We start from the raw sequence: 121,896 nt of genomic DNA, 5'->3' as shown, positions 1-121,896 counted from the left end.
GGCGCCTGGGGCCGGGTCCCGTCTCCGAGCCCTCGCTTTCTGGTTGGGGGGGGGGGACCCTCGCCCCAATTAGGCTCCAATTAATCGGGGCAGGGTGGTTTGGGACGGGGGGGGTCCCCGCGGCGGCCGCCTTTTGCTGGCGCCGGAGAGGCCGAGGGATGCCCCGTGCGCCGGCGGGATGACACCACTGGCGCCAGCCCCGCTCGGCCGCCCCAATTACGGCCTGGGAGAGCCGCGGCCCCCATTCCGCGCGTTCCCCCCCCCCCGGCTCGGACCCCATTACTTCCGCGGCTCCGGCTTCATTATCTCCCGCCGCGGCCCGTTGAGCTCGGCCCCGGCCCATTAGCTGGGCTGGCGAGCAGGGGGGCATCGATTATGCGTTTAATGGGTCGTTAAGGGTTTAATCATCACTAACGAAGCAGACGAGCAGCAGCGGCCGGCGGGGGGGGGGGGGGACAAGGGACAAGGAGCCGGGTCTCGCCGGGGTCAGTGGCCTGCCAGAGCCGGTGGCATCCCGGCTGCTCCCGCCTGACCCCGGGGCTGACGGGAATTTCGGTCCCCTCGTCCCCAGGGTGGGTCGATTGGGGTGAGACCCTCCGAACCCGGGGGCCGGGGGGGGGGGGGGACGGGCTGGTGTGTCTGCCTCGTGTGGTGGCCTCACGTCGTTGGGTGCCAAGCTGGAAAAATTTTATGGGGAAACGTTGCATTTTGCTCCGGTAAAGGTCACCGTCATGCCTGGCTTTTCCCTTATCCCAGGAAACCCTCCAAGGGTGACGGGATGCTGCTCGCCCGGCATTGAAGCCCCGTCTCTAGCTGACCACGGCCACGTCTGCCACCGCCACCTTCCTCGTGTCCCTGCTCCCGCCGGGCAGGATGGAGAAGCCCTTGGGAAGCACCAGCCGTGGGTAAAACAGGCTGCGGCCCCCCCCCCCCCCCCTCCATGCGCACCCCAGCACGGTGGCCCCGGTGGGTCCCCGCCGCCCGGCAGCTGGCACCCAAGGCGGCGAGCACCCCGGGACGGCTCTTCCCGTCTCCGCCGGGATGCAAAGCGGACACAAGGGAAAGCCAATTTCCCACGAACGCTCCTTTCCCAGCTCCGACCCCGCGGCCCTAACGACGGCGCCGCTAACGAGCCGCCGTCACCGCTACGGCGTCGCGGGTCTCGGCCGGCACAGCCCGACTCCAGAGCACGCGGCAGCGATTCCAGTTAGCGCTTTACTCGGGATACAACCGCCTTCTCGGTGCCGTCGGCTCTACCTGCGCAACCGGTGTCGCGCCCCGACCCAGCTAAAAAAATACCCCCCCTCCCCCCCCGAGGACTCCCTACGAAACTAGATCTTTTCTGTTTGTTTTTGTTGAAATCTGCAGCGTTAAAAAAAAAATAATAATAATAAAGGGAAGGGGAAGGGCTGCACGGGATGGGAACGCCCTCGCTCCCACTGGCCCCAGAGGGCACCGGGTGCTCCGGAGCTGCCGGGAGCCCCGCGTTTGGGTCCCGCCTGGCTCCGCTTCCCAGGCACAGGTCAGGGGGTTGCTCCGCTCCCTGGGTCTGGGAGGGCGGCCTGAGCCGGACCTGCACTGTCCCCTCTGTCCTGGGGCGGCTGGTGGCCGGGGGGGACGTTCGGACGGAAGATGTGAAGGATCCGCAGCCGGGGCTGGCACCGCGGCTCCAGCCGCTTTACGCATCCGCCAACGTGGTCCAACGCAGCGCAGCCCGGAGGGGACGCGGAGGGGCTTTGGGAGGCCGTCGGGGTGCTCGCCCACGGCCGGGAGCTCCCCAGCACCCTCGTTTGCTTCCTTGCCACCACTGGTGACGGGAAGTATGGATGCGGCCAGCATCTCTGTCCCCGGCACTGTCCCATGCACCGGCGTCGGACCAGCATCGTGGCCAGGAGCATCCTGGCATCATCCGCCTCGTCCGCCCTGGTGGTCACCTGTGCCGGGGCCGAGCCGGGCTCCGGGGGGACGCGGGGAGGAAGGGAGCGTTCATCAAATGGGCTGCCAGGTCTTGTCGATGGTCTGAATGTGCTCCTTGGCTTTCATGCGCAGCGAGGCGATGCTGGAGCTCCTCTGGTCGACGTCCTCCAGCGGGTACTTGTCCACGAAGGTGGTGCCGCACTGGTAGGCGGCGGGGGCCACGGGCTGCATGCCCTGCGCCATCGGCGGGGGGGTGTTGAGGAAGGAGTGCCCGCCGTAGGGGGGCTGCAGGGCCTGGGGGGCGCCCAGGAAGCCGGGGATGCTGTGCACCGTGGTGGCGCTGGAGATGGGCGACGTCAGCCACGGGTCCAGCGGGAGGGAGGTGCTCATGGGGCCCATGTTGGCCGTCATGGGGGGCCGGCTGAAGGACAGCATGGGGGTGTCGTGGAGCTTCATCGCGCTGGCCTCCATCTTCTCCTGCCGCCGCCACTTGGCTCTCCTGTTCTGGAACCAGACCTGCAAGGGGAGAGGCGAGACGGTGACCTCGTGGAGGCCATGCCAGTCCCAGTGTGTCCCTCACGGGGTGCCCACGCAGGGTGCCCATGAGCTATGTCCCAGGAAGGGTGTCCCATGCAGGGTGCCCCAGGAGAGGTGCCCCATGCGCTGTGCCCCATGCAGGGTGTCCTCCCTGGCTCCAGCCACGCGCCTCTGCTAAACCTCTCCCACGAACCCCAGATATATAACTGAACGCGTCGAACGCAACCCTTGCCCTCACTGCTCTGCGGGGACACGCTCACAGACCGAGGAAACAGCCCAGACACTTGTCACAACATTACTTGGCCTTCAAAAGCCCCTTGGTAACAGCTTGTTTTCATGCCCTAGCCCGGGGCAGAGATCCCCGAGGGATCCCTCTTTCCGAAGCCAGAAGAAGAGCAGAGAGATGGGATGGAGATCGCTAGAGCCGGCACCCAAACGCCACATGTGGACACCAGCAGGATGTGTGCGAGTGGGATGTGCTGGTCACCGCGTCCCCAAAGCCCGCAGCAGCACGGGGCACGGTGCCGAGGATGAGCAGGGCAGGGTGAGAGGTCTCCTCCATCCTGTCTCGTAATGCAAAGAGACAGTAAATATTTACTGGGCTGAGAAGGGGGGGGGGGGGTGTCTTCCACAGGCCGGTCACAGTTGCTCATTGGTACTGGAATATACTGGTGCAAACTGGTCTTTGCTCAGATTGCTCCACGGATGTGACCCCATTGTCTGGACCTCCCAAACAAAGGCCACATTGTCTTGGACTTTTCTGATGTGTGCCAAAAGGGATGAGGTTGAGACCTAGAAAACTCAATTCATTTGTAAGGAGATCAGTTCTTTGTCCATCTCCCGGTTATTTTGACGCTTGTGATTCTTCAATTTCCTTTCCATTTTCCTTCCGTTTGCCTGCTGTCCTTCGTCTGTCTGACCTGAGGACCACAATCTCCTCTGGCTCCACGTGCAAGTACCAGCCTGTCCCCGTCCTTGTGGCTTCCCACCCAGTGGCAGGAGGGATCAGGGACTTTCCAACCATCCTCCCCTGTGTCACCTTGGCTAAAGCAGAACTGGTGGGCAAGTGAAAACTGAAGGGCTGCCTCGTCCTCCTGGTTTGCTCAGGACACGTTTCCGTCAGCTTGGATGGGGCCGTCTCTATCCTGCGGCGCTTTTCAGGGCAGATCTGCAGGCGGGAACCTTGCAATGGTCACCACGGATGCCAGCAGCACTTGGATGTCACCGCCACATGGATCCAGTCCTGGGACAGCTCCGACGGCAGGGGCAGCTCAGCACCTGCTGACCTGCAGCCGTTCGTGCCCGGGGTTGCACTGGTGCCACCTGGCCCCAGGGACACGGAGCCTGGAGCTGATCCGGCAGAAAACCAACTCGATGAAAAAGGACACATTTGCACCCAGACTGGTTCCCTGACCTGACTCATCGTCTGGCTCCATGAGCACTGGGACCAGCACAGAGGAGAGGGGGGACATCTGGAGACCATCAAGTCACTAGGAACTGTAAATCCCTACTTGTGCTTACAGCAGGGTCTTCTCCTGAACGAGCCGTGTACCTAGAAGCTTTGTCCTGAAGCCCAGGAAAAAGAAAAAGATTTCCAACCTTTACAAACTTTCCATATTCCAGGAACTGTCACACTCCAGAAAGTCTGAAATGCCCAAGTCTTTGAGGTTCTTGTGCTTTCCCAGCCCTAAAGACCTAAAAGGGATCACGAGTGCCCGGAGTTTGGCTGCTTTCCCATGATATCAGCTGAATTGATAAAAGCAACTACCCACCACGACCTGCCCTCTCCCTGAGCCCATCGGCACCACAGCGGCTCTGCTCCGAGCCCCTGAAAAATCCCAAATCCACGAAGCCCTGAGAGTCTGCACATCTCCAATGGAGGGCAAGGCTTCCTCCAAGCGGGAAACCCAGATCCAGCCCTGCTTTCCCACAGTGCCTGAACCCTCTCGGGTGTCACCGGGGGCCGCAAGCGATGAGGCGCCGCATGGACCCTGCCTGGATTTCACCAGCCGGCCGGTGGGGCTTCCCCACGGCGGCTCAACGTCTCCCCAGCCTGCACGGCCGCCGTCTCCGGCAGCGCGTTCTCCCCCTTGTGCTACGTCTTGTAGGAAAAACGTACTGGGGAAAACCACGGGAGCAAAGACGGTGTTTTTTTTCCCCTTAGTCCCACTGCTTCCCCACAGAGCCCGGACATGCTCCTTCCCTTCTCCACCTCCGTTTCTCCGCCTGTAAAATGGCAATAAAGCTGTGCACGGTGTCTTGCGAAAGCCTCGGGGTGCAAAGGGCAGGGTAAAACACTTGAAACCCATCTCCCTGCCCAAACTCGGTCTCTGCCGCGGTGCAGCTCGACCGGCTGAACCGGGGAGCCCTTCGCTCCGTGTACGTGTGCTGACGATTAGCTCGCCTTGTTTAATTAGGGTGCTTTTTCCCGAGGAGGGAGGCGCCATCCGGCCCCACTTCGGCGCGCGGTTTGCAGGGAACGAGCCTTGGCCGAGCCGCCTGCCCTGAGCCTTCACCGAGCCCGGGGCAGCGTCGACCTGCCGAGCCAAATCTCAGCTCCGCTCTCCCGTCCCGAGACCTCACGCGCCGGGGGCAGGACCCTCTCCCTAACGCACGGCCCGTGCGAGGCCAGCACCTGCATCGCCCCACGGCCACCCCGGAGCAGAACATGGGGCTGGACCCGCACGTGCACACGGCAAAGCCCCGGAGGTGGCCTTGTGCTGAGCACATGCAGCCCTGGCCGGGTCTGATCCACGCGAGACCGGCCGCCGAGCCCGGCATCCCTGTCGTGGCCGAGATCTCGGCAGTCTCCTTAAACGGTCTGACAGTTTAACATGGTTTTCATTTCTGGTACCAAACTAAGCTGTGGTCTTGCTCTGCCACCCCGGAGCTGGCTGCATTTCGGCGCTGCCGGGGCTTATTTTAGTGCCCCAGGGCTGCAGCCCCGCGGTGTTTCTAGGCTGGCTCTGCAAAAGCAGCCTGCAGTGCATTGAAAACTCAAGTGCCGTGATTAGGATTGGGTAAAACACTTCACAGGCCTCCTCGAACGGAGGAAGCTGGGAAAATTCCCAGGAAAACTCCGATTCCAAACGCAAAGAAGTTTCGCCTTTAAAAGCAGGAGGTGGCAAATGGAAAGGCAAGCTTTGGGGTGTTTTTTTTGGTCTTTCCGCTGCTTTTCCACCCCTTGGAGCACAATAAGGAAACTTTCACCCCACTGGCTGGGTGAGGAGGAGGCTGGAGACGTGACTCCATCTTCAAGAAAAGGGGAAACTGAGGCCCGGAGCGAGGCTGCGGGAGCAGAGCGAAGCTCTCCCGAGCCCAGGCGGCTCCCTGGGCTGCCGAGCAGAGCCGGGCTTAACCCGGCACGGACCTGCCTCCCGCCGGCCGCGTGGACCCACCGGGGTCCCCCCTACCTGCACGCGGACCTCCGGCAGGTTGACCTTCATGGCCAGCTCTTCGCGGCTGTAGACGTCGGGGTAGTGGGACTTCTCGAAGGCTCGTTCCAGCTCATGCAGCTGGTAGGTGGTGAAGGTGGTGCGGTTCCTGCGGTGCTTCTTCTTGGGCTGCTCCTCCTCGGCGGCGGCCGGCGGCGGCGTGCCCTCGCCGTCACCCGGCTTCCGCGGCTCGCCCAGCTCCCCCTCACACTTGTTCAGGAACATGTCGGCGCCTGGGAAGGGGACAGCGGGGTCAGCCGGGCCGCGAGGCGCTGGTGGCATCGTGCCCCGGGCTGCCCCGATCCGGGGGAGAAGCGGCGCTGGAGCTGCACGTTTGCGGAGCAAAGTTTGCTCGCACCTCCCACCGCGTCGGGTCCCGGCCGCGACACCCGGCCCGGAGCTGCCGTCAGCCCGGGGACCCTGTCCTGCTGCAGTGCCACCGTGAGACCCGGGACCTGCTGCACCCCGGGCACCGCTGCACCCAGTGCACCCCTTGCATCCAGTGCATCCCTTGCACCCAGTGCATCCATTGCACCCAGTGCACCCCCTGCACCCAGTGCATCCATTGCACCCAGCGCACCTCTTGCATCCAGCGCACCCCGTGCACCCCTTGCACCCAGCGTGGATGAAGCAGCACCGCGGGCCCCTGGCACCCACTCAGGGCACCCGGCTGGGCAGATCCCAGGGCCGGAGGTGGCTGGCCGAGTGGGTTGGGAGGAACCGGCCCGGAAACGGGGTGCACAGCCCCTCCGCGCCACCTCTTTATTTGGTTATGCAAAGGCATAATCCTCTCCTGCCGGCACGCTTATCCCGGTGTGGCGTTATCCAAGAGGATTTACGCAGGGCAACGTGGCCCAGCGGGTTGCACGACGGCTGGGTGCACGGAGCCGGTGCCGGGGCTCGGCAGCGCAGGGCAGCAGGCAGCACCCCGAGGGGAGGCGCAGGCAGGGCCGCTGCCGCCTGCTGCCCGGCGCGAACACCAGGGCAAAACGGGGCTGCCGAGGGGCCGCCGGCGCCGGGATCGCTGCCGGAGCGAGGAGTCCTCGGATGCGGCCGCCCTGCCCGAGCGCCTCGACTGGCAACGCTGCGTTTTCCGCCTGTGTTTTCCGTAGCGGCGTTGCCCAATCTCTACCTCAAAAAGGCACCTGAGCATGCGGGATTAGAGGAGCTCAGGCTACAAAGGCCAAGAGGATCAGAGAGCAAACGAAAGCTCGAAAAAATTACATTTCACCTAAAACCGCCGTGGGATTTTATTAAACCACCGGCTCTGAAAACCGATGCAAATGCTTCTCTGTGCCGGCGTGAAAGTGAGCCGACCTGGAGTCGCCTTCCTCTTTCCAGCCCTGCGGCTCTCCCCATCCCGCTCTTTTCCTCGGCCTCCAGCCTCCCCACGGGCCTCGACCCACTAACACGGTTTTGGGGGGGTCCTCGGCGATGCCTTTGCCCGAGCACCGAGACGCCGCAGGCCAAACGGGGCTGCTGCTAAACCCCTTTCTGCCCACAGCAGCGTTTTGGCCTCCCGCTTTTAAAATACGAACGCGAATCTTGCAATTACTCTAAAGCGCCAAGCCCAGACCCAAATAACGGGAGGAATCGGTGTCGCCCCCCGGCGCTCGACCCAAACGGGGGGACGGAGACGTCCGCAGCGCCGTGCCGCCCCGGGCCGCCGCCAGCACCGCGGCTCCGTCCCCCAGCTAATAACCTTTTCCTGCATGTTTATAAGCGTTTTCAGCCCTTGCAACATTTCAGCTTTAAGCTTTTTATCCAGTATCTGCAATCTTTCTGCAGTATTTGCCGAGGATTAAGGGCCCTTTTCTACCGCGGGGATCTAGTCAAACACGGAAATCAGGCAGAAATACATAATCCCGGGGTATTTCTGCCGAGGGAAAGGTGCTTGCGGCAGACGCCGGCTGCTTTGCCCGTCCGCCGAGATGCCCCGGCAGAAACCTTGGGAAAAATTCAGCTACCGCCAACCGAGTGCGGGGCGCGTGTGCGGCAGGTGTCGTGTGCGTGGAGCTGCGTGCGGCGGGCAGGTCGCGCACGTGTGTTTGCACAGCGCGTGTGCGGTGCAGCCTGGGCCACGTGCGTGCACTGTGCGTGGGACGTGTGGGCAGCGCGTGGGCAGTGTCTGCGTGGGACGCGCGCATGCAGTGGCGCATGCACAGGACCGTGGCTGCGTGTGCAGGGTGTTCGCAGTGTGTGCACTGTGCAGTGTGTGGGGTGGGCGCGGGGTGTGTTCCCTACGTGCGGCACGTGTGCGCGTGCAGCGCATGTATCGCGTGCAGTGTGTGTGCAGCGTCCCTGTGTTCTGTGTGCACGGTGTGCACGGCGTACGATATCCGTGTGCGTGTGCAGTGCATGCACGGCGTCTGCGCGTGCAACGTGTGCAGTGCGTGCAGCACAGGCAGCGGGTGCACGGTGCTTGGGTGCAGTGCCCGCTGTGTTCTCGGTGTCGTGCGTGCAGTGCGTGCAGTGCATGCAGTGCAGCGTGCAGTGTGTGCATGCAGCACGCGCAGCATGTGCGCAGCGTCTGTGCGTGCAGTGTTTGCTGCGCCGGTGCAGTGTCTGTGTGTCCTGCCACCGGCCGCGGCCTCCTGCTGCCCCGTGGGCTCTCGGTGGCTCCGGGCCGGGCGCAGGGCCGGGGGGCCATGGGGGGGGGGGCCGGCGTCACCGGACGCGGGGGTGCGGCGTGTCCGGGCCAGGGGCCGGTGCCGCTCTCGCTCACCCTCTTCGCATTGGCGCGGCGCAGCATCTGCAAGGGAAGGGAGAGAAGGGAGAGGCAGCGTGAGCCCCCGGCGCCCGGCCCGGGGCTGGGCCCCCCCCGGCCCCCCGCGTCCTCCCGCACCGGGCGATGCCCCGAGGCCGGGGACGGATGGGGCGATGGGAGAAGGGCAGGGTGGGAGGGAAGGGATGGGGGCAGGCAGGGCAACATGGGGGGGACGGGAGTGGGATGGGGCGATGGGGGGGACGGGGGCGACATGGGGCGATGGGGGACGATCCCGCGGCCGGGGCCCTGGGCCGAGGTGTAGGACCGGGCACCCACACCACGAGCCCGTCTGAAAGCAAAGGCGGCCAAAAACCCACCCCGAAAGAAGGGACCGACTAATCCCCGGGGTGGGAACGGGAATCGAGGGAATTAAACGAATAGCGGAAAAATAACGAAGCCGAACAAAAGCGGGAGCAACAAACACAGGAAATAAGGGAAAGGGCTCGCTGCCGAGCGGGGCAGAAAGGCGTCATCCCGCTGGGAAGGGGGTGCGGAGGCCTGGGCTTCCCACGGCTTCGGACCCTGCTGCCAGCGGGTTGCTCCATGCCTCCGCCAAAAAGGCCCCTTCTTCCCCAGCCCCTTGGCTCTCGGCGGAAAACGCTATGGATTTTCACACGCATTGGATTTTCCTGGCTGTTTTGTTTTGGGAGGCGGCGGGATGACCCTGGAGGGGGGATCCCCATCCCCGCGTGGCCCCGGTGCCCCTTTTTTCCTATTTCGGTTCCATCTGCATCGCTCTCGCCAAAGCAGCCCGACCTCCCAAACGGTCGTGTAAAGGGCAGGGGTGGCGGGGACACAGATGTACTTCAGGAGGATATAGGGGTATATACGCCCCCTATACGGGGTCAGGCCTGGGACGCCAGCTCCATCCCGCCCCCGTTCCCGGGCCGCCCGCCCCGGGCAAAGGTGTCTGCTCGTCCCCAAGCTTTAGGAAATCGCCCCGAAGAGAAGAAACCGCCGCTCTTTCCAAGTGTTTTAGGAATGCTTCCCGGAAATTGGAAGCCTCATTAAGCGGCTAAGGCAACGGGAAGAGCTGATTTCCTTCTCTTTGGTGGATCCGGCGTTTCCTTGCGGCCTTGGTGGTCACGGCGGCAATTTGGGGAGTTTAAGCACTTTTAAGCTTTAAAACTGGAGGGGAAAACTGCCAAGGCACAGAGTCTCCGGAGGATTTCCCTCTGTTCTGCTTCATTCCGGAACGCGCTTTTCCCCCTCCGCAGTTAAAGAGCCCCAAAAAGCGCAAAAACGCAGCAACGAGCCCCGGCTGAGCGGTGCGAAACCTCTCTCTTTCCGGATGCGAGAAAGCAACAAATGCTCCGGACAAATAAATAACATTATCCCCCTTCGGAGCCCGGCATTCCCTGGCCTGGGAATCCTGGGTGCTCCCCAGTTGGCCGGGACATCCCTGGGACTTGGGCAAATTGATAATTTTGCAGGTTTTGGGGCTTTGCGGAGTGATCTTTCCCGCAGGCGAGCGAGGGGAGGAAGCCACGAGGAAGAAGCCAGCGCAGGACTTGCTCGGATGAACCATCTTTAGCAGCCGGCGGGCAAGATGGGGAGCAGGGGTCGGGTTTTGCCGCCCGGCCCCGGGGTGCCGCGCTTGGCGCCGGCGGGAGCAGCACCCTCGCGGGGAGCCCGGGGTCGGGGCCGCTGCTGGGCGGTTTTCGGGGTCCCCCCGGCGCCCGCTCCCGAGCCCCCTGCAACGGGCGCATCCCGGCGCTTTCCCTCGGGAGACACGCCGTCTTTTGGCGCTCCTGCCCCCGGCGCCTGCTCCCGAATTCGCACAAAACGGCGTTACCTGCTGGGCCCGACTTGGATTTTCCAGGAGTATTTAACTTTGACGGTGCCTCCTGGGAAGCAAACAAGCGGCTCAGCCTCGCCGATCTCGCAGCTTGGCAGCCAAAGTTCCCTCTAGTCGTCTTATTTGTCACGGAACCGCGGCGCTGAGGCTCGGGAGAATCTTTATTTAGCGTCGCAGATGTCACCAGGCCCCGCAGATTGGAAACGAGTCCAAAGGATTAAGACGAGGTTATTAATTGGAGGCCTTCCCCTTTAAGAATGATTGACAGTTACTTTCTGGACAAGTAATTGCTCTAAACGTCCCTCCGGCGCGGGGGCCGGGGGGGTCTGGGGATGGACAAAGACGGGAACTGCCTTCCCCACTCGGATTGTCTCCCCACAAAGGCGTCCTGCTGGAGTTTTCCTTGTAATCCCCTCATTACGGGAGAGGGAAAGAATGAGAAGCCCAGAGAGAGGAGAAGAAAGGCAGCGGGACGGTGGGGGGAGGAGGGAGAAAGGGAAACAGTTTCCTTCGGCTTTTCCAGCACCGCGGTGCTTTTCCTGGGGTTAGGGATTCGGGGAGCATCCCCGGCCCCGGGGAGAGGCACCCTGTGGGGACGGGGGACGGGGGGGGCGGCGGGCTTGGGGACCCGCCATGAGAACCAGCCATGGGGACTTGGCGTAGGGACCAGGCATGGGGACTGGGCATGAGGCCCAGAAGTGGGGACCAGCCATGACGTCTGGGCATGGGGACTGGGCACAGGGACCAGGCATGAGGACCAGATGTGGGGATCAGGTCTGGGGACCAAGCATGGGGACTGGGCATGAGGATCAGGTGTGGGAAACAGGCATGAGGACCAGGTGTGGGGACAAGCCATGGTGACCAAGAATGAGGACCAGGCACGAGGACCAGGTGTGGGGACCAGGCATGAGGACCAGGCATGAGGACCAGCCGTGGGGACCAGGAATGAGGACCAGGCATAAGGACCAGTTGTGGGGACTGGGCACGGGGACTGAAGATGGGGACAGGGTGTGGGGACCAGGTGCGGGCGGCTGGGGCAGAGGGCAGGTTTGTCCCCTCGCACGAGCCAAAGCAGAGGAACCACGAGGCCAGGAAAGCACTGGCACGACGGCAGCAATCCCCCTGTCCGTCCCCACCGAAGCCCAGTGCCAGCTCGAGGCTGAAGAGCTGCGTGGTGCCACCACCGCCCCATGTGTCCTTGCTGTGGCAGAGGGTCACTTGGATGGAGCCGCTGCTGTCCCTGCTTCTCCCCAGCGTCCCGCCGGAGCCAGTCCAGGCCCGTCGTGACAGTCGTAGGCAGCGAGGGAGCCCAGGGGCCGGGTCTGCGATGGCCCTTGCTGTGACGGGGGTGTCACCTCCAGCCCTGGTGCAGGTGGGCGATGTGTGCTGGGTGCACGGTGCTGCACGTGCCAGAGCTCAGGTCATCCCACGGCTCCCCCTCGGGCCTCCCCTCCCAAAGGATCCCTCGGCGGCTCCCGCCCTGCCCGGCCACTCGCTCCGTCTCGTTTTGCCCCTTTCTTTTCCGCACGCTTCTACTTTCTTCCGAAAGCCTCTTCCTGCCACCTGCGAGTGCCGCAGCGCTCAGCCGGCGTCTCGGCTTCCTCCCACTCCCTTCCTCTTCTTTGCACGGTTCCCCTTTCGGATGTTCAGCGCCACCGCGGCGCTTTCGGGTGCCCTCCCCGGGGAGCTGATCCCCCCCGCGCCGGCGGATCCCGCGGCCACCCCGGTGCCCTGATTCGGACCCCGCGGCCGCCTCGGCCACCGGCTGGAGGTGCAAGCGGGTGTCTCCGCCGCGTGCTCGTCCCGGCGCGGGGCGACGCTCGTGCAAACCAGCCTGTTTTCAGGCCGCCGTGTCGGGGGGAAAAGCCGAGCAGAAACCTGGTCCCCTGCTCCGGTGGCCCTCGGTGGCTTCCCGACACCGCCGTGGGGGACGCGGACGTGCCCTGGGGGACCCCGGGCGCCCCGTGCCGTGCAGACCCGTAGGACGGTGGAGGGACAAGGCGGCCACGCAGCCGGGGCAGCCCTGGGCAGTAACGCGCCTCCAGGACCCCCCCAAAACCACTAAACCCAAAGATGCCCGGACACCGCGCTGTGCATCATGCTGACCCCCCCGGCACGGCCGTCACCCCGCGTCCCCCCGTGGCGCGGGGTCACGCGAGTCGAGCACACACCTCGGGGGAGCCGGAGGGGGCTAATTTTCGGAGCCGGGGGGCCGGAGTCCTGCCCAGCTGCCCTGCCCGGCCGCGGCCCGGATTTGGATTTGCCCGCCGGGGCGGTGTGCGCGGAGCCGGCCCCGCTAACCCCCTTAAGGTGTTGGCTCCCGCCCGGGGGGGGGCAGCAGGCTTATTTGACAAATGATTATAATTGCCTTTTAGGAGCAGATAGCAAATTGATTTGCTTCCTCGTCCGAGGCCCGTAATCACTTCATCACTTTAAAATATTAATGCTATACTTCTTTGCTAGTTTCCCAATTACCCTAATTGAAGGCAAATTGGTTAAGAAGGTGCAAGGCAGAGTATCAGGGGGTTTAGTTCACTCAAATGACAGTTTTAAAGCTCCCTAATCCTATTAGGAGGCAAAGCCGCTAACGCTTAGAGACGCTGCGTCAGCTTAGGGGGGCGGCGGGGCCGGAGGCGGGGGTCGGGGCCGGGGGCCGCCGGGGGCCGCCGACCTCACGTGACCAGCTCGCCCGGGGATTTATCACTTTTTTAGTTCATTAAGAGGCCTTGGGCAGGCGGGGAGGCGGCAGGAGTGACCCAAAAGGGTGCCGAGCGCGAGGCAGGTGGCAGCGTGGGGACGGCGGGGGGGGGCAGGACGATTAGCCACGGAGACCTGGCGGAGGGTCCTGACCCGAATCCCCCCGGCGCCGCCGGCCCGGGTCCAGTCTGCGCTGCGAACCCACGCGCCGCCCCACTGGGAGCACTGGGAGCACTGGGAGCCGGGCGCTGCAGCCCCGGAGCTGAGCGGGGACGGAGGAGCCTGCGCTGGGGGGCCGGCGAGGGGCATCCCGGCGGGTCCGGGCGCTGCGACCCCCTCGGCTCCCCTGCAAAATGCTCGTTTTGGGTGGCAGCGCTCCGGGCTGCCTCGTCCCTTCTCCCAGTGTCACTTGTCCCCAGGGACGTCGCTGTGCTGGGGCCGGGGGGCCGGCAGCCCCCCAGTGCCACCCCAGCGCACGGGGCTGGCGGCAGCGCGGGGGCCGTGTCGGCCCCGAGCGGTGCCAGCGGTGCCGAGCGCCGAGCCCCAGCCCTGCCCCAGCCCAGCACCCCGGGGAGCGGGGAGCCTGGAAACGGGGCTCCGGCGGGTCCGATCCAGGCCCCAGCCGGGGAGCTAGCGGGGATATGGCCTCGTCGCATTCAGCAGAGCCTGATTTGTGTCCCCAAATGGGAGATTTTGCAAGTCTGGTGGAAAGGCTGGACAGAGGAAAGCAGGAATGGCAGGAACGGCAGGAATGGCAGGGATGCAGGAACGGCAGGAATGGCAGGGATGGCAGGGATAGCAGGCTTGACAGGGACAGCAGGCTTGACAGGGACAGCAGGGATAGCAGGGACAGCAGGGATAGTAGGGACGGGAGGGATGGCAGGGATGGCAGGGACAGCAGGGATGGCAGGGACAACAGGGACGCAGGAATAGCAGGGACAGCAGGGATGGTAGGAATGAGGAGGCTCCCAGGGGTCGAGGTCCTGCCGCGCTCCAGCCATGCAGCCCGTGTGATGCCTCCGCAGTCACCGGCCCCTGGGACCGGCCGGGGGAATCTCCGTTCCGGCGCCTGCTGGGGAGAAGCGACGCCTGAGCAGGGTCGTTCCCCCCCCCGCGAGCCCTGGCGCTGCCGTGGGCTCACCCCAGCCTGAGAGCGGGACGCGCCTCGTGCAGCCTCGGGGACCGTCCTGCCCTCTGGGGCTCCCTGGTACCTCCCGTCCCTTTCCCCACGGGGCCAGGTACCATGTGGATTTGGGGACCTCCTTGCTGGAGCTGGATGTCTCCCGCAGGTGCTGGGTCACTCCGACCAGGAAAACTGAGGCCTGTAGCTCTCATGGCAGTGATGAGCTCGGCTGCACAATCCCTGCCTCACCCTAGCGAGGAAAACCCCCCAGATTCCCGACTGCAGCTCCAGGGATCTCTCGGTCAGGGTCCCCAAGGACCGACCAGGGCTGCCTGGACCTCGGGCCCCTCCTGCCCTTCTCCTCCTGGGCTTTGCGGGCTAAGAATACCTCGCACGGCACTGCAAATCCAGGTGCCAGGTAGGAAGAGATTACGGATGCGGAGTGGGGATGTGCCATAAGCAAGTGTCTTGGCTGGGGACAAGACTGGTCCCTGCCTGCCACCGCTCTGTCCCCTGCCAGCTCCGATCTCCTCCGCACCAGCTACAAGACAGTTGTGCTCACGCTGGTGGCTACCAGAAGCCGGCAAGAAACATCCTGCCTGGGCTTGGGGTCTGCTGCATCCGGCAGCGCGCTGGATTCGGGCATCACCTCCCGGCTCTGCCACCAGTCCCAGGCACCGCGGGAGCTGTGGAAGCCCCGAAGGGAGCGACATCCCGGCAAGCCTTTCCGGAGCAGATGGCCCTGGCGCGGGGAGGACGGAGGCCCCCGTGCTGGGGTGGCTCGACGCGTCCTTTCTTTCATGCAAACACAGCGTGACTCGCCCGGGCCCCGGCCCCAGCTGGGAGGTGCCGTTTGGGGCCAGTCCTGGTGGCACATTTCACAAGGGTTCAGCTAGCTTAGTCCTCGGGGACAGGCGATTCAGGCCGATTAGACCTCACTAAAATAAGCAGGTATTAGTGATCTCAGCAGCCTGCAGCCTTCCGGGGCCAGGTGTCTGCGAGGCAGCATTTAAGCCCGTGCTACCTGCTAAACGCACATAAAAGGGGAGCTCTCGCCCGGTAGATAACCCCAGGATGCACAGGAGAATCCAGCCATCCTTCAAAGGGATCCCTTTGCTGCCTGGATTTGAGGTGCTGAGCAGCGAGGGACCCGCAGCCTGCAGCAGGATTACCGTTCATTGCCGTGAACCTTCCCGGCGCGGCTCCCAAGGGATGCCCCCGTCGGGGCAAGAGCTATTGCAGAAATAACATCCAGCTCCCGACAAACGCCGCCTTTATTGAGCCGAACGGCGAGAGAGGCCCCAAAGGTGTTTCCCAGTAATGAAAGGGGCCGACGGGAGCAGCAGGAGACCCGGCCACCTCTGCTGCCTGGGGGTTTGGCCAAGGACACCCATGTGGGACAGACACCCACTCTCTGCCCGGCATCCTGGCACCCACGGGTGGGATGTCAGGGCTGGAGTCAGCATCCCTGGCAGAGCAGAGGACTGGGGGCCAGCTTGCGGGCTGGGGGGCCACCAGGGTCCTGCTGGGCGTGGGGATGGCCAGTGGTGCCCCACGCCCACCATCAGCATGTGATGGGCCCCCAGGCATCTGTAATACCTATGTCCCATCTGTTCCCCCAAGGGTTCAGCCAGGGATTTGAAGGAATTTAGGAGCCTCGAGGGCTTTGTGGAGCTGGGGCTGAGCCTTGATGCAGCAGGAACCACCCACTGGCCCTCAGATCGGCAGCACCCATGGGTGGGGGGTGTCCGGTGCAGAGCAGGCAGCCCAGCGCTACATCAAGGAGCATTTCTCCTTCACCTCCTCCACGGTGTCCTGCGCCCGGCCCCTCAGTGCCTGGAAATCCACCTCGCGCAGCTTCGTCAGGAAGGAGAGCGGCCCATCTTCCTCCTCCTCCTCCTCCTCCTCACTTCGCACCATGGCGGCCAGCTCCTCCGGCAGCTCCACCGAGCCACCCGCCACGTGCAGCTGGGCACTGTCCCGCTCGTCCTGCAAACGGGAGACAGCATCAGGGCAGCGGCCAAACCCCGGTGCCTCCTAGCCCTGGGGCAGCCCTCAGCGTTACTCTGGGTGCTCCCTGGCTCCGGGGCCCCTGGAGATGTGGGATGCTCGGGAGGATGCTGGGGCTGTCCAGTGCCGGGTTTGGACTGTGCGCAGTCAGGATGGATGGAGACAGCAGCAGTTTGCTGCCCTCTTCAGGAATAGCCTCCCGTCCCGGGGCACCATGGGGAGACCCGGCAGGCGTCCAGCCCGGGGCTGTTCTGCAGGGCCAGGGGTCCGGGTGCCCCCGGGATGCCGGTGCGTCGAGGCAGGGGGCAGCATCCCGCTGAGGATGGCCGGGGCCCGGCCTTACCTGGGCCAGGTGGTACTTGTCGCGCAGGTGCATCCGCACGGTGGCCCGCTCTGCTTTCCTGTGCGCAAAGGCCTTGTCCCGCTCTATCCTGCAGCGGAAAGCACGACACTGTCACGGCAGCCGTGGCCGAGTCCCCAGCACTCAGCAGTCCTCACTGGGCATCGATGCCCCAGCTGCCTCGTGTGTGCAAATGGAGGTGACAATGTTCTGGCAAAGGCGTCCCCTCTCGCCCTGCCCTCCCGTGCAAGTTGTGGTGCATGCACGTAGGTGCACAGAGCCCGCGCAGGGCACACGTGGGTGCTCATGCAGCCGCCCCCCAACGGGCTTGCTCCAGTGACGCCTGGGACTTGCATCCGCCTGGCCCCAGCTCCCCGTCCCCTGCCAGCCATGTGGCTGTGGTAGCCTCGGGTTGGAGGTGAGGCCGGAAGGGTGCAAAGGCACCGTGTGAGGGTTGCAAGTGGGGGCTTTCAGGGCAGGGCACCCACGGTGCCCATCCAGCCCCAGTGCCTGGTGGAGATGCTCAAGGAAGATGCTCTCCAGAGGGACTTGCTCCTTCCCCTGTGGCCTCTCACCTCCCTGACACTGGGCCAGCAGCTCCCCAAATCACCAGGACATGGGGAAGTAGGACCTTAGTGCAAGCCCACGATGGCCTGTGCTGTCCCTTGGAGCCAGGGGTGCTGGGGTAACAGCGGTGCTGGGCACCCACTGCTCCAGGACAGTGACACCCAGGGTGCTCCCTGCCACCTCCAGCAGAGCCAAGTAGCTGGTCCTGCCCTGTGTCAGCATCCAAGGCCATAGGGCAACGCTGGGAGCTCCCAAACCTTGGGAAAGAGCCTCTGAGAGGCACAGCAAACTCGTGTGCATCCATGCTGTTCCTGCCCCTTGCCCCCGCTGCCTCCACCCTCTCCCCTCCCCACTCCTGGGACTCGCTGCCATGCTCCCACCCACCAGGACCCCGGGGACCAGGCAGGGAGACAGGGGAACCCCAGGTCTGGTCCTTCCCGGTGCATGGGGCACCCTGCTGACACTGCTGGCAGGGGCACCGCTACCCCGAGGAGACTGGTGCTCCCGGCAAAGCCTTACTTCTCCTCCAGCAGCTGCCGCTGGTACTCCTCGAACTCCTCGCGGGCCATGCCGTTGGGCAGAGTAGCCTCCTTCCCATCCTTGGGGGGCTCCTTGGGCTCCTCCTCGGCCCCCCTGAAGCTCTTCAAGGCTGTGGTGAAAAAGGTGGCCATGGGTGGATGGCTGTGTGGCGCTCCGTGCCCCCGCGGTGCCCAGCGCCGCCGGGTCCCTGCCCAGGGCCTGCCGACTGCAAGGTCAGCGGGACCAGCTGCCCCAGGGGCTCCCGGGGATCAGGGACGGATTAAGGCATTAGGAGGGGAAGCCACAGACACCTGTGTGGAAAGACCTTCTCACACTGTTCTCTGCACCCAAGGGTGCTGCCAGCCTCGGGAGACAGATCTTGGGTGGGCCCGGAAACCCAGGACAGCCTCGAAGTGACAACCTCAGGTATGCAGCACCCTGCAGCACCTGGTGCCTTGGGGCAGGAATGGCAGCGTGGGGGGACAGCAGGGTCACGGGACACCCTGGGGGGCTCCAGGTGGAGCCAGTGGGTGCAAAGGGAGCCCTAGCAGAGAGGTGAGCCCTTGCACACAGCGAGGCGCAGCCCAGGACGCACAGGAGAATCCAGCCATCAGCCACCCGCCACCCAGGCCCGTTAGCAAGGGTCAGACACACGGCTACATGCGAGCCAGAGCCACTGGTGATGCTCCTCTGATTGCAGGAGGCAAAGTCTCCCTGCAGCCCCCTTGCGCAGGTCCCTGGCAGAGGACAGTGCCCACAGGGCTGGATCCAGCCGCGGGAGCCCTGCGCTGGGGGCTCATGGGTGCCCAGAGCCACCCCTGCCTGCTTGGCGGGGTCGGAGGTGCGAGAAGCCAGCACAGGGGATGCAAGAGGATTAGCTGGAAAAACTCAATCAAGGGTTGAAAGAATGGGAGGCAAGACGCTGGGCCGACACACACACACAAACACATACCCCCGCACCCCTGTTAATCCGTGCTCCGAGACACGGGGATTGCTCGCGAGTCAACCCATGGCTGGGGGCTTCCTGCGGCCAGGAGGACGTGCCTTGCTCCTGTAATCTATATGCAGGCAATTTCCCATACAGAGTCTGATTAAAAGAATAATCCCCAGCCGCACGCAGAGCTGCGGCCCTGAGACGAGAGTGGCCGGGCTGTGCGGGGAGAGGATTCGAGGGCCAAATCTCCAGGGTCCCCCTCAGCCCTGGCAAACCTTCCTCCTTGCCTTTGCTGGGAAGCCAAGCATCGTGCTTGGCCCCGAGCTGGACAGCCCAACAGCGATGGCTAGGCCTAATTTGAGCCCAGAGGCTTAAAGATGCTGGTGAACTAATTTCTTTGGTTTAATCAAAAAACCCAAATCCGGGTGGTTTAGCTGGCTGTGCTTGGCGACTCTGTGATGGATGGGAGTCACCGGCCATCTTGGGCATTAGGCTCTGCGGGGAGGGGGTTTTAATCTTCAAGAGGGCTGAGGTGTCCCCTCCCCATCACCAGGGAGGTGCAGCTCCAAAACAGCAGCAGCCGCCCCAAGGGACCCTCGCACACGTGCAACTCACCTCTGTCACCTGCTGCAGCCCAGCTCTGGGTAGGGAGAACTCCTGGGGGCACCAGGGGCCCAGGGCCACCCAGAGCTTCGGAGGGTCCATCGATACCCCAGCTCTGAGCACAGGTTGCACCCAAGCTGCAGCTGGCAAGCAGTCCACGGAAAGCACAGCAGGGCCATGGGGGATGAGGGCTCTTGGTTTAGGGCCAGACAACGGGGTGAACGCTGAGGGAAAGCTGCTCTGTGGCAGGACGCGTCCCATGGCCTTTTGTAGAGCATGGCAGGGCAGAGTGGAGACTTCCAGCAGTGCCCAGCCCTGTTGCATCTCCCTGCAAGAAGCCACAGCAGGTCCAAAGGCCCTGGCTGGGTGCAGACAGCTCATGCGCAGGCTCACACATCTCCACCATCCCGCCCCAGCTCCTGCTCAGCACCAGGACGCAGGCACAATCCCAGCAGACATTAATACCCCAGCACGCTGGCACCACTCATTTCTTAGTTTTGCAGCAAGGAGCCTGTATAGAGGGGAAACCGAGGCACGGTGGGGGGTGGGGGTAGAGTGGCCTTGGGGGCCACTGGATGTGTGCATCCCTGCTTTGCATGAGGCAGGTCCTTCACCCCCCTCCCCCCAGCCTCCCCAAGGCAGGGCACAGTCTACCTGGGCTCCATTCCCACCTGGCCACGGGGCTGGGAGCTATCAGGACAGACTTGGGGCTGGATAACAGCCAGACACCATTCTCAGTGGCCCAAACTGTGGGCACCAGGCCATGTGTATTGTCCCCACAGGTGAGAGGTGTGTGCAGAGCTCATCAAGGGAGAGGCAGGAAGAAGGACCCCATATCAAGATAGAGCAAGGCCGTTGCCTCCTCTTCAGGCATCCCAGAGGAGGAGAGGGCCATGCTGAAGCTTCTGTCCCATCTTTATTGGGAGACAAAAGTGCCTAGGCCACCACGCTGCCCAGATGTGCCGTGCTCCCCTCGCTGTGCTGTTTCCAATCCTGCTATGTCTGGTGGGTTACTGGCCATGAGCCCTGTGCACTCTGGGAGGGGGGACAGCAGGTTAAACGTCCACTAAATGCTTCAGCTCCTTCTGCAGCTTCTCCGTGAGTTTCTTGAAGGACGGCCGCTTCCCCGGCTCCAGCTCCCAGCAGCTCTTCATCAGTGCATAGATGGTAGGTGGGCAGTCCTCAGGGGCCTCCATGCGGTACCCCTGCTCCAGCATCTCTGTCACCTCCTTCAGGCTCTGAGAGGAAGGAGAAGTGAGGTGGGACATCTCTGCTCCCCTTTCCTGCCCTGCCAGAGGCTCTCCCTGGCTGCTGGGGGAGCTGGAATCTCACCACCATGTTGTCACCCACACCACACGTCTCCCAACATTGAGAACTGGGCCAGCCCAGTGCCTCACCACACTCACCAACTTGGGATAGGGTGCCCGGCCGTAAGAGAACACCTCCCACAGGAGAATGCCGTAGCTCCAGACATCTGACTTAGAGGAGAATTTCTGCAGCGACATGAGGAAAGGGAGTCTGAAGCAACCCAAAAGCAGGCTAAGTTGGACCCCCCATCCCTCTCCAAGAAAAAGATGGGAGAAATACTGACTTCCCCATGCAAACCTCTCCCCTCTGCATCCCTCCCTGGCTGCAGTGACCTAGGACCCTTCCTGTTCCCTCCCAAGCATCTGACCTCAACCCTGCACCCAGCAGAACACCCTCCCTACCTGTGACAGCCCTCTGTCACCGGTAGTGCCTTGCGTCTGACACACTGTGCCTAGCATTGTCCCAGCCGCTCCATCCTGCAGCATCCCACAGGAGCTGCCCTAATTCTCCACTGTGCAACAGGAAGAGTGTGTGTTGGGTGGGAAGACAAAGCCCAAATCTTGGGAGACGTGGGGCTGACTGCGACAGAAGCCACCCTGGGGCAGCGACCCCTATGTGTACGGTGTGGACGGTGACAGGTTGAGGGGTTGAAGTTGGTGGGTATAGGCAGGGGGGCCCCAAGAGGACAAGCTGCTTTATGAAGGTACCCCAGGCCACCCAGCCCTTTCCTCCATCACTCACATTGTGTTTCAGAGCCTCCGGAGCAGACCACTTCACGGGCAGCAAGGTGGTATCTGTGCCCTTGGGATTGACTCTTGCCAAACCGAAGTCACTCACTTTGGCCACATTCTCCTCAGAGATGAGGATGTTGCGGGCTGCAAGGTCTCTGTGCACCAGCTTCTTGGACTCCAGGTAGTCCATGCCCTGGGCAATGTCCCTGCAGCAGCCAAGGCAAAACACAGCCTCAGCACGTGTCTTCCCAGGGCTGCCCAGCGGGGTGCCACCGAGAGCACCAATCCCCACTGCTGCCCTGATGGGAGGAGAGGAAGCCTGACTCACAGAGCAAACTGGAGGAGCTGCCTGGTCTGGATGACCGCCCGGCCCCGTGTGCGTAGGAAGTTCACCAGGTTCCCCTGACAGAGAAGGAGAAACACATAAGGGCAAAGGGGATGGGGTTGCCTGGAGACTTCACCTCCCGCTGGGCCTTCACTGTCCCAGTCTCCTCCATGAGGAAGAGGTTTCGCAACAGGTGCTGTTCCCTGAGAGTCAGGCTGGAGCCAGCCCCAGGCAAATTTCAACTAAGCCCCAAACCAGGGATTTTGTCCCCAGATCACAACATGTCCTGTTGGCCGAGGCCTGGCTGCGTCAGAGAAGAGGTGCTGGCCCAGCCTGTGCCGGGGCTGGGTGCTCTCACCTTGCTCATGAACTCCATGACGATGTAAAGGCCATTGTGCAGGATCACGCCAAGCAAACGCACCAGGTTCTTGTGCCGGACCTTTCTGAAATGAGGGGACCAATGTCAAGGCGGTGCCTGGAGGATGGAGCTGAACTGGTGCCAGAGATAGTACAGTGGTGTCTGTGGGGATCGGGTGCGTATGTGTGCCTGGGGCAAGCCCTCGGCATGATGGGGGCGATGAGGGGACATGGGGGCACATCTCTGCAGTCTAGTCCTGATGCGGGACTTTGCCACATGGGACTTTGCAGCTCAAAGGTAACCTGTCCCCCACTTCTGCCCTTCCTCTGGTGCTGTGGATACCCCTGGGCACAAGCCCAGAGCTGTGTCCTGGTGTGGGCATTGGGGCTGAGCACAGGCCCACAGTGGGACCGTCTGTCTCAGCGGTACGCAGTGATTTAAATAGTCATCCAGCACAGTGCTGGTGGGGCAAATGCTGCTGCCTGGATTGGAAGCAGGCAGACTGGATACCGTGAGGTCTCCCAGAGTTGGAAACTTGTCCCCTGGGACCTCTAAAGTGTGGCCTCCCCAGAACCTCTGCTCATCCCTGGGGTCCAGGACAGGGACAGGCTGTACATACCCACCCCCCCCAGCCACATGGGGCACTCACGTCATGGCAGCAGTTTCAGCAAGGAAGGCCTGGGCAGTCACGTCACACTTGATGTTCTTCACGGCCACCTTCTGCCCCATGTACTCGCCCTGCAGGACATCTGGGAAGGGGGTACAGGGGGGCATCAGGCACAGTGCTGTGCTTGCTGGATGGGGTAAGCCCATGGGTTGAGCTGGGCGCTCCCAGCTGATCCCCCTGAGCTGTGGACTGGCCAGGACAAGCAGGGGGAGAGGGCCCAGGAAGAACATCAGGAGATATTTCTTGGGATGCTCATGTCTGCACAAGTGGGGCCATTGGTGGGTTAGGGTGAGACATGCATCCTTGTGGCATTAACCATGCTGGGGTAGTGTGTCCTGCCTGTGGGGCCAAGCAGGAATGTGTCCTCCAGGATGGGAGCTGTGTGGGGACGGTGGAAAGGGTATCCTGCATGCCATCTCCTGCTGTCACCCTTGGCTTGGTCTCTTGCCACAGGTCAGATGGCATGGGCTCACAGGAGCATCTGTGGCCTGGGGGAAGCGAGGATGTGGGGGATGCTCTGGGGACATCTCTGGGGCTGCCCGAGGGGACATAGGGATGGAGCGGATGGCCTCACTGCCCTGTGTTGGTACTGTCCCTCCCCTCCCATTCTGGGTGCAGCCAGGGCTGGACCAGCCCTGACTCACACTCCCTGGCCACAACCAGCCCATTTCCAGGGGTCTCTATGAACATCCAGCTCCATTTCTTCACCTACCTCCGAACTCGCCTTGCCCGATGCGGTCTCCCAGCGTGAGGTGCTGTAGGTTCAGTAACCAGCCAGCTGGGCACAGGGACAAGGGCAGGTTAGGAGGACCACACAGAGCTCAGACATGCCACATCCTGCCCTCAAGCACAGACCTGGGCCCTCTCCCACCATCCCCTACCTTTAGCCAGCTCCTCCTCAGCCGACTTCATGCCAGTTTTTGGTTTGGGTTTCACCAGCTTGGTACAGATAGCTCCCTGCTCCTTCATGTAGTGCTGCAGAAGGATGAACACAGAGACAGAGATGATGCTGTGATGTGGTAGGAGTGTCCTGCCCCAGAGTGTACGGCTCTGCTGAGAGACCAGGCTCTGCTCCATCCCCCAGGGCCCTGACTACTTTGGGGCTCAGAGCTGTCCTGGAGCCTATCCTCCTAGGATGGTATAAGAAGATATATAAGACGGCTTCCCCCACCATTGCTTGTCTCCAGCTCCTGTGGGAAATCACTGCTCCCCATCCTGTGCAGAGCCACAGAGGGGAGCGCATGGCCATGCCTTGGCCCTGAGCATTAGCCAAAGCCCAGAGGCTGTCCTGTTGCCCCTGGTGGCACCAAGGGCCAAACACCCCACAGGCTGTGCAAAGCAGACACTGCTTCCTTCTGCTCTGCTGCAGTTTTAGAGACAGACTGTTATTCACGACCTGTGGCTTGGTCCAGCTTCCTGCGCATGGCTTTGCTCTGGGTGCCGCGAGGGAAACACCGTAACGAATGGGAAGCCATAAGGGGCACTACTGAAGGGCTGGGTGGTAGCTGTTGGCCCAGCGCACACAGTTCCCCTGTCCCTGCAGCACGTTAAAACCCATGCGTGCTCCACGTGCTAGAGCTCGGCTCTGAAATGAGAATGGCCTGCAACAAAGGCACTTGTCAGAAATAAGTTCAAAGGAGCAGGGCTGAGGATAAAGAATTTGTGGAGAGATGGTTTCCAGAAGCTGAGAAGCAGAATGGAAACAGAAATACCGCCCGGTGGAGCAATACAGTTGTAATGGTTAAAGAGCAGGGCCAGGGGAGCTGTAAGGGGAAAGGACACATCCAAAAGCAGAAGTTACATCCAAATGAGGAAAATATATGAGACTACAAATCCACAGAGATGAAATACAGAACAGTAATAAAACAGAGCAAAAAGATTTTGAGGAACAGGTTGCTAAGAGCATGAGAGCTAACAATAAATTAGCCAGCACTAGGAAGTCTGGGAGCCTTGCAGAGTTAGCAATCCAGAGGTGACAGAGATCCCAAAGGCAATAAAAGCATGGCAAAGTGTCTCAATGAAAACCATGGTGTTTGCAATGGGCAGCGAGGCAGGTCCCCTCCACTCACAGCAGATATGCTAAAGAGCCTTTCTCAAGCATCAGCAGGAAAGCTTTCAAAGCAAATTGCTAAAATAAGTAGTATTGAACCTCAGGGTAGGATTTGGCGCTTCATGCTGTGCCTGTCACACATCACCCAGGGTAGGAAAGGGGAGGAAGAGGCAATGGTGATGTTAACTTATCAAAATGTCATAAGCCCAGCTGCTGCGTGAAGCACCAAATTAGCAGGAACATAGGGGAATGTGGCCCTGGGCAGCGTATGAGAGCTGTTGTGGGTACAGTTGCTTCGTGGGCAGGACATGGGGAATACAGGCCAGCAACCACAGGCTGCATGGGCAAAGGTGCCCAGGGTAGGGATGAATGGCCAGTTCTTAGCCGAGGCCATTCCTGGGGCATCACAGATCTGTTCAACACACCCAAAGTCAGCTTGGAAGTGGAGAATTGGCAGCCTTTCCCAGGGACAGGGAATTACGCAGATAAAATCAAATGTAAACCATAAACAGTTGCAGAAGGTCTCAGGTACAACGGGGATGAGGTGACAGCGCCATGAGGCACAGAAGGCAAAATAACCCCAAGTTCACAGGGTTTGATAACTGCCCTGTTAGCAGCTTAGCTCAGTGTTCAGGAGCAATCAAAAAGCCAGTCAAGGCTGGGACTGTTGGGGAGTAACCAGGAAAAAAAGGGCAGGGACCTACCACTGCTCTGTGTGACCCCACACAGTTCAAACAGGATGTAATAGAGTCAGGAGAGACTAATATCAGCACACAGAAGGCTCCAATTTGGAGAAAAGATCCTGCAAAGCCTGAGGACCTGTTTGCAGCCAGACTGGCTCCTTGTGCCATCGCACAGATGGCAGTGTTAGTACAAGGGGGGAACCAGAGTGGTCCAGGCACTGGTGGGTATGAACCATCCTTGGTCCTCTGCACAGGATGCCTCCTCACTGTGTGCTGAGCTGATCTACACTGACCACCCTTGTTCCCAGCCATGGCCAGCCCAGGGCACTTGGTCCCAGTGGGTTTCTCTGTCCAGGGAAGGGGCTCTGACCTCAATCATGTCGATGAGGTTGCAGAAGCGCTGCTCGTTGTCGATGCTCAGCATGTTCTCCTCGTATATCACGCGGTAGTGGATGACCTCCTTGCCAAAGCTCACACACAGCACGTAGTCGCCAGGGTGCCGGATGGACTCGCGCACCAGGAACAGCCCGTCCTCGGGGGGCTGCAGCTCCTGCACTGCCTGCACCCCTGAGATCTTCCCGTGGAACCAGCTGGGGAGACAAGGCCGTGGAGCCTGCTGATGTGCTTCCCCACAGCTCCAGCAGCGAGATGAAGAGAGCAGCGCCCTGGCCAACCCTTACCATGGCTACACAGACCCAATCCCATAAAATCCCCTCCCCATCAGGCCCACCCAAGCTGGGTAGCCACAACCAGGGGCCTTCAGAGCCAGGTATTGGCCTCAGCTAGTCCCTCTGTCATGAGGGCATGGCCGCAGCCTGCTCTGCTCCCCTCAGTTGCCCCACTGTGCTGAGGAAGAGCCACCCAGCCTAGCATCTGCCGCTCAACACATCGTGGGGGGGGGGGAAATTGCGTTAGACCCATCTGCTGTCCTGGCTGAGCCCAAGCCTGCAGGCTGAGCAGGTCCACGGGGGCTCTGCCGGTCCCCAACATCCATGGGACCCCAGTGGAACTTGGCTGTACTCACGGCATGAGGCTGAGCTTTGGGTCTGCCCGGATGGCTCCACGTTCCCGCAGCGCACTGGCTGCCAGCAGTCCTTCCTCCCCGGTGTCGTTGTGCTTAGCGCGGTACCACCCCTTGCCCTGGCAAGGCGAGAAGGGGAGTCGGTCTCAGTGCCACAGCTGGCCGGTGCAAGGGAAGGAAAGCAGTGACCTGCATGCAGCCCCTGGCTCCTGCTGGGAAGGGGGGGACCCAGCTCTGGCAGCTTGGCCTAAGTTCTGACATTACTGGGATTGCCTCCCCTCCATGCATGGCTGCTGCCAGCCCCCTCCCAGGGCACCGTCTCCCTGTGCCCCCGTTAGTTCACCTCCACAGCCTCGATGATGGTGACCACGTCTCCCTTGTGGAAGGCCAGCTCTCGGGCCTTGGGCTTGGTGTGGTCATGCTTGGTGACGCACTGTGTCCCTGGGGCCCAGTGTTTCTGCAACGGAGAAGGCAGTGTGAGCAGGGACAGTGAGCTGGCATGCCCCCTCTGCCTCCCACAGCCATTAGGGCCAGCCTCAGGGACCATTTGAGCCCCTAGGCAGGGCAACTGCCCCACCGATGTGAGACACATGCCAGTTGCAGCGGGGGCAAGGGGTGCAGGGCACAAGCCTGCTGCCCAGCTGACCCTTCCTGCACCCTGCTGTGCTCCAGGGCGACAGGTCACCCTGATGCTGGCAGAGGAAGTGCTGGCATCCCTGTGCCAGCCCAGGAAGGGATGATACCCCCTTGTCCAGGCTTGGGACACTGGCACATCCCAGGTAGGTCCGCTCCTTGTGCAGATTGGGGACAGCAGGGACAGGGGGAGCTGGTCTTACAAGAGCAATAAGGCTGGACACAGCCCAGGCAGAGCAGAGTAGGGAGCAAGTGGAGCATCAGGCCAGCTCAGAGGGGATTTGTTCCCCAGTCCTGGGGCTGCACCCACGTGCCACTGCCAGCCTGTGCTCCTGCACCCAAGTGCAAGTGGGGCGTACAGGGCAGTGCCCACAGGCACCCGCTTTCAGGACCTGTCCCCTGCATCGGGGTAGCTCCACTCACCCCAGACATGCTGGCTGGGTCGTCAGTGCATCAGCAACTCCTTGTCCTCTCTCCCAACGTGGTCGTCACCTGGAGAGAAGAAATGAAACAGGGCTGCAGGGGCCTGGGGGAGCCAGGCTGCCCCCCCCGAGCAGAACCACCCCAGTGAATGTCCTAACAGGGCTACATGCCCCATGGGGTCTCCCTGCAGAGCCAATAACCTGCAGAGTGACAGGAACCGAGCTGCAGCCCTGCGGCTGGCCTTGTCCCAGGCTGCTCCTGTCTTCCCCGCAGGCTCCGTCCTGGCCAGCACGGCCCAGCACAGCTCCTCGCAAGGCCCTCCATTTCCTGGGCCAGCCCAGCACTACGGGGAGGGAGAAAAAGGCCCAGAGCTCCTCAGAGCGCGCTGCCAGCCTTCCCCGTGCCGTGCGTACCCTGACGAGGCTCATGTAGTCCCGCATGGGAACAGGACCCAAGTGTCCTGGCCCCCGCTGTGTGTTCACACCTTGGGTGTGAGTTCACGGCTGTGCCTCAGCTCTGGAGGCCCCCCCCCGGGCTCTTTCCTGGCCCCAGCTTAAAGTGTCAGGAAAACCTACCACAGCCCCAGAGCAGGGTAGGAAACGGAAGAGACGTTTCACCACCCATCGGTGCTGCTGCCGCTACATGAGGCCATCACAGCGACTGCAGGGCCCGGGGGAATGCGGTTTTACCAGGAACTTGCTTTCTTACCTCCTGGTTCAGCAGCTCCCAGTCATCAGGGTCACGAGAGCCGGGGCTGGAACACGCGCCGGCTACAGGGGCCCTAATGACATGGGATGCATCAAGCAGCTGATCCTGTATCAGGGCTGCCTGGAGCAGGGTTGTTGATGGGTTAAGCTAGGACAAGGCAGGAGTGTCACATCCTTGGGCTGTGGGACAACCTTGCAGGCCCCTGGGCTCCCTGTCACCAACTCATCACTCTGGGAATCCCCCACTGCACATCTGCCACCTCAGGTGGCAGGGACCCTCTGAGGGTTCCCCAGCCCCCTGCTCACGTGCAGGGAAATTCCCAGGCAGCCAGGCAGCACAGCCCTGAGACCCCGCACGGCCCCCGTGCTGGCAGAGCTATATGGCCTGGCAGGCTGGCGAGGGGACAGCTGTGCCACGGGACAGCCCAGCGTACTGGACTGTGTTTGCTATGGCACTGCCCAGCCTGCTATACCCACAACAGGATGGGAGCACATTGGGCCCAGTAGCTCCCCAGTTCATGGCATCATCCAAAAAAGAAAAAAAGTCACCAGCCTTTTAAAAATAAAGTAGGGGGCTCCTTACATTTTCTTCTGATTTCAGAGCTCTTCTTCCAGCTCCGTTTTGCTGGTTTGAATTTCTCTCCATCACTGCAAAGCAGATGCTTTCTTTCCTTTTCTAAAGGAAGATAAGGATTTCTCACGCATTCACATGACTCACATGCTTCAGGCTTTATAAGAGACGCTATCTGACAAGACCCACGTTCCACGTAGGCGAAGCTGAGTTGTGCCCACCTTACTCCTTCCTACCCAAGCACTAGAAAGTGTGAATCTATCCCAGGAGCGCAGTGCTTCTCTCTGTTTTCAAGACTTCAAAATGGCCAGAGAAGCATCAGCTTCCAAAGAACAGGAACATGTGAGGAGGAGGAAGTGATTTTTTGTGCACTGATCTTCTTGGTGCTCAGCTAGCACAAGAGCCTGGCAATGTGTGGCTGGGACCCAATGCTACCTGTAACTCTCTCCAGAAAATCCAGCTGGGAAAATCTACTGTTGCTTGAAAGCTTCCAACAAGGATGATGTTTCCCCTGCTTTGTTGGCCTTTCTCCCTTCAGCTCTGTTTCCCTTCCTCTCCAGGGCGCTGCCAGGGTGGTGTACCCATCCCTGACTGCAAGGTCAGGCTTCCCTGCACCGGTCGACAAGTGCTCTCACTTCCAGGAGCCAGGCTCTACTTGTCCCACAGTGACGCCTCTGGCATCCAACTGAACAGGGGTGGGAGGCAACACCCCAGACGGCTGGGAGAGGTGCGGGGGCTCAGTCAGCTCCCTGGAGCAGAGACGAGTGTCTTTGCTCTATTCCTCTTTTGCAGGGTGAGTCACGGTCACTCCTCTGCATCACAAGTGGTAAAACCCAGCCTGTCTCAGTGACTGCGAGGATGCGAGGTCTTACCATGCCAGCTTCCCTCCATCATCAGCCAGAATCCAGAACAAAGTGAAGAGCCACAAAAAGGGACAACTGCAGCTGTTTCAAGACTAATATTAGTAGCCAGCAGTTTTTTCTATTCCAGAAGCCATCTTCAGCTGGTACAGACATCCTTTTGTCCTGCAGCCTATCTGTGCCAGGCGTATTGCAGGTGCTTTTGGGTCAAGACACAAAGCCAGCAGCCCCCTGCATATTCTCCCAGAGACACAGCCACAGCCTGCTGGGATGCAGGGGAGCTGCGTGTAACACATCCAGCATGGGTGAGGACCACTTGGGCATGGGCATCTGCTCCATACCCCTTGCTGCAGTGCAACCCAGGCCTCTGCGGGAACACACAGGAGGGACGGACAGGTTCCCTCTGCGGTACTGAGGAGGGATGTGCCACCTCATCTAGGAGGGACAATAACTGCCCTGGTAGTTTTCCTTCATTTTCTGCTCCTCCAGGACAGTCATTTCCGGTGCAAAGCAACAGCTCTTTGCTCAGTTCTGCCTCCATGTGTGCGGGCTGCAGGTGGCCCAGGTGCTCTGTGCTAGGCACCTATGGGCATGTCTTACCCCTCTTCCCAGCTGGCACATCTGGTGAGCCTAGTTTGAGCCACTGCAAGGGCTAAGAGAGGTACACCACCAGATACACACCCCCAAACGGATACCTGTCCCTGGGCAGACCTGGTGACCCTTTGGTACGTCAGCCCAGACACCAGCTAGCATGCAGGTGAGTCATTCTTTCCGGTGCCACTTATGTACCTTGTTGTAAAGCAAGTATTGTATTTGGAGATGTTTGGTCCGTGCAGTTCCCACCACTAGAATGTATGTTCCCACAAGTAGGATGCACGGGCAGAAAGCCTAGGAGGAGACATTTGCCTACCCCCACCCCCTTTTTCTGAAGGTATTCCACAATTTAACCAGCTAATCTGAATATTTGCAATGAAGTACAGAAATACCATGAGTTTCAGAACTGAATCTCCCTGACCCTGAACAGAAGAGTTTAGGCTTGTTTCCAGGGCACAGAGTTACTCCAGCTGAAGAGCTACCACGACCCAACTGTACAGAGGTAGACGAGAGGGCACACATGTTGGCAGACTGCACTTCTGCACTGAAACTTGAGCCGGATATATTGCGCACACACCTTTGAAATACAAGCTGGAGAAGTTCCCCTGTTTTACAAGACACCCCATCGCACTAAAGGGTCACTTAGACAAATGCCCAGTGTAGTTCATTTGCTGAAGAACAGGTGACACCTGGCTGTTTACCCCACCGACCACAACACTAACACTACAGTCATCTCTCCACCAGCAGAGCAGACATGACATGTCACCTGCTCTCAACAACTCTAACAGACCTTTGCACTTACCTCCCAGAAACGTCCATGCAAGGCCTTGGGGGCAACGTCGTCTCAGGGCTGCTCACGGCTAAGCCTGGACTCAAATCCCTGAATTCCTGGAGAATAAATCCCTTCTCATATGGAGCAGCAAAGCTTTATTTTCAAGGACATGCTCCCAGAAAGAGCCACTGCGTTATTTCCTGATTTCTCTTCTGGTTAGCGCTGCAGATGCAGAGTGTCCTGGAGGTCCTAGTGCCTGCCGCCTGTATAGTCAAACATTAATCAGAGATGACTCATTATTTGACAAAGCTTATCCCAAAATGACTTCTACCTTTTGATAGCACAAGAACACACCCTCGCTAGAAGAGGCATTGCCAGATCTCACATCCTACAGCATTGTGTAGTACTCACAGAAAATTAATGATCAGCTATGCAAATATAGGCAGATTTGCTGGTACAGCCTTGATTACCATAATCAGAGCATCTACCTGAGTAGCAGGTGACTGAGTGGCAGCCACTCTCCAGGGAGACTGAGAGACTCTGGAAAGGACACAGTGGGACCACAGTTCCTGATGTTTAATACTGTCTCAGCACCAACTTGTGTTAGACTTAGGGGAGATTGATCCAGGAGCGTGCACATGCCATGCCCACTCTATATGGGACGAAAACCACTCACAGACACATCACAGGCTGAAATGGGTAATTGCAAAGCCCAGAGAGATCCTTAAATGAACAACGCCGTCAAACAGCAGGGACTTATCTATATCCTCCAGCATCTGCAACTGGAGCAGAGGGAATAATTGCCTCTGCAACTCAAACCAGCCAGAAAAGTGGAGCCCAGTTTTGCCCTAACCTTCAACATTACCAATTTTCTGAACAAAATGGTAAAAAAAAAAAAAAGAAACTTGATTTCAGGCAAACACAGTTCATTTTATTTTATTATTTATTTATAAATAAAGTGGTGTTCAATACTTTAAAAATACTGGCAATTCAAGGGAAAAGGCAGTTTTGAAATAAACATATATTTGTTCAAGAATGAAGCCAGAGCATCTCAATTCTTCACATCTCCCAGTAGGCTTCCTCAAAACTGTCGTTTTCCCTTCTTTAACACACAGCCCTACTCAAAGTTTTATACAGTTGAATCAGAGTTCCCAGATACCTCTAAAATATCCAAGAGCAAGAGCCAAAAGAGCAAGATTTTGCAGCACTTCCAAATTCCCGGGTAAGCTTGCAATAGTATGGGAAAAAGGTTTTCTCACCTCCCAGGCTGAAGCTCTAACTGCTTGTCAGTCTTCCTTCTGGCATCCTTCCCTCGGGTCAGAGGGAGTAGGGCTCGCACAGTCACAAGCACAACTTCCTACAGAACAAACTGTTGAGCACCGTCATTCATGTTGAGACTAAAAGGAGCAGCAACACAAAGGATGCAAGTTATCCAAGGAAGCACAGGTTGGAGCAGGAAGGAGGAAGGACATGTAACAATATTTATTAGGAACAGCAACACATTTTGTACAGAAGAGCAGCTCCTTTCTCAGCACAAATTTGGGTACTAGCAGTCCAGAGCCTGTGGGCTCTCCTTTGCCTACTCAATTCTCTTCAGTCCCCATGTTGACAATACAGTTGGATTCATCAGAAATGCAACAACTTCTCAGCCTGAGAAATCTGCCCCACATTTCAAGCCTTTAAAAGGAAATCAGAAAATGGTGGCACATGTCACAAAAGCAGACAACTCTTCCTACCTTGCCTCCATGTCAACTAAGGGGATTTGTTTTACCTCTCTTTTTAGTGTCTAAAGCCAAGGATCCACATTACCTTTGGTTTCCCTAAAGCCAAGGGAAAAAACAGGTACCTCCAGAGTGCCATGCAGCTGACCTGGTTTCAGATGCCAACCCTGAGTAAGCCAAGCTATCCCAGCAGTGCTGCTTTCCTTCTGCTGTTCATAAAGGCAGCACAGGAAGGCTATCCCAGTTTTTGACATCCAACTTCAGACATTTAAAAAGAACATCACTAAGTTTAAATGCTCCCTTTTAAAGCTAGAGATTTTTATATTTAGACCCAAACTTCTCACCAGTGATACCACCAACTCAACAGTGATGTTGGGAGGACCATTTAAGTGGGTATTTTACCCTAGGGAAGGACTGGACCTTTAAACACTGCTTTATCTTACCCTGCTTACAACAGGCAACTATAGAACATAGATACAACACAAGGTCCAAATGACATTATACACCCCTACGCTACTTGCACAGCAATCCCACAGCCAAGCGGGCTGCAGGAGCCAGACTGACTGTTCCAAGAAGGGTTCCCCTCCTTCCCCCAGCCAGGAGCAGTGTAGACAGCAGAGATATTTTCACTAAACCCTTAGAGAGCAGGTGGCATTTGCACAAATCTACACCCCAGTGAGAAAGCAGATTTTGTGCGAAAGCCCTTGTCCCTGTGCTCAAGGGACAAGTGGAAGAGGGGCTGTTACAGCTGACAGCCTCAGTTCATTGCACTGGCTTTTGGCAGCTGTTTTATCTAGCAGCACCAGGCCCTTGCTGCAGTGTCCGTGCTTATGGGTCATGACTAAGGGGTGACGCACAGCACTTACAGGGATGTTCCATATCTGGGTTCTTGGTTGTTATGGGCATCCAAGTCAACTATCCTGTCACATCAGTTAAACTCTTATTTTTAGCACTAGTGACTCTTCTTTCAGTTCTTGTGGTACTTGTAGCAGTGTTTAATGTTTTTACTTCCTAATTTCTAATAAGGGAAGCTCTTTGGAGCTGATGCACTGTTGTATCCTCTTTTCTGCTCTGACCAATGTAAAGGCTAGAAACTGCACATGAACCAATTTGCACACTCCCCAATCTTTCTGATTTACCAGCAACAGATGAGGTTAATCGTACAGCAAAAGGTAGATCAGAATCAAGGCTTCCATCCATGTGAGGTTATGGAACCTCGACTGCACAGATGTACAGGATGGATGGCAGCAGCTCCAGCAGAGCCAGTTAGCTAAGTAATATTTAGTTCAGTAAAATGGCACAGTACTGGTTAAACACAATGTATCTGTTTAAACAACTACAGAAGCACTTAAGTGCATCCCTCTTCAAATATGTATTTTTGTTCCATTTATAATTCTTAAGCCAGAATGTTTAAACAGAACCTGCTTTACCCCCCAAAACACACATACTTTCAAGGAAGAAGGATTTGATGATAAACTAACAACCTAGAAATAAATTCTTCAGTAAGTCCTAAAAAGCAGTGGTTCAAAATACTCCAAAAAGCCTGAAAAAATATGAATCGATATTTCAAAAGTGAAGTTTAAGTGAAGAAACATAAGTATGAAGAATGTGACAATCCATTAGCTAACTGGCAACATCATATAGAACAAAAGTGTGCAGCTTCATTTATGTTTCTCCATTTTACCATTTTCCATAGCATTTCCGTAGCATTACAAGATAAGCATTAAAGCCACAACACAGGATATCCTTCACACATGTGGTTGGTCAGTTTTTGCAAACAAGCAATTACGCATGTCTGTACAATTCAGCACTCATGTCGCTGCTCCTAGTTGGGAGCCCACAAAGTGCAAGATCCCCCCCCAAAAGGGGAAAGACCCTATGCCAATTTCAGCCGCTTCAGATCAAGCTAGAAACTGCCTGATCCAGGCTGGAAATCTAAAGTAATACAGAAATATCTAAAGAATAAACACAGTGAGCTCGTGCTTTGCTTTGTATGCCACACAGACAAACACCAGAGGTTTTTTTTTAATAGTATTTGCCTCTGTCTACCTATCTTACTGCAGCAAGAGTTTCTTCTAGAGAGAGAGAGTGGGAGGGGAAGGAGACATAACAGAAAGGAAGGAACTGTTGCTATAGGCAACTTCACTCTTAAGGAATGGTGCAATTTCTGTAGTGATTATAGAGTACAATTTAAAATTATCTACAGTATGTTATATAAAGAAAAGAGTTATTAAAATTGTCAAACAGACTGAAACAAACTCATAAAAATTGGAACCATGTGAACATTATCTTACAAATGCAATAGCACTGTTAGGCAGCACCTTTCTCTTTTTGTCCTCCTTCCCATCTCCCTTGCCCTCTGCCATTTCAGCTGTCTCTTCTTTTCTATTGCGTGCATTAAATGTATTTTTAGAAGGTGGCAAGGGGTCCATTCCAAGTATCTGCATATTTTTCTGAAAGCCAGCATTTCTAAAACATGCTAGGAGAAGGAGGAGATAAAATGGCAAGAACCTGAACAGAATGAAGAGAGCAGTAGGAAGGAAGTGCACAGATGTCCTCAATTCTTCCTGCACGAACTATGGGAGCTGGAAAGTAAAGTTATTTAGAAGATCACCATCATCTACACCAATACATAGCAACTAGGATTATATTGCAGAAAGGTATTCAACACTCACCTACAGCTAAGGTGACCACTACTTTGAAAACCAGAACCAAGGATATTGTATCCAAGCTGAAATCTACTGAAGTCCTTCTAGGGATGATGCGATGAGCTTTGGACCAGGTGTATTATAGTCAGAAACCTCTGTGGGGTTTAAGGTTTTGTGGGGGGGAAGTGTTGTGTGTGCTTGTTTTTTTTTTTTAAGCAAGAAAAAGAGTGCAATTAATAAGCTGCAGTCTTCTAGAAAACATGATCTAGCCTGAAATAATTCCCCTCTTTTTATAATGAAAAAAGTGAGTTTAACTTACATAGATACAGCAGATGAAGAAAGTACATCTTGCAGCAGTCGTAACATTGGACTATCACAGCATTTCCTACTTCATTCCTAACAAGCAACATTGTTAATAAATAGTTAGGGCAGAGATGCAAGTTCAGAGTGACTGTACTTGTAAAATTGTTCCACGTGCTGTTAATTTAAATTTCTAAAACAAACTTCTGCATTTGGCCATGAAAGTTCCAGGCAAGCCTGGCTACACAGCAGTTGCTTGTAATTCAATCTAATACTCTATTCTCTTTCCTCATATTTAACATCAGTAGCTATAGAATTTTAATGTTTGCTTATTCAGTATTGGTCAAGAAAGTCAGTGCTATCATTGCAAAGAAACAATATGGTCAGGCACATTTTAAGCATTAATAAAAAAGAAAAATGTATGTAAATGATCCTTTTTCCTACTGCATATCAAGCTGAGGATGACTATGCAAAACAATTAACATTTCATTTAAAGACAACTGGACTGCAAATTGAAATATAGTTCACTTTGGTGAACCCCTTTATTAAAAAAAGTGAGCAACATCAACATGATTTCTGGTGATATTAATGATAGAAATACATTAATAAAATGCAGACCACATCTCACTCACAGTAGCTTAGAAGTGTTAGTTGCTGTGGAGATCTCCAGTACACCACTCACAGCAACATTTACCGAAGTGTCCTTCTTAATAGATATTAGCTATTATTCTTTTCTACTTGTGCACTGGCTGTGACATCTTCTCATTCCTTACTGGTCACAGTCTCCAAAACATCCAACTTAGTTTTCCAGTGGGGATCTTCCAGCCCATGTTCATCTGATAATGAAAGAAATAAGAAAGAAAATACATCACAAAATAAATGTGCTTCAGTCAGGTTTTTAACAGTGAAATTCAGGGGAAAAAACTAAAAATTCAATTTAAAAACTATTTCAGTACTTCTGGAATTTTGCTTTACCTCATGTAAAAATGTGTGACAAACCAATCAGACTTTAGATTATCAGGACTGAGCACAAAGTTATGGAATTTGAGACTTCTCTTAAAAACAAAGGACAAAAAACTCCATATGGTGTCCTGAATCTGCATTACTCAAACAATTTAATGACAACTACGAGCTAGGTAACAGGCCATGAAGGCAACCGTGAAAGTGTCTACCTTTTGTTTGTAACGGATAACTTGCTTCTTTTCCACCGGCCAATGCTGCTTTTCTTCTCTACGTCTCTATCACATCCTTTTGGTTTTGCTTCTTTGTTGTCACCACATGCATTTTCTAAGCTGTATTACTGGGTTTTCTCTCAACAGGAAGATCTTTGTCTTGATTCTTTCTTCTATAAGGAAATCAAAACAAAGCATTTTAGAAAAAAATTTCAATATTATCACATCAATGGAACAGCAATACAAGAAAAAAAGTCTGCTACTTAAATAATAAACAATAAACCTGGTTTGCAAGTGTGAACTTCTAGGTATCATTGAAAAAAGAAAAGGGAAATTCTAGATGTAGCTGTTATATTTAAGGGAAGAAGTAGAGTACATATTCTCTACTGGGTTTGTAGGATAAACATGTCCTAGAGAGATGTCAGACAGACTCCTACCTACCCACAGGGCCCAAGCACTGGATGGACATGAGCTCTGTAAAGCATTAACTAGACTGTTGCCTCCACTTAAGCCAAAGGAGACAAAACTCTTCCCAGAGTGGTGATAGGGAAAATGATGGTATGCACCTCATCCGCACTGCATTCAGGAAACCTTTGGCATGAGGCACAGGCAGGGATAGGAAGCTAATTCTGCTAGATTAATCATCACACGATTGTTCAGCAGCTTTATACTGAAACAACTGAAATACAGCATACTCATGAACACAGACTGAACTGGTGATCAAGTCTAAATATACATATTTTTGGGGTGTGCAAGTAATTCACCCTGATGAAATAAAAAGTTATGAGAGCTACGTTTTGAAGATCTCTAAGATATTTCCTCTCACTTTTGAAACAAGCCAATGTTTACTGAGTAAGCATTGACAAAAATGCAGAAAACCATCACCCGAATGTGAGTCACTCACATTAAACATTCATGAGAATAGCAAGATTCTCTCAGAAATCAAAAATAATATGTAAAAGCCTCAACAACATGATCTAATTGGAAAATTTCCCAATTGGAATTTGGGGAAGGGATGGGGATGGACTACTTTAACTCACCCTACTCTCTTCTACATCTGTATCATGTTTTACATTCAAAAAGTAAAGCAAAAGCTAGTGCTCTCCTTTGCTATTTCCAGAACAGAGCTTAAAGCCTCTACTAACCAGTATCACTTTAGCTAAGCACAGTGAAAAAACATCTCCACTCACACCTTGTATTGCAGCCTGAGCCTCCACCACTTCACATGCATATCCCTAGCATTAAGATCATTGAAACTGCACTCACAGACCTTACAATGAAATTGGATAACTTTCCTTCATCATTTCCTACCTGAGATGTAAAACATGTTGTTCAGGATTATTACCCATGAGGCTAACAATGATTTTGCATTTAGGAGTTTCTCACCAGAATGTACTTTCACAAGCAAATACTTATGCACATATTTAATCCTTATTAAAATCGTGTCCACTCACTGAGTTATGTACAACAGCTATTTAATAGTTCACAGCAACATTACATAGCTTTCAGGACAGGAGGGGAAGGCAATACTCATTTGAACTGCAAAGAGTTCTAGAAAGATAATTGAAAAATCCACATACAGATTTAACTAGACCATGATTCACCCATATATAGTGTCAAGACAATATCTGTCACTGTAAACGGGTAGCACTTCATTTTAAAGCTCATATGAAATAACAATCATCTAGTACCAAAAACTTTCTTACAATAGTTTTTCCTGAGTCCATAGAGCACCCGAGTACACTCCCTTGAATGATCATTACCACTTCTTGCAGCACCCACCTACTCCCTGCTACTTTAGGGTATCTAGTCAATTAGCTACCCATGCCACCATACAGTTACATAACTAAAAGCAAGGTAATGTTTTCAGGAATTACTGAAATATTAACAATAGAAACAATCTAAGTGTTTCAACAGCTGGCACAGCACTGCAAACAGTATTTAGCAGCACAAAAAGTGGACAAAAAAACCTAGCATGTAGGACGATAAATGTGTATCTGAAATTCAGAGTAAGGTAATTGTACATGAAATAAGAGAGCATGGAATAAATTCAGTTAAATTAAAAAATCATGATCAGTCTGTCTTAAATTGAAAGCGTCACATAAAGCAATTTATCTTGAGAGGAAAGACGTTACCTCTTCTATGTGGTTATGTAAAACAGGCTGTACATCCAATAGCCCTTCAGGTGCATTACCAGAGACAGTTACAGCTCTGCTTCTAGTTTCATCGCAGTCTCTTCCACCAGATTGCTGCATGTTTCCTATATTTTATTCAACTCTGAATGAAGAAAATTGGATTAGTAATCTGATTCTTTACTATTTAGGATGAAATCCTTAACAGCACTAAGTCAAAAATCCTTCATATTATTAAAATGTCAGTTGTTTGTCACCATAAAGTCTTCTCCCACTCGTTCTATTCCCTGTCACTACAGAAGCTATTATAGCAGCTGATAGTTTGCAATTAAATTTATTAGTGAACTTTGCATCTCTAATGCAACAGAAAAAAAATCAATGTCTATGCTAAAAAGTTTTGCTTCATTACTCACGTGAAAGCTTTTGCTCATCAGCCTCACATTGAGGCTGCAGCAATGCCCAAAAGGTAACATTAAAAAAGTTATTCATTGCAAAGATAGGATCTCTGCAAAGAGAGGTAAGTTCTTTCGGTAAGAAAGAAGGTATGGCAAGATGCCTTTCACAAGAAAAAGCAGCTTAAGATTCTCCTTGAATCTTTATTTGCGCCCTGCAAAAACAATGCCAGCTACTTTTATTCATATAACAGTTTCTAGGCCCAACAAATTACAAAGAATGGGGGAAACTAACTTCAGAGGCAGAGCTGATCTCACAAACAAAAATTTTTCTAGAGAGCGAGGAGTAAATACTGGAACCTTGCTGTAAATACTTTGGTACAAAAATAGTCATTAGAGAAGAACTTCAGTAAAGACAACTCTAAACCACCACACAAGAATCTCTCAGGAAAATATACAGTCTCCTCCCCAAGCCAAAGGAAAAACTTGACAATTCTTGTGCTCAGATATTTTCACAGCCGTAACTAAGATGAGACTTAAAGGAGTGTGTACAAAGATGATGGAACACTTAGAGCAGAAGTTTTTTTTAAAAAAAGAGACATTGGCTCAAACAGTCAGAAAAAAACAATTCACTTGCGAAATAATTTAAGAAATACAAGTGAGACTTGATTCTGCTATGCTTATGCTGTTTTTGAAAGTTATAAGAGAGTTATTTCCCTGTTAACTGTAACATTACTTCAGCATAAGTTTAGAGAAAAACATTGCTGAAAACACTTTTTTAAACTATTATGTTTCTCAGCAAGATCACAGTTTCAGCAGAGGCTCATACGGCAAAGCTGAGCAACAACCTTACGCTCAGATCACACTTGGATATCCAAAATCTGTTTACTGCAGTAAATGAAATCTTAAAGTATGCATTTCTATTGCAATTTTTCTTTCAAAAATGTTTCTTAAGTGTCTTTTAAGTGCTGTACACACTTCTAGAACATAAGCATGCTCTGCCATGTCCATAATTCTACAAGACTCATCCCACCTTCTGATGGCTCCCCGGATACATGCTGCGTATGCACCTGCTCCTGCGCAAGAGACATCACAGAGCTCACATTGAAGTTGGTTTTGAACCCTGCGGGGGCCACTGTTTCCTTGGTTTCCTGTCTTCTGAACAGCTTCTTTCTTTTTGTGCTTTTGTCATTCTAAGTGTTCCTGGTAAATCTGCAATCAAACAGGGCAACACATTCATTTCCCTTTCAATGGTGGTACTGTTTTTCCACCGAAACACTAAGTGCCCTCTGAAAAAAATGGAAGATTTCCTGAAACAGATGAAAAAATACTCACTTCAGAGTCACATTCAAACCTGCGATGTCTAAAAAGCTCAAAGTATAAGAGTCAGATGAATCTCTCCTTTAGTGCCTTACACTGTTGCAGGCAGGCACATATAACCTCTTCATTTTAGGCTCTTTATGCAGTCAATGTAGCCTTGGCTGCAAGGCTCACATATGGTCAAAGGAATCCACTTGGTCCAATTATAAAGTTTAGATCTTTGTGACTGTTGAGCACACCCAACACAGCTGGTTTAGATAACGGTGCCTATATTGTATGCATATGAATTTGGTTAGACGGATGTCATCTTACAAAATACAAAGAATTAAGGCTCCTGTTGCCCAGACTTCTTAGATGTCTAAGTCTTCTGTAAGGCAATGACTAAGAATTGTAACTAACGTAGACAGAAGTTCAAGAAGGTCAGGCGGTTTACAGGCACATCATAAGTTTCCTTTTAAAAAAAAAATCTGTAAGAGTTTTAAATGTGATTACTTCTTGCTATCTGATTATACTCTTCTGGTAAGACATAGCACTCTGATAGCATTCCTATTTCATTTTACCACAAAGTAAAATACATTACAGCTGTCCTCACGAGTCCAGGGGTGGCATCACCTTAAATGAAGTTGGACACTGTGTTACTGACCAGTAGGCTAACAAGTTAATGAAGACACAATCTTGAATGCCAGATTAGATCTTAAAAAAGAAGTAAATACATTTTGTACGATTATTTAGCGAATTTGTTAGCTTATTACTGGAACTTCAACCCAGTGAGTTCAAAGAAAAAGGAACAGAGAGCACCCCAGTTATTTCAAACTCAAAATTCAGCCAGCAGACAGTTCTGCAACTGTATATTCAGATTAAGAAGTCCAGTTCAAGAGCAGGACATGAAAGAAAGAGGCAGGGAGTGATAAACATTTAAATGGAGGAACACAAGTAAACTGTCTGGAAAACAGCTGTGGAAAAGCAACAGGCAGCAAGGGGCTGGAGACTGAGTTGGGAATAATGGTGGTGGTATGTTTAGTACTGTTTTGTTTTAATTTCAACTATCAATAGTATTTGTACCAATATATTTACATCTTTATTTGCAGCAAATAAAGTAATTTTGCACTGGATACTGAAAACCATAGTTTTCATGAGAATAGCCCAATGCTTAGAATCTGTTTGGCTCAAAACTTGGAAAACCTACACCAACATCCCGCAGGTTACCAAGCAGTTAAGATGGAATTAGTGCCTTATCTTGTTAAGAGTGGAGTGGGAAGGGGGTTGTTATCCAACTATTTATTAGGATTTAGCATGAAACCACTGTAAGGTCACCCTCCTGCAAAAAGACAGACGGCTACTCTGTGTTTATAGATGGTTACAGTTACCTCTCTTTCTACCACTCAAACACTTGTCAAAGACTGGAGATTGTTGATAATAGGCTGTTATTCATATGATCATTCATATATATATATATATATATATATATATACACACAAATTAGTTTGGGAAGAAAGTTTCAAAGTGAGATCGACTAAAGTATTTCAAGTGATGAAAAGCCTAGTTAATAGGGCTTTCTTCTTGTGCAGAAGAAAAAGAAATGAGCTGCCATTCAGATTAATAGTAGTAAGCTGACAGAGTAATAGAGAGGGAATTTTTCCCCTTACCTGTAAGTATTGTTTCTCATAGTGGAATTCAGTTGGGGGGGCTTCCACACATCCATCCATGGGGACAGCTGACTTCATTTTATGCCTGAAATCAAAGACACCAATCACCAATTGCAGAACAGAAGGTACACCAGAAGATCTATTCCCAAACTTTCATTTAAACTAGTTAAAACTGGAAAGATGTTTTATGCATCAATAAGAAACAGCTGAAGAAAAAAAAAGGCACACACACAAAAGAGGAGATGGCTTTCCTGTAGCTGCAGGACTAAAGATATCCCAAAAATAAAACTGAAGGTAAGTATCCATTAAGAAAAATGTCCTGTGACCCTTGTATGATCACAGGAGCAAGACACTTCTTTCAAGACAGCTCTTTTAATACTGACAGCAGCAAGCAAATGCAAACAGAGCTTAAGCCATGTTTGAACTCTGCTATAATGAGCTCTGCAGAGACTGGAGATGCTAGAACATCTAAATATACCATACCTAAATAGCCTACACTATTTCAGCAGACAACTGCATTCCACTGATTGTCGGACCACAGAGCTGAAGAACACTGTTTTAACAACTCAGACACTCTGGCTTGCTTTGCTGAAGCAGCAGATGCTCTTTCTTTAAAGCCAATGGCCTTAAATTTTAGTCATACTGAAGTGCTACGAAGTACTACTAAAAGTCCATATTAATAAGAAAGTGTGTCTGCAAGGCCTCAGAAAGAAAAGGAGAGAGAGATCCTTCTAGGTTTTTTTCATTGTTTTAGTAAAATAGAACATGTTCCTAATGTCAGGTAGCCAATGTAAGCCATTCCAGAGAAACGGCATAAGCCTTTGGGATTAAGATAGAGGGATACAGGAAAGTGGAAATACTTTTGATACTCTTTACATTAGGTAAGGGAACTGAGATCTTCAAGGCCAACATCAAGCCAATGAACATTCAACCAAACAATCTGTCCCTGGTACCTTTGGTTAAAAGGTAAATCAGAGGTTGCTGTCACAGTCATCTTTGAGACTTGCTTGTGGCAAGAGCCCCATTTATCTTGGGAAAAATCCTTGCCTTGCTAACAGTGGTAGGACACCTTGATAAAAGAGCAGAATGATCAGTGCTGATATTAAACCCAGCATTTGCCTTAAAAGGCTTTTAACTTCTTGCTTTGACAAGGTACTATCACTTTGCAGGGTAATATTTCTTTTGTTCTGGAGTGGTTCTGAACAAGCGCTGCTGCTATTATATCCTCAAGGAATAGGAAAGTGTTGTAAATGCGTGGGTAGAAGCTCTAATTTTGCAAGAAGAGAGAATTCCTTAATCTGAGGAAGAAACCAGTATTTATGGGTCATACTGAAATTCTTTATATTTGTGGTCAAGATACATTAGACAGGACTACACATATCAAAGTTATTGAAGTATTACAGATTGTTCTCAGTTCTACCTAGGCTCTTAAGAGCTCAGACTGAATTTGCAGAAGAGAATATTTCTGTATTTGTAAAACTGAACATCTGATGCATCAGATTAAATTTGTAAATTTAGTATTTTTCAGAGTAGAAATACACATAACATTTCAAAGCCATTCCTGTTGAAAGTCACAAGGCCCAAATTTAGACTCAAATGTTTGAATGCTAAAAATATATTTTTAAAATTGAAAACTTAGGGTTTTTTTTTAAACAGGAATTTTATACTTCTTGGATCTTCCAAACACAGCCTTATTTCCATTTCCTGGGGTGGGGGGGGGAAAGGTCCAGTCCACACAGTATCTGTTTCCAGGTTTACTTTACAGATTTGTAGCACTCAAAAAACCCCCCAACTGAATAACTAAGTGGAACTTCATAAAAAAGGAGTTATTTTTATCTATTTTACTTCTTGAAGACCTGTTAAAGGAGATTTGAAAAACATGAGAAAATAGAGTCAAAGATAATCAAGCACTGAAAAAAGTATGGAGCATGTCAAATTTAACTGAAGAACAAACTTCATGAAGAAATTTTAGAAATATGTGAACAAGAAATTCAAAACAGCACATATTTATTCTAGTAGGCAGAGAAAACTGCCTTTATCATCAAAATATTTACATTTCAACTGCAGGAAAAAGCTTCTCTCATTACCAAATAAGTATCAGAAGAAAAAAAATATGAGTAAGCAAAATGGGAGTCAGTTTTGAATCACTTCTTGCCTCTTCTACAAAACAAAGTTATCTAACATTTTTAGTTATGGATACACTGTTGGCTATTCTTTATTTATTTTTTAACGCACAAACATGCCCAGAAGCTTGAGGAACAATTTACAATCTCTGTGTACCTATTTAAAATCTTTTTTTTTTTTTTTTTAAAGAAACTAACAATGGAATGAGTTAATCTACATAACCCATTAAAAAGTTCAAATACTAGTTCTGTAACAGTTTCATTTAGGATATCCAACAGTGATAGAAATATCACTTTCTAGCATAACATCAAGGAATTCATGAAGAATATGTAAAACAGTTCATATCATATTCTCTTGGGAAATAGGAAAAAATATTACTTATGCATTCAAGTCACTTCAAATACAGTTTGGAGACATAATTATGAAGTAGTAAGTTATGTTTTCTATTTATAAACATACAAAACAAATGATGTGAAAATGATTTCCATAGTTTATTTTCACAGTTTTAGAAAATGCATTAAAAATAGCCTGTTTAGGAGAATTTAACACTTGGCATGAAACAGACTGAAGAAGCTATTCTCTTTCTGTTAGTAGAGGGAAAGAGGCTTTTCCAGAAGGAAATTCTGAGTAGGAGGCTCATCTCCTTCCATGACCACAGGAAGTAGTGGTGGCCCTAGTATTTAGGTGTCATACATTCGAGAACCCACTCTAAATTCACCCATACTGCAAGAACTTTAAAATAAAACACATACATACAGAATACAGGAATGCTGGGCTCCAGCAGCACTCATTTGGTGGGGAGTACAAATCCCTGGCAGTACACTGCAGCTGAGTAGGTACTGGCTAATATTACTTGCTCTCACAATTACTTCCAGATGCTAGTTGCTCATTTAAAAAAAAGTGTGGGGGGGTTTAATTGACTGACTTGGCAGACAGCAGACAATTCACAGATTTTATTTCTTGATGTCTGTCTCTAAAATAGTTAGATAACAAGACTGTTTATAGGAAAAAACCATTTAATGACATTTTGGTGGTACTGGCAGGGAACGACATGGAAGGAGGCTAACAGTGCTTACTCTAGGAGAACATCAGCTGGAGAGGAAGGGGAAAAAGCAGGAAGCGTTGGCAATCGCTCTGAGCAAGTGGGCAGTTTTAATCCATTCCCATGAGGGGTCTCATTCTGATTCCATATGGTGTTCAGGCTGAGTCACCACAAGATTAGCGTATGTTGCCAGTTTCTGAAGTAAGACACAAGACCTCTTTAAAACATACAAAATCCATTGTTGTTGCTAGTATGACAGATATTCCTGCAGTGGGAAGATTTGGTTACTTTGACTCTCTAGAAAAATAACTAGATCTGGAACACTTAAATTAGAAAGATCTTTTACCATTTAAAAGAGACAAATAACATGCTGAAGGCTAAAGCATCACTCTGAAATTCATTAGAAAAGTCAAAGCCAATTCATTAATAGCAATACCTGGAGATATTTATTATGGACTGAAATACATTGTATTAGACTGGAGGGAAAAAAAAGGGGGGGGGAACACTCACCCCTAGAAAAACAGTCTTTACTTAGATCAGTACAACATACAACAACTTCTTTAGTCATTTAGTTACCCTGACAGATGCCTAAGGGCTGCAGACTTCTGACCAGTGGCAGATCAAATCAAACTCACAAGCACCCTAAATAGCTGTTGGTCACCAGACAAAGGACATACTAGTCATCAAGAAAATCTGTCTGTTCTGACCGGTCAGAGATATAAGCATCTCCAAAAGACAATTCATCCTAGCAATTGCTTTCTGTTACCTACAGAGGGAGTCTAGACTAGCATACACGTAAGACTGAGAGACTTGAGCAAAATGAAGCCCACTTACAAAACAAGAAAAATCATTCAGTGATAAAACAACTGGGTTAAATCTGTCAGAAAGATATCATCTGGCAATAAGAACATTCAGGTTTACGTAGCACAGTATCCTGTCTCCAGTGGTGATTGTAAGCAAACGCCCAGGGAAGAGGTAGAACAGGTCAAACAAATAATACTCCCTCACAACCCCCCTCAGCCTCTATCAGCTCCAAGAATATCCCAAGTCTGACACAAACCGTCCACTGGAAACCCTTAATACCTCTCTCTACTAGTTGCTCAGTCTCCTTGTTTTCCCCTTTAGCTTTTTGCAATCAAAACATCTGTAAGCAAGGACTTTTGCAGACCTACTATCCATTGTGAGAACCATCACCTCTTGTTTGCTTTGAAACTAGCTCCTACTAGCTTCATTTGAAGATCTGGCTTCTTATACTGGAAGAGACAAGTAACAGTCACTTTCTATCCAGCTGCTTCATGCCACTTCAGATTCTGTAAACATCTAATATCCACTTTAGATCATCTCTACCAGGTCGAGGAGTCCCAGCCTACTCAGTCATCTTTGCTATTGAAGCTATATTATGCTTTTGATCACCCCTGTCACCCTCAGGCCCTTTCGCAGTCCTGATCGAGAATCTTGTCTCAGAGTGAGAAGGAGAGGCAGCTATGTTTTTCCTTTAAGTCACCAGATCTATAGACCTGCTGTCACCGGTATTAGTGTGGATCAGGAGAAAAGTTGCCACCACAGCCAAGCTGCTTGCCTGCTGTTAGTCAATGAGGGCTTATTATTGAGAAACTTATTTATTAAAGGAGGTAGAAAACTGTCCTATTATCCCTCTGTTCTTTGCAGAATGGCTTGTCACTTCTGTTATCATGGAGTGTCTAGCAAGAATTATGAGTATTTTCCATCCAAGTACAAATATGTCTACATTTGACTTGAGCTACTCAGCAGTTCACAGTCCTTTCATCTGTTATTCGTAGATTCTTTCCTCCTTCAAATATCTTATTCTATACTTGGCAGTAATTTGATACTTCCGCCTACAAATATATCCTTTGGGTTAGGCTAGATGCCTAAACTTTATTTCCCTGTTTTATTTTGCTTCTTGTTACAGCTTTACCTTGCTATCTTCATGACAAAAGATGGACAGGTAATAAGTAAATCTAATGCTAACAGCAGGATGGGTTGGAGATGTTAATATACAAGCTGTGTTGACGGCTTGGTCTAGGAAGTCTTCCACATTCCTGAAGCTTCAAAAGTTGACAATTTTTCCTCAAGACACCAAATGTACTCCTTTATTAGAACTACCAATCTACAACCAGTGCAGATAAGTCTCACTTTTTCAGGAAAAGAACACTGGCACATCGATGTAGATAAAAGGTGCTGATGAATCTATTCTTTATTGATGTCAAAGTATACCTATAAAAAGAAAAATCAAAAAGCTCCCACAAGATCCACTGTCTGCTGAAGTGTTCTCAGTACATAGATTAAAAAAATAAATCAAAACAACTCCCTAGTTAAGCAAACTCCCAACTAGCCTACTAGTTCAAAGGCACAAGTCAGAACAAAAGATCTGTTTTTCCTCGGAAAGCATTAGAGATATGTCTATAATAAATCACATGAGATGTAAAGACAATGACTCACTTCATTATCTTTAAAGCATGAGAACAGAATACTCTGAGACAAGTCCCTAGGAAATGCTGATATCAGCTGCACTTTGCTCTCTGGTAGCGGTCTCGGTGAAGAAGAAACAATAAAATGATTCTGACAGTACTGCAGAAACAGTGCTACAGAGATTACATGATATTAGTCTGAATTTCTGTATTATACCCACTCATTTTACAGTTACAAAAAAGCACCATTTAAGCAGGCCTGCAAATTTAACCTTAAGGCTCTGAGTTAAATATGGTAAAAAGTAAAGGAAGAAACATGCCAGCAAAAAGTTCTGACAGACAACAGACAAAAGTAAACACTTGAATGTAGTAAACCTTTCTGTTGATAAATCACAGCAGCAAGTTCAACATTTAAAAGATATGTCAGTTTTGGAATGGGTAATAAGAAGTTGCAAAATCTTCATAACTTGATATCATGCCAAGGCAGGCAATTCCTAATTTAGTTCACTGGGAGCCCTCACTTCCTACAGACCACCTCACAAGTAGGACAGCACATCCTTTTTTTGTAATGCAGCTAAATCTTTATGGTGGACAGGTAAGTGGTTTTTTTGGGGGGTGGGGAGGCACAGCAGCAGCAGGAGGGCTTAAGTCTGCTCTGACAGACAGACAGCCACAGCTGACTGGAACCAATTTCTCCGAAAAGTATCAGTAATCCTAATTTTAATCCAGGAAATACATGTAGATGATGCAAACTCAGTAAACGTCCATAACATACCAGTTATTAAAAGAGTAATGTACCTTCTGCAAATCACCCAGGAGTCAGAAAGGGCTGGGAGGAGGGAGGGGGGACAGGGAGAAAATCAAAGTACTACCTCTAAAATTTTCTGAACAACTATGCTTTTAACATCCAAGAAAGCAGCATGACTGAGTACAAGGGTGTTACTTACCGACTCCTACTGAAGCCCTAATCCAAATTCCGTCGCACTTCCTCAATGGTTTCAAAACCCTAATGAGCCTCTCTGACTCAGTTTCCATACCTGTACAATTCTCTGTGAAGAGCCCCTGAGAATTACTTGCAACAGACTACACCCAAAGCTTGGACTTTAGTCCCGATACATTGCCTGTTACTTCCAATGAGTTATCTGAGAGCAATATCCAAAGAGGGATAATTAAAGCTCTATTAAACTGTTGTGCAGCAGAGGAAGTTCCCGAATAGGTTTTCTTTTTGGTATCCTGCCACCTGAAACGCACATTTTAGTGCCAGAATGTGTAGGCGTGAAAAAAAATGAAGGTAGTAATGACTGAGACTTTTCAATTAAAGATTAGACGCACAGCGAATAAGCAATCTTAACCATTACTATCTTTACTGCGCAATTAACATGAGCAAATGCTGTCAGTATAGGTTACCAAGCAAACAAAAAACAAACAAACAAGAAAAAAAACCAGGAAGTGCCCATGGATTAATACCTGTAACTTTGGTGTTATGACAGGCTAGGGAATAGGTTTCCGCTGCTGACTTCCATAATCATACTCCTGTCCCCACTGTGTCTGATGTGCTCCAGAGGCAACAGCTGTATTATTCTGACAGTGGGAACATAAGATTTGCCATGCAGGAGTTTGCTGTATCGTATGGCTTGCTGCACTGGTTGGATGCGATTAAACTGCAGCTGGCTGAGTGCTGTAAAAAGAGAAATAAATGAAAGATATAAACAAATACACAGGAGCGCAAAGTTTTACTTAACAGACCCAGTTTCCATATGCAGAATCAACTAATACTGCATTTTATTAGCACCCTGCAGGCCAGTCAACTTAGGAAAAACTTTGACCAACACTGCAGTTCAAGTCTGTGCTACAATGCTAAGGTCACAACTGATGAAGACTGGAGCCAAGATAAGCACAGAAAGAAGCCAGAACACAGGTCTCTAAGAAAACAACAGTAGCACAGATTGCACACAATGAGGAGCAACAAACAGTTTCACCTTGGGTACCACAGGCAGAAAATACTCATGGTTTTATCCAGCACTAAGTCAAAGTAGGACTATTAAAGCATCTTCTCATTCACTTATGTATCTCACTCCTTAGTCCATTATTACATCTTTGCCCTACAAAGTATAATTCAAGCAAATGTAACATGCTAAAAGTTGCAGCAGTAACATTTTTAAGGAGCACATAACATACCATCCAGAGAGTGAGCTCTCCAATGACCCACCACATTTAAGAATGTGCCCAAAGGATGCTATTGTTGGGGTCGTTAAATTCAAGCTTTCATTTTTTAATATCACTCTTAACTGTGTAATTAACTTCAAAGCCCAACATTTATTTGCACATGCAGTATATGTCTACATATTTTATAAATATATAGAAATGCTATTGCCACTGTGAAGACAGTGATCAGTATTATCTGTTCAAAAGCAGTCTTCAAATACAAGACCATTACCATTTAATTAATAGCTATTTAAGCACTATAAAGTGTCACATCCTTTCAGAGACAACGGAGGACTAAGTCAAGTATATTTGAAGGAACACTACATGTGACATGTTTAAAACTCTCCACTACATTTTAACATTAACCTTATCCTCACCACTGATCCACATCAGGATAAAATCTAGCACAGAGATTTCATGCTTAGCTTTACGAAGAATCTCCAAACCACTGTGCAGATAATGCAAAACCACCTTCCTTCAGGTAAAAATCTATCACTTGAAACCCTATGACATTTCTCCCCTAAACAACATAAACTAGAAGCGGTCCCAGTGCGTAAATGAAACAGCCATTCACAGCTTCATCTGGAAAAGGATGCTCAAGACAAATGAGAGTACGCTACATTTTTGCTACATTTTATATCCTCATTTGCCTCATCAATCTAAATATTTAATGCCCTCATAATATCCCTGTGCGATGAAGAAGTGCTATTACACAGACAGAAACAGAACTACAGAGACCATGGAAACGCTAACGTGGTTTCCGAGAAAGGAACACAGAAAGCAGCCTAAAGATCACAGAATGGTTGAAGTTAGCAGGGACCTCTGGAAATCACCTAGTCCAACCTCCTGCTCAGAGCAGGGCCAACTAGAGCAGGCTGCCCAGGCCCATGTCACGCAACACAAGCAAAGGTTGTTTTGGTTCCAAACTTTGTACTAAATGCTTACATGAATGGTGCATGGGCTTTTAAAGAAGGATTTTTATCTACATAACACCATATTCCACTAACAGGATAGCCTATCCCTTCCAGCAACACAGATGTAGATTCTTGTTATATCAAGAAGTAGAGAAACTTGATTAAAAAAAAAAAGTAACTATTATGTTACTGAAGAAATCATTATAACCAGATCTCTGTCAACTTTTGACCGAGTTAGTCAAGAGGAAACAAATCCCTTTATTATTGAACCGAAATGAGAATTAACTACCATAGAATATCTGTTAAAGGAAATACAACCTTTCAATTTCTATCTTGCAAGTTTTGTTTCAGACTTGAATTTAAAGAGCAAATAAGTTATTTTCATGTATCCTTAAGCCATTAGCTTACAACCCAATTTTTGGTATTTGGGCATTTTAACACCGTGCAACATTTTAGTTAGTTATTAGAGCTGAAGAAAATGGGGCTTCTCTTATTGCAGTGCAAGAAACAGCAGAATATGCCCCAGGTTACAGAATTCACAAGTGAAAAGACAGCACCAGCACAATGAAACAAGTACTTGCTGCTAACCACAATGAGGGTAACTCCTAGGAAGTGAAATCCCAAACATGACTCCGTGCTTCTACAAAGAATCAGGAGAAAGAGCTTCTGGAGAGGACAAAACGCTCTGAACAAGTGGATATTATCAGAGCAGATCTCAGGGGAGGAAGTTACCCTCAGGAATGATGACTGGGTGGGAACCAAGGAATTCCTGAGATCCACAGCACACCAGGAGCGAGAAGAGCAGAGGGGAACTACAAGAAAAGCGGAACCAGAAAGCATTATTTGGGAGGATGCTCACAGTGGAGTGATACAGCTGCCCTTGAGTCTGGCACGCAAAAACCACTGTCTGGGACTACAAACCACAAGGAGATAGAACTGGGACGTCAGGTACCCCAAAATCTTGGAACGATGCTGAGAACTTTTGTTTAAAGAAACAGAAGACTGGTGGTTGAAGCTCTGCGAGGACAACGGAACGGGTGGGAAAGGGGCTTTTAAGGGAAAACAGAGGTCTGAAAGAAACACGACACCCTAAAGGAGGAAGGGGAACGTAAAGAAACTGAACACGCCAGGGAGGAGGAAGGCTGCCCCGGCGGCAGGGGAGGGCAGTGCAGAAGCCAGGACACCTTTCAGGAGCTAGTTACCGAACGCGGCAGAAACGGACGGAAGAGGGAGCTCCGGCACCCGGAACCCGAACCCCTCCAGAGCGGCCCCGGGCCAAGGGGGGCCCGGCCCGGCCCGCCGCAGCGGTGCGACGGGATGAGCGCGGAGCCCCAGCGGGATCCCGCCCGCCCGGCAGCCTCGGGGGCGGGCGCCCCGCCGCCATTTTAGCCGCCCTGAGGGCCGGGGGAGGGGGGGGCGCGGGAGCCGCCATGCCGGCGTCGCCCCGGCAGCGGCGAGGCGGGGCGGGGCCTGCCCGAGAGAGGAGGGGGGCGGGCCCGGCGGCGCCGGTAGCGGTGACGGGCAGCGGCGAGGGGCGCCCCGCTCCCCCCCGCCGCCGGTTACCTGCCCCAAGGCCCGGCGGCGCCGCGCGCGAGGCTTAACAGCTCCCAGCCGCCATTTTAGCGACCGCAGCGAGCCGCGGGGGGGGGGGGGGGAGGGGGAAGGGGCACGTGACGACGCGGCGCTCCTCCCCGCGGGCGGGCGCGGCACGAGGCGCGTGGGGGGGGGAGGCGGCCGCGGGGGGCGGGTTCGCGCCCTCACACAGCTGCGACGCGCCCGCGGCGAGGGCTGGGCCGCTGGTGATCAGCGAGGGCGTCGGTTGTTGATGCGCTGTGTCGATGCGGTCACATCAGTCGCCTGTTATCGATATCTGTCATCGGCAGATGCCCTAACGCCGGCGCGGTGCCGTGTCTGAGCCGAGGGCACTGGCTCCTCACAGGTAGGCGAAGAGGGGTCGTAGCAGGCTACCAAAAATGCTGCTTTAAACGTCGTTTATGGGGCCTTCCTGGAGCAACTACTCAGTATGTCTGGAAATACGCGCCTGAATGGGCCTAGAAATCTGTTCAAGATATATATATACACACATATACATATATATATGTAGGATCTATTGTGTAATACTGACTATAGTATACTCCAAATAACCACTCTTGTGGTCAAGGAAAAGATAAAACAGTTTTATAGTGTTTTATCATAACGACAAAAATGATGTAACAATAAGGAAGCTACTTAAAAGAGCAGGGTGAAAAGAATCTGTGGAGAAGTCTGTCAGAAAACAGTCTGGAGACACCTTCCAGGTCATTAAGTCCTGAAATGAGGCACTGCCGGAGGAGCGAACCACAAGGGCTGGGGCTGCTCAAACTCCTCCTTTCCGTAGCTAGTAGGACTTTTGATTAAAGTGAGCAGATCTGTGTTCAGGTGTGGGCTGATCCTGCCCATAAAGTGCTCTTACGTCCTCTATTAAACTCCATCTTAAAAGTAAGGAGGCATTTTGTCCCTGTTACGTTTGTTAGAAGGCTCCGCAACAATCTTTCTCCTTTCGTAACCTGCAGTTTCTAGCTGATATTTATTCATGGCCAGTTATAACCATTTGTCCTTGTGGCAACCACTTCAGAGCTTCACTTCGCATTGTTCATTTTCCTGCCACATGCAAGAACCGTGTCGACAAATGTCTTGCAGTATCACCAAACATAACTCGGTTGGCGCTGAACTTTTTTCATGTTTCAGTGTAAATCAACGACTAGCCTGACTGAACATACATGTGAAGAGCCAGATGACATGACATTGCATCATCGTAAAATGACTTCACCAGGACAGCTCGCTTTGCATTTTAAAAAATTCTATATTATCATGAAACCTTAAGACTGATGTATTTTCACAATGAACTGAAACATGGCAACTGAAAATGAATACATTTCAGCAAAATGAGATCATTCCTTTAAAAAATGACATACAGGTTAGCTAATTGTCATCACAATTTTACATAACACAATGTTTATGATGCTAAATGAAATAATTAAACTGAAAATGTGCTGTTGTGAATAACAGTATCAAAGCTCAGTGCAGCAGTTTCATGCCTATGGCCTCAATTTTGGAAACCTAAGAGACCTATCTTAGGCCCAAGAACAGGGTTGCTTAATTAAAAACTGAATGATACAAGAAAAATGCAAGATACACAGTAACAGAAAGCTGCCATTGTTGTGAATGACAAAATTGTGATATTGTGGCTGGCATACATAGCAGCATGAGCAAATAACAGATGCCACAAACATCTTTAATATTTTATGGGGCCTTGAAGGTTATTTCCAGACCTGTCAGGATTGGAATTTACACGTAAGGATTCCCCATCTGGCATTGAGAGCTATGGTAAAGACGAAAGAAAAAGAGTAATAACTCTCTTCAGCATTTCTCTTAATGGTTAACTTCTTCAATGGACTCTTGATTTAATGATGCTTCCCATCACCTTCTCTTTGGTGCCGTGCCCTCCAGACTATTGCAGAAACTGGTTTGTTCTTGGGCATACTATATGGAAGATTAGGATCCCATATATAACATATATAACAGCCCAATATAACAGGACCACATGATAGGGTTTCTGAAATGTATTTCTGGACAGAAAACCCGATACCATCAGTGCAACAATGTTGGGAATTTACTATGCAAGGCCTTTGCCAGAGGCAAAATTGGAATCTATTCCAAGTCAAGGTAGGTAGAGGAAAGATATTTACTATTGTGACTGTGTGATTTTCCATGTGTTCCAGGGTAGTTATTACTAGGTACAGAGTATTTCTACATGTATGCATGCAATGAAATGGCAAAGCACGCATACCCCTATATGGTTTTGCCACTGTATCTCAAGTTTCCATCCTTCAGGCTGGATCTCACTACTCTTCTAGTCCAGAAAAAGGTACATTAATTTGATTTTACAGTCATGTTACTCAACTAAGTAAAACTCAAATTCATGAGTTGTCTTTGATAAAGAAAATAACATTAAACATTTTAATGCAGCAATATTCTGATGTTACTTTTTGGAATTTTTGTCCAAAGTTGAGTACCAAATTTAGACCTTGTCAGATATACAGGATTTACAGTCTTTCAAATTCACAAGTGAGTCATGTACAAAACATACTGCTTTGTACCATGGGTATTATTGCACAATACTATGTTAATGACAAAAAGACACTTGTTTCCTGCAGACTAGTGGAATTTTACATTCAAGGACTCTGCCTGTGCAGTGGAATTAGGTACGGATGCAAAGGTATGCCCCTGACTACCAAAAACATGCTGGCTCTGGATGGAGGGATCAGAAGAGTTAAGATCATCGCAGAAGGACTTCCTAGAGCATAGAAAAGAGCTGACCATCATAGCTTCTGCTATAGAGCATTTCTTTCGCACAGGAACAATTTAATCTCTTAACCAAGAGTCACAAGCATTCCTTTGTGCTATTGCTCAGCGAGGCTCCCCCGTTTCTCTGTGCTGCAGTTGGCACCATCTCTACATCCAGGGAGAGAGAAAACTTCAGCCAACGGGGAGTGACTGACCACAGACGCCCAGAGCCTGGGGCTGTCCTGCTCTTGCTAGCTCCTCCAGTCTAGTCTAACTTTTCCTGCAAGGAGGAACTTGCACTTCTCCCCGTGGGAGCCCAGCGTGGAAGGACTTGCGCAAGGGGAGCAATGGGGGCAAGACCTGCTTTCTCCCAGCTCCTGGCAGTCACCTCAGCAAGGCCCAGCTGAGCAGGGCAGCACCAGCTCGGCAGGCTCCAGGCAGGCCCTGTCTGAAGCCCTGACCCGTCCCCACAGGGGACCCCTCCCGCCCCCGCGGCCCGGAGCTCCCCGCTCGCCTCCCCGCTGCCCCTGCGGCCGGGCCGGCTCGGGCCCTGCGCGCCGCCGCCGCCGCAGGCCCTCGCCTCGCCTCGCCTCAGGCGGGCCCGCGGCGGCGCGCAGGGTCCGGCTCCCCGCGCGAGACCGGCGGTGCCCGTCCCCCGCCCGGCGCTCCTCCTCCCCGGCCCGCTCTTGACGGACAGGCCGCGGGGCCAATAGGGCGCCGGGCACGTGCGCGCCGCAGCCAACGGGGCTCGGCGGGCGGGGCGTGGGCGTGCCCAGCGGCGCTGCGAGCGGCTTGTTGTGCGCGCTGCGGAGCCGTTAGCCTCCCGCTGCCCAGGCCCTGCCGAGCCGCCGACAGGTGAGGCCCGGCCGCCTCGGGCCGCTGGGGAGCGCCCGGGAAGCCCCGCGCGGCTCCCGCGGGGCCGGCGGGGGCAGGAGCGGCCCGCGCGGGCCGCGCCAGCGAGGCTGAGGCCTGGGCCTGCGCCTGGGCCTGCGGGGGGAGAGCCGGGGCCTGCGAGGGGGAGGGGCCAGCCGAAGGGGGAGCGCGGGCCCGGGGCGGGCGGGCCGGGGCTGCGGCATGCGGCCCGGGGGTGGCGGGGCCGGGCCTGGGGCCTGCGGGGCGGCGAGGGCCTGCGTAGGATGGATGGGGCCCGGGCGGTGGTGGAGGAGCCCGAGGCCTCTGTGCTGGCGGGCGGCGAGGCCGTGGGTCTCGTTGCCTGGGGCTCCTGCGGAGGGAGCTGGCCCTGGGTGGGGGATGTGCTACCCGGGTCCATACCTTATCTTGGAGTTTCTCTTTTTACGGTTAATGCTCGTTGTTCTTTATATTTATTTTGCGTGTGTCTGTAGTAGGTCTTTTAAATCTCCCACCTTCGATAAGACTGGTGCATCTTTATTGACTGGCAGTATCCGAGGGTGGGCTTCCTAATGTGGACAGCACTTATTAATATCGACGCTAATTTAGGCCTGCTAGGAACAAGGTTAGGTAATGCTGTGTTAACTGCCTTTGACTGGAAGAAATCACGACTGAAGTAGTAGCCCACTATTGTTAGTACTGGTGGGAGGTTTTTCAAAGTAGAGCACTTACTCTTTAGGTAGCGATTGGAAGAGGCAAGAATGTGTTAGGGGAGCATTCAGTGGGAGGATGTGGGTGAAAAGAATGTGTGCAGCGGTAGCCTGGAGAAAGGACCACTGAGTTGTGGTGGAATAGTTTGTACAGAAGTGAGTATGCAGGCAATCATATTCTGTAGTGTTGGGTAGTGGAGTGGCATTATCTGTAAGGCAGTGGCCTATATCTGAGGCTTGTTGAGAAGGGAAACATTTCATTCTATGGAGGGCTTATACCTTGGATCCTGTGATCCACATAACAAGATGCCTGTAGGAAAATAAGGGTGGGAACAAATAAGAAGGATAGAGATTCATTTATTAATACCTCTTATTAGTACTCTTTATTAATGTTGCTGGCTGTTGACATAATTGAGTGCTTCTCTTGATCTCTATTTCTTCTCTTTTTTTCTCTTTCATTTTATGCCGTGAATGTGGATGTTGATTTCTCATGTTGTGCATCTCTTGCCTCTTTTGCAGTCTGCTGTCCTCCAGTACTCATGTTTGAACCACTTTCCTTTCTAGATCTATGTGAACAGAGTTCTCACAGACCAATGTGTCTCTCTTTAAAACTGGGGTAAAGTCTATATATTTTACATGTTTTATCAAGCCTATATGATACGTTTTCATCAACTCTTGGATTTCCAGTGAATCTTGGGGGTGTCTGTACTGTGTGATAGTAAAGCCTAGTTCCCTGAGCCTTCTAAGTCTATGCAGCATGCTACCTTACTCTGACCATGCTAGATTTGGTTTTGAAGCAGTAGAACTGTTTGTATGATGCTGCAAACAAGTGTGTGGCTTCATGATTAAAAGCGTTCAGCAGTTCTGACTTAAAGAATTCCTATTGCTTGCCCCTGCAGTATGCTGTCCGCTTGATTTGGCTGGAATGAGAACAGGAACATCTTAAGCTGGTGTTGTGGTTAAGTATATTGTAGAGTGAATTTATGGGCTTAGTTATTTGGCCCTGATGTGGGTGGTTCTGCAACACCAGATAAATATGGTTATACTGCTTTCCCATGTGCAGTGTCTCATGCAGTGCCAGGTTTGTGGGAGCAATAGTAGTAGTGTTAAGAACAGTCTAAGTGGAAGTACCAATTTCGTGTGTAACATCTTTCTTAATCACTTCTGTTGAATGTGGCTAGTTTCTAATTGTTGATGTTAACTTACCATGAACTGTCATCTATGCTCCTAATTCAAGCACTCTATTTTCTACTTGCTATTTCTTGCATATTCTGTCGCTTATCTTCTCCTGAAAAAATCTTCTTCTCTTGACCTGCTAGTGGCATTTTGTTTTTCTTTTAAAATCTGTTTCTCTAAGCCCTTACGCCAGCCTGCTTTGTTCCTGAAGGGCTGGTCTCTTTAATGTTTGTTGCTTGTTACAAGGCCTCTGTGAATTGATTACGGTAAAATGTTACTAGATATTGCACTGAGTGTGTGTCTTGTGGATAAGCTACTTGTAAAGATGGCAGACTGTTTGCTAGTTAAAGAAAACTTAAACTCACTGTACTTGCAGACTTTTTTTTTAAAGGTATTTGGAAATGCAGAAAAACCCAACTATCTCTAAGCACTGTAGAAAAAGCATAGAAATTAGCTCTAGGAAATTAGCTTTCATCTAATTTAAGCATTTGGAAGCAGTGACATAGTCCCAGCATAAGAGATGTGTTAAATTTTGCCTTCTACTAAAAACTAGTCAGGGCATTTCTCCTGTTTGAACTGCAGTTCTGTGATCTAGGCACCTGCAAGCTTCAAACTGCTGGCCTAAATGATGCATTTGATTATACAACCTTATTATACGTAGGTGATGTATGCAAAAAATAGTTTTTAAGCTTTTGTTTTTGTTTCTCTTTTTTTGAGGGGGAGTAGGGTGGAAATAAGCTATGCCAAGAAGACAGAGGATTTCCTTGTGTGTGTGCATACGCACAATTTTGTTTTTCTTTTTTGTTTTATTCATGTTGCTAGTAGCAGTGGCATAGTGAATATAAGTTATAATTTCCCTCTTACCCAGCAATTCCTTGGCCTCCTTGTAGGAGAGCAGCAGCAGGTTTTGGTCCCTCAGCAAGCCTTCAGAGAGAGATTTCCAGCTATTTGTGCTGTGCTGGTGCTACCAGTTTGATGCTGTCTCCTGCTTCCATTACTTCTCTTGCCTTCCTGTTCCATCAAAGTGGAAGTACCATCTGCTAATCCAAGGATGGGTTGAATGGCAGTGGGGGAGGCCAGAATTTGTCTGGAAACCATAGTTCTCATGCCCTCTTCTTCTCATCTTCCACAAATATCCTGTGCATAGGAAAGGAGTTTTTCCCCAAGTGTTTTCTTTCCAGCACGGTTCTTGGTCTCCAGATTTTTTTGGAGGCAAAAAAACTAGCCAGAGGCAATGACTGAACAAACAGTCTGATGCTGTCTAGAACAAGGAAGGTGATTGTTTGCTTTTGTTTATATCAGTTTGTAGTAAAGCTGTCCTTTTTAAATACTGATAGAGAAGATAAGGTAGTCTCAGCCAGCAATAGTTGTCCAGCTCTCTTTTCTGCTCAAGAACTCCTTTATGTTAACTGTCAGCATCTTTGACCCGGTGACAGAACTGTGGAAAGTATTGAAGTGAAGCTCTGAGCATAGTTTTATAGCCTACTCTCTCTGTCATGTCTAACTATTAACCTTGAAAGATGGGGAAATCTCAGATCTAGCTGCAGTTTGTTTAGTATCTTAGTTGCATAATTTCAAGTTGGCCCTTGTTCACAGACATCAAGCAGAGATGATTTGGGAGGCCCTGGGCCTCCCCTTCGTGTTTAAGCAGAAGCGGCTGGTAATTATGGCCAGTTCTTATCTGAGTTCTGGCAGCACCCTAAATATGATTAATTTTTATTCCTCTGAATTGAGCACAGTTCATCAGACTGATGGTAAAATGGGGTCGTTCTTCAGCAAATGGTTCTAGCTTTCCAAACTGCAGTTTATTTTTTTGGCCTTGAATGCTTATATCTCTGAACAGCAGTATAAAGTGTTGACAAAAACACTTACCTTGATGTTGTCAGTTTCCGGACATGACTTTAAACACTTGTCTCCAATTTTTTTTAAACTCTTTTAGAAACAATCTGATTGTTAAAAAATATGTAAAACTACTTTGTTAAAAATATTAAAATGATGGTAGTTATGATTTATTAGATAACTAATACATTTATTTCCGAAGTTATATATATTTAAAAAAAACCCTTAGTTTGTTGTAGTAGAAATTGTGCAGTTAGCATATGGAGATAAAGTTTGTTGACATTACACTAAATGATATATTTTAGTAGTAGCCTTTTCTGAGATTGCGGAGGCCCCTCCCTCCCCCTGGAACTGAGAAAACTCTTGGGACCTTAAACTTGGTCAGTCTAAGGGGAAAAAGGGAAATGTCTTTATCCCAGGAGCACAAAGGGGGAACAGAACTGATAAAAGATGAGATTCATTAATTCAAATTTTGAAGGATCGCCAAGTGGAAACAATCTATTCAGTTGCCTGATTCACAAACAGAACTTAAACATTAGTTAAAAGGAACATAACGTATACGTGCAAGTTAATATAAGCAACTATGTGGCTTAATACTTGGAATTTTAGTATGCAAAAACCATTCTGGCTAGGGCAAATGCCAAAGTTATTTTAAAAAGGTGACCTATTTCAGGAGGCTGATCTTTATGATTTGGTTTATTTTCCCAAAGAATGAAAAAATACACGCCAAAGGAATAAAAGGGAATATTTAATTCCAGTTTTTCCTGGTTGCTGATTTAAAGTAATGCGGCTCAGGAGGAGAAGAGTTCAGATGAAACAGTTATCCAGGACAGAATACTGCCCTTACTGAGCACTGTGGGACAATAAAAGGAGAATAAGGTAACTACAACTTGGGAAAGAAAGGACTTCACAATACCTTTCTTTACTTTTAACTTCTCATGTGTATGCAAACATGATTCAAAAGTCAGGAAAATGACTATCCCAAAGAAACATACGATTCATGCTCATTAAATGCAATGGCTGCTAATCGGCCTAAGCATTAGAAGTGAGAAAATGTGAGGTCCGGATTCTTTCTTAGTGATCATGGATTTTGCTTTTTAGTAACGGCATCAGGCATCTCTCAAACATAGGCACACAGTATCTCATTTCTAAATTACTTTTATTTTGACATATACATGACAAAAGCAGGGCATCAGGCTTAAGTTTTCCATATGAATAATCTGATAAGACTGAAGCATGTAACAGATCCAAGTTGAGGTTTTGAAGTTTGTGGCCCCCTCTCCATGTGCAAAGGAGATGGGTCTAGATCAAGAAATTGGAAGAGAGGTGTTCAGGCTGTGGAGCATTGGGAAACTTTTTTTCTTTTCTGGGAGATATGTAGGCCTAAAAGTTGTGTTTTACTGGTGTGGCTTCTGAGGTGAAAATTATTCTATTCCTTACAGTGATTTCTAAGGATACAACATGTTTTTTTTTCTCCCGTCTGTCTCTTTGCCTCTCAGTCTGTCCTGTTCTTGCTTCTCAGTCCTGTCCTGACAACTGGCTGTGAAACAGTCTTGCCATGCTAAAACTTGTTGGATTGTTCTTGCAAACAGTCTCCTGAAATAGTTAAAATGAGTAGAGGCTTTCTGAAGGCCTTTTAGGAAGGAAGGGCTTCAGCTGAAGTTACTATAATTGAGGCTTTTATTTCTTTTAGAATGTCTTGTCTTTTTTCTTTTAGTGTGTGCATGTGGCATTGCTTTTGGCATGTGTTCAAACCCGGGCATCTCAGCAGCTCTGCCTCTGGCAGCTGTGTGGATTGGTTTGGCACTTACCTGGATGTAGTGGTGTCCTCTTTGTTCCATTTCAGGTATGATCTCCAAGGAATACTGCTCAGCAGCCTCAAAACTTGAGTGGTAGAACAGTGTCCAAGACAGATAGCCAAGTTTGTTGTTTGCTTCTGAGTCAACCATAACTTGTGGCATGTCAACAAATATCATCCATGCTTTGAAGAAACAAGAGGAGGTCTCTTTGTAGAGCCCTGAAGTTCTCCTTGAAGCACCTCAGCAAGATCCTTGAGGTCAGACAGTGTATTTAAAAACAAACACTTGAAACTGAAGTACAAGCTGGTCAAGACAGCTCACCAGCAGAACTCTGCCAGCATCATTTGTTGCAGTGGAGGATACCTTTCCACTCAGCAGTGTTTAATCTAATGGGCGACTTCATCAGTTTAGGGACTTTGCTAGACACTGTCTCTTGAGTGTTGTATGTCCTAAGTGATGCTAACCTGTACCTCATGGAAAAGAGAAGCTGAGGCATTGGTCAGTAATCTTTGCATCTTTCAGCTGTGTTTTGGAAACCATGCTGTACTCGCTGTGGTCTATTCCTGGTTTTCCAGGCATTCATCTGACTCTTTTTGGCCAAGTGTCAAACACTGGTGTAGTCTCTGTACTTCTGAATCCAAGTCAAGAAATATGTTCAGGGTAGCTCTGACCTTCTTGCATTCAGCACAGCCAGTGTTAGTGCTTACCTGTGCACCTGCAGTGCTGTATGGTCTTCCTCCAAGGCCAAGTTGTCTATATTGTTCTATATGTCTATATAGTTGTCTAACTACATTGCGTGAATGAGGATAGGTCAGTTGCTGGAGTGATTAAGAGCTGCAGCCTGGATTTTAATGAAGCTGATAACTCCTGGCATGAAGGAGCACTGAGCTCATGACTCTTGAGAGAATTTCCTCTCCTCTTAGGTTCTGCAGTAGCTGAAGTGCTTGTATTTTCATCTATAATCTGTTCAGGTGTCTGCATTCTGGTTTGTGCCATCCCAGTAGTGGTCTAGTGCCTTTGAAGACCTATAGAGAAGGTGCTTGGTCTTGAGGGCAGGCAGTTATCTTTCTTGAGGACATTCCTATTTTGGGTTATTGCCTAAGGATCTTGTAGGAAGAAGAAAACATCTCACAATGAAAGACATTAATGGTACTGTATCCTAGAATCCTAGATGGAGCTGCTGAGTTTCATCTGGAAATAGCAGTTACAGGTCTGAAAGAACAATTTGTATCATTTCCTTTTAAACCTTCTGGACTAGAGATTTTGTGAAGCTTTGAGATGGTGATCTTCATGGTAAATGTAATGTTCCCTAAGAAAAGCACAGGGGAGCTTTTGAATCCAGTACCTGACAATACAGACCCTGCTATTGAATGGGCAGTCTTTGCAGCAGGTAATGAAGTGCTGAGCTATGCGAGTTTGAGGACCTCCAAAATAATGGAATATATGGTTCCTGTTGGCTGCTGTATGCATTCTTGGCCTCTTAAGTTTGTGGGCATCTCGCATAAGGAAGAAAAAGAAAGCTGCCCTTTAAAACAAACTTCTAAGGGTTTGTTTTTTGTAGATAAATTCTCATTTTAGGAACTTTACCATGATAGAAGTTAGTTGTAAGATTTCCTATTTTTCAGGACCTGGAACAGAAGGTGTTTTTGGAAAGGTTATGAAGTACTTAGGCAACCTCATTACAAGTAACCTTTCTAAATGGGGGTGTTAAACCTTCTTTCCTTCCCTGTCCCACCACTGAGAATGTAAGTGCATTCAGGCTTCTGATTTACCTGAAAGTGGATTGACAGATTTCATTTAATGAAGTTATAGGTGGAAGTTAGTTTCAAGGCTTGATTCTGAACTCTCTGGCTTATCTATTGACCCTGTTTGATTATTCCTTCTTTGACAGATTAAGAAAGATCAGGAGGTTCCCTATATTTCATCCCTTCACATATTTTGGTGGGAGCAGAACTAAAAAATTGAGATTTCTATTGTAATTTTGCTGATTTTAGCCATACTGACCATTTGATACTCCTTTTTTCTTTTGGGGAATTCTTTTTAGTATGTAAATGATAGTAGTTCTTTAGGGGCTGTTTCTATTCTCTCTGGCACAAGGTCTGTTAACCACCAGTGGAGGAAGTGGTGTCCCACTAACTTCCAGGATGACCAGAAAATGTGTCTATTCATCTTATAGTAGCTTCTGTAAGTGTTTGGTGAAAGAGGAGGAAGCAAGGAACATCTTCTCTTTCAGTGCTCTGTTCTTTTTCCTCTTCTCTACTACTCCTTTATCATTCCTCCATGCTTTGTTACTGGTATCCCACAAAAATGTTTGCCAGGCCTTTATGCAAGGGCTTCCTGTAATTTTTCTAATGTCTGAAGAAAAGCAGATGGAAGGCTTCCTTCACAGTTCTAATTGCTTCTGAATCAACAATGCCTTAGGCACTCCTTGTTTATCACAGGGAAATATAGATGGCAAGTATTGCAGACGGCTGAGATTAGAAACTGTGGTAAAATGATTTAAAGTTGATAGCCACTTGCCAAACTCCTGTCAATTTTGCTTAATGCCAGATGCAAGTCTGATAGCTTGCCATTATGGTGTGCCTTGGAATTTTCTATGCTTGGTATCTATGTGCGGTGCCGCCTCTTCCAGGCAGCTGTTGTGGATACCTTGTACTTGGAGGATAAGGAAAATAGATTTGAAAGTCTTTGTTTTTGGAAGAAATTAATATGTATAGCAACTTTAAACTTGGCAGGAAAAGAATCTTGGCATCAGCAAGGATTTGTGTTGAATCTTGGGCAAACTTGGTTGAGTGTGAAAGAAATTTGAGCCTTCATTATGCAGAGTTAGGAAAAAAAAATCATCTTTTGCTTACTAAATATTCTTACTGTACAGTTTTCAGACTCATCAGCCTGTTGGCCTATGCACATATAGGGCTTGAGTCTTGCACAGAACAAGGGCAAAGTTGCTTTCCATTAAAACATTTTTGAGAACTTAAGTTGTGTGGTTTTATACGTCAGGTATGTTGAACAAAAAAGACTCAGCTGTTTGAGTGTTATTTAACAAAACAGGCGACTTTTTTTTTTTTTTGAGCTTGTGCTCAGACAGTTCTGACAGAGCTGGAAGGGGACCTGTATTTAATGGTGTAACTTCACAATACAGCTGAGTCAAGTTGACAGGTTGAAATTATCAAAATGGGGGAGTCTTCCTCTGCTCTTAACTTTACAGTTTCTTCTCTTGCTCTCGTCTGGCATTAGCTCTGGTGCTTATCTTGCTGCAAGGTAAGCAGATTAAAACTGCTGACACATCAAAAAGTGATTCCCTCCCAGGGTAGTTTTTCCACTGCTTTCATGGTTCAAATTGGTTATCCTGTGGGCAGAAAGGCACGGGAGATTGCTTGTGTTGACACTTGGAACACTGAAATGGGGGGCAGAAGGCTAATCAGCAATGAGGGGGGAGCAAGACCTCTCCTTCTTCGAGCTGCCAGCTGTTAGTTTGAATCAAACCATATCCAAAACCAATAGATTCAGTTTAAGTCTATACTGTACTAAACCTCAAACAAAATAAGTCTAGTACTGCTTTATTCTGAAACGATGTATTCTGGTATTTCCACTAATAAAAAATATTTGACATTCACAAAAAGAAAGTATTAAACAAATGTGAAACATGACTTAGCTACTGATGAAGGGACTAAAAGCTGGCATCCTAACTAAGGGCAGAATTCCCTTTCCAGAGTTAGGATTTCTAGTTGCTTTTTCTGACTTTCCATTATTCGGCTTCTAGGTGTCAGTAGTGGTGCAATCTCTGGTGAAGGTTTATCCTCTAACAGGTCCTAACCCTTAAAAGAAAGCAGTATACCGTTGCTGCTCAGGCCCTTAGCATAGGGGACAGCGGAGGCTGTAGTTTCACGAAAATCTGCAAGCTGGTGCTGTACACTGCACTTGTGGTGTTACTGGTTGTACCTCAAAATCACCTTATTTAAGAAGCATACCTGGTAAGTGTGAATGCTTCCAGCCAGTCTTAATGCAAAACTAAACTGTCAAATGTAACTACTATTAACCACAAATGGTACTGTAAGGCTTGCTGGCTCACTCTGCATTGAAATGAGCTAGAAGCTTTTGCATATGCTGAACACCTCTTCTGATGTCATGCTTTTTTGGAAGCTGAGAAGCAGTAACATCTTAAACTGTTCTAATTCAGCTGGGGCTGATTGTTTCCCCAGGAGAGATCAACACTGACAGTGATACCTAGGTTAGATAGTCTTGTCAGCAAACTAAAACTAGAGGAATGTTAATAATAGTTGCTTAGTTATAGCATCTTACCTTATTCTTTTGGCCAAGTGAGTACATTGGAATCCTGTTAAAATAAATACAAAATGTCATCTTTGGGCCTATGGTAATTAATGCTTCTGTGGTGGCTTTGAGAGGCTCAACCAGAATCAGATTTTATGTTGAAATTGAAAGGTTGACACTAATTTTTTTAGAACTGTGTTAAGCAGTTGTAAGCCTGCTGCTTGAATTCATCATTAGGCTGAATGTATTTAATATTTTTCTTGTATATTAATGGATCAGTATACTTAACATTTGGATCTCTTGCATCAGGTGAAGCCTTCATTTACTTTTATTCTGGAAATATAGTGGTATGAATCTGAACTTGCAGAGTTGGTAAATGGAGTTTAGCGAGCACTATCAATTTAGCTATATGCAGCCAAACTTCTCTGCATACTTCTGGATGATATTCCTAGAGTGACCACTCTGGATTACAAAAAGATTTGGATTCTCTCAGGGATTAGCTTTAAAAATGAAAAGAAGAAAAAATATATCAGAAAAAATAAGTCTTCATAACATGAATGTAAAAAAGAAGAGACATTAAAATATCTGTTAAATAACCATCAATAGGAAGCAGCTGTGCTATGAGAGTTGCACTGGTTACACCATAAAAGGAGGAGTTCTGAACTGAGCATCAGGATGGCCTGAATTCACTTCAGGTTTTTAGCAGCTTTTCTGTTGATTCTGTGCACTTCACAGCTGTTCTTAATGTAGCTTTGTTTAATGAATCTTGGTTTGGAGCAGGAGATGTTTAACCCTCTCTAAGTGAGAGGATGAACAAATCTGCTCTAAAAAACTTGAGAAGCAGAGTCTGGTACAACACGTCAAATTAGATTCTTAATGGTGATGGTTTCCATAAAGAATATGCCAGCCTGGGCTTCCTGAATCTGCTAGACTTTATTTTTTTCCTCCCACAGGAATAAGGCTTAGGGATCCTGCTTTTGAATATTTCTAAGTGGTTGTAAAAGCACTTTAATGTCCCTACCATTCTGGCAGACCATGAAGAAAGAGCAGCTTGGGTCTGTTATGATTGAGATGAAATTGTAAATGTTCTGTGGATATGAAACTTCAGGATTTGGTCAGTGCTGATGGTTAATGCAGAGAGTATCTCCATGTGATGAGATTTCTGGATATTTTTTCAAGGCTTTCTTTAAAAAGGTGCTAAAATAAAAGTGGTAAGAAATACTCGGTAAGCACCAAAGTTAATGTTCACTGCAGCTTGATCTGTTTCATCTATACAATTAAGTAGTCACTCAAAGACTACCATTTAACAGCAATGCCTTAAGTTGCAGAATAAGCAATGTGGAAAGGAGAAAACATTTGGAAAATAAATGGTCTGCAGTTGAGGTACTGAACTGGGTCAAGCAGATCTGGCTGCTGCTCCTCATTCTGCCTTTTAAGAGTTTTGAGCAGAAGGTCGGAATTAAGGTTGGGATGGCAATTTCAGTTCTGGCATTTGTCAAATCAAATGCTCAGGAATTGGAAACCTGATTTTTAGCTCGGCTCTTGTGAATACTTTGGTGTTTATGGGAATGTTACAAAATCTGTCTTGATTCTTCCTATTTACGTAAAAACTTGAGCTCTTTAACGGTACATGATTTTGTAAAATACCATGCTTGTTAGCTTGAAAGAGTGAATTGTTCTGGGATTTTCACAAACAATGTTTTGTTTTACAAGTGGAAAAATACATGCAGTTGAAATTCTTGTTCTCGGTTTTCTAAAATAAACATTCAAACTTATTTCAGGTGGAGAAAGTTTGGCTTACTGAAACAAAGATCTAGAACTTATTTGGGATTTTTCTCTTTGCAGATATAATATAAAATGTCTAATGGTTATGAAGATCACATGGCTGAAGATTGCAGGGATGATATTGGTAGAACAAATTTAATTGTGAACTACCTCCCTCAGAACATGACGCAAGATGAGTTACGGAGTCTATTTAGCAGTATTGGCGAAGTTGAATCTGCAAAACTTATTCGGGACAAAGTTGCAGGTATAATCTAGTATATAAGAAATTGTTTACTTTGTGGTAGACTACTCAACCAAACACTTGATTGTATGCAATTTAATGTAGAGTTATTCAACATTTATGTATGTGTAATCAAACTATTGATGAGAATGCATGTAACTAGAGTAATGTTAAGACTAGAAATCAAGTACCAGGAAGACAGGATACATAAGGTTGAATTCATGGCTCTTTTTGTCTGTGCTTAAGAAGTACAATAAGTAAATTTCTAAATTTGAACATCTGTATGCATGTTTAAATTAGTCTGAATTTGGTCCCCAACTGACTTATTTTTCCTGCAGCCTGAGCTTTTTTTGACACTACATAATCTCTGAATATTCAAAAAAAATAAAATCCTTTGATCAGTAAAATAAATGTGTGGCATGTGTCTGAGATTGTTGTAGGCCTTATCATGCTTCAGGAATTTAACTTGTAAGCTCTTCAAACAGGGCTGTTAGTAGTAGCATTAAAAATGAGGAATGAAGCCTTTAAGTTTGTGAAACTTAATGTTTCCTTGAAAACAAGCGCTGGTAGAGCGGGAGCTTTCATGAACTAAATGTATTTAGCAGTAGAAGCTTTTTATTTGCTCTGTAAAGGTGCTTTAATCCTTGCATTGTTAAAATCTTCAGTTACAGTTTCTTCTTGTTATTGTTCAGAATTCAGTGACCCTGATTTAGCGGGACAGCATGGTTATTCCTGTAACTAAAAGTGTTTGCGCTGCTGTGCGTGCTTGTTTGTCCTGAGTGTGCAGGCAATTGCCTTGTGAAATCTTCTCCTGCATGTGCTCAATCTTGTATTTCAGAATCTAGCAATACTGATTGAGATCATTATCTAATCTATAATGAACAGGTCTGAAGCTACCTTAATGTCTGGGAAGAAAAAAAAAAAGGCATGAAATTTGATGACCCATGTAAGAATTCTTTGTGTGTTATCTTTAGCGACTTTTGTAATTTTATTTTATATGTTTGAAGGTAGAAGTGAGAAGAGAGTAACCAAAAACTTTGAAATTTACTTCCAGGATGGCTTCTCCGATTCACATCTTTAGTTTTCTTCTCAAAGTTCTTTTGCTGAAGCTTCCCATAATAGCGCTCTAACTAAACATGCTTGTGGGCTGTGTGTATAAAATCTTGATGAAATAGTTCCATAAAATACTGATTTGTTTCTGAGTGTTTTGATAGCTGAGTATTCAGCCGAGATATTGTTGTACAGTTTGAAATGCTTGAAGTAGAGGCTTCCTTTGGAGGCAACTTTTGCAAGTAAGTAAGGCCACCTGTTTTAATGACAGCAAACCATTCATCGAATGACACTGCTGATCCACACCTTAGACTTTCAGATAAGCATATAATTTTCTGTGTATGGTGGGGTGAAGATATTTTAAATGGGAAGCAAGACGCATCACTACCTGAAGTCTGTCCCCTGTGGCATCGTATACTCTGGTAAAGTTTGCCTAACTCTACTTAAAACTTGACAGAGCTGAGTAGTTTAAAGCCAAAATATGTGCCTGTGTACTTCAGATTTTTCTTAACAACCCTCTGAAGAGTCAGAAGTAAAATTCCTGTTACGGTGTTGCCTACAAGTCTTGAGTGCGGTGTAAACTCTTTTCATGAAAGTGATCGGAAATTAGACCACTTAACATTTTATATTCTGCCTCACTAACTTTTCATTCACTTGCAACACTATTAGCAGCAATTCCCAGTCGTCTTCATGCTCGCTGGTAGTTTTGAAGTATCAGCAACTGAGAATCAGCTTCCACAGAAATCTTCTAAAAATACCAATTTACTGTTTTTTCCTTCATGATTGCATTAAGATATACCTGTACTGTAAAGCTGCATTCCAAGCCAATCCAATGTCTGGCTGCCTCTGGGAGAAAAACAGTCTTGTTGCAGAGTTCTGCTTTCCTCGTGCCACCAGTTGCATTTGTTTGACCCCATGGAGAGCCATGACAGGCTAGCAGGAAACTAAAACTAAGAAAAAATCTGTTTAGCTCCCTGACCTAGTTTTTGGTGAGGTCAGAAAGTTGTAGTATTAGCACATGGCGATAGTAGGACTGAGTGGCCTGGGCAGGAGGGAGGTAACCTCTCTTTTTGTTGGAATCAAGTTTTTAGATCAGTTTAATTCTTCTCAGACTGCAGCCTTGGAACCACTGTGATGTTTCAGTAAGTAAAAGTAGCCTGTCTTTGGAGTTGCCTTTATTGACTGTATTTGTAGAGATAAAGAACAATGTCATTTGATAATTCCTATTTTTCATGGAAAAAATGACTGTGATTTTTCTTAATTCCCTATTAACAGAAAATGTAGAGCAGAGAATGTCATCTTCCTGGAATAGAGATTTTAACGATTTATTGAATTAACCTCTGCTTTCTGGAGACTGATCACATAGCTTTCAAGCAAGCGCTTGAATCAAAGTTCTTTCTGGAGCAAAATATTTCATTATAATTAAGAGATATATGCAGTCAGGTTTTGTTTTGAATACAGCATGACTACTGAACAATCTAATGTTCCATGACTGTCTTTATAAAATTCAGAGAAGGTATTTGAAAGTGCTAGATTCTGTATCCTTTACTGTGCTATTGATAATCAGTGAAGGAAATGAAAGCAGCAGCAAACTAGTGTCAGTTTGCATTCCTTACTATGAATTTTCTTTGTGTAAACATGAATGATAGCAGTTGGCAAAAGTTTGATTTATGTATTTGTTTTATTGTTTGAGACAGGATAACTCTTATTTTTGCAGAATCTATACAGAGAAGCTTGGGCACAGTAGCTGAACACTAGACAGGGTGCAGTGTTCCTGCTGCAGTTTCAGTTCTTCCTGATCGTACTGAAAGGACAGGGTGCTGTTCACTTCATTCTCCAATTTATGTATTGCATTCCTAAGCGTTTTCAGACGTGGCTGTGCTTAACTTGTGGTGAGCGAGTCCTTTCAGCTGCATCTAGTAATTGGTGTATTCCCAGTGGCAGTAGGCAAATCCTGCACTGCTGCTCTGTTTGTGGGTCATTGTGCTTGTATTCATGGTAAGTCTGTCTTGAATATCTAGAACTTTCATATGAAGAAAGCTGTAAAACTGATACTGGATATTGTTCTTTCTGTCAGATCTTAAGACTAGCACCAGCCATATCTTAGGGCTCTGAGCCCCAGGGAAATGTTAGAAGGTCATTTCCCAATATAGTATGGCCCAGTGTCAAGTCTGAGATTTTGCTCTTCACTATTTCATCTCCTGTCCTTTTGCGGTAATCACTGAGGCTTGTGAGTAGCCATCAACCCAATTCAATCGATGAAATCTCCCTTCCTGTGATTCTGGCTCATGAGTCTGAGAGCAAGCAAAAGGACTGCGGTTTGTCTGATCTGTCTGCACTGACTTCAAACAGACACTGATGCTAAACTTGTGCTCTCCACTGATCTCCTACCCAGCAATGTTTATGGTGTTAAATGTCCTCTTTGTTGGAGCTATTGTCTCCTATCATAGAGTGAAAAGAAGAAACATGTCTTGTACCATATTGTGTGTCAAGGATGCTTGACTTCAGTGCTGGGATATAAAAACTCTGGGGTCTGGTTTTCCAGCATGTCTGCTGGGCTGGACTCCTCTTACAGGCCAAATGTTTTTGGGTGATTTTCCTCCTTCAGGATCTTCTGATACAGAACTCCAGTCTTGCTGAATTTCTCACAGCGTGGATGCAGGTGGTTCATTGCATCAGTATATCCGATCTTCCACGATGTGGATGCTTCTAATCTATACCTGGAAAGCTTCTGAAAGAACCTGGTCGTCTTTAGTGGTCTTCTGTTCATGGGGGTGTATTCAGACTTCAGTGCTAGTCCTCCTGGACTAACTGCTAAAGCTGAAAACTAGTCTCTCCTGAGTGTAAATTTTATTAAGAACATAACGTAACATGTATTTAGAACACTGTTCTATGATATGGCAGTTCCTTTTATAAGAGGTCTCCAAGTTTTTGAGGTTTCTTGTTCCCTTCCTCACCCCTTTTATAACGCTTGACAAGGGAATAGGGTATCCCTGTGATAACCATGCCAAATTATTTGGTTTTCTACTCTAGAAGATCTATCTGTCTTTATAACTGGCTGAATGTACCTGTTCCTAGTGGGGTTCTTCCTTCCACTGAAAGGATGTTATCCTTCAGACTCTGCCAGAGGCTCTTTCTGTAGCAAAAGGCTACAAAAATATGGCCATCTCTATGCAGAGACTGGAAGGAAGTAGAGGGCTGCCTCTCAGCTGCCTGAATATAGGGTCTTTTTTTTTAATTTACTTGTGTAAGTTTTGACCTTTGGAGCTCACTAACATTGATCTTGATCAGCAGGTATCAGGAAGAGAGATATCACTCCACCATTGTTGGCAAATATGGAACAGATTGGATATTTTGGGGTGACTTCTTGTGCTTGTGCAGAAATCTGGGACCCACCTCAAATGAATGCTGCTGTTCTGCCTCATTCCCCCACACTGCGAGTGTGCATGTGGGGTGTTGCTTGCAGGTCCAAAAAGCAGCAACTTCTAGGTAGTTGGAGTTCTTCAGGAATCAATATGTATGTTTGCGTTTTACTGTCTTTTCCTTTCCATGAGATCTTCTCTAGAAGATCCTTTCACAGAAATTCTGCAGCTGAAAAAAAATGAATGGCTGTGTTTCCCTCTAAATTTTTAAACCATAAGCAGAAGGAAGACTTTATTGCACACCCTTCAGGTCCTGAAAGGTGGTAAATGGCGCTCTGGCTCACATGAGAGTATCTTTGTTCATTCCACTGGTGCAGTGGCCTCTGTTCTAGTAACAGAACTCTAAGTATTCTTATTTTGTGGAAAGCATTCAAGTATTCTCTCTTGCTGAAATGATTTCCTTGAAATTGCTTATACAGTTATTTGCTAACCATGTAATTGGAATGCATTGTTACCACTGACTTTTTAAAGCTTTTTTTTAATTACATTTTCTTGTACTTAATTCCTTTAAATGTGCATTCAAGGATACCTAGCAACAATTGTTAACTTAATGAAAAGTGCAAACAGTTTGCAGGCAAATTAACGGAATACTGAGAAAGTTAACACCCTTGTAGCTTTCCCAATTTCATTTATGTTCCTTTATCATAAAGGTTGGTCATATAAACTACCTCAGAGATAATAGAGGTTTAGCAAGAGCATGGAAATACACTTAATATAAAGGTGGTTGTTTGACTTTTTAAATTAATTGATTAATAATTCTGTGATTCTGTGATTAATTGTAGCTTCAAGAAGTTATTCAGGCCAAAAAATGTTTCCATTTTCCAAAACCTGTGTGGAGAGGAAAAAAACTAGAATTTTTTTGTTGTTGAGCAATAGGAAAGAAAGTGATTTGCAAGATCAGGATGCTACTTCGGGACCTGTACTAAAACATGCTGCTTCAGATGGAAATAAGTTCCACAGTTTTCTAGTGACATACAGGGCTTACTGTGGTCACCACAGTATAAATGGGAAAGAATGGGCATATTTCAGAGAAGCAAAGCTAATTCTTAGTATCACTGATGAAGCCAAATGTAGAGATAGTGCTGGAGAATGGAGAACTGGGTATTTGGGGAATGGGGTCAGGACAATAGTTTTGGTTCAGACTCTGGGCTTTTAGCCTCAGATGCATTTGTTTCCAGAGCAGCTGGGCTGTATCATCTGTATCTTCAGTGGAGGGCTGGAGCAGGGGAGAGATGTTTTAAGAAAAGTTCCTGTATTTCCAAACTACACTGGGAGCTTTGTGGTAAACAAATAATAAATATAATCACTTACGTCATGATAGGGTTTGACCAGCATGGATTTGCAGGGGAGAATCATGCCCTCCTAATGTTAGAACTTTGAATGTTTATCGTAAAATACTTGGCTTGTTTGCTTCCAAAGGAAACTGTATGCTGTGTGCTTTTTTCTTTAACAGTAGGAATTGGCACACACCTTTCTCGTATTAAAAAGTTGCTATATGCATAACATGGATTCGTCTCAGGTGTTTGGTTTACAGCCTTTTCATCACTTGCTCTGCCAGTCCTGGGTTGCTGTACTTCCGCACTGGCAGAGCCCCTCTTTAGGGGTTTGATGCAAGACTGCTTGTATTTTTCCTGGTGTTGACATGTTTATGCATCCCCAGCTATACAGTAGCGTAACTGTACTAAAGCAAGTTCACACAATTCACATCTGAGCACTTATCTCTTCTCATCCTTTGAAATTACAGCAACCACTTAGAATTCTGCCTTCTCAGCACATCGATCTTTGGTATTTGTATGTGGTACTTTGTGATGCATTCGTATGTGTTTAAGCTATTAGCTTATCATTCACAGCACATTTTGCACAAAAAAAGACTCCTCAAGACACTGCATTCTCCCTTGAGTGACACTTGGGGAGATTTATTCCATCCTTCTGTATTATTTACCTGTCTGTCTGCCTCTGTTTTCTATTTTATTTAATCTCAAAACACTGCATCAGTTAGCAGTAGTTTTTTCAGTGCAGAAAACACATTCTGAACTAAAATGTCTTCATGTTGAGGTACTCTGACATAACAGGAGCTTGTGAGCAGCCAGGTTTAAATCTAGGTTTTCTTGAAAGGGATAGGATGGGGAGGATCTGAGTTAGCTGCTTTTAGAAGGGCAACTAGTCTATAGTGGAGAAGAAAATAAGTACCGGCTCTGTTCTCCTGCTAGACTCTTCAATGAAACTAGAGTTGTCAGTCAGTGGCAGGAGAGGAATAAGAAATGATCTACTAACTGAAGCAGTACGTCTAAGGAAACAGAGAAGGGAAGCAAGGGCATGGGTAGAAAACCAAGTGATGCACAGAAAGAAAATGAGTGCCCTCTTTCATGAAAGGGCTTTTTATTGTGGAAACAAAACTAGATTCTTTCTGTTGAAGGAGTATAATAGTTTGTTTAAAACTACGTTTCATGATCATTTTGTTAATTATTCACCCAGATAAAAGCTTACTTGTGTGTGGTGGGTTTTTTTTTATTTTTGTCTCTTGAGTAGATTTGCATTTATATATAAGCAAACTTTTTTTCCAAGTTCGTATTGCCTACTTTAATTACTATCCACTGAAAATAGATTGAAAACTGTTGCAGAATTAACAGTCCTGCTTTCTTGTCCCTCATAGGTTTCTGGCAGGCTCTTACATCATGATAAAGCAAATGACATGTCTCCAACTCCTTCTTGCTTGAGATAAGCACTTGATATTACTCATAATGTTTCATAAATTTAGATCCCTTACCTATTTTCTGGCATGCCCACAAGGGAAAGTAGTTTGCGCTGTTTAGGAGTGGTGAAGGTGGCGTAAATTGTGAAGCAAAGAAGATTCCCAAAGTGTCATCTGTCAGGGGAGCTGTGGAACATGCCCGTACCAGTGACAGGACTGTCATGTATTAGATGTCCACTAAGGGGAGGGGAGGGGAGGGGAGAGCAGTGGGTGTTGTCTACCTAGACTTCAGCAAGGCTTTTGACACTGTCTCCCATAGCATCCTCATAGACAAGCTCAGGAAGTGTGGGTTAGATGAGTGGACAGTGAGGTGGATTGAGAACTGGCTGAATGGCAGAGCTCAGAGAGTTGTGCTCAGTGGCACAGAGTCTAGTTGGAGGCCTGTAGCTAGCGGTGTCCCCCAGGGGTCAGTCCTGGGTCCAGTCTTGTTCAACTTCTTCATCAATGACCTGGATGAAGGCACAGAGTGCACCCTCAGCAAGTTTGCTGACGATACAAAACTGGGAGGAGTGGCCGATACGCCAGAGGGCTGTGCTGCCATTCAAAGAGACTTGGACAGGCTGGAGAGGTGGGCAGAGAGGAACCTCATGAAATTCAACAAAGGGAAGTGCAGGGTCCTGCACCTGGGGAGGAATAACCCCATGCAGCAGTACAGGTTGGGGGTTGACCTGCTGGAAAGCAGCTCTGCTGAGAAGGACCTGGGAGTGCTGGTGGACACCAAGTTAAGTATGAGGCAGCAATGTGCCCTTGTGGCCAAGAAGGCCAATGGTATCCTGGGCTGCATCAGAAAGAGTGTTGCCAGCAGGTCGAGGGAGGTGATTCTCCCCCTCTACTCAGCCCTGGTGAGGCCCCATCTGGAGTACTGCGTCCAGTTCTGGGCTCCCCAGTACAAGAGGGATGTGGCACTACTGGAGCAAGTCCAGCGAAGGGCCACAAAGATGATTAGGGGACTGGAGCATCTCTCTTATGAGGAAAGGCTGAGAGAGCTGGGCCTGTTTAGCTTGGAGAAGAGAAGGCTGAGAGGAGATCTTATCAATGTGTACAAGTATGTGAAGGGAGGGTGTCGAGAGGATGGGGCCAGACTCTTTTCAGTGGTGCCGAGCGACAGGACGCGAGGCAATGGGCACAAACTGAAACACAGACACTTCCATCTGAACATGAGGAAAAACTTTTTCACTGTGAGGGTGACAGAGCACTGGAACAGGTTGCCCCGAGAGGTGGTGGAGTCTCCTTCTCTGGAGATATTCAAAATGCGCCTGGATGCAATCCTGTGCAATATGCTCTAGGTGACCCTGCTTGAGCAGGGGGGTTGGACTAGATGATCTCCAGAGGTCCCTTCCAACCTCAGTGATTCTGTGATTCTGTTATAGCACCATGCCTGTAAGAGAACAGGATATTGTTCGCTCCTCGTACAGGAACATGAAGGAGTTGCTTCTTTAAGAGCTTTAGCAGACTGCAAAAATTCAATGAGACTGCTGTTTACGCAGTGAGGGTGTTAGGAAACGTACAGTGACAGTGTTTAGGTTTAGATGAGTTATTGGCCTATTGTGTTTTCACAACATAGCAGATAATTCCCTGGCATGTTTTCTGTGTTTCTGCTGTTGCAGTTGTTCTGCAGTCAATCTGTGTCATGTATGCTATTAATAATAGCAATCTGAGGAATATGGGTTATTTGGAGCTTCCTTCTGTCCCTTGCTGCATTTAGTCTAGTAGGTCTCAACTTCTTCAGTAGACTGGTGATATTTTTTTCAGTGGAGGGAGTTACCTTCAGTGTCTGATAGAGTTCTTTTCTTTAGAACATCTGATACTTGATGCTAGGATGTCAGCACTGACGTTTTGGTGTATTTGATTTTTCTAAAATACTGGTAGCTTTACTCTGTCTAAAATGTCTGGAAACCTTGGCAGCTGAGTACTATTGTGGAGCCACCCTGTGTGACAAAAAAAAGGCTCTATTTCAGGAGAGAATCCTCTTCTGAAACTTTTAGCCATGACTTCTAGTGTTCTCAAGCCTAATAATGGAGCTTAATAATAACTTAACAATAGTGTATTGTTAAAGTAAAATAGCATATTCTCCTATACAAACATACAATTTTCTTTTGAGCATCCCATGGATCTGACTGCGAGACAAGGAGAAAGCATCTGAAAAAGGAGCAGCTTTTATTGGATGGGAGTTGCTTTATTGCAGTCAGACAATCTGAAAGGATTTTGGATATTTTTAGGTCTACAGAGATAAGAGCCTCTAATTGTTAGAAAGTTGCAACCTGAAATGATCTTAATATGCAGTGTTATAATTGATACTGGCATTGAGGGAGGTTGGAGATAGAAGCAGAACAAATAAATCACATATCCTTTGTCTTAGATGATTTAAAGCTTTGTATTATTATTATTCTAAAATTCCTTCTGTAAGAGCTAAGAGTAAACTTAAAAAGATACATCAATAGCTGAATATGCCTGCTGAGAAGCAGGGCTTTGCATAAAGTAATAGCGCATGAATTGTCTGCACTGAAGATAATTTTCCACTCCTCAGTTTCATCCTGTGTTTGAGAGACTTATTGCTCATTAGTCATATGACTGTATGAAGGACTGAAGGCTTTTTTTCCTCGTTTCCAGGAGTGAAGGATGGAATAGCCGCATAGAAATGGGTAGCCTGATGACTTCTTGCCCGGGGTTCATTTGCCAACATTTTTTCACTTTCTGCTATTATTCTTCAAGTGTTCGTACTTACAGACTTAGCTGAATGCTTGCTTTTGTTTTTCTTTTCCCCCGCATTAAGTTTATAAGACTGTTCAGAGTTAGTATTTCAAACTTGAGTTTCTTGTTGTTGATAGATGCGTTGTGTCTGCGAGAGATGCATTAGCCTCGGGGACAAACGGATGTCCAAAGTGGCAAATGAAGGAGTTTTGAGTTACTTGATGTGATATATTCCAGCCTTGAGAAACTTACTTGGCCTGTCTAAATACTCTGCTCTGCAGATTGTTTTTTGAGTTCATTGTTCTCATTAAGTAATTAATATGTTTTGCCTGTTGCATTTCATTTAATTTTGAAGGTGATAACTTTATCTTTTCTTTGGATTAATTAAAAAAAATGTTCTTCCATGTAGGACACAGCTTAGGCTATGGCTTTGTGAACTATGTGACTGCAAAAGATGCTGAAAGAGCAATAAACACACTGAATGGTCTCAGACTCCAGTCAAAAACCATCAAGGTAGGACATACAGATTCTTTAGTGTTCTCTGAAAATGGCATTATAAGAAACTTGTAATGTATTTTGAATGCTAATTCATTCTGGTGATAAGCATTTTGCTCTTCAACTAGAAGAAAAGCTGAATGTGAAAGACAAATAATGAAATGAACTGTTAAGCTGCTCAGGTTTTGTAACAGCTTTGTATTCAAAGATTCCTTTTTTCTTTTCCACCATTTGTAGAGCAGTAGGTAAGATTATTCCAAATTGTTGCCCAGCTTTGGAACTCATGTACTTCTCGGATACTTGACAATTTCTGTGCTTTAAATCATGGAAAGGGAGTGCATGTGTATTACTAACATATCAATGAGTACTTCGTGTCCTGGAAATCACTGATGCTTGCATCTTTCTCTAATAGCACAAATTAAGATAGAAAATTGCACTCTGGCTTGTAAATTCTCTTCAGTGGGTTTTTAAAAATATTTAAAATACACAAGTTTTTGGTGTGACCTGTAGTCACTAATAGGTCTGGTATCCAATTCAGAACTTCAGACCGGGGTTCTTCAGCATGTTTGTTTGTTGGAAACATCAGTATTGTCTATTGCTGTCCCTTCATAGCAATGCCCCTGTCTGTCAGCTAAGCCCAAAATGAATGGAATTTATATAGGGACATGTTTCTCATTCCTTGTTCTGGCAATTTTCACCTATGGAGTTCAGAAGAGGGGAAGAGGTAGACCAATAGGAAAATTGCCTGCATTGTTTAGCAGGGAAGGAATGTGAGTCACTCATGACAAAATAAGTTACTTTTTCTATCTGCACTCTGAAAATACCTTTTTTTTTTTCCTTCCTTTTTTTTTTTAAGGTTTCTTATGCTCGTCCAAGTTCTGAAGTTATCAAAGATGCTAACTTATACATTAGTGGACTACCGAGGTCAATGACACAAAAAGATGTAGAAGATATGTTTTCACGTTTTGGACGCATCATCAACTCGCGTGTGCTTGTGGATCAAACTACAGGTGAGTACTGTTGCATTAGCAACATAAGACTGTACTATATAGCATGTATATGTTTTTTCATAGGCTGGTAGTGTCCTAAACTAATTAAAGACTTTCACAAACTAATCATGACATCTGATGTTAACCACTGAATAATGGGATATGTTTTTCTAATGTTTTTTTGAAACAGTGACCTGCACAGCCTCCTTTGCTAGCTTATGGTCTAAACCTCATAACGTATTCTGTTATTAGGTTTTATCAGGCTAAGCTGCTGATTTCCAAATCTACTCTTTTGCTCTGAAGCTTGATGTCAGTATAGCGACTAAGTACTGCAGTGCTTGCCTCTGGGCAATCAGTTTGCAATCTGGAGGGCTAAAGTTAACTTCACAGTACACAAATACAGCTATTATTCACAGGCAAATTCCAGTCCATATTTACATAAAAAAATACCAATGTGTTTGTCTTTTGTGCCAACTTGAAATTCATTCACACAATTTCTTGATATTTTAAAACATTTGAAGCCTTTCTGTTTACTGAACTGTTACTTACAGTCCTTTCTGGTTACTGCTAACCAAAAGAACGAACTTAATACTCTTTGCACTTCCCTACTGAGTTTTCTGAATGTATTTTATTTTAAAAAACTGGGGGGGGGGAAAAAAGGTCAAAGTTGCTTAGTTAAGCACTCAGCTCAGGAGAGACCAAAGTTGAGGATTTCCTTTGTAATGTTAATTCTGACTCAGTGTTGCAATGTGTTTTCAGAGTTTTAATTTTCTTTTTCTTCAAACTGTATAACTGAATAGCATGGCTTATCCTGCAACCTGAGGTGTTCTGTTTTCAACAGCCCATAAGTCATCTATAAATTTGGAAAGGACTTTTACAAATACACTTTTTCGTGATTAGGCACATGCTATATTAGAACAGATGATGATCTAATTCTAAAAATTTCACACTTATCACTCCTATACAGTAGTATATAAATTTATATGTAGTACGCAGAGAGCTGCTTTCATGCTTTTTGAGGACTCTACCTTAATATAGAATAGGCCATCAGCAACTCTTGGTGGGATTTATCTGACTGAATGTTCAGGTCTACAACATTAAGTTTCTATATCAGAGCTAGTCCCCTGGTGTAGGCATCTACTTGAGTGTTTTGATTTGGTCAAATGGATTGTACTGTAAATGTCATTGCACGTAAAATGAATTTCAGGTGACTAGATAGGATCTAGATAACAACATTGTGCACAGCCTAAAGCTGAGTGCAATAAATCCTATCCTTTGCTCTCTAGATGGAGAGGGATTCATTTTGTGTAACTTAACTAGACCCATATGGATAGTTATCTAGGTCCCAACTATGGTCAGAATCAAGAAAAAAGAACTCCTAGAGCACAGTGAATAGATATTAAAATAAGTGTCCAAAATAATCTTTCTCTGCTGGCTGCTAGTGGAGTCTGGACAGCTAGCATCTGTCCTTATGACAGAGCTGTAAAATGAGATGGCAGAAGTCATGCAATTAAAGTCTCTCCAGGAATAATTTAGTTTTCATTGAGTGTGCTTGACACATGATGCTGTCTAATTCAGTGTCAGCTGTGGAAGTGACAACTCGGAATATAGAGCTTGCTTTCAGTTAAACTTAATTATGTATTGTTTGAACATATTCTGTTTACATTGTGAAGTTTAATCATGCATGTATAGCCTAGCTTTCCCTTTCCTTCAAGTATGTCTCCAGGCCTTTGCTTTAAAACAAGCTTCATATCAAGGTCTTGGTCCAACTGGGACACATTTTCACTTGTGCTTTTGAACGTTCCCCCCTCAGCAGAGGTTCTCTAGCTTTTTGAGAACTAGTCTGTCAAAATACACACATTCTTCAATATTTATATTTTAAATGAACGCTACAGTAGGTCAAGTGAAAAGTGCTGTGATCAACAGCGTGGGAAGTGGGGAAGTACCAGTATGCTGGGCATGCACTTCCTCCCTGGCAAAGAGTGGCTAACCTCGATGGCATTGGAGCACGTAAGAGAATTAGAGTGGATTGGACTGGTTGATCTGGTCCAGCCTCCTGCTCTGCGAGTAACCAGCAAGAAGTACAAAATGGAATAACTTATTCACAGGTGGACCCCTTCTCAGGAAACACCAGTTTCAGAGCTGGTGCTAGCCACACAGGGTCTTCTGCTCAGTAAAGAATACATCTCAAAGCTCTGCAGTTCTTTTCTTTGAAAGATGTGGTGGCTTAGGAAACGGGCTTTCTCTGACTCCTCATACTTAACAACATGCGATAAACAAGACAAGTTGTCATTTATGGAAGTTGTCCCAGTGCCCCAAATGGAAATGTGTATTTCCTATAGACAATTTTAGGGGGCAAAATATAAGTTGTATTCCCTTCTGTTTGCTCACTTCATAACCAGGAATATGTTATGTTGTGTTTCCTCCTGTAAAATACAGGAAATGACATTCCTTTCTTCTATAAACAACTCTGCTTTACGATAACTTTTTCAAAACTTTCTTTGAATGTTTCCCTGTGTTGGGTGTATAATACAGACAACCCAAAAATACAGGAAAGGATCCTTTCTGAAGTAGCAGTGTTAGAAACCTGGAATTACTCTATCCATAATATCTACTTTAGAATGCAATTTAAATAAAATGTACCCCTTCAGGTTTCACTGTGATGAGCAGTATTTCCAGACTGATCAAGTCAAACAGATGCGAAGGAAAAAAATTCTGATAAGGGATATCTTTTACCTCAGTCAAAAGGATAACAAAATCCAGTGGCTGGGATCTGGAACTAGAAACAAGATACAGATGTTTAATTATTTCAGGTGTGTAGGTGTGTAATTGTTTCAATACAGTTACCAAGGGAAGAGGCAATTTTTAATCAGTACTTAATGAATTAAAAATAAGGTACCAGACAGCCAGAAATAATGGGCATGATGCAGCTGAAATTGATATCTTCATTACACAGGGTTAAATTAGGTTATGAGAATTATCCCTTCTTGTCTTAATCTATGAACCAGAGTGTGCCATCAGCATGAATCCATCTTATGTTTGGAAAATCAGTGTCAATTTTATGTTTACAGATGTTTTCAGGGATAAAATAATCAAAGCTGAGGGGTTTTGTTTTTTAACTGAGTGAAACTTGAGATTTTTTTTGAGATTTCATTTATAATGTTTTTTGTTAATGGCGATGTCAATCATTGATGGTTTTCCTGGAATTCTACTGCATTGGATTTTTTATTTAACTACATTATAATAAGTGTTTTAGTCACTGTGGTTGTTGTAGCTGAAATGAATGTGTTAATTTGTCTTTTGTTTCTTAATTTTGTGCTTTATCCTCTAGCTGCTGAAGAACCATTAGTAAATGTAGAGAACTTGAAAGCTGTGACCATAGATATATTTAACTTTTTGGGTTTTTTTGCTTTCAAAATTATTTTGATTTTATCCTGAACTTCATTTTTTATTTATTTATTTTTTTTTATTGGTTTGGTTAAAAGGTTTGTCCAGAGGGGTCGCATTTATCCGGTTTGACAAAAGGTCAGAAGCAGAAGAGGCAATTACAAATTTCAATGGTCACAAACCCCCAGGTTCCTCCGAACCCATTACAGTGAAGTTTGCAGCCAATCCTAACCAGAACAAAAATGTGGCACTGTTATCGCAGCTGTGTCATTCACCAGCTAGACGATTTGGAGGGCCAGTTCATCACCAGGCGCAAAGATTCAGGTAGGTTAGGAAGAATAATCCATTTAAGGCTGTACTGCTATTCCCATGTCCATGTGGGAAATTGTACTGTTGCAGCTGTGCAGTAATATCTTCATTGCAGCATGTGTGAATGAATACGTAGTGCACTGTATGTCCTACAGTGTTATGTAAATAAATTGTTGAATTAAAAGACAATTAAAGCAAAATTTTACTTGTAAAATTTATATTGAAGTTAATCATGTAAAGGTACACTACAGTGTCTATTTCTACAATTCAGTATATCACGAGATGGTAGGAAGTAGCAGATTCCAGATGGGTACTCATAGATGCCTGTCTCAACAGATCCCCATTCTGTAGTCCATATATCTGAATGCAGATATAATTTGGCAACTTTAATTAAAGCTCTGACCCATTGGTTCCAGCAGGGGGGTGTCATAGTAAGTTAGGAAAACCATATGTCTGATTAAGAGTTTCCATGGGATTTCTGTCTCCATCTTCAGCTGTACAATGCTCTTTCCTAGAGTCCTTATAAGTTCAGTGAGTTTATTGGGTAATTATTACACATTCTTTGCTTCCAGAGCTGTGTATTTTGCCTTTTGAGAATTGCCTTAGTTGCTTTGAATTTGAATTGCCTGAATTTGAATTGCCTTAGTTGCTTAAAGAAAGATGTTGAAGCTAGTTGAACTGTGCCTCTGAACAGTGCAGTGTCTTTCTGTCTTGCAAATAAGTAATTGGCTTTGTTATGAGGTGAGTACATAAGAGCTTCTGAGAGTAGTGGTACCCTGTTGAGAATTGACACTTATTTTGGTCTCCTCTGAGGTATTCAGTTAGCTCGGCATAAACTGGACTAAAAACCCAAGCTAGAATTTTCAGTCTTTGCAGTGCCACTGCTCCAGTATTGCCATGACCATACCATATTGCTTTAGTTTAACATTTTAAAGACAGATAAGCATAACATGTCTTCGATAAGAATGAGAACTTTATACAGTCATCTCTTTTACAGTAAACATAAAAAAAAATACTGTAAAGGTTGTTGAATACTGAAACAGGTTGCTAAGAGAGGTTATGGAGTCTCCATCCTTGGACATAACCTGGCTGGACATGGTACTGAGTGATCTGCTCTAGTTGAATGTACTCAGAGTTGGGGGTTGGATTAGGTGATCTCCAAAGGTCCCTGCCAACCCCAACTACTCTGAGTGTATGATGCTATTCTGCTGTTGTCCAGCCATATTTAATGCAGGCAGCTCCTCAGACAAGATCTTGTTTCCTTGAAGCACTCACCCAGATCTCTGTGCCCAAACCTTCTAAGGCACACTAAGAAATGAACTTTTGGCATTAGAGGTATGAGATTTTAAATAGTTCACCTATCTTCTGTGTCAGCTAGAGGCTTTCTTAATGTGTCCCAGCCCTAATAAAATCTTGAGGGTAATGTCTCTCATATTTTCTTTCTTAATGTAACTGGATGTTCTCATTATCACTCCTCCCCTTAAAATTTTCAGCAGAATTAGGGTTCATCGTAATAAGCAGTATAGTGTTCACATTCATAATTAAGATACCAAATAACTTTAATTCTGTCCTGTAATGATTGCTAAGTTAAAGTAAAAATATGATTAATATATATTAATGTTTATAGTTGCAGATTAAACTAAATTTTAATGACAGATTTGTTCATAGTTCTTTTCTTGTACCATTAAGAGCAGTATTAAGGTTATTTGTGTTCTCTCACTGTTTCTGTGGATGTGAGTTTTCACAAGTGGGAATAGTAGAGTATATGTTCTCTCTTTCTGCCCTGTTCTCTTTTGTTTAGCAATGATGTCCCCTCAAATTCTGATCCCAATGCTCATTTACCAACACTTTTCTGGCCAACTTCTGCTCCTAGCTGAGAAGTGCACAGCTACAGGTTTGCTAATGAAGAAGGAGCTGAAGATTTTTAGGTACCAGAGCCTGGTAGAGGTAATAGCAGCAGAATTCTGGGTTAAGCCATGCTGTTATGAATATATTATGGAGCCGGGGTTAGGCTGTAGCAATTGATCTGAAGATGAAAACGGTCTGTCCCCCCTGGCATCTTGTCCGATTCACAAGGATTTTAACCCTTTTAAGACTTTCTCTCTTCAGTCACACACATACACACATGTATGCACATGCATGTGCAACACGCAGCATCCCACAACCCTTTTTCCTCCCTTCCCCCATTTGATGTTAACTGCAAATTTTGCTAGTGGGTCTGTCTTAAAGGATGCTGAACTTAATGAGTTGTGAGCACTTACACTGTGGTAGAGCTTAGGAACCTTGGCTTGGACTAGGTCTTGTTTGTTCTACATAGTGAACAAAACATAATGAAAGGGTAAGCTGCTTCCAAAGAGCTCACAGTCTATACAAATTACAGTTGTGGTCACTGCTGCGTAGAGGTTGAACTACTTAAACTGGTATTTTGATTACTCTCCATCTAGTTCCATCATCTCCCTATAAGTCCAGGATTAAGCCTTTAGTATCTCTAATTTGTAATTATTAATTTCCCACAGCTATGACTCAAACCCTTTCTTCAGTATTGTGTTAATCCTCTCCTGTTCCCGTGGTATTTATGGTTTATGCTTCACATCAGGAGCTGGTCTTAATGTCCTGCCCCACTGAAACACAGAGCTGGCCTGCTGATTCTCATACATGATGGTCTGAAATGGTACTGGAATTCCCTGCTTTCATCTGTAAGGAATGACACTGCAACATGGGACTGTTTGGAGGATAGATGAAAACATCTGGGGCAAGGGTATCTTTTGAAACTAAAATTTCTTCACTGCAAAACAGGCAAATCTTTAGGTGCTGAACTCCACTGAAATTAGAGAGTTAGGCTTGTAAAACTTGAAAATCTGGCCCAAGGACCCTAGAAGTCCAGTACTTTTACAGTTCACTGAGAATGTTATGCTAGAAGTAGTTTTTTCAAATCTTGAAAGTATTCCCAGTTCAGCTGGTTTTGCTTTCAGACTTATTCAGAGTTGGATCCTCTTCCTGCCTTCATTAATGGGCAAGAGTCTATGAATTAGCTCCAGAATGCGTGAAGGGGAAGGTGTTATTTATTGATAATTCTTTGATCAAGGGGAAATGTGAGAAGAGTCTAGAGTATGTAACCTTATGGTGCTAGGTAACACGGAAGATTTTGCAGGTTCAAGGGTCTTAAACCACTGAGGTGAAACTGTTAGGAACATTGGTTCTGAGCTGGTATTTACATATAGCCTGCAAACTCCGTGGAAACCCTTGAACTGCCAAAGGTATTAATATTTGGACAACTCCCAAAGATCTGTTTTGTTTCACTCCAGTGAAATTATGTTTACATTTTTATCTTTCAAGCCAATTTGTAATTATTTTGGATGCAGCTTGTCTGGATTGGGGAGCTGATAGAAGAGAACATTACTTCATCCAAAGCAGTATTTCATCAAAGCTCAAGAAGAGTATGGTAGTGCATGCTCTTATTTCATTTGCTGGTACTCTCTGATATGTGGCAGTTTGATTAAATGCACTGTTATTTCAGGCCTAAAGTTTGCATCCATTATTTCTCAACAAGCCCTGCCTGATAAACAGTAATTGTTCCTGTCTGTATCTGGGTATGAAAAAACAGCAACTTTGTAGGAGAATAGTGGACGTGACCGGTGTCAGCTTAGTTGAACTCCTTTTCTTTGTGGATCCATTTCAAAAGAAAAAAGATGCCAAGCTCATGAGAAAAGGCAACATAGGCTAATATTAAACATCTCATTAGTGCTTATTAGCATTACATAAGCTGTGGGATTGCTCCCACCCATGATGCTGTATATAGTTGTTCTCAGACTGCAGTGAAGAATTCTGCAAAAAAGAACTTATAGGATTTCCATAGAACTAAAAATAAATTGTTTTAGGAATGTAGCTTCTGAGATGAGGTGCTCTGGTATGTCAAAATAATCCCCCAAATCTATTAAATGAAGCAATAATAGTCTGTCTCTAATGGGTAGAGCAAAGGGCATTCATATAAATGAAAAGCTTACAAATAAAAAATTGTTTACTCTGTATTGCCAATGTCACAAGATGTTGGAGCTTTCAGGTTAGTGTGACTTAAAAGAACCACCCACAAATAAAATCTTCTACAGATGCTTAATGAGTATTGAAAAAGCAGGGGTGAGGGAGACAATAAAATACAAGTACACCAAAAACGAGGATACCAGCAATAAGTGTAATGAGGCTGAGATTATCCTAATTGCAATATTCATGGCATGTTTTCTAATTTTTTCTGAAGTATCTTGCATCTGTGTGGGTTTTAGTGTTGTTGGCCCAAGTCAAAAACAAGTCTTTTAAACATCCTGTATAAGCACAGCTTTCCAAAGGCCAGCTTAAATTTGCCTGTTCAAAAAAATAAATAGAATCTCGTGCTGGCAGGCAATAAGGTATTGTGTGTCAGCCACTCCATGTGCCTGGCTATGTGCAGGCTGTTCCTCCAAGCTAACTGAGAGACCTTATGTCCCTCCGCTTATGAAAGCTGTCAGTCCAGGATAAGCACAGAGGATATGTGTCAGATCTGCAGCTTTGCCATAGGAGGTTGCTGTACTTGTCATATGGGTGTTCTCATGCCAGAGCTCTGCAACGGCGTCCTAAGTGATGCTTCCGGGTGGGTGCAAGTCTAAACCTAAATCTAGCCTTCCACATAGTCCTAATCCTGCAGCAAGTTTACTGGCACTTTTGCAAGTTGTTTTTTTATTATTGCTTTTTAACCAAACAAGCCTTCATGAGAGGCAGCTTTTTCATATAAACTTGCAAAATATAGTTTCATTTTAGAATCACATTAGATCTGGGTAAATACTGTGTGTGATAAGGTAATTCCCATGCAAGTATGCTAGGAAAGCAAACCACTGGACTGCTTACGTATAGGAATTCTGTAAGGCAAGTATGGGGAACTTGTACATGTATCTATCAATGTTGTTGGTCTTATTTTTCTATAGCAGGGCTTGTTTGCTTCTGTATTTCAAAATGTCTTTTCTAGCCTTTTAGGAGTGTCTTTACCCTGTGCTGTGTTTTTGCAAACCTCTCTTTCCCGGTTGGTTTCCACAGAATATTAGTTTCACTTGCTTCTGTGTAGTCAGTGTCATGGCATAATTGTAAGCATTTTTAATCTGAGGGGCTCTGACACGGATAAATGAGAAACAGAACAGGTGGTATGTAGCAATTTGTTTCTATTAGCAGCATATATGGTAACTGGTATGCTGCAGAGAAAACATGAAGTAATCTGAAATAATTTCCTCAAAAAGAGGAGTGACCCTGCCTGCATTGGGGCAGGGTAGAGCACGAATATAGACAATTAGAATTATGAAGCACTAGTATGGGATGAATAACATTTTTGTGATCAAAGTGAGGAGAAAGGGCAATCTGTTTGAAAACTAGTGTTTTCAGAGAACAGAGGTATTTGCTGTTTTAAATCATTGTGCCTCTAATAGGCATTTTAAATTTGTTGCCCTTCTGCCTTCCACCCCCGCCTCCTCTTCTACAAGTGTTTTCAGCCCTTGATGCACTGCGTATCTGGGCTTGTGGGTAGAGCCTGAGGCTTTATGGCAAGCAGGTTCAGCACCACACTGACTGCTGGAACCAACATCACGCAATTCTGAGCTTAGTGATTTTCTGCTACCCATACATGTGAGCAGGAACCAAGACTGGTGATCTGTTGAGATGAAAATCTTCAAAGTATGAATTACGATAAATGGATCTTATTGGATCATTACTCAAAGGAAGGAATTAAAAAGCTGGTGTCTGTCAGAAGAAACAAGCATATAAAGCATGCAAACACAAGAACATTTGATTTAAATGCAAAATAAATAATAAATAAGACATCACAGAATCATCAGATCACATGGGTCAGTGCGTTTCATTCACATTCTGATACTCTTAACTGCTTTTTCAGTTTTACTATAGTACAAGGATTCCCAAACTTGGATTTGCTTGGGGCTGGCCATCAGTGGCAGCAGCAGTGAGTATGTGCAGCATGAGCTCAGGTGTGTCTGCACTGCGCTCTCCAAACGCCGGGGTTGATAGTCAGGCTGACTCCAGCCTGGCTGAGCCAGGCTCTGGCTGACTCCAGGCAGAGCGCGATGGAGGGGAAGGTGTCTGTACCACCAGGCTCCCTTGCCCTGGGTACAGGAGGGTTTATCAGCTCAGGTATCCAGGGAAACGAGCTCTCTTGGAGCACCGGAGAGCCTGGGGTGGGGGAGACGAGGACTGAGTGATTCTCTGGTATGAGTGAGTTGTACCCAAGTTCCCCACTGAGCCTGAGCTGACTTCCCTGTGTGCGTGTATGCTGCCGCAGCCTGCTCCCTTCCCTCCTCATACACTTTGCCTTTAACCCTCGCATCTCTGGAAAGACAACAGCAGCTCCTAGCTTTAGGCAGGGCAGGAAAAAGTCACAGTGGGAAGTGAACACTGCATTAAGCGCCAAACACTGCCCAGACATCCGTTCCCTGTTTTCTCCAGGTCAGCAGAGAATCAGGAACTGCCACCGCCATGTTCTTGGCAGAGAGCAGCACGTGTACCGCTTTTAAGTGGTTTGCATATCACCAGTGGTACACCACAGTTTGGGAACCCCTGGTATAGTATAATTATATTTCTACAATCATGTGACCTCACATTTTTAAATAATACATAAGCACAAGGGATCAAGTTGAGCTTTTTTTAACCTTAACTTTCACATTTCCTGATCTTTGAGTGCTTAGCTTGTGCAACCATAATATTGCATTAAAATATTCTAAAGCTTTGAATTTCTAGGACAGAGCCCACAAATAGGATAATAAAGGGGAATTAGAAATGTGGGTTACAGGAGAAAAACAAATAATACAAAGCAAGACATAAAAAGTAAAACTTTTGGGTTTTGTTATTCAGAAATATTGCTGGGGTACTATTGCTGGAGGCTGGATTTGGGAAGAGTGGGTAGGCGATTTAAAAAAACTGCCTAGTTCAGTAAAGTCAGATGAGTTTTTCCTAGTATAAAGGTGGTGTAAAAAGGATAAAAAGAACACTGCACCTGCTTAAATTATAAAACTGGGTACTTAAATGTGTTTTGCTATTCTTATATTTGAAAGTTACTGCAGTTAGAATATCTGCATAACAGGTATTTTAGGCAAAATAAACTAAAACTTAAATTCTGTAGGTAGAGTTATGGGGCATCCCGGCTACAGAGTTTTTACTGAGGAAGTGCTAATATTTCCTGAGCTACCTAGTAGCCGAGGGTACGCCTGCCTGTGGCCGATTTAGTAGCCTGCTGGTACTGGGAGCGTTTGCCTGCACCTGCTGCTGGATGGTAGAAAAGGGGGTCAGGGTTGTTCTGTTCTGCCAAAAAAAAAAAAAAAAAAAAAGGCACAAAATTACTCCCTGCAAAACAAAAACCAAAAACCCCTTTGACTTAAGAGTCCCCCGTGCAGGATGAGGAGGATATTGGATGCAAACTCCTTGAGAGAAGTAAGTGGGAGATGCCTGAGGGTGGCTCGAAGCAAGCTAGGGGCCTCTGGGCAGGGGTGTCTGTTACTCTGCTCTCGAATAATTGTGTGTTGATGCCAGGGAGCGTTCTTAACAGTGTAGCCGAGTTTCAGAGATCGATCCGTGTCCCATGTGATGGTGATTACATAATCTTGCCTTGCAACTGTTCTGTTGCCTACCTATTTCTAATTATAGTTCCCTATCGATAAAGAAAAGTACTTGGAATATTTAACTTTTTTTTTTCCTGGCAGCTGTCAATTTGATTGTCAATTTGAATGGGGAAACATTTCTTTCTGGCGGTTTTGATGTCCATGTAGAAAATATTCATTCTCAGTTGCTTCCCATTCAAGTTAATTTGCTTAACTGAATTGAACTTTTACATGAAATATTGTGCTTTTTATTTGCTAGGTTCTCTCCTATGGGTGTAGATCACATGAGTGGGCTTTCTGGTGTAAATGTTCCAGGAAACGCATCTTCTGGCTGGTGTATCTTCATCTACAACCTTGGTCAAGATGCTGATGAGGGAATCCTCTGGCAGATGTTTGGCCCCTTTGGTGCGGTTACCAATGTGAAAGTTATTCGAGATTTCAACACCAACAAGTGCAAAGGTTTTGGTTTTGTGACCATGACAAACTATGAAGAAGCTGCAATGGCCATAGCAAGTCTTAATGGCTACCGCCTGGGGGACAAAATCTTACAGGTTTCCTTCAAAACCAACAAGTCCCACAAATAACTTGCTCGTGCTTTTTGTATGGAATAGATAATTGAGTGACAGAAGTTGAAACATTTTTGTTAGTGTAAAACTCATTTTGCGCCAATTTTCACAAGTGTTTGTCTTAGTCTAAATGAGAAGTGAAAAAGGTTTTATATTCTGGGATGCAACTGACATGTTCAAATGTTTGAAATCCCACAATGTTAGACCAATTTTAAGTTCCTTTAAGTTATTTCATTTAAAACATATTAAAAATCCCCTGAAATCTTAAGTAGATTGCATTAATTAGACCCTCTGGATGGTGGTAAAATTGAAGCATGCTTTCACTTATGAGACTAACATTTGTTCCATTGAATGTTGTCTGCAAAAACTGGAATTTTTTAAAACTATCAGGCTGAATCCATTAGTTTTCTTGTTTTTTATGTTGTTGTTTTTTCTTCCCCATTCCCTTGATCTTCTCCTCTATCCCAGACTCAGTAGTATGGAAGAAAAGTTGAGAAATACTAATGTTTTAGTTGACAGTAAAATGCTTTATCAATTAATATTCATTGCTACGTATAGTTGAGGATTAGGCTTTATAAAGTCAAGGTCTTGTAAGTAGTAGCATGCCAGCATAACTTTTAACACCATTGCTGAGGTAAGTTGCACACTGAACAGTGGCCAAGTTGTCAAATTAAAAGGTTTTAGAAATATTACTTTTAAAGCCCACTTTGTAATAGGAATGGACCAAAGAGTTTCAAAGAAACTCCGGGAAGATTTCAGAGTCAAAATGAAACTCCAAAAAAGTGTGAATATATGTTGCTACTTTATCAAACTGAATCTCTTCTGTCCAAATATTTAATGCATGGTGCACTACTTACTGGTACATTATAATGCAGCAAGATACTTACTCATTTTCAAAGATCATTATAGTTTGAATTCCTTTGGTAGTTCTATTTTGTAAAGAAAAAAACAGTTATAAACATTTGAGCATTGTATTTCTCGCATCCCTTCTAATGAGTGCTAGATTTTTCTATTTTAATAGGATTTTGTTTTGACAACTAGCTTTACTTATTGAACACTCAGCAGAAAAGTACTTACTTCTTGCAAGTTAGATATTAACAAAAAAAACCTTTGATTTGTAGATTTAAAGATTAATCCCCCAAGTTTTCTGCAGACTGCCTTGAAACTTTGAGTTGTTCTGTTTCTGTTAATTTTCTTTTGCTTTTTTGTGTTTTTTGTTTGTTTTTACTTTTGCATTTAAGAACATTAAATTTGATTTTGTTTTGCTCAAATTTTGTTTTGTTTTTTATTTTCTGTTATTTTTTTGCTAAGTATTGCACAAAGTGTCCAGCTTTCAATGAGTGTTGTTTTAAAGAACTGTAGTTCCTCTTTCAAAGTTTTAAGTTACTGCTTTGACAGATGAGCAGAAGAAAAAGGTTTGTGAAACAAGAGCTCTGCAACAAATCTGTCACGTAGAAACTATGTGCCACAGAGTGACTTAACCCTACAGGTGTTCTTAGGTAGGAAGCCTGAAAAGGATTACTTTATCAGATAAAGGCTGTGTAAGGATACTGTGCTTGACTAGAGGCTTGACCTGGGCAACTTCCATGTCTCTTATTTATGTTCAGTTGCCAGAAGTTAGAGCAAATGCAAAAATTGGGTCAGTTACATTGCAGTGTTTCTTTTTGGAGTGAACCTCTGCCAGTCCCAAAGAGCCAGCAAGCAGTTAAGTTTTAATTTCCAATTTCCAGAGGCTCTTCCGTAACAGTTTGCATCCCATCCATCACTAGGTGACCTTGCCTTGTGATCACCATCATTTCTGCTCTTCCTGCAATAGGAGCTGCAGTCTTATGCTGCCCAGAGAGCTCTGCCTGCATCAGCATCTCTGCACAGCAGCTGAGAGTTGCTAAACAAGCTGCCCATCTCCATTAAGTGCCTTCAGGACTGTCTAGGAAGTGCTGTTGCTGATAGTCCTGGAACTGTCTATGGCAGAGATGGGAGTCTGTGCCAGGGCCCATCTGTACTGCCACTGTGTGCAGCCTCCCACTAGTTTAGAGCTCATGTACAGTGAATTTAAGTGTTTTTCTGCTGTTAGTATATTCAGCCTTGCATTTCCAGCTGTTCCTATTCACTTTATCTACTTCTGAGAAGCCCAGCCAGCCTGAAAGAGGTGGTGTGGTGGTGTTTTCTAAAACAGTAGCTCTTACTAAAAAAGAAGAAAGTGAGCTGTCTGCCAGCCACTTTATAAGCAAGTGTCTTTTTCTGATGTTTCCACCACGTTGTCATTGTTCATTTATCACTTCCAATGAATCCTTCTTTTCTGGTGTCCGATGAGATTCAGAGGTGTTACTGGGACTTCTCCCATGATAAAACTGAGTAGTGTAGGAGAAGTCCTCTTACCTTGTCCCATTGCTTCTCTTTCTTAACCTCAACACTTGACCATTCCACTGGAAGGAATCTGCAGTGATTTCCCATTTCCTGTAACTGTCTCTTTTGCCTTGTTTCATGCAAGATTAATTTTCTAACTAAATGGGAGCTGCTGCTTTACCAGAGCATTTTAGATTGGGGTCCAGACTTCCAGTGAATGACACCCTAAATATGAGTTTGTTGATAACCATTAAAAGCATGCTGGCCAGTGCAGCCCTATCAGCAGCTCACTACTGTGAATTCACTGTCACTTCATTCCTTTATTTTTAAACCCATCTGGAAGGCTTTGTCTCAGCACAGTTGTCTTTGACTCCTTCCCCATTTTTCCATCTTTTATTCTTTGCTTTGCAGCATATTTTTTCACCAGTGGTATGAAGGTGTTTTTAAGAAACATCTGATTCAGGCTTCCTTTGATTGCTCTGAAAACAGTTAATGTGCTGTTTACCTGAGCCAGGCACTGCTCCTTGAGTCAGGAAAAGAAGAAAAAAAGAGTACTAGTAAGTCATCAAGAGCTGATGCTGGAAGAAGTGTTGTATGTTTTGTTCATTGCTCTGATTCTGAGAGTCAATGAATACTTGGCATAAATAGCAGAAGCCCTCTTTTGTCACATTAGCACCACTTACCTGCTCCTGAAATTAAGGAAAAAATTGTGCACATATTGATGATGCCTTTGTTCCTAAACAATAATCCACCCATCCTACTAATAAAGACCAAAAGGTTGAGGATGGAAAAATGAAATTCTAATAAAGAAATTCATCAGCACTTCTTCTGCTTGAAAGATGTGAATGATCTATACTTCCTTAGCATGTCATCCAGCATACCATTCTCTGAAGCTCTACCTTGAACTTATGCATTTCCAATGTTATTTTGGCCTTTTGATCCTCAGGGAGTTTAGAAAAAAGCAGAATGTGTTTGCTGATTCATCCCTTAATTTCATGATGAAATAAATTCCTTTCAGGTGCTACTTCTGCCTTAGTCTTTGCTTACAGCTTCAAGATTTTTGTCATATAAAAGGCCTATTTCAAACCAAATGTCTGTTACCTTTCTCCTTAAACATAATAGATTCAATAAGGTAGAGAATCTAGAAAGTCTTGACTGCTAATTAGGACATTATGATCAGACCAGATTTTAAACGACTAGATTTGATGGTCTGTGCTGGAGATGTGCTACAGAGAGCAGCTGCTGTGAGAGTGTTTTTGAGTCCTTTTGAATATGTTAGAAGTATTGCAGGACACCTCTAGCTTCTTGCTGTTGAGGGGTCAGGCATTATTCCAGTAACCTTGGATGAAAATGCATAGCTACAGCCATGCTGCTATTGTAGTGTTTTGGGTGTAGATGTCAGAGAATTATGGTGTCTCAGAGGACTGTGCATGTACTTTGTGCTGGAGTTTCTGAAGGGGTTAATCTGGACTTCATGGACCTGTAATCTGAGGGACACCATTTCCTTGTACACTCTCTGATCAGGCTGGCAAGTGTGATGATAAAATGAGAGGTTATCTATATCTGAAAGGGTACTTTTTTCATTGGCCTGCTTATGGTCAAGGTAGCCTCACTATGGAAGGACTGCCAGTTGAGCATACGAAGGGGAGCATCAGTGATCCTACTGTCCCACTTCAGCTGGTGTCTATTTTCAAATGGACCTGTTTGCTTTGTGTTCAAAACTCAGTTGTTCCCACATTGCTCTAAGCAAAGAGAGAACTTGTTTTGGATGTGGATGCTTATCGCTTCTGCAAAAACTTGCCTTTACTCTGTAGATTTCTTTTTTATTCTTTTGGTGGCTTTTCCCAAACTTGAGTCAGACTGATTTTTCACTTCACTGGAAGTGAGCCGTCTGGACTATAAAGTGCTCCGCAGACCAGTCGCCTTTGAGCCTTGGCCTTTGTGGCAATGTAAAGGCTTACTACATGAGAGCAGGACTGTACATCTGAACTTGAACAACCTTTCAGGACTTTGGATACTAATACAGTTATCTTTTCAAGACCTCTGGAAATTTTACCAGCTGTTGAATGACTGGTATTATTTTAATTACTGCCTTGTCACCTTTAGTTTTAGAATCCCAAACTGGGATTGGACTGCTTCCCAAATGCCACGTGAGCTGTTTTCACATTTCTTTGTAAGACTGTGGAGTTTCACTCTAAAATGAGACAATGTGCAGTTAATAGCAAAACTGTCCTAATCATGGTTGAAGACCCCCCTTCAATCTTCTCTACAGGTACTCTGGGCTTTAGTTATATTGTACAGAACTAAAAAAATATATATAATTTCTTTTTAATATGGTAAAAAATTGAGTATTGTCAAAATTAAAATTCCTTGAAGGCTTTATTCAAGCTTGGTCTTTTCCAGTCCCAGCTTTCTACTATGAATGGAATTGACCCCTGTGCAGAAAGCTAGCCACAAACCTGTTCACCGTTTAAACCTCCTGTTAACCATTTGCACGTAGGGAGATTTCACAGTGACCACAGAAAAAGAAATTCTAATGTTGCTTTGTGCTTTATATAAGCTGACAAAGGCAAATACGATTCCCTCGCTTGAGGAGGCAGCAACATCAGAAAAGCTATAAGCGTCAGCTGAATCAAAGCAGCCTAGTGTTTTTAGTTTGTTCTCCTATGATTCTCTTTTAGATGGTGTCTCTACCCTAAAGCGTTGAAGTAGCTTGAAGAACAAAATAAGTTCACCATAAAATTTGGTTTACCTAAGTTTCTGTGCTCCACTCCTCTGCATGGAGGGAGGGGAACTGAGCTAACGCAGTTATGTTGCCTGCTGTGCTGAGCTTGTGACAATCCCGTCGCTGCTGCTCTAGGTTTGGGACTGTGAAGGACTTGAGCCATCTTTTAGGGTGGAAGGAGAAGTCAGGAGAAATCACTGTGCTGAGCAGTGTCCCCATAGCAATGTATGTCCACATGTTCTTTTCCTTCCCTTTGGTTGGTCATGTTTTTTCAGTACATCTGTATCATGACAGCATGAAAACCACTGAAAGCTCGGAGGCATCCAAGTCACTGAAATAAGATAAATTTCTCACTGCGGTGAATAATTGGTCAGTTTATGGTCATTTACATTGTTGCAGATGACCGAAGGATTTCAGTGTCTTTTGCTACTAAAAGTTTGGAGAGACCATCTGTATTTCTAGGGGTATTGAACATTACTGCAATGTTGTTTATACAAAGCATTTAAAAAATCTTGAAATAAATTGGCATAGTTGCATCTATAGAAAGAACGTTCAACAGTTTCAACTAAAATGATTAAATAATTGGAAAGGTTATTCGATATTTTGAATGTTAAGTTTTGAAAATGAGTAGTCCTAAGGTCTTCAAACAATTATTATAATTTTGTGTTGGTTAATGTTCTGGGTAAGGGCAATATTGTAGTGATTCTTCAAATATTTCAGAAGAGATTTTTTTAAATTATTCCAGTTTAGAATACTGAAAGTTACTTTTTGGATAGTTTATAGTTACATATGTGCTTTAAAAAAAAAAAAATGTTGAGAATATCCCCGAATATACTTTTCTAACAAAATAAACAGGTCTAACAATAAAATCAGCTGTTTATTGAAATTAGGTCTTCTCATATTTACCTGCAAAATGCTAGGATCTGTGGGAACTTTTTTTTTAACATACAGCTTTTTGTGAACTACTGGTGGCGATCTCATGGTTTAATCACAAAAGTCAAATATAGAGCTGTTTGTCCTAATGCTACCTCTATGATAAGGTTACCATGTTTTGACTTCCGGACTGGGGAAATGTGTTCTTTGTAAAACTGTCAATGAAGCACCTTATTGTAAAACATTTCTACTTTTAGGCTCCTCAGAATAGCTTTAGAGTGAAGGGACCAAATTCACAGTTAGTGTAAGTAAACACAGCTCCCTCTTAGCACCCATGGTGGAGCTGCATTTATATATATATTTTTTTTCCCGGGAACTGAATTTGTCACCCTAGGTACTTTAATCTCTGTATTTGGAAGCAGAAGAATCTTCTTCTGTGTCCTGGGCAAGTTCCTCTGATGTAGCTCTGCACTTCTTGTCAGTGTTGGATACTCAACACAATAGAACTGATAAAGCCTAGTCTTTTGATCAATTTATTTATTTTATATGTTTATTACACCTTACTGGATTTCTACTTCATAATAAAAAGTGGATTTCATAAAAAGGGACTCTGTTACCTCACTCTTGCAAGTAAGAGGTGGTACCTGTGTATTGTACATCTCCATGACACAGCCAGCGCAGAGGTGAAAATTGCAGTTAATTTCTAAAAGTGTATACTCTTAGTTTAATCAGGTACAGCTTAATTTTTCTGTATGCTTTTTTTGTAGTAATTCTAAGTAGTAAAGCTGAATAAACCCATAGGTGTTGCTTTCTCTTTCTGCATGATTAAAAAAAAAAAAAAAAAAAAAAGTTAAAGCCTTTATGATCTCTAAAGCGAAATACAACATCCAGTGAGTGGCTTTGACTTTAAAACCTGTTATTGTTTTCTTCAGTCTTGCTGCAGTTATTTGTTATATATCACACTTGGTAAAAGATTTACAAAGTTTTAACTAGAGATATTTTTCTGTTGAGTGGAATTTTCAGCACTAAATTCTTTTGTTGATAATGATAGAAATTCAGTAAAAGTAGAATTGCCACCTGAAACCTTGAAAACTTGCTACTGTGTTCATATTTTAGAACCTTTATTCTCATAGTAATTATTGTTCATTACTTTTAAACATTTTGAGCAACTTTTCAGTGATACAGCTGAACTTTTTCACTTGGTCATTGAGAAGAAAATGACTTGAGATATTTGAAACATAAGTTGGGATAAACCTTTATTTGACCAGTAGCTTTGAATAATACTGTACTTCTAGTCTTTTTATTGATTTAATTTCCCTTAACTTATGTAATCTTTTGTTTATAAATTAATCTGTTTGTGGGACAGAAGGTTTTATCAATTGTTTTCCATACTGTACAGTATATGGTTAAACATTTTGTATATTTAGTGTGTTTTTAAGTTATTGATTTGTTTTATATCAAATAATTTATTTTTCAGGTACCATTTTCATTTAAACTTTGTTTTTACATGGGTTTATTTTAAATAAAGTATGACACTGCTTTCCAAATGTCTAAAATGAAGTTGAATCCCATTGTGTTATTTTGAGAGTACTTATGTAAATTAACTTATTTTAGAAATAATTGCAAAAATGTACCAAGTCCATATTTTGGTTGTGTTGCAATTCAAATGCTTGGAAATTCTCTGCAATGATTTTTAAGCAAATTGAAAAATTGGAATTTTGATATTGAAACAGTTCAAAGATTTGATGAATGAAGCTGCAGCTTTGTAGAATCCTGTGGATGGAATTATGAGCATTGTTTTCTATGTTATTGTCAAAATTAAATGAAACAAAGCTTAGATATTTTACACTAGTTTTAATACTTAAATTATCTGTGAATAGTGCAAAGGATTTTTGTTATTTTTGCCACATGCTCATTACTGTTTTTGTTAAGTACTTGTTTGGAACATACTCATAGTGTTTCTAAATGATCCATGATGGGAGTTGATGTAGTTCAGAATAGAATTAGGCTTTTACTTAATTATTCATGTTTTCTTTTTTCTACAGGAATTGGGTTATTATTGTGCAATTTGGGATTTGACATTTTTTCAGAAGAATCTGAACTGTGTTCATGAATAGGCTAATCAAGTTTACACCACTAAAGATTATAATATTTCTAACATTATTAGAAAGATGGAATTAAAATAAGGCACATGACTTATTTTTCAGAAAAAATGTTGTTCTCTCCCATCTTATGATGGTGTTTATCCTGATTTAAGACGGGGGGGAAAAAACAAACAAACACCTATACTTCTACCCATAAATCTGGTTTGAAATTTTCGAAGAGTTGTCGAAAGCAAGAAATCCTTCACGGATCCGGCAGGGTATTTTGGTTCCTCTTTTCCCATTTCAGTTCTGATGATTTGAGGCAAGATAGACACCATGTTTTGACTGACTCGGGAAAGGCTGTATAAGTGACCTTTTAAGAAATGCTCATGAAACTGTGTCCTTTTAGTCAGAAGAAAGGCATTTGAATCCTAATACTACTACTGTTGTCTTTAAGCAGGTTGCATTAAAGTGTCACAGTACTACTCCCTTGTTACTTCACCAACACAACATTTTACTGTATTTTGATGAAGTTGACTCCTCTTGAGTTTCAGGAGGTGCCTTGCTGTGTTCTTTAGTCACAGAAATCATCCTTCTGTCTTGGAGCTGGGATAATTATGCCTTTGAGACCTTGGCTTTGACTTTTTTTTGCTGAACTCTTAGTGACTTTAGCTGAGAAAAGGAATAGGGGGGGGAATCATATAGTGCATCGTGTATGATAGCATATGATGCATGGCAGTGCCAAGTCAGATCAGGCATCTTGATACTGTGGAAAACCAGTTTTCCAAATAAGGTTTTTTCCTGTTATGAAAATTGCTCAGTACAGCGCTTGTTCGCCAAGTTGGAGCCACCTGCTGTGCTGAATTGGTGAAGAGCAGAAATCAGCATTTTTCTGTTGCTATCAGTATAACAACGCATTACTGAATGTGCAGCATCCATTATAATCAGAAATGTTTAATTAACAGCATAGGACTTTAGATCTTTCATAGCTTCTTTTTTTGGGTGGACCTAGGCCAACTTTCCATGTTCTTCATCCCATAGAATGTTAGTCCTGTGTTATTCCTTTTCCATAGGTTCATGCAAGCTTTGTATTTTTCTGTTCTTCTGATATGAAAAATCATGAGGAGATAAGGCATGTCTTAACCACAAAGCTTAATAACAAAATATGCCCAAGTGAAGTATGGGCCCCCTCTCAGAAAGGGCAGTTTTATTCAAAAGCAAAAGAAAAAAATGAGTCTAGACACATTAACCCCTGAATGGGTATTCTCTTTTTGCAGGATTCCCCAGAGACTTGGAGCAAGTGTTTTGTAAAAGTCTAATGTGGGGTCTGTTGGGGCTTCCTACTATTAAATTTCACATACTTAATTTTCAGAATATTCTGAAATAAAGGAGTTAAACTGTATTGAAATCCAACTCACTGGTACTTCAGGAGACAAACTGGAGAAAAAAAAATCCTATGCTCCTTTGTGTTTTTGTTCTCTCTATATCTGCTTGTAAAATGTGATGTTTTCTTCTTGTAAAGAGAAACACAGCTGCCTTCCATGTCTTGCCTCGATTCCCATTCTGTTAAAAAAAAAAAATAATATCCACACACCATTGAAAAATATTAATATTTAGAAATGTTCTCCTGGGTCATGTTACTGGTGCGTCCAGCTCAGGATTCTGTCTCCGGCAGTGGCGGTAGGAAAAGCTATTTAAGGAAAGCACATGAGCCTGGGCACCAATCTCGTCTTCATTCCCCTCATGCTTCCCCAGCGCACACAGCCGTTGATGTCAGATGGGACCTGCCTATTCCCATAATAGTCCTTCTCCTTTCGTGCTTTTTTTTTTAATTTTTAAAAAAAATTTTGAGGCTACCTTTCGTGGCTTTAACTTGCCTTCTACTTTCATCACTTGCTGCTAGCAGGATGCTGAAAAGAAAACTGTCATGATAGAGGTTGCGTTTTACACGTTTGTCACAAATATAAGTGAATGAAGATGAGCAGTATATGTTTCTCTCTTTGCTCCTTGACATACTTTTTTTTTGTATTTCTGTGTAGAAGCAGTGAATTTAGCAAAATGGGTATCTGAGTCTAGCTTGTCAGAACAGTTCTGCCAACATCCTATTGGCAAATATTTTTTCTTTATAATAAAATTAATTTTAATTAGGCACAGTTAAAATGCAGATTTTTTTTTTAGTTTGAATTATATAGTATATAATGCTGTGAATGTTAAACTCTTCAAAATTGATTTTGTTTTTTCTCTGCAGAGTCATAGCTGGAGTGCTGATTAAAGAGGGTTCTCTCAACTTAAACTAGAACTTATAGAAACCTTCTTATGCTGAGTTTAATAAAAATGGGTCTGGGGCTTCCTGAATTCTTTGAATGTCTATCAGTGGACTTTTAAAATTTATTTTAACTGAAATTCTGTTTGAATGTGTTGGAACAGATTCTGTCCCAAGTCCAGCCTGTGCATGCTACAAAGAAAGATCATAAAGGAGAGCAAAGCAGAAATTGTTTGGCATAGGAGCAGTGTTGAGTCTGTATAAACAGTGCTGAGCTGCTTCCTTTTCATAGACTTCTGTAGGCTCCAGCTCAGGTGTCATGGAAGGAGTGTGCACTCACCCTTGCAGGATTTCAAGGCTGTATTATAGCCTACGTAAGGCTGTGGTAAGTAAGCCCGTGTGCTTTTCTAGAGTCATGATACAAATGGTTTTGGTCTCTGTCAAACCAGACTTGTAAAATTTGGGATGAAACCTTTTTTTTTTTTTTTTTTTGTGACTCTATAGGCTACTTCACCTACTTGTCCCAGACTGTTCATTCTCCTTTGCATCTTTCAAGAGACACAGTATACATATACACTTGTATATACATATATATTTATATATACATATGTGTTCCTGTTTGTGTATGTATATATTAAAATGTGTATAGACTATATTTTGTTTATCTATAATGTATGTATATTTATATCACTAAATTATATGTACTGAATAACATGTGTATCTCATATGTGCACATATGTTATTCCACACACAAATGCAGTATAGAAATATTTCATACAAAGGTGTTTGTCTTTAAACATCCAAGTTTATTTCTGTAACTTAATAGTCATGGTTGTTTTGACTGTAATACAGTAATACAATGTGCAAGATATAGAAGTTTAAAAAAATTAATCTCCAGCTGGATAAAAACTTAACTGTCAAATTTCCCCAAAACTTCTCTTGAAATAGTTTCAGAAAACTGTCATTTTATATACTTCCATGTCTTGATATTTCTCAACAGCGGTTCTGCAATGCACAATATTGCTGCTTTCCAGGGAGCATCTCACATTTGCTTCTCCCTACAAGGCAAAGTACTGTCACTTGTTTGGGAATCAGCAATTTAAAAAATTTTCATTTCTTTTTTTGGGGTCTTTTTTTAACCCTTTCTGGTTTTACCATACGTCATAGGCCTTAATGTTTTAATCCTTTCTTACTGCAGGAATGGAGGAAGGAAGACAACTCAGCCTCAAGACTGACTGTGAATCTAATGAAATGGCAGTGATTGACCTCGTATGCCATGGCACACAACATGATTGCCTGGGGTGCACCATCTGACCCCTTACTCCCCCCACCCCATCACTGGATCCCAGAGCAGACATCCTGGCTGCTTGTGCTGACTTAGATAAAATGTATTGAGGTCTTGCCCGAGTGTCTTAAGTGCTTCTCTTCTGAACAAGGCAAGATTAAGGTTTATAGCCAGGTGCTGATGTACTGCATACTTTGATGTCTTTGTGCCTTCTTCTGTCACTCAGGTGGCTTAGGAGAACTTGCCTTGCCATGTCTCTGGGCATGCACCAGTTGTTTTATTCCTGGGCAATGCTGTCTCCGCACTGTGACGGTTACTAGGGAGCGTTCCGATTTGTGTGTTTTGTTATTTGAGCAATTCTTAGGGGCAACACAAGAGGTGCTGTATCTTGTTGGAGTGTTGCTTTGAAGCTTTGTGCTTTCCTCCTGGTCTCAAAGTACGGGCGGTCTCAGCTGGGCAAGTTTGAGCCTTGTGTACTGTTGGACTGCCAGTGGCCTTGATAAAGGAGTGTTTGACCTGGATTCAGCCTCTCCATATTCATGTCACAAATACTGACCTTAGCAGAATAACAGCTCTATTATCCGCTGCAGTGGTATCAGATTTCCCAGCTCCTGCGCTGTGCTATGTACATTCTCATTTTGGGTGAGGCAATAATGCCAGCTAGGGACTTCTGATTCTTTTAAGGCCACATCCAAGAAGAATAAAAAGGGAAAAGGACAGACATTTTCTTTTGAATTTGTTGAATTAAGGTAGCCTGACATAATTTGTGGAGCACATCTTCTGCAAAGAATAACTTGATGACGCTCTCATAGCTGCTGGGGTGTTAAGTGCAACAAATGGGACACATCTCTGTAGGAGTGTTAGCAGCAGTACTCTGTATCAGTTACTGGGGGGTACGGTCTTGATCGAATGGGAGATCTAATCCATTTTATCGCTTTGCTCGGTGAGGAAAGTGAGTGTCATCCAATCCTAAGAACATTCTTTTTGTTGCAGGAACCAAAGGAAGAAAAGATGGGTGCCACCCTAATTTGAACAGGGATTAAATGTTCTTGCTCAGAAATGTTACAGTCCTCTGTAGTATGCACGCTGGATTGGGATCTTCTCACCTCCTGGCCAATGCTGCTCTAACAGCTGCTACTACTGTAGCCTTCCTCGGCCTGTTCCTCTCCCCTTCCTTACTGGGGTTAGCTGAACGAGAAATTCCTTACAACCACTGCAGTTTTATGCTGTTGACATTCATATCTGTGTGAAAGCTTAATAGGTATTAAAGAAATGTGATGTGATACTGCTTCAAAACTTGTTTTGAACGATGAGAAGATCTTAGAAGTGCAAGCCCTAAAAAAAAAAAAATCAAGTGTTTGTGAGCAGAAATAAAAATCTAAAGCTGTATTTTGTATATGGGTTTAGACGACAGTGCCACTACGAACACTCCAATCTCCAGCTTCTTGTACCTACCCTCAACTGTCATCTTATTTGTGTAGGTATAACTGTTGGTGTAGGTGCATAAAGAACAGACTAATGAACTAATCAAATTTTAAAAAGCCCTATAACAGTGGTTACTTTTAACCTAGTTCTGTTCTTGGATCTGTTTGCCATTTAGTCCCATGGATACTTATTCCAGCACTATTGAAGGGGCAGTTCAAAGATGGGATCAAACAGCTGAGCCTGGGGCTGCTTAAAGTGGCATTGCCCTCAGAACATATATTCAGACATATTTTGAGTGCTTAATGTCAGCTGGGTGCCTTGATTAAACTAAAGGAACTATTAAGAGAAACCAGCTAGACTGGAAGGCTGGGGTATATGGATGTGAGAGTTAGAGTTGCTTTTTAGCTGGAATTGCCTGTACTATCATCAATCTATATTCCTGGAAAAGCAAAAGACTGCATTGAAAAAACAAAAAACAAAAAAATACCAACCCCAAACCATAAAGAGAATTAAGAGAAAACGGAAAGCTAGTAGGTAATTGCAGGTGGAGCAGGACTGGTTAGTAATGTAAGATATGCATAAAAGATCTGGATGTGAAGGGGTTGTGATATTGTGAGGTAGGATAGAGACTTAATTTTCAGCTAAGTTGGGAATGTTGTGCATGTTGGCAGAAAAAGAATAGATGATGATAATGAGGGTACCTAGATAGAAATTACTGTAAAATAGTATCAGGCACACGCGTATTAGAGGAATGTGACATGGGCAATTATAACCTCATTAATTTGATCCCAGTACTACACAGGGCTTTAGAACTATGCTTCTCAATACGCAAGACGCTTACCCTTGCGAAGCACTAAGATCAGGAAATGAAGACTATGGCAACTGCTTTCAAGGGGCTGTGCACTGTGATGCGGCTTTTTGATCCAAGTGAAGCATAGCCTAAAAAACTATTCTGAAGCCTTATACTTCAAATTTTGATTAAGAGATTTAAAGATATGAAGGTAAATAGAAATGGTTCAAAGACAGCTTGGGTTTATCACAGATAGTGTTATTAATTTGATGGGTTTCTTTGAGAAGAAGAAATTATTTATAGAAATTCAGTGCAGTACCTCCATTCATCCTAGACTTCTGTAAAGTGCTTGATACAGTATCACATAAAGCATTAAATAAACTTGAATAATTACTATAACTACAGGAATTTTAGGGTGGGACCTGCTTTAAAAGAAGACAGCAGTGGAGAAAGTTGAGTAGGAGATACCCAGCTGGGAGGATGCTATTAATTTCTTAGCTTTCTGGGAGGCATTTTTAACATTTGCTTATGTTGAAATATCACTTACATGCTATGAAATTCTCAGCCGGAAATTGCTGAGAGATGCTGTAGCTCTCAGCTCATCTTCCTTAATCTTCCTCCCAGTCTTTAGTGAGTGTGAGGAGAGAGGTGATTAGTAGGCATGAGAAGTATTAATGTTCCTTCACAAGGCACAGGTGCTATGTGATCAGATAGAGTGTATAAACATGCATCTTCAGGACTCCGGTGCAGTGAAGTGCTACCAGGGTGAGGACAGGCATGGAGCATATTTATTCTGAGAGAAAACTGAGTGTAAATTGTTTGGGCACCTGAGAGAGGATGGGATTTATCCTTTGGAAGTACAGAAGGGGATTAGAAGCACGATACTAAAATAGTGAGGCTGTGTTGTCGCTAAAACTCAAGGTAGAATTAAAACAGTTTCTAACCAGCATAGCAGGCTGTTTCTGCAGCAGCTTTTCAATTGGAGTAGTATGAACAACCATCCACTCCCCTCTTCTCTCCTTTTCAGGTGGAATATGATAGGTAGGTTGGATGGAAGGGTGCCTGTAGCAGTAGGAGAGCTCATTTGATGAGCCGGACAGGTCCAGTCATGTGCTTCATGGTATCTTGTGACACGCAGGACTGAAGCGTTCAAGAAGGTAATAATGTGAGGAGTCTCATTTTCACCTATTACTGCTGTTGGTCTGCCTATATCCTTCAGATAGGAGATGTACTAGGTGGGGAATTAGAAAGTCATTTATGTGATGCACAGGATCTGGCAATCAACAATCTACCTTGTTGCATCTCTGCATGAGAACGTAGTGAAAGACTCTTGGTGAGAACTTGGAAATCTAGGTTCATCTGGTGGTTTTGATTTCATCCTGAGCATAGAGCTGGTTTTGTTGCATAGACTGCATGAAAGGGAGGCTCAAAATGGCCATTTAGTGTTTTCACTGGAGTGAGCACTCTGAGAATCACTCTGGATATCCTGTTCCCAAGTGCAGCGTGTGACAGAGTGCCATTGAGTTGTGAGCTCTTAAGCAGGAATGAATAGAAAGGCAGAAGCCTTTCAACATGCTGCTAATTTTGAACTGCACCAACTTGCTTTCCTTATTTTGACAATGAACCAATTGAGCAGTTTGGTTGTTTTCTAGCTGGGGATGGGGCACAAGTGGAAGTGAGGGCTATTATGTAGGTTGAGGAAGAACTCGAGGGATGTGGTGAAATGAATGATTCATGCACACACGTGAAGATTGTGATGGACTGCCAAATTTTCTTCAGCCAGCTTGATACCTCTCCCAAGTAAAGTTAGGCGATCACATTACGGCAAAAACAGAGGCAGTTGTTTACTGTCCAAAGCCAGCCAAGGAGCGTGAGGCTTGTCGCTGAGTTAATGTCCTTGTCAGAAATATCTTTGTAATATTAGGTTCATGTAATGTGTTCCTAATTGAGTTGCAGATTAGAGCCAACAGGAGGCTGTATTTGGTGAGGAATGCAGCGGCTTGCTTAGTAAACGAGCATCTTGCTGTGTGCGGCTGCCAGGGAGCGTCAGGCGTTCATTCATACGGCCCCATATGGCCCGAGACCTGCTTGCCCAAGACATTTTTTTCTCCTCCGTGGTTCATTGCCATAGCTGTCGTCAGTAGAGGCACCTAAGCCTGGATTCTTTGTTACAAAACAGGGTGTTGCTAAGAGACTATTTTCTTTGTTTAGGCACCAGGATGCTGGCATTTCTTTTCCCCTTCTCCAACCCGGTTCAGAATAGTCTGAATTGTATGGCCATGAGCAGCCAGCAGCATGCATTCTTGACAAGTGTGAGGGAGGCTACAGTCCTTTTAAAATTTCCTCGTTTGTTGTTGGTGATGTTTTTTCGCCTTCTCTTATGATCATTTTTCTCCTGGCTCAAGTATCACAGTTAAACTCTTTGTATAAATGATGGTGAGCGGTAATTGTAAATCCAGCTGTCAGGACTTTCCAGACCTCTTTCTATGTGTGCTCTTTTTTAAATAAATACGTTTGCTGCAGAAGTGTAAGTGCTGTGCCATTCAAATTCCTCATTGAGCTCATCCTCATTATACTAGAGTTTATAGAAACTCAGAAAAATCAGAACTTCAAGCAGAGTCAAGGTTTCTTCTTTGGATTGCACTAATTCTTAAAGAGTGTGCCAGACTTCTGTGTATTTTTGTAAAATGAGGCTACCTCTTATGTAGTTACTCTGCTTCTGCTTCACCCATTTTCATTACATCCCTTGCTCAGCTTCCAGAAGTTTATGCTGCAGTTTTGAAAGCCAGGACTGCAGGGCACAAGATTTTTTTTTTTCTTAAACTCTTTTTATTAAAACAAGAACCCACACTTTAATTAAGAAACATCTTAGTTACAAAGCCATCACTCATAGGAACCAATAGAATTCAGCAGGCTGTATAACTGAAATGGTGAGCACTTGCGTTGGGCATTATAAATAACTCTGCATATTCATAGACTAATTTTTTCCATAGCAACTTTGCATCACTTGAATTCTGTGCTCAAGAAATTTTCTGTTCAATAAGGATGTTATAGACTTAAGTCCAAGGGCTGTAAGCAAGGAGTTAACTAAAGCATATATTTTGATTTTGACTCTGGGCTTTAGAGTACAGGAAAGTAGTGCTCTTTGTACACGAGTGAGTTTGGATAGTGAATTGATGACATTAAGCTTGTATCACGCACTCTTTATGTCTTATAGGGCCAGCTACTCTCTTAATTTCCCCCCCCCCTTTCCCTTTTAGGTATTACTGTCTGATTATTTTTTCCCCCTGTCTTCCAGGTGTGTGGGTTAATTATGTTTGAAGCACTAAAGAGACTGTAATAATATTTTAGTTAACATAGTGGTTGGAAGTTAGAATTCCAAGCAGTGAAGAGGAGAGACTGGGGACAAATGATTTCCAAACTGCTAAGCCAGTGTATACTACACTATATATCTAACTTGTGTATGCCCACTTCTTAGCCAAGGTGTTTTGTATGCAGTAAGCAGATGTATCTTCAATTTCTGCAACAATACAGACTGAAAATGGAGTGCTGAAGATGCAAGTATTTGAGAAGTTTGAGGGGATTTATGACTTTTTTTCTTTCAGACAGTGCTTGTGTCTGACTTAAACATTTCTTTGTGCAGTGAGAATAAACCTCAAAGAAAACAGGCAGGATCTTGAAAGGGCTCTTACATTTTTAATAGATTTGGTAACTTTATTTTAGTTACACTGAACAGATTTTTTTGGAATTTGAACTCCTTCCAGACTCCAAGCCTGAGGAGCTTGGTCATATACAGGTCACTTATTTGTGAGTAACAGTAGCCTCCCAGGCTTTAAAATGGTATCTATCCTTTTTCACCCATCCTCTCCTGAGATGGAGGGGAGCTCACCGCTGCTCAGTCATGCTAATCTTGCAAGTGCAGTTGATATTCCTGGTGGGGATGTGCTAAGGAGAAATAGTCAGCAGCCTAGAGCTTCTACTTCCATACTGAAAGGTGAGAAAAGAAGAAGGTCTTGGGAGAATACCTCTTCCATGGGGACTTATTAAAAGAGCCGTGTATTTGGATGAGACCTGCTTTGGGGAAGGGGTGGGGGAAGGAGGAGAGGAACAGGTTGTTTTGTATTTGCCTGTTCACGAGGTTCTTGCACCTTTCTTTGTAACATCTGGTCTGGCACTGTCAAGGCAAGAACTGGCAGACTGAAAATGCCCCAGTCCAACTACTTGAGGAGCTCATGTTGTTCCACCCTAAACAGCATGACTGAGCTGAATATTACTATAGTCCGATGCCCAGCTGTGTCCAGCTAGAGAATTAACTCTGCTCTTGCTCACTGAGCTGCTGCTTTTGCTAGATCATGAGGTGAAAAGGGAAAGAATATGGAGGTTTTATGGCTGCAGTTACAAAAGATGAGATTGTTCAGGTCATAGGTGGACAAACATCCTTACTAGTTCCCTGAATGCAGGTTTTTTTCTGTTTTTGAGTTAATAGCCATGTTTGGTGCTCAGTTCCATTTCCTGCTTCCTCAACAGAACCAGAGGTGGTCAGAAATATTATCATACCTACCTGGAAAAGCAATGATATTCATGAATACAAAGATAGAATTAGTTTCTGCTTTTGTGACTCTGATTATGAGCAAGTGAATAATTACTGTTACTTGCAGAGTATATGTGTGAATGTTTTATTTCCTACTTAAGACTTCCTGTATAGGGAATACTGGTGCCCAGGCTGGAAGAAAATACTTATCTTGAAGAGCAACTAATAACTCTAAGATAGCTGACTGGATTTCAGGTATCATCATCTGAAGAAGAGGATGAATTGCCAATATATGAGAAACTAACAAGTAAAGGTCAGGGTTGTTATTTATGGCCATTGGGAGGAGAATCACAAAGAATTCTACCTGACTAGAAATGCGAAATCACTATCAGATGTCTAATAGGATGCAAGTGTAAAGAATATTCATTCTGGCTGTATCCAACAATTGCTGCCTGCCAAAGCAAACAGCTTTATTTAGGATTCTGCAGACAAAAAGACAGCAAAATGGAGTTAAAATGTCTTTAAAAAAAAAAGACAGTTCTCTGAAGATAGTGGGCATGATGCTGCTGCTGTTAACATTTTAGCAACAGAATGTGGTTTGAGGTCATGCTTTGCAGATAGTTGAAGACTTCGGCAGGAATGTTGGAGGGGAATCAAGGAGGAGAACGGTCCAATATCTGTTTTGTTGTGGTTCTGCTCAAGGACAGTGAGTAGAAGATTTTTGAGGTGAGATTGCCAGGTAAGTGATTCAGCAAGTTCGGGCTGGGTATAATGTTTCTCCACTGTCACTTGTTCCTGTTTGTATTGGCACATGGTTTGGGTAGTCTGTGTCTCAAAATCAAACCCAAAATCTGGTCTTACAAAATGGACTCTAAAGGCTCAGCTTTCTAAAAATAAATATCTCTGCTCAAACATGTAATTCAGAGTGGGATTCATCCAACTAACTCGAGCAATTAAAAGTCTTAGCACTCAGTCCAAGCCTGTCAGTAAGAACCTTCAGGAGACAATTCATCTGATCCTAAAATACAGGATGTGTTTAGGAATCTGATTGTAAAATACAGATGAACTGCTCTTAAAGATGCCTGTCTCTCACTGTTGGCTGCAGGGCACCTCATTTGTCTGGTTTAAATGAGACACTTTACTTACCTTCGTTTTCTAAAAATTTAGGTTGCACACCTAAGGTCTGGGACCTCTGCAGTTTACACAATGCTAGCTGATTCTTTCAGATGTGGATTTTGGAGTGTCCTATACAAGGATGTTTTTGCTTCCTCCCCTTTTGAAAACGTTTGGAAATGGACAGAATGTCAACACAGTGAAATGAAACATGGAGCAGAATTGGCCAGACTAGTAGAGATCTGAGCTAAGGCATCTGTGTGGCATCTCTACCCTTTTTGTGGCTTACACCTGCTTGGGTAGTCACAAAGGCTGTGCTTAGTTGAGGACTAATGCGCTCAGCAGAGTGCTCGTTATGATGGTCACTTATCTGAACGTAACTTCTGGGAGCCCAGCAAAGCTGCAGATGCATTTGAACCCTACATGCAGAATTTATGAAGTATATCTGAACCTTTGTTATGAAATCCAGCAGTTTGCAAACGATGGTACTGTGAACATTGACCTTACTGTGCTGTAAGCCATGTCTTACTATGCTCTCATATACACTACATCTGCAACAGGATCTCAACTAAGTTGTATGGAGGGGATGTAATTGTGTGTGGTGGTTCATGAGGTGAGGAGCATCTGCACAAAGTTTTGTGATGGAGGTGAGCTTGAGTGTGAAGTTATGGGAGGTGCACCTCAGAATTTTCTAGGAAGCGGGGGACATGCCTGAGCTGCCCCTGGTGAATGCTGCTTTTGGCAGGTTCCCTCACTTGTATGCATGTTACAGGAGCATGAGGTTCTGAGGACAGAAGCACAGAATCATTTAAGGTCTTGTTTATGCAAACTTCCATCACAAGATGTTCTTAGGTCAGTTTAGGTAATTCTTTAAGTAGTTTGTTTGCAGAAAAGGAGAAAAAAAATACTGCTTCTTGTTTAGAGCTTGGAAGCACATGATTGAGTAGGGCTATGTTCTGCCCTAAGCAGTAAGGACTAAAATGATGCATTCATTTTCTGTAGAAAATTTGTTATCGCATCAGACAAAATTAGAAATTCCTTAAGCAAATATGAGCAGCAACTTAACAGAAGGGAAGGGGCAAAGACACAGCTCCCACCCCATATTCACTAGGGAGCGTAAAACTTTTTTCACTCTAGCATAAAACTTTTATGTACAGGAATAAAAAAAAGTGTCTTTAAGCCACTATTTTCTGCGTGTGCAATTGCAGAATGCTTTTGAGATAATCTGTGAGAGAAAAAGGCCAGTAGTACACCCTCAAAAACAGGCATTCTTCCTCCTCTGTAGACAGTACGAACTTATTTGTATATGTTGTAAAGAATACATGCTGTGCATACCCCCAGATCCTCCTCAACTCATTAGTCACTCTCTCAGGTTCTGATCCAACGTCATCGGAATAATAGGATCCATATTAATTGATTTCCCTGTGAGTTGGGTCAGGAGTATCTCCTTTTGGAGAAAGCAAGTGATGTTAGTGGGAATTTAAGCTACTTCCAGATGTCTTACGCTGTGGCATACCAATGCGGGGGAAAGGAGATATCATTTTGAGAGAGAAATGAATTCAGCTATGTGAATCATTTGTGTAAAAGGCCTTTGTGGAGAAGGCTGTGTTTGGAAACCTATATTTTAAGGCTATAATTGGAACAAGAATTTAAACTTAAGGACAGATCCTTAGCTGGGAAAATCAATGCAATTGCAATTGGACCTGGTAGTTTACTTTTACTGTGATAAAACAACCTGTAAACTTCCATGTAAAGCAGATCTTTCCATCCCTCCAGTTAGTTAAAATGATTCTTGCTATTCATACTGACCATCATTACGAGAAACATTTCAACCAACTGTCCTTCTATTTTTGTGTAATGACTGGAAAATCCAGTTGTGTCCAAATTTAATTTTGAGCTATAGACAAAAAATATACTTGAAATTTTAGTTTTTAGATGAGATCCCACTATAAGAAAGCAATGGCTTTAAAAAAACCCTCTGTATTAAAGAAAATAAAACCTTACAGAATGCAGTCTGGACAGTAGAGACAGGTTGCTGACATAAGGTGTCAGATTTTTGTCCCATCTCTGCTGCTTTTTAATCTCATCCAGTTCAAATTTTCTGATATCTGCTGATTTCTCTGACCTTAGAAAGAGCTATGCTTGAAAAAACTAGTGGCGTAAAACCTTCAAATCCCAGCTGCTTCAGACAGGGCAGCAAGTTTGCAGATGTATCCTCAGTTTACAACAAGCAGTTGGCTCCGTTTCCCCCTTTGGCTCTGCTGTTCAGTTGTTCTATGCTATCCGTGTGCTCTTTGGGGCATCTGAGTCTTCAAAGGATGGGATTTTTCTGCTTTTTGTGCCAAGTAAGGCTTTCATCTTGCAGAGCATCCATATATGACATTCAGAATGTCAGTGTTTTAGCACCAAGATCCCTTTCCTGGGAGTGAGAACACTGACCTACACCTGACAGATGTTATAATGAACTCCTGTCTGTTCGGTCAAGGTTTCTTCAGTCATTTCAATCACGTTGTCTTTGGGCTGCAGAAGTGAGGTCTCTATAGAAGGAAACTTGTCTGTGTTGCTTACTGGATCTTGCTGCAAAAAGAAAAAATGTAATTTTAATTTCTTCAGTGAGTCCATCCCTTGTTTCTGTGTATAATCTTAATCTGTTCTCTGTTCCACTGCTCTCCCAGACAAGCTATACATACTTTTGGGGGTTTGGGAGCAAAGTCTTTCTCACAGATGTGTGCTATGATGCCAGCAGCCAGTGCATCACCAAGGACGTTGGTCATGGTTCGAAATCGGTCCCTAGAAGAAAGAGAGCCATGAGATGGAGGTGGCCCTGATCTTTATGGCTTTGGAACAGGTGAACCTTTGTCCCTAATGTCTCTATCACTGTTTTTGCTAACAGCAAGCTAAGTACAGTAGTGCTCTCAGCCCTGGGCAAATACGGACAGATGGTACCGTGTCTGCTTGAACCCAGTACTGTTAAGGCAAGGCATGCTCGTCTTTTTAGTACACAGAGGTGACTGCGCCACTACCAAAACTGATGCATCGTGTATTTTGCTTCAGTGTGTGGGTGAGCTGCCCTGGTGCATCACAACACTCCCCAAGATGCCTTTTGGGGGAGGAAGTCTTGCATTTATCCAGCCATAGGCCAAGCGCCTCTTCACATCAGTAGAAAGTACCAGGAGTACTATAGCAGGTAGTATTATTGCATACCTGTGGTACTCAACAGTTTAACTTGTGTTGTGTTTTAGTCTTACAAATTTCATCTGAAAAGTTCAACTTTCTTTTATGTGAAAGAATGAGAAAAGCAGCCATGATACTTGATGCTGTTTCCCACTCTCTCTAGGATGGCTGTGAAGATCAACTCTGCAACCCACGTGTCAGTTAGGTAACTATCGGTCAGTATTTACTGTGTATGTTCTCTTCAGCAAGCTGATTTGCTTCATTTCTATTGTAGTACTTTAAAATGGTGCATTTCACAAACAGCATATGTTTGGATTTTTATTCTGTTTGTCTATGACAAATGTAATCAACTATCATTTTTTGTCTCAAGATCAGTCTGGTCTTCAACTATCAAGATAGGTGTTATCTCCTTAGAATATAGACTTCCTCAGTGTTGGATGCAATACTTTTAAAATGTCATCCATACTTTTAGAAAAGCTAATGATATTTTAGTTCTGGTGGCATATGTCTTTGAGACAGAAGTTCTCTCTCATATGCAGGTTTTTTGCTACATCTGTTCAAAAACTGGCCATCTGATTTTCTGCTGTGATTTGGTGTAGCAACCAATTCATACTTCAATTAGTTACTGATCTGATATGACATTAATCCATAAGCATTTCCTTTTGTGTTTTAATCTCTCCCTCCTTTTTTATCCCTTTTCCAGTTAGTTAGGAGACAAGAATGGTTCTTTCTAATCATGAAAATTCCCACATTAACAGGAACAGCAAAGTAGATGAGCATATATTCTGAGTATTTGTCAGTGTTTAGCATTGGTTTATGTTTTATATTGACTTATCTGATTGATTTTTAATCTGGAGATCTTGCTTTCATACTCAATAAGTTTCTTTCCACCTATTTTTTCTCTCTTTCTTGGTTGACATCCTCCTGGCTGGCTAGCTTTTCTCCTTGCAGGAAGCCAGAGACCTTTCACACTGTCTTCACATCTTGTTCATCTTCCAGGGAGAATATTCCACCAAGGCAAATACTTTACCTTCCAACACTTACCTATGCAGCAAATCACTTTCAGAGCCTTATGCTGTCCACTCTCCTTTGCTCACAAAATGGACAGCTTGGAGAAGATTGGGACTTGAGGCATTTCTAGGGAATACAGTAACTAGCAGCCTTATGTGGTAATGTTTCATGAAGACAAGAATACACTTCTGCTTTCCTCCCTCCTTTCTACTTCTCACTTCTCAGTCCTTTTGATCTCTTAAAAGCATACGTGTGCATTTCAGAAAGATGGAATTGTTTTGTACTATTTGAGACCTCCAACAAAAACGTGATATACAATCAGGTAGGAATTTGGATTAAAAAAAGCCACACAAGCTCCCCCCAAATCTGGGACCTTACTTGAGGCAGTGCTTGAGTTTCATCACCACTTATTCCAAATACAGTCCATATGAGGCTCTAGACAGTGGTGGACACCCCAGAATGGAAATGCCTCAAATCAGCAGTCATTTAGGAGACTATTGGCCTATAGCTATCCTAGGCTATTTCAAGAAAATGATAGCTAAATGAAGTCTTACACTTGATTTTTGGCCTTGCTGTGTGATCCCTTCATCTCTGTTTATCTTTGTTAGAACTGCTTCAGGAAATCAAAGTACATAAGCATTAATAGCTGGCACTTAGCACCCAACCTTAACATTGTACATGGCAAATACTTACAAAGCCCAGTCTACAGCAATGATGAGTGTAATATCCTCGGTTGGCAGCCCAACAGAAGTTAGCACGATGACCATCGTAACAAGTCCTGACTGGAGGATCCCAGCTGCACCTATGCTGGCTGCTGTTGCTGTTATGCTGCAGGGATGAGAAGGTCACAGCATTATTGTCACAAAGTTTTTCAGTGGGTTTGTTTGCGTGACAAAAGTTATTAATAAATTTCATTACGTTGATCTAATATCCAACAGTTAGGTGACATGGAGTGCTTTGCTGACCTGGAAGGATTTCTCTAAAGTATAGTGAAATCTCACTGCTCACTGTAAAAGTTCATGCTTCTTAGGCTTTCTGTCGCTTGCTTAGCTGCCTCCTTGTCTGCAGACCTACCATTTTAGATCATGAGAGGCCGCTAAACTGTTAAATAACTTAGCTCCCCAATCCTGATCTGCACTGTATGTATGTTTGCTCCCACCTCTCTTTTGGAATGGACCAACAAGATCTCTGAAGTAAAGTCCGGTGTTGGGGATAGTTCACTTTTGGGAGCAACCCCTGATGGAGAATCGGATCAGGTCTGGCTTCCTCCATCCCTCCTGGTCCTCTTGCTATCCGAACAGACCTTGTGCCCCCAAGTACCTGCGCACATCATGGCCTAAGGTATGCAATAGGTATTCTTGGCTTTGTGCTGAGAAAACACCATTCTGTGGGCTGCACATTGGGCCCTGGGGCAATTTTTTTCTCTTCTTGCATCATTTTTAACTGGTCAGTTCTGTCTGGTTTCACACCCACACTCACAAAACACTTGTGCAAGCACTGTTCAGGGAACACAGCAAAGGCAAGAACAAGCAGTCAAAGGCAGATTTGGATGTCGGGGTTACCAAGGGGTGTCTGTGGAACTAAACTTACGGAATGAATGACCTGTCGAGTGTTTCAGGGCAGAGACTGTATGATGTATAGCAGGTAAATGAAAAAAATGGATGCAGGGGGAAAAACAGCTGGCCATATGGACAAACAGCAAAGAATCAAATTCTGTTCTGTGTTTCGCTGCAAACGGCCTGAGGGAGTTTGGGGTGGATACTTGGCCAAAATTCTCAAAGAAGTTTTTCCAACCTCAAAGAGGGTTTTCTGGTTTTTGGATGCAGAGTTTGAGATTTTCAGTGTTCCAGGTTAGGTAGCTACCACTCAAAGTTACTAAATATTTGAAATATTATTTACATATTTTTATCTAGATGGGTGCTTTATTTTTCTGTTCATAAAATGAGGATATTCCATTCTTGAAGAGGAATAAATTATACCAGTATAAATGCTACTGTGCTAATATAATTCCTCCATACTGTGGGTGTTGACCTTTTTAGCTGTGCTGTTTTAGTTAGCAGTCTACTTTTTAACTACAGGCAAAGTCTTAGATTATGCAGCAAATTCTATAGGTGCAGAACCAAAGCTTTCCCTAGCATATGGTATAAAAGAGCTCATATTACACTGCTACCTTCCCTATTATTCAGCTTTCCAGCAAAGTTAACTTTGAATATGCTGTAGAAAGATCTCGGCTAAATGGGAATTTGAGAGATACTGTAATAATGTCTGTCAACATGAATAGAGAAAAATAATTCAGATACTGCAAAAAAAAAATTACCTTATAGTTATAATTTGTCCCAAATCCAAATCATATTCATTAACCTGAGCAATAAAGATAGCAGCGACCGCTTCATACAGCGCAGTGCCATCCATGTTTATGGTCGCACCAACGGGAAGGACAAATCGTGCCACTCGTCTGTCTATTCCGTTGTTTTCCAGAAGACACTTCAGTGTGATGGGCAAGGTCGCTGAGCTGCAGGACAAGAAATGGTGAGTATTTCTCCCCTGTATCTTTTGTGTTGAGCAACTCTACCAGCTGTATTAATAGACATCAACCTAACAGTATAGAAATACAGGTCCTCCTGGGGGTTAAATGCAGCAGCAATGTTATAAAAGTTGCTATAGCAAAGAAAGGAAGGATATGTTTCTTCAACTGATGCTACCTGGGGAACATATGTAATTAGCCAAGCAATCAGTTGTTAGAAACTCTGTGTAATAAGCCTGCTTTTGTCTGTTATACCTACAAGATAAATGTCCAGAATGTCACGTCAGCATTCAAAGAGATCACTCCATATGGAGAACTTCATGTGACAGTTAGTTGTTTGTTGTACATCCCTGTTCCCCAAGCTAATCTGGCAACACCTTGAATATTGGCACAAGGCAGAATTTGCCAGCATTGGCAATACTGGTGTTCCAGCCAGACTCCTTTACTTCTGGTTTGTCTCCTGCATACTACAAGCAGGTAGTAGTAGCTGCCTCCATTCTAGTACCCCACTGACCTTTCTTGTTTCTTTCTAGTGAGAAGATATATGAGATGTAACATGGGAGTTGGGATAAGGAAATGGAAGGACCAAGACAGAATGGAAGACAGGAAAAGAGCACAGAAAAGAAGTTGATGGGATTATGAGCACTTAAACTGTAAACTCTTTGAGAGAGGGACCCTCTTCTCATTTTATTGCATGCAGTGAATGAAACAACAGCCCACAATCGCTGAGTGGGGTCTGTCAGCAGACTGCAGGACTGTAACAAGGCGAACAGTTTTCCCACCGTCCTCTACACTAGCAGCTCTTCAGCTCGCCTAGCTGGCTCTAAAGCAGCAGCTGTCCTCTGGACAGCATGCTGAAATAGAGAAACCTTCTACCATTATGGTGGTGGCGCTGCAGAAATCCATATTAACCTCTGGGTTTTGCCAGAAGGCCCAGGAGCTCTGTGCTTTGCAGAGCAGTTATGTTCTGAAAAGGTTGTTCCTAGAGAAACTGTGCAGCAAGCTGGGCCTGCTCTATCTTCTCTCCTAGGAGCAGAGAGGAAGAAAAAAGTCTCCAAGGCAAGCAGGGAGCTGATGATTGTGGTTAAATGGCAGAGAAGAAGAAGCAGGGATGGATCCATTTTTCATGAAGGGCAGAGGGAGGATAGAAGAACATGTGCAGTGCTCTTCCCTCTTTGGGGGTAATCCAAAGAGCAGTGGGCTCTTCTGTTTTCTGATAAATCTGACTTCATACACTTGAAAAATGCGAGGGCACTGGTTTAACACAATACCTGTGTCTCTCTGCAAGGCCCTTCTGCTTCAGAGGTATGGAGATGGAGACCCAAGTTTGGGAAAAGATCAGATAGTAATATTAGCAGAAGAGTCCTGCAGAGGTGTGTTTGTGTGGGGGGCGAACCTGTATGGTTTTACTGGGATTATGTAGAGAAAAAGCATTACTTTAGAGAGGCCAGAAAGACCCTTTAGCTGGTCAAATATTTTCTAAGAAAACTATTTTAACTTGTCTGTCAGAAAGAGTGATAGTTTCTAATGTAAAGTTTCTTCATTGTTTTAAAGAATGTCTTTCAATAAAAACTATATATAGAAAAAAAAACCAAATTATCAAACATTATCAAAATGGTTGTGGTTAGAAAAAGATAGACAAAACTTCTCCTTGGGGGAGCTTGGGATACACAGTAGTTAAGAGTTTCATTAAGGTGTGCAGTAGATGTTTTGATGTTTTCAATTAAAATGCAGAATCATAACAGCAAACTTTTTAAAGCACATATAAAAGTCCTATTTTCAATTCTTTGAAAGAAAACTAACTGCAATAATTGAAAACAAGCACACATGCAAACGCTGTTGCTTTGCTCTGGGAAAACACCAGGAGAGAGCGAGCAGGAGAGAACAAGGGGAGCTGGATGGATCTGAAGATGCACGGGGGCTCTTCCCACCGGGGCCACGCCAAACATCCCATTTCCTACTAAGATCATTTGATAGCAGTCTCAAAATAGTGTTGGTTTTTTTTTTTTAAATGTCTAAGGTACATCTATTCTGCAGCTCAGCTGGCCAGAAGGAATTTGCATAAGCATTTGCTTTCGTAATTCGAACCTTTTTGAAAAACTATAGCTAATGTGCTGCTTAGCAGATATTTGTCTCTCTAACTGCTAGAGCTAAACCGGATTCATTCTCAGGTGTATATTTAGTAAACGGAGGCCACTTTTTTCATACCTAGAAGATGTAGCGAAGGCAATCAGCAAGGCTTGCAGTATCCCCCGGATGAAAGCAAAGGGATTTTTCTTGGTGATGAGCAGGAAAAGCAAAGGTAAGAGAACAAGTCCGTGGATGACTAGCCCTGACACTACTGTCACGGCGTACAGTCCCAGCTTCTTTCCTATAACAGATGGATCTTCCATCTCCAAGATCTTCCCAGCAATGAGAAATACAATGCCAAAAGGGAAGTACCTGCAAAGTAGAATAAAAAAATCATTTCTGAGGATGCAGCAATCATTTAAGCACTATATGGAAGTTCTTGCGGTCTTTGGTGCAGTGTGATGAAGTCATGCTAAAATAAATCCAGTGTTCAAAATAGATATTATAAGGTTGCATACCTTAAGTGTCTCTAGTCAATCAAAATACACTGTTTTAAAAGAATATACAAGTTGCAAAGTCAAGCACTCAGAGTTTAGGAATTCTAGAATTAGGTTGCTCTTTGCAAGTTTTATTCAGCCCTGTGCCTGCAAGCACCAGGATGAAGGCTTTGATTACGTGGTCCTATCTCATTCTTTCCCCCCCCACAAAAACCTGTCTTCTTCAGGACGCGCAATAGATGGCCAGCACGTCCTGGCTCACATGCCCACATGCAGGTTTTCTCTCTGCAGTTAATGAGCATCACCATGCATAGGCAACTCAGCTAAGAATCATCACATTTTGTTAATGTTATGTTGATTGCAGAAAGGGGAATATTTTATCCTCCAGAGTTTTAATCCTCCAACACTTCTTTGTAGGCATATGACTGGCATTACCATTAATTAGCAGGTAAGAAACTACTCAGTTGAATCAATTAAGAACAGATTTACCAGACTGCCATTGAGACAATTTTCATAACTGCTTCATTCAGACACTGGCACACGTTAACTAGCGAAGCTCCTCGCTCGCCCATTTTTCCCAAGAGAAGTCCTGCAACCAAACACATTGATTTATATTATTAAATAGTGGGAAATAACAGTGCGTAACATGCTAGGCATCTTGCAAACTCACAGAAGGTCAGACTGAATACAAATTTCCACAAATGCCTTACGAATCGTGGCAATTACAGCAGTGTCGAGGCAGCAGCCAGCCCCACTGTACAAAGATGGAGAAGAAGATAGTCCTCACCAATGAGGAGTTTATAAATGTGTTTGTGTCACCCCTGGTTAAATTAATTCCTTTTAAACCCAACTTTCAGAATGAGACTAACCGACCTGCCAAACAACAACTGAGCTTCAAAGATCTGATTTTACTAACAGCACAGAGTTGTTGCTTCCTCGCTGCTTTATGCTTAAATATCAATAGCTCTCAGTGCTCCAAACACTATTCCCTGATGGTCTAGATAGCTCTAAGTTTGAACAGCCCCTAGTCTGGCTTAAAGATTTTGGTGGATAAAAGCTGGTGTAAGGGCAACACTCAAGTTCTGTGAATTGTATTAACTCCAGTGAAGACAACCCACGAACAAAAAGAAGAGGAATTCAGTAAAATTTGGGGGAGATCAAACTGACTCCAGTGGCCGCCTTTGCTCCAAGCCAAATGGAAGCATCTGGTCTTTTCTCCAAAAAAAACAAATCTAGGGTCCAGACTATTCTTTGGACAGATAGCTGATAAACTCCTCACTGCTGCTAAATACTGAAACAGTCACTTCTAGGGGTGGCTAAGCTGTCTTTTTGCTGTGCTTTAGTAATGCTAGAATAATCCAGTTCTGGAAACAAAAATTAACTTTTTAAAGGACAAAGCTCTGTGGGATAGCTGAGGACGTGATATGCTGCATCCCTGCCCTTGCTCTGGAGTGAAAAGGACTGGACTTTGTTTCTGCCACTGAGATGTACTTATGAATAAGGGCTTTGGTTTGCCTGATCTCCACGGATAAGTACATGCTGGCATTTCTCAGTGTCCTCCTAGAAAAGGCTACGCTGGCTGCCAACAAGCTATTTCATGGTGATGGCTTTGATGATGGCTCACAGATTGTACTGTGGTTGTGACAACACCTACAGTTGTGCAATACTATATAAGGAAGGATCCAACCATGTTGCTTAGATACAGTTGTTAACCTTCCTGTCTTAATTCCAAATTTTCTTTCGATGGTGTTGCATTAACCTAATTCCAAGTCTAATTTTATATTGAAGAAATACTAGAGCAGAAATACACAAATGGTTAGATGGGTTCTGGTATAGCATTCTGGTCTGCAAGCATAGAATTAGCCTTGCTAAATCCAGTGGCTTTCACTGGTGCAGAGGTTTCCCAGTTACCCATTAAGAAAAAGAAAAATGGGT

General features: G+C 45.4%; 5 protein-coding genes and 1 long non-coding RNA gene across 17 annotated transcripts in view; 2 read left to right on the top strand and 4 right to left on the bottom strand.

The window, feature by feature from the left end:
* Positions 1 to 1,989: 1,989 nt before the first annotated feature.
* RAX2 (retina and anterior neural fold homeobox 2) lies at positions 1,990 to 6,113 on the bottom strand. Its single transcript, XM_067312767.1, has 2 exons — positions 5,868 to 6,113; positions 1,990 to 2,433 (listed from the first exon to the last, which is right to left on the bottom strand). The coding sequence occupies exons 1-2, from the start codon at positions 6,111 to 6,113 to the stop codon at positions 1,990 to 1,992; spliced, it is 690 nt and encodes a 229-aa protein (XP_067168868.1).
* A 9,933-nt stretch (positions 6,114 to 16,046) lies between these two features.
* Positions 16,047 to 17,861, bottom strand: LOC106484541 (complexin-3-like). The gene is made up of 3 exons (XM_067312819.1): positions 17,710 to 17,861; positions 16,627 to 16,714; positions 16,047 to 16,262 (listed from the first exon to the last, which is right to left on the bottom strand). The coding sequence occupies exons 1-3, from the start codon at positions 17,859 to 17,861 to the stop codon at positions 16,047 to 16,049; spliced, it is 456 nt and encodes a 151-aa protein (XP_067168920.1).
* A 2,153-nt stretch (positions 17,862 to 20,014) lies between these two features.
* Positions 20,015 to 52,634, bottom strand: MATK (megakaryocyte-associated tyrosine kinase). 8 transcript variants are annotated; one of them, XM_067312639.1, is made up of 23 exons: positions 52,558 to 52,634; positions 49,343 to 49,553; positions 45,481 to 45,642; positions 42,281 to 42,365; positions 40,348 to 40,526; positions 38,926 to 39,067; positions 36,791 to 36,963; positions 36,251 to 36,454; positions 35,638 to 35,714; positions 32,209 to 32,626; positions 30,980 to 31,212; positions 27,446 to 27,514; positions 26,733 to 26,846; positions 26,393 to 26,508; positions 25,739 to 25,958; positions 23,517 to 23,610; positions 23,348 to 23,413; positions 22,618 to 22,717; positions 21,969 to 22,053; positions 21,614 to 21,687; positions 21,296 to 21,491; positions 20,653 to 20,739; positions 20,015 to 20,484 (listed from the first exon to the last, which is right to left on the bottom strand). In XM_067312639.1, exons 12-23 carry the CDS (start codon positions 27,452 to 27,454, stop codon positions 20,302 to 20,304), a joined length of 1,344 nt encoding a protein of 447 aa, XP_067168740.1. In that variant the 5' UTR covers positions 27,455 to 27,514; positions 30,980 to 31,212; positions 32,209 to 32,626; positions 35,638 to 35,714; positions 36,251 to 36,454; positions 36,791 to 36,963; positions 38,926 to 39,067; positions 40,348 to 40,526; positions 42,281 to 42,365; positions 45,481 to 45,642; positions 49,343 to 49,553; positions 52,558 to 52,634; the 3' UTR covers positions 20,015 to 20,301. The 8 variants fall into 8 exon arrangements, with proteins under 8 accessions (XP_067168740.1, XP_067168739.1, XP_067168737.1 ...); XM_067312638.1 differs by lacking the exon at positions 45,481 to 45,642 and adding an exon at positions 28,736 to 28,828; XM_067312636.1 differs by lacking the exon at positions 45,481 to 45,642.
* A 3,441-nt stretch (positions 52,635 to 56,075) lies between these two features.
* On the top strand, positions 56,076 to 92,521 carry ELAVL1 (ELAV like RNA binding protein 1). 3 transcript variants are annotated; one of them, XM_067312945.1, is made up of 7 exons: positions 56,076 to 56,175; positions 67,811 to 67,994; positions 78,295 to 78,398; positions 79,237 to 79,390; positions 82,855 to 83,080; positions 89,537 to 89,650; positions 90,944 to 92,521. In XM_067312945.1, the coding sequence occupies exons 2-7, from the start codon at positions 67,823 to 67,825 to the stop codon at positions 91,266 to 91,268; spliced, it is 1,095 nt and encodes a 364-aa protein (XP_067169046.1). In that variant the 5' UTR covers positions 56,076 to 56,175; positions 67,811 to 67,822; the 3' UTR covers positions 91,269 to 92,521. The 3 variants fall into 3 exon arrangements, with proteins under 3 accessions (XP_067169046.1, XP_067169044.1, XP_067169045.1); XM_067312944.1 differs by lacking the exon at positions 89,537 to 89,650 and adding an exon at positions 61,741 to 61,950 and having other exon boundaries at positions 56,077 to 56,175; XM_067312943.1 differs by lacking the exon at positions 89,537 to 89,650.
* Positions 92,522 to 112,575: 20,054 nt separating this feature from the next.
* LOC106498519 (excitatory amino acid transporter 5-like) overlaps positions 112,576 to 121,896 on the bottom strand; it is a 17,267-nt gene continuing 7,946 nt past the window's right edge. The window contains exons 6-11 of the mRNA XM_067312744.1: positions 120,451 to 120,550; positions 119,603 to 119,836; positions 117,188 to 117,382; positions 115,564 to 115,698; positions 113,376 to 113,475; positions 112,576 to 113,262 (exon numbers count right to left, since the gene is read on the bottom strand). Of these exons, the coding sequence (XP_067168845.1) occupies positions 113,125 to 113,262; positions 113,376 to 113,475; positions 115,564 to 115,698; positions 117,188 to 117,382; positions 119,603 to 119,836; positions 120,451 to 120,550 (902 nt within the window). The 3' untranslated portion in view covers positions 112,576 to 113,124. The remainder of the gene's footprint in view (positions 113,263 to 113,375; positions 113,476 to 115,563; positions 115,699 to 117,187; positions 117,383 to 119,602; positions 119,837 to 120,450; positions 120,551 to 121,896) is intronic.
* Positions 113,432 to 118,979, top strand: LOC136994517 (uncharacterized). 3 transcript variants are annotated; one of them, XR_010886584.1, is made up of 5 exons: positions 113,432 to 113,533; positions 114,023 to 114,064; positions 116,055 to 116,211; positions 117,349 to 117,399; positions 117,928 to 118,979. It is a non-coding gene; the product is annotated as an uncharacterized lncRNA (long non-coding RNA). The 3 variants fall into 3 exon arrangements; XR_010886585.1 differs by having other exon boundaries at positions 114,023 to 114,074; XR_010886583.1 differs by lacking the exons at positions 113,432 to 113,533; positions 114,023 to 114,064 and having other exon boundaries at positions 115,660 to 116,211.

The sequence above is a fragment of the Apteryx mantelli genome, chromosome 30 (assembly GCF_036417845.1).
Source record: "Apteryx mantelli isolate bAptMan1 chromosome 30, bAptMan1.hap1, whole genome shotgun sequence".
Lineage (NCBI taxonomy): Eukaryota > Metazoa > Chordata > Aves > Apterygiformes > Apterygidae > Apteryx > Apteryx mantelli.
This window is presented reverse-complemented; position numbering and strand designations above follow the sequence as displayed.

Bases quoted from the DNA above. Each gene is read 5' to 3' on its own strand.
- RAX2 (XM_067312767.1), bottom strand. From the start codon at position 6,113: ATGTTCCTGAACAAGTGTGAGGGGGAGCTGGGCGAGCCGCGGAAGCCG. The intron at 2,434-5,867 runs GTAGGGGGGACC...CTCCCCTTGCAG, and splicing joins TGCCGGAGGTCCGCGTGCAG to GTCTGGTTCCAGAACAGGAG.
- LOC106484541 (XM_067312819.1), bottom strand. From the start codon at position 17,861: ATGGCCACCTTTTTCACCACAGCCTTGAAGAGCTTCAGGGGGGCCGAG. The intron at 16,715-17,709 runs GTAAGGCTTTGC...TTTCCGCTGCAG, and splicing joins CGGCAGCTGCTGGAGGAGAA to GATAGAGCGGGACAAGGCCT. The intron at 16,263-16,626 runs GTAAGGCCGGGC...TCCCGTTTGCAG, and splicing joins ACAAGTACCACCTGGCCCAG to GACGAGCGGGACAGTGCCCA.
- MATK (XM_067312639.1), bottom strand. The intron at 23,414-23,516 runs GTAGGGGATGGT...CCCTGTGCCCAG, and splicing joins TGAGGAGGAGCTGGCTAAAG to CTGGCTGGTTACTGAACCTA. The intron at 20,740-21,295 runs GTGAGTGATGGA...ATGTCGCTGCAG, and splicing joins CGGAGGCTCTGAAACACAAT to AAATTCTCCTCTAAGTCAGA.
- ELAVL1 (XM_067312945.1), top strand. From the start codon at position 67,823: ATGTCTAATGGTTATGAAGATCACATGGCTGAAGATTGCAGGGATGAT. The intron at 67,995-78,294 runs GTATAATCTAGT...TCTTCCATGTAG, and splicing joins TATTCGGGACAAAGTTGCAG to GACACAGCTTAGGCTATGGC. The intron at 89,651-90,943 runs GTATAGTATAAT...TTTATTTGCTAG, and splicing joins CCACAGTTTGGGAACCCCTG to GTTCTCTCCTATGGGTGTAG.